The sequence below is a fragment of the Brassica napus genome, chromosome C4 (genome assembly GCF_020379485.1).
Source record: "Brassica napus cultivar Da-Ae chromosome C4, Da-Ae, whole genome shotgun sequence".
In the NCBI taxonomy this organism is placed as follows: domain Eukaryota; kingdom Viridiplantae; phylum Streptophyta; class Magnoliopsida; order Brassicales; family Brassicaceae; genus Brassica; species Brassica napus.
This window is the reverse complement of record NC_063447.1, coordinates 1,130,788-1,274,966: the sequence shown is the minus strand read 5'-3', so window position 1 is coordinate 1,274,966 and position 144,179 is coordinate 1,130,788. Positions and strand designations below refer to the sequence as shown.

General features: G+C 32.1%; 12 protein-coding genes and 1 pseudogene across 14 annotated transcripts; 8 read left to right on the top strand and 5 right to left on the bottom strand.

The window, feature by feature from the left end:
- Positions 1-26,024: 26,024 nt before the first annotated feature.
- LOC106414368 (dof zinc finger protein DOF2.5) lies at positions 26,025-31,561 on the top strand. Of its 2 annotated transcripts, none has more exons than XM_013855038.3 (2): positions 26,025-26,262; positions 26,839-31,561. In XM_013855038.3, the coding sequence occupies exon 2, from the start codon at positions 26,874-26,876 to the stop codon at positions 27,951-27,953; it is 1,080 nt and encodes a 359-aa protein (XP_013710492.2). In that variant the 5' UTR covers positions 26,025-26,262; positions 26,839-26,873; the 3' UTR covers positions 27,954-31,561. The 2 variants fall into 2 exon arrangements, with proteins under 2 accessions (XP_013710492.2, XP_013710491.2); XM_013855037.3 differs by having other exon boundaries at positions 26,033-26,262; positions 26,862-31,561.
- On the top strand, positions 31,045-31,516 carry LOC125585400 (annotated as a pseudogene).
- Positions 31,470-33,731, bottom strand: LOC106415422 (serine/arginine-rich splicing factor RS31-like). The gene is made up of 6 exons (XM_048754393.1): positions 33,500-33,731; positions 33,276-33,403; positions 32,428-32,540; positions 32,111-32,334; positions 31,762-32,028; positions 31,470-31,674 (listed from the first exon to the last, which is right to left on the bottom strand). Exons 2-6 carry the CDS (start codon positions 33,379-33,381, stop codon positions 31,644-31,646), a joined length of 741 nt encoding a protein of 246 aa, XP_048610350.1. The 5' UTR covers positions 33,382-33,403; positions 33,500-33,731; the 3' UTR covers positions 31,470-31,643.
- LOC106415421 (AAA-ATPase At2g46620-like) lies at positions 33,725-35,728 on the bottom strand. Its single transcript, XM_013856124.3, has one exon. It carries the CDS (start codon positions 35,270-35,272, stop codon positions 33,860-33,862), a length of 1,413 nt encoding a protein of 470 aa, XP_013711578.2. The 5' UTR covers positions 35,273-35,728; the 3' UTR covers positions 33,725-33,859.
- An 8,997-nt stretch (positions 35,729-44,725) lies between these two features.
- Positions 44,726-46,266, top strand: LOC106416342 (serine/arginine repetitive matrix protein 1-like). The gene has a single exon (XM_013857205.3). The coding sequence runs from the start codon at positions 44,832-44,834 to the stop codon at positions 45,981-45,983; it is 1,152 nt and encodes a 383-aa protein (XP_013712659.2). The 5' UTR covers positions 44,726-44,831; the 3' UTR covers positions 45,984-46,266.
- A 1,620-nt stretch (positions 46,267-47,886) lies between these two features.
- Positions 47,887-50,024, top strand: LOC106411729 (protein TILLER ANGLE CONTROL 1). 2 transcript variants are annotated; one of them, XM_013852541.3, is made up of 6 exons: positions 47,887-48,053; positions 48,155-48,200; positions 48,425-48,744; positions 48,981-49,328; positions 49,599-49,731; positions 49,808-50,024. In XM_013852541.3, exons 1-6 carry the CDS (start codon positions 48,048-48,050, stop codon positions 49,819-49,821), a joined length of 867 nt encoding a protein of 288 aa, XP_013707995.1. In that variant the 5' UTR covers positions 47,887-48,047; the 3' UTR covers positions 49,822-50,024. The 2 variants fall into 2 exon arrangements, with proteins under 2 accessions (XP_013707995.1, XP_013707994.1); XM_013852540.3 differs by having other exon boundaries at positions 47,918-48,053; positions 48,419-48,744.
- A 649-nt stretch (positions 50,025-50,673) lies between these two features.
- LOC106413730 (cytochrome B5) lies at positions 50,674-51,645 on the top strand. The gene is made up of 4 exons (XM_013854473.3): positions 50,674-50,840; positions 50,930-51,045; positions 51,122-51,188; positions 51,280-51,645. Exons 2-4 carry the CDS (start codon positions 50,968-50,970, stop codon positions 51,537-51,539), a joined length of 405 nt encoding a protein of 134 aa, XP_013709927.1. The 5' UTR covers positions 50,674-50,840; positions 50,930-50,967; the 3' UTR covers positions 51,540-51,645.
- Positions 51,646-52,644: 999 nt separating this feature from the next.
- On the bottom strand, positions 52,645-54,694 carry LOC106411949 (cytochrome P450 78A6). Its single transcript, XM_013852817.3, has 2 exons — positions 53,636-54,694; positions 52,645-53,452 (listed from the first exon to the last, which is right to left on the bottom strand). The coding sequence occupies exons 1-2, from the start codon at positions 54,602-54,604 to the stop codon at positions 52,835-52,837; spliced, it is 1,587 nt and encodes a 528-aa protein (XP_013708271.2). The 5' UTR covers positions 54,605-54,694; the 3' UTR covers positions 52,645-52,834.
- A 12,884-nt stretch (positions 54,695-67,578) lies between these two features.
- Positions 67,579-68,676, top strand: LOC125585277. Its single transcript, XM_048754051.1, has one exon. The coding sequence runs from the start codon at positions 67,579-67,581 to the stop codon at positions 68,674-68,676; it is 1,098 nt and encodes a 365-aa protein (XP_048610008.1).
- A 3,581-nt stretch (positions 68,677-72,257) lies between these two features.
- LOC125585276 (secreted RxLR effector protein 161-like) lies at positions 72,258-72,803 on the bottom strand. Its single transcript, XM_048754050.1, has one exon. The coding sequence runs from the start codon at positions 72,801-72,803 to the stop codon at positions 72,258-72,260; it is 546 nt and encodes a 181-aa protein (XP_048610007.1).
- Positions 72,804-79,734: 6,931 nt separating this feature from the next.
- On the bottom strand, positions 79,735-81,144 carry LOC106416219 (homeobox-leucine zipper protein ATHB-7). The gene is made up of 2 exons (XM_013857073.2): positions 80,614-81,144; positions 79,735-80,384 (listed from the first exon to the last, which is right to left on the bottom strand). The coding sequence occupies exons 1-2, from the start codon at positions 80,962-80,964 to the stop codon at positions 79,971-79,973; spliced, it is 765 nt and encodes a 254-aa protein (XP_013712527.1). The 5' UTR covers positions 80,965-81,144; the 3' UTR covers positions 79,735-79,970.
- Positions 81,145-99,627: 18,483 nt separating this feature from the next.
- LOC106413737 (auxin-responsive protein SAUR32) lies at positions 99,628-100,387 on the top strand. The gene has a single exon (XM_013854482.3). It carries the CDS (start codon positions 99,828-99,830, stop codon positions 100,194-100,196), a length of 369 nt encoding a protein of 122 aa, XP_013709936.1. The 5' UTR covers positions 99,628-99,827; the 3' UTR covers positions 100,197-100,387.
- Positions 100,388-112,288: 11,901 nt separating this feature from the next.
- LOC106415914 (rho GTPase-activating protein 3) lies at positions 112,289-116,632 on the top strand. Its single transcript, XM_013856726.3, has 5 exons — positions 112,289-112,945; positions 115,247-115,367; positions 115,457-115,576; positions 115,658-115,888; positions 115,969-116,632. The coding sequence occupies exons 1-5, from the start codon at positions 112,521-112,523 to the stop codon at positions 116,410-116,412; spliced, it is 1,341 nt and encodes a 446-aa protein (XP_013712180.2). The 5' UTR covers positions 112,289-112,520; the 3' UTR covers positions 116,413-116,632.
- Positions 116,633-144,179: the final 27,547 nt, after the last annotated feature.

The following is a 144,179-nucleotide window of genomic DNA, read 5'->3' as shown; positions in this document are numbered from 1 at the left end:
TACTGTTTTAATGCATAGTTGCATCCTCCACTAACATACGATGAAGGTCAAATAGGTTTGTAACTTTTGTTGTCTCCGTTTTTCTAGAAAATAGCAATTTTATAGTGGTTAAATCCACCAATTTATGGAGTATTATGAAGTGTTATTAAATTAATTGACAAAAAATTAAAACGATGTCCATGTACCATGAAAGCGAGTTTACTATATATTAATACAAATGGAGAATGTGTTTAGAAATTTTTAAACAACACTAAAGATCTTAGGCTTCAGTATGTAGAGCAGTTACCAAAAAAATCAATATTTTCGTAGGGGAGGTTAACACATAGATTTTGAGAAAAATTCAAAAATATGAAAATATTGTTTTAATATATAGTTGCATCTTTCATTATCATATGATGAAGGTCAAAGAGGTTTGGAAATCTTGTTGTCTCCGTTTCTCTAGAAAATATAAATTTTATAGTGGTTAGTCCACCAATTTAGGAAATACTACGAAGTTTTACTAAATTAATTGACAAAATGAAAACGATGCCCATGTACCATGAAAGAGAGTTTAATATACATTAATACAAATGTAGAATGTGTTTATAATTTTTAAAACAACAATAAAGATCATAGGCTGTATATATAACATTTACCGAAAATATTGAGTTTTTCGGTAAATGTTCTATATACTGAAGTCTATGATCTTTAGTGTTGTTTTAAAATTTCTAAACACATTCTCCATTTCTATTAATATATTGTAAACTCTCTTTCATGGTACATGGGCATCGTTTTAATTTTTTGTTAATTAATTTAGTAAAACTTCATGATACTCCCTAAATTGGTGGATTTAACCACTATAAAATCGCTATTTTCTAGAGAAACGGAGACAAAAAAAGTTTCAAACCTATTGTATCTTCATCATATATTAGTGGAGGATGGAACTATGCATTAAAACAGTATTTTAGTATTTTTGAATTTTTCTCAATATCTATGTGTTTACACATAGATTTTTTAAAAAAAAATAAAAAAATGAAAAAAATGCTCTTTTAATGCATAGTTGCATCATTAACTAACATATGATGAATATCAAAGAGGTTTTGAACCTTTTTTATCTCCGTTTTTCTAGAGAATAGCGATTTTATAGTGGTTAAATCCACCGATTTAGGGAGTATTATGAAGTTTTACTAAATTAATTGGCATAAAATTAAAACGATGCCCATGTACCATGAAAGAGAGTTTAATATACACTAATACAAATGTAGAATGTGTTTAAAATTTTTAAAACAACTCTAAAGATCATAGGTTTCAGTATATATAGAATTTACTGAAAAATTCAATATTTTCGTAAGGGTTAATACATAGATTTTGAGAAAAATTCAAAAATATGAAAATACTGTTTGAATGCATAGTTGCATCCTTCACTAACATATGGTGAAGGTAAAAGAGGTTTGGAACTTTTGTTGTCTCCGTTTCCCTAAAAAATAGCGATTTTATAGTGGTTAAATCCACCGAAGTCTTACTAAATTAATTGACAAAAATTAAAACGATACCCACGTATCATGAAAGAGAGTTTAATATGCATTAATAGAAATGGAGAATGTGTTTAGAAATTTTAAAACAACGCTAAAGATCATAAAATTCAGTATATAGAACATTTATAGAAAAACTCAATATTTTTGTAGCGGTTTACACATAGATTTTGAGAAAAATTCAAAATTCTGTTTTAATGCATAGTTGCATCCTTCACTAACATATGAAGAAGGTCAAAGAGGTTTGGAAATTTTTTTGTCTCCGTTTCTCTAGAAAATAACGATTTTATATTTGTTAGTCCACCAATTTAGGGAGTATTATGAAGTTTTACTAAATTAATTGACAAAAAATTAAAACGATGACCACGTACCATGAAAAAGAGTTTAATATATATTAATACAAATGTAGAATGTGTTTAGAAATTTTAAAACAACACTAAAGATCATAGGCTTCAGTATATAGAGCATTTACCGAAAATTCAATATTTTCGTAAACACATAGATTTTGAGAAAATTTTTTAAAAATGAAAATAATGTTTCAATGCATAGTTGCATCGTCCACTAACATATGATGAAGGTCAAAGAGGTTTGGAACTTCAGTATATAGAGCATTTACCGAAAAATTCAATATTTTCGTAGGGTACACATGGATTTCGAGAAAAATTAAAAAATATGAAAATACTGTTTCAATACATAGTTGCATCATCCACTAACATATGATGAAGGTCAAAGAGGTTTGGAACTTTTGTTATCAAGAAAATAGTGATTTTAGAGTGGTTAAATCCACCAATTTAGGGGTATTATGAAGTTTTACTAAATTAATTGAAAATTAAAATGATGCCCATGTACCATGAGAAAGAGTTTAATATACATTAATACAAATTTAGAATGTGTTTGTAAATTATAAAACAACACTAAATATTATAGGCTTCAGTAGAGCGTTTACCGAAAAACTCAATATTTTCGTAGGGGTTAACACATAGATTTTTGAGAAAAAAATCAAAAATATGAAAATACTGTTTTAATGCAAAGTTGCATCCTCCACTAACATATGATGAAGGTCAAAGAGGTTTGGAACCTTTTTTGTCTCCGTTTCTCTAGAAAATAGTGATTTTATAGTGGTTAAATCCCCCAATTTAGGGAGTATTATGAAGTTTTACTAAATTAATTGACATAAAATTAAAACTATGCCCATGTACCATGAAAGAGAGTTTAATATACACTAATACAAATGTAGAATGTGTTTAAAATTTTTAAAATAACACTAAAGATCTTAGGCTTCAGTATATAGAGCATTTACAAAAAAAATTCAATATTTTCATAGGGGGTAAACACATAAATTTTGAGAAAAATTCAAAAATATGAAAATTATGTTTTAATGCATAGTTGCATCATTCACTAACATATGATGAAGGTCAAAGATTTTTGGAACTTTTGTTGTCTCCGTTTCTCTAGAAAATAGCGATTTTATAGTGGTTAAATCCACCAATTTAGGGAGTATTATGAAGTTTTAATAAATTAATTAACAAAAAATTAAAACGATGCCCATGTACCATGAAAGCGAATTTAATATACATTAATACAAATGTAGAATGTGTTTAGAAATTTTAAAACAACTCTAAAGATCATAGGCTTTAGTATATATAGAATTTACCGAATAATTCATTATTTTCGTAAGGGGTTAATACATAGATTTTGAGAAAAATTCAAAAATATGAAAATACTGTTTTAATGCATAGTTGCATCCTTCACTAACATATGGTGAAGGTCAAAGAGGTTTGGAACTTTTGTTGTCTCCGTTTCCCTAAAAATAGCGATTTTATAGTGGTTAGTCCACCAATTTCGGGAGTATTATGAAGTTTTATTAAATTAATTGACAAAAAATTAAAACGATGTCAATGTACAATGAAAGAGAGATTAATATACATTAATACAAATGTACAATGTGTTCATAAATTTTAAAACAACACTAAAGATCATAGGCTTCAGTATATAGAGCATTTACCGAAAAATTCAATATTTTCGTAGGGGTTAACACAGATTTTGAGAAAAATTAAAAAATATGAAAATACTGTTTCAATGCATAGTTGCATCCTCCACTAACATATGATGTAGGTCAAAGAAGTTTGGAAATTCAGTATATAGAGCATTTTCCGAAAAATTCAATATTTTCGTAGGGGTTAACACTTAGATTTTGAGAAAAATTAAAAAATATGAAAATAATGTTTCATTGCATAGTTGCATCCTCCACTAACATATGATGAAGGTCCAAGAGGTTTGGAACTTTTGTTATCTAGAAAATGGCGATTTTATAGTGGTTAAATCCACCAATTTAGGGAGTATTATGAAGTTTTACTAAATTAATTGAAAATTGAAACGATGCCCATGTACCATGAAAGAGATTTTAATATACATTAATACAAATGTAAAATGTGTTAAGAAATTTTAAAATAACACTAAATATTATAGGCTTCAGTAGAGCATTTACCTAAAAACTCAATATTTTCGTATGGGGTTATAACACATAGATTTTGAAAAAAAAAAAAATTAAAATATTGTTTTAATGCATAGTTGCATCCTCCACTAACATATGATGAAGTTCAAAGAGGTTTGGAACTGTTGTTGTCTCCGTTTCTCTAAAAAAATAGTGATTTTATAGTGGTTAAATCCACCAATTTAGGGAGTATTATGAAGTTTTATTAATTTAATTGACTAAAAATTAACACGATGTCCATGTACCATGAAAGGGAGTTTAATATACATTAATACAAATGTATAATCTTTTTAGAAATTTTAAAACAACACTAAAGATCATAGGCTTCAGTATATATAGAATTTACCGAAAAATTCAATTTTTTGTAGGGGCACATAGATTTTGACAAAAATTCAAAAATATGAAAAATACTGTTTTAATGCATAATTGCATCATTCACTAACATACAATGAAGGTCAAAGAGTTTTGAAACTTTTGTTGTCCGCGTTTCTCTAGAAAATAGCGATTTTATAGTGGTTAAATCCACCAATTTAGGGAGTATTATGAAGTTTTACTAAATTAATTAACAAAAAATTTAAACGATGCTCATGTACCATGAAAGAGAGTTTACTATATATTAATACAAATGGAGAATGTGTTTAGAAATTTTAAAAAACACTAAAGATCATAGACTTCAGTATATAAAACATTTACCGAAAACTCAATATTTTCGTAGGGGTTGTTAACACATAGATTTTTTTTTAAAACTCAAAAATATGAAAAATACCGTTTTAATGCATAGTTGCATCCTTCACTAACATATGATGAAGATCAAAGAGGTTTGGAACCTTTTTTGTCTCCGTTTCTCTAGAAAATAGTGATTTTATAGTGGTTAAATCCCCCATTTAGGGAGTATTATGAAGTTTTACTAAATTAATTGACATAAAATTAAAACTATGCCCATGAAAGAGAGTTTAATATACATTAATACAAATGTAGAATGTGTTTATAATTTTTAAAACAACAATAAAGATCATAGGCTTCAGTATATAGAACATTTACCGAAAAACTCAATATTTTCGTAGGGGTTAACACATAGATTTTGAGAAAAAATTAAAAATATGAAAATACTGTTTTAATGCATAGTTGCATCCTCCACTAACATACGATGAAGGTCAAATAGGTTTGTAACTTTTGTTGTCTCCGTTTTTCTAGAAAATAGCAATTTTATAGTGGTTAAATCCACCAATTTATGGAGTATTATGAAGTGTTATTAAATAATTGACAAAAAATTAAAACGATGTCCATGTACCATGAAAGCGAGTTTACTATATATTAATACAAATGGAGAATGTGTTTAGAAATTTTTAAACAACACTAAAGATCTTAGGCTTCAGTATGTAGAGCAGTTACCAAAAAAATCAATATTTTCGTAGGGGGGGTTAACACATAGATTTTGAGAAAAATTCAAAAATATGAAAATATTGTTTTAATATATAGTTGCATCTTTCATTATCATATGATGAAGGTCAAAGAGGTTTGGAAATCTTGTTGTCTCCGTTTCTCTAGAAAATATAATTTTATAGTGGTTAGTCCACCAATTTAGGAAATACTACGAAGTTTTACTAAATTAATTGACAAAATTAAAACGATGCCCATGTACCATGAAAGAGAGTTTAATATACATTAATACAAATGTAGAATGTGTTTATAATTTTTAAAACAACAATAAAGATCATAGGCTGTATATAGAACATTTACCACAAATATTGAGTTTTTCGGTAAATGTTGATCTTTAGTGTTGTTTTAAAATTTCTAAACACATTCTCCATTTCTATTAATATATTGTAAACTCTCTTTCATGATACATGGGCATCGTTTTAATTTTTTGTTAATTAATTTAGTAAAACTTCATGATACTCCCTAAATTGGTGGATTTAACCACTATAAAATCGCTATTTTCTAGAGAAACGGAGACAACAAAAGTTTCAAACCTATTGTATCTTCGTCATATATTAGTGGAGGATGGAACTATGCATTAAAACAGTATTTTAGTATTTTTGAATTTTTCTCAATATCTATGTGTTTACACATAGATTTAAAAAATAAAAAATAAAAAAAATGAAAAAAATACTCTTTTAATGCATAGTTGCATCATTAACTAACATATGATGAATATCAAAGAGGTTTTGAACCTTTGTTATCTCTGTTTTTCTAGAGAATAGCGATTTTATAGTGGTTAAATCCACCGATTTAGGGAGTATTATGAAGTTTTACTAAATTAATTGGCATAAAATTAAAACGATGCCCATGTACCATGAAATAGAGTTTAATATACACTAATACAAATGTAGAATGTGTTTAAAAATTTTAAAACAACACTAAAGATCATAGGCTTCAGTATATAGAGCATTTACCAAAAAAATCAATATTTTCGTAGGGGTAAAACACATAGATTTTGAGAAAAATTTAAAAATATGAAAATTATTTTTTAATGCATAGTTGAATCCTTCACTAACATATGATGAAGGTCAAAGAGGTTTGGAACCTTTGTTGTCTCCGTTTTTCTAGAGAATAGCGATTTTATAGTGGTTAGTCCACTAATTTAGGGAGTATTATAAAGTTTAACTAAATTAATTGACAAAAAAATAAAATGATGTCCATGTACCATGAAAGAGAGTTTAATATACATTAATACAAATTTAAAATGTGTTTAGAAATTTTAAAACAACACTAAAGATCATAGGCTTCAGTATATGTAGAATTTACCGAAAATTCAATATTTTTGTAGGGTTAGTTAACACATAGATTTTGACAAAAAATCAAAAATATGAAATACTTTTTTTATGCATAATTGTATCATTCACTAACATATGATGAAGATCAAAGAGTTTTGAAACTTTTGTTGTCTACATTTCTGTAGAAAATAGCGATTTTATTGTGGTTAAATCCACCAATTTAGGGAGTATAATGAAGTTTTACTAAATTAATTAACAAAAAATTAAAACGATGTCCATGTACCATAAAAAAAAGTTTACTATATATTTTTACAAATGGAGAATGTGTTTAGAAATTTTAAAACAACACTAAAAATCAGAGACTTCAGTATATAGAACATTTACCTAAAAACTCAATATTTTCGTAAGGGTTAAAACATAGATTTTTTAAAAAATTCAAAATATGAAAAATACTGCTTGAATGCATAGTTGCATCCTTCACTAACATATGGTGAAGATCAAAGAGGTTTGGAACCTTTGTTGTCTCCGTTTTTCTAGAGAATAGCGATTTTATAGTGGTTAGTCCACCAATTTAGGGAGTATTATGAAGTTTTACTAAATTAATTGACAAAAAATTAAAATGATGCCAATTTTCCATGAAAGAGAGTTTAATATACATTAATACAAACGTAGAATGTGTTTATAATTTTTAAAACAACAATAAAGATCATATGCTTCAGTATATAAAACATTTACCAAAAAATTCAATAATTTCGTAGAAACACATAGATTTTGAGAAAAATTCAAAAATATGAAAATACTGTTTTAATGCATAGTTGCATCTTCCACTAACATATAATGAAGTTTAAATAGGTTTTGAAACTTTTTTGTCTCCATTTCTCTAGAAAATAGTGATTTTATAGTGGTTAAATCCCCCAATTTAGGGAGTATTATGAAGTTTTACTAAATTAATTGACATAAAATTAAAACTATGCCCATGTACCATGAAAGAGAGTTTAATATACACTAATACAAATGTAGAATGTGTTTAAAATTTTTAAAACAACTCTAAAGATCATAGGCTTCAATATATATATAATTTACTGAAAAATTCAATATTTTCGTAAGGGTTAATACATAGATTTTGAGAAAAATTCAAAAATATGAAAATCTTGTTTGAATGCATAGTTGCATCCTTCACTAACATATGGTGAAGGTCAAAGAGGTTTGGAACTTTTGTTGTCTTCGTTTCCCTAAAAAATAGCGATTTTATAGTGGTTAAATCCACCGAAGTCTTACTAAATTAATTGACAAAAATTAAAACGATACCCACGTATCATGAAAGTGAGTTTAATATGCATTAATAGAAATGGAGAATGTGTTTAGAAATTTTAAAACAACGCTAAATATCTTAAAATTCAGTATATAGAACATTTATAGAAAAACTCAATATTTTTGTAGCGGTTTACACATAGATTTTGAGAAAAATTCAAAAATTCAAAATTCTGTTTTAATGCTTAGTTGCATCCTTCACTAACATATGATGAAGGTCAAAGAGGTTTGGAAATTTTTTTGTCTCTGTTTCTCTAGAAAATAGCGATTTTATATTTGTTAGTCCACCAATTTAGGGAGTATTATGAAGTTTTACTAAATTAATTGACAAAAAATTAAAACGATGTCCACGTACCATGAAAGAGAGTTTAATATATATTAATACAAATGTAGAATGTGTTTAGAAATTTTAAAACAACACTAAAGATCATAGGCTTCAGTATATAGAGCATTTACCGAAAATTCAATATTTTCGTAAACACATAGATTTTGAGAAAATTTAAAAAAAATGAAAATAATGTTTCAATGCATAGTTGCATTGTCCACTAACATATGATGAAGGTCAAAGTTGGAACTTCAGTATATAGAGCATTTACCGAAAAATTCAATATTTTCGTAGGGTACACTTGGATTTCGAGAAAAATTAAAAAATATGAAAATACTGTTTCAATACATAGTTGCATCCTCCACTAACATATGATGAAGGTCAAAGAGGTTTGGAACTTTTTTTATATAGAAAATAACGATTTTATAGTGGTTAAATCCAACAATTTAGGAGTATTATGAAGTTTTACTAAACTAATTGAAAATTAAAATGATGCCCATGTGCCATGAGAAAGAGTTTAATATACATTAATACAAATTTAGAATGTGTTTGTAAATTTTAAAACAACACTAAATATTATAGGCTTCAGTAGAGCGTTTACCGAAAAACTCAATATTTTCGTAGGGTTAACACATGGATTTTGAGAAAAAAATCAAAAATATGAAAATACTCTTTTAATGCATAGTTGCATCCTCCACTAACATATGATGAAGGTCAAAGAGGTTTGGAACCTTTTTTGTCTCCGTTTCTCTAGAAAATAGTGATTTTATAGTGGTTAAATCCCCCAATTTAGGGAGTATTATGAAGTTTTACTAAATTAATTGACATAAAATTAAAACTATGCCCATGTACCATGAAAGAGAGTTTAATATACACTAATACAAATGTAGAATGTGTTTAAAAATTTTAAAACAACTCTAAAGATCATAGGCTTCAGTATATATAGAATTTACTGAAAAATTCAATATTTTCGTAAGGGTTAATACATAGATTTTGAGAAAAATTCAAAAATATGAAAATCTTGTTTGAATGCATAGTTGCATCCTTCACTAACATATGGTGAAGGTCAAAGAGGTTTGGAACTTTTGTTGTCTTCGTTTCCCTAAAAAATAGTGATTTTATAGTGGTTAAATCCACCGAAGTCTTACTAAATTAATTGACAAAAATTAAAACGATACCCACGTATCATGAAAGAGAGTTTAATATGCATTAATAGAAATGGAGAATGTGTTTAGAAATTTTAAAACAACGCTAAAGATCATAAAATTCAGTATATAAAACATTTATAGAAAAACTCAATATTTTTGTAGCGGTTTACACATAGATTTTGAGAAAAATTCAAAAATTCAAAATTCTGTTTTAATGCATAGTTGCATCCTTCACTAACATATGATGAAGGTCAAAGAGGTTTGGAAATTTTTTTGTCTCCGTTTCTCTAGAAAATAACGATTTTATATTTGTTAGTCCACCAATTTAGAGAGTATTATGAAGTTTTACTAAATTAATTGACAAAAAAAATAAAACGATGTCCACGTACCATGAAAGAGAGTTTAATATATATTAATACAAATGTAGAATGTGTTTAGAAATTTTAAAACAACACTAAAGATCATAGGCTTCAGTATATAGAGCATTTACCGAAAAATTCAATATTTTCGTAGGGTACACATGGATTTCGAGAAAAATTAAAAAATATGAAAATAATGTTTCATTGCATAGTTGCATCCTCCACTAACATATGATGAAGGTCAAAGAGGTTTGGAACTTTTGTTATCTAGAAAATAGCGATTTTATAGTGGTTAAATCCACCAATTTAGGGGTATTATGAAGTTTTACTAAATTAATTGAAAATTAAAATGATGCCCATGTACCATGAGAAAGAGTTTAATATACATTACTACAAATTTAGAATGTGTTTGTAAATTTTAAAACAACACTAAATATTATAGGCTTCAGTAGAGAGTTTACCGAAAAACTTAATATTTTCGTAGGGGTTAACACACAGATTTTGAGAAAAAAATCAAAAATATGAAAATACTGTTTTAATGCATAGTTGCATCCTCCACTAACATATGATGAAGGTCAAAGAGGTTTGGAACCTTTTTTGTCTCCGTTTCTCTAGAAAATAGTGATTTTATAGTGGTTAAATCCCCCAATTTAGGGAGTATTATGAAGTTTTACTAAATTAATTGACATAAAATTAAAATTATGCCCATGTACCATGAAAAAGAGTTTAATATACACTAATACAAATGTAGAATGTGTCTAAAAATTTTATAACAACACTAAAGATCATAGGCTTCAGTATATAGAGCATTTACAAAAAAATACAATATTTTCATAGGGGTAAACACATAAATTTTGAGAAAAATTCAAAACAATGAAAATACTGTTTTAGTGCATAGTTGCATCATCCACTAACATATGATGAAGGTCAAATAGGTTTGTAACTTTTGTTGTCTCAGTTTATCTAGAAAATAGCGATTTTATAGTGGTTAAATCCACCAATTTAGGGAGTATTATGAAGTTTTAATAAATTAATTAACAAAAAATTAAAACGATGCCCATGTACCATGAAAGCGAATTTAATATACATTAATACAAATGTAGAATGTGTTTAGAAATTTTAAAACAACTCTAAAGATCATAGGCTTCAGTATATATAGAATTTACCGAATAATTCATTATTTTCGTAAGGGGTTAATACATAGATTTTGAGAAAAATTAAAAAAATATGAAAATACTGTTTTAATGCATAGTTGCATCATTCACTAACATATGGTGAAGGTCAAAGAGGTTTGGAACTTTTGTTGTCTCCGTTCCCTAAAAATAGCGATTTTATAGTGGTTAGTCCACCAATTTCGGGAGTATTATGAAGTTTTACTAAATTAATTGACAAAAAATTAAAATGATGTCCATGTACAATGAAATAGAGATTAATATACATTAATACAAATGTAGAATGTGTTCATAAATTTTAAAACAACACTAAAGATCATAGGCTTCAGTATATAGAGCATTTACCGAAAAATTCAATATTTTCGTAGGGGGTTACACATAGATTTTGAGAAAAATTAAAAAATATGAAAATACTGTTTCAATGCATAGGTGCATCCTCCACTAACATATGATGTAGGTCAAAGAAGTTTGAAAATTCAGTATATAGAGCATTTTCCGAAAAATTCAATATTTTAGTAGGGGTTAACACTTAGATTTTGAGAAAAATTAAAAAATATGAAAATAATGTTTCATTGCATATTTGCATCCTCCACTAACATATGATGAAGGTCCAAGAGGTTTGGAACTTTTGTTATCTAGAAAATAGCGATTTTATAGTGGTTAAATCCACCAATTTAGAGAGTATTATGAAGTTTTACTAAATTAATTGAAAATTGAAACGATGCTCATGTACCATGAAAGAGATTTTAATATACATTAATACAAATGTAGACTGTGTTAAGAAATTTTAAAATAACACTAAATATTATAGGCTTCAGTAGAGCATTTACCTAAAAACTCAATATTTTCGTATGCGGTTATAACACATAGATTTTGAAAAAAAAAATAAAAAATATGAAAATATTGTTTTAATGCATAGTTGCATCCTCCACTAACATATGATGAAGGTCAAAGAGGTTTGGAACTGTTGTCTCCGTTTCTCTAAAAATAGTGATTTTATAGTGGTTAAATCCACCAATTTAGGGAGTATTATGAAGTTTTATTAAATTAATTGACTAAAAATTAAAACGATGTCCATATACCATGAAAGAGAGTTTAATATACATTAATACAAATGTATAATGTTTTTAGAAATTTTAAAACAACACTAAAGATCATAGGCTTCAGTATATATAGAATTTACCGAAAAATTCAATTTTTTTTGTAGGGGCACATAGATTTTGACAAAAATTCAAAAATATGAAAAATACTGTTTTAATGCATAATTGCATCATTCACTAACATACAATGAAGGTCAAAGAGTTTTGGAACTTTTGTTGTCTCCGTTTCTCTAGAAAATAGCGATTTTATAGTGGTTAAATCCACCAATTTAGGGAGTACTATGAAGTTTTACTAAATTAATTAACAAAAAATTTAAACGATGCTCATGTACCATGAAAGAGAGTTTACTATATATTAATACAAATGGAGAATGTGTTTAGAAATTTTAAAAAACACTAAAGATCATAGACTTCAGTATATAAAACATTTACCGAAAACTCAATATTTTCGTAGGGGTTGTTAACACATAGATTTTTTTAAAAAACTCAAAAATATGAAAAATACCGTTTTAATGCATAGTTGCATCCTTCACTAACATATGATGAAGATCAAAGAGGTTTGGAACCTCTGTTGTCTCCGTTTTTCTAGAGAATAGCGATTTTATAGTTGTTAGTCAACCAATTTAGGGAGTATTATGAAGTTTTATTAAATTAATTGACAAAAAATTAAAAGTATGCCAATGTACCTTGAAAGAGAGTTTAATATACGTTAATACAAATGTATAATGTGTTTATAGTTTTTAAAACAACAATAACGATCATAGGATTCAGTATATAGAACATTTACCGAAAAAATTCAATATCTTCGTTGGGACACATAGATTTTGAGAAAATTTCAAAACTATGAAAATACTGTTTTAGTGCATAGTTGCATCATCCACTAACATACGATGAATGTCAAATAGGTTTATAACTTTTGTTGTCTCTGTTTCTCTAGAAAATAGCGATTTTATAGTGGTTAAATCTACCAATTTAGGAAGTATTATGAAGTTTTATTAAATTAATTGACAAAAAATTTAAACGATGCCCGTGTACCATGAAAGAGAGTTTAATATACATTAATAATTATGTAGAATGTGTTTATAAATTTTAAAATAACTCTAAAAATCATAGGCTTCAGTATATAGAGCACTTACCGAAAAAATCAATATTTTCATAGGGGTTAACGCATAGATTTTGAAAAAAATTAAAAAATATGAAAATACTGTTCTAATGCATAGTTGCATCTTTTACTAACATATGATGAAGGTCAAAGAAGTTTGAAAATTTTTGTTGTATTCGTTTTTCTAGAAAATAGCAATTATATAATCGTTAGTCCACCAATTTAGTAAGTATTACGAAGTTTTACTATATTAATTGAAAAAATATTAAAACAATGTCCATGTACCATGAAAGAGAGTTTAATATACATCAATACAAATGTAGAATGTGTTTATAGTTTTTAAAACAACACTAAAGATCATAGGCTTTACCGAAAAATTACCGAAAAATTACCGGTATATAGAGCATTTACCGAAAAATTCAATATTTTCGTACGGGTTAACAAACAGATTTTGCAAAAAATTAAAAAATTTGAAAATACTGTTTTAATGTATAGTTGCATCATTCATTAACAATATTTTCGTAGGCGTTAACAAACAGATTTTGGAACTTTTGTTGTCTCCGTTTCTCTCGAAAATAGCGATTTTATAGTGGTTACTCCACCAATTTAGGGAGTATTATAAAGTTTTACTAAATTAATTGACAAAAAAATTAAAACGATGCACATGTACCACGAAAAAGAGTTTAATATACATTAATACAAATGAAGAATGTATTTAGAAATTTTAAAACAACACTAAAGATCAATTTAGTATATTGAACATTAACGAAAAAATCAATATTTTCGTAGGGGATAGATAACACATAGATTTTGAAAAAAAATTGAAAATATGAAAATACTAATTTAATGCATAGTTGCATCATTCACTAACATATGATGAAGATAAAAGAAGTTTATAGTGAGTGTTCCGCTAATTTAGGGAGTATTATGAAGTTTTACTAAATTAATTGAAATTATTTTTTAAATGATGTTCATGTACCATGAAAGAGAGTTTAATATACATTAATACAAATGTAGAATGTGTTTAGAAATTTTAAAACAACACTAAAGATTATATGCTTCAGCATATAGAGAATTTACCGAAAAATTCAATATTTTCGTAGGGGTTGTTAACACGTAGATTTTGAGAAAAAATCAAAAATATGAAAATAATGTTTTAATGCATAGTTGCATCATTCACTAACATATGATGAAGGTCAAAGAGGTTTGGAAATTTTGTTGTCTCTGTTTCTCTAGAAAATAGCGATTTTATAGTGGTTAGTCCACCAATTTAGGGAGTATTAATATACATTAATACAAATGTAGAACGTGTTTATAATTTTTAAAACAACAATAAAGATCATATGCTTCAGTATATAAAACATTTACCGAAAAATTCAATATTTTCGTATAAACACATAGATTTTGAGAGAAATTCAAAAATATGAAAATAATGTTTTAATGCATAGTTGCATCCTCCACTCACATTTGATGAGGGTCAAATAAGTTTGTAACTTTTGTTGTCTCCGTTTCTCTAAAAAATAGCGATTTTATAGTGGTTAATTCCACAAATTTAGGGAGTATTATGAAGTTATATTAAATTAATTGACAAAAAATTAAACCGATGCCCCATGTACCGTGAAAACGGGTTTAATATACATTAATGCAAATGTAAAATATGTTTAGAAATTTTAAAACAACTCTAAAGATCATAGGCTTCAGTATATATAGAATTTACCGAAAAATTCAATATTTTCGTAAGGGTATTAATACATAGATTTTGAGAAAAATTCAAAAATATGAAAATACTGTTTTAATGCATAGTTGCATCATTCACTTATGGTGAAGGTCAAAGAGGTTTGGAACTTTTGTTGTCTCCGTTTCTCTAGAAAATATCGATTTTTTAGTGGTTAGTCCACCAATTTAGGGAGTATTATAAAGTTTTACTAAATTAATTGACAAAAAAATTAAAACGAAGCACATGTACCATGAAAAAGAGTTTAATATACATTAATACAAATGAAGAATGTATTTAGAAATTTTAAAACAACACTAAAGATTCAGTATATAGAACATTATATAGAACATGACATTAACGAAACGAAAAAAATATTTTTTGTTCCCCTGCCGCCGCACGCTCCCCTGCTCGCGCTCGGCTTTCGGGCCCCTCATCCCCCCCCGCCGCCTTCCCCGCGCCGGCTCTCGCCGCTCGCCGCTCTCCACGGGCTCTCCCTCGGTCGGCTCTCCCCGGGTGGGGCCGCTCTCCTCAGGGTGCCACTCTCCCCAGGCGGGGCCGGGTCGGCTCTTCCCGGGCCCGGTCGGCTCTCCCCGGGCGGGGCCGCTCTCCCCGAGCTCGCTCTCCCCTCCCCGGGGCGGGCGGCCGCTCTCGCCCTCGCCGGCCGCTCTCCCCGGGCGCTGCTCTCGCCCCGGCCGCTCTCGCCCCGCTCTCCCCGGGCCCCCCTCTCTCTCCCCTCTCTCTCTCTCCCCCCTCTCTCTCTCTCCCCTCTCTCTCTCTATCTCTCTCTCCCCCCCCCCCCACTCTCTCTCTCTCTCTCCCTGTCATATATATAAAACATAATACAAATATATAATACAAAATTACTCTAAAAAGAAAAAAAATTGGTAAAAGCTTCATAGTTCCTAATCGGCAAAAAAAAAAAAAAGCGCCTGGGAATGATCGTCGACTTCTTGTTGTCTCTGGCAGCAAGCTTCTTAACACCTGAATCACCACAGATCTTAGAAATCAGACAATGACTTTCGCTAAAACAAAAAATCAGATCTGAATCTCGAGACTTACTTCTTCAGCAGCGGCGGCCATGTAAACCGGGAGCTCCACCACCGAATCTTGAGCCTTTCTAATATGCAGTGTTTTATATATATAATAATTGTTTCTCTTTTTCAGTATGATGTAACGTGATATGCATAGTCTGTCCTAATGATGTTTTTCAAAACAAATATATCTATTTTATTTATATTACGTAAATCTAGAACAAAGATAATTATTACTAGAAACAACGAAAAAAACTGAAAACTTGCAACAGGAAATGATAACTCGAAATGACTATTAGAAACAGCGAAAAAAACTGAAAACTTGCAACCGGAAATGATAACTCGAAATGAGAACTGAACTTGAAAGGAAATCAGAAACGATAGTTTTGCAATGGCGCAATCGCACAACACGCAGTCGAAGCCCATGATCCCACCGAGTAATTGATACGGTGAGTTTAGAGAACTGGACACGTGTCAGTCTCTGGAGGAATGATTTTCTGACGTGGCGGATGAGGTGTCTCAACCAGGAGGGAGTAATTCTTCTTTATAATAATAGATTTACCGAAAAATTCAATATTTTCGTAGGGGTTAACACATAGATTTTGAGAAAAATTAAAAAAAATATGAAAATATTGTTTCAATGTATAGTTACACCCTCCACTAACATATATGATAAAAGTCAAAGAGGTTTGGAACTTCAGTATATAGAGCATTTACTGAAAAATTCAATATTTTCGTAGGGGTTAACACATAGATTTTGAGAAAAATTAAAAAATATGAAAATATTGTTTCAATGCATAGTTGCTTCATCCACTAACACATGATGAAGGTCAAAGAGGTTTGGAACTTTTGTTATCTAGAAAATAGCGATTTTATAGTGGTTAAATCCACCAATTTAGGGAGTATTATGAAGTTTTACTAAATTAATTGAAAATTAAAACGATGTCCATGTACCATGAAAGTGAGTTTAATATACGTTAATATAAATGTAGAATGTGTTTAGAAATTTTAAAACAACACTAAATATTATAGGCTTCAGTAGAGCATTTACCGAAAAACTCAATATTTTCGTAGGGGTTAGTTAGTTAACACATAGATTTTGAGAAAAAAATAAAAATATAAAAATATTGTCTTAATGCATAGTTGGATCATCTACTAACATATGATGAAGGTCAAAGAGGTTTGGAACTTTTGTTGTCTCCGTTTCTCTAGAAAATAGTGATTTTATAGAGGTTAAATCCACCAATTTAGAGAGTATTAAGAAGTTTTTCTAAATTAATTGACAAAAAATTCAAACGATGTCCATGTACCATGAAAAAGAGTTTAATATACATTACTACAAATGTAGGGTGTGTTTAAACATTTTAAAACAACACTATAGATCATAGGCTTCAGTATATAGAGCATTTACCAAAGAATTCAATATTTTCGGAGGGGTAAACATGTAGATTTTGAGAAATATTCAAAAATATGAAAATTATGTTTTAATGCATAGTTGCATCCTTCACTAACATATGATGAAGATCAATGAGGTTTGGAACCTTTGTTGTCTCCGTCTTTCTTGAGAATAGCGATTTTATAGTGGTTAGTCCACCAATTTTTGGAATATTACGAAGTTTTACTAAAGTAATTGACAAAAAATTAAAACGATGTCCATGTACCATGAAATAGAGTTTAATATACATTAATACAAATGTAGAATGTGTTTAGAAATTTTAAAACAACTCTAAATATCATAGGCTTCAGTATATATAGAATTTACCGAATAATTCATTATTTTCGTAAGGGGTTAATACATAGATTTTGAGAAAAATTAAAAAATTCAAAAATACTATTTTAATGCATAGTTGCATCCTTCACTAACATATTGGTGAAGGTCAAAGAGGTTTGGAACTTTTATTTTCTCCGTTTCCCTAAAAATAGCGATTTTATAGTGGTTAGTCCACCAATTTAGGGAGTATTATGAAGTTTTACTAAATTAATTGACAAAAAATTAAAACGATGTCCATGTACCATGAAAGAGAGTTTAATATACATTAATACATACGTAGAATGTGTTCAGAAATTTTAAAACAACACTAAAGATCATAGGCTTCAGTATATAGAGCATTTACTGAAAAATTCAATATTTTCGTAAGGGTTAACACATAGATTTTGAGAAAAATTAAAAAATATGAAAATACTGCTTCAATGCATAGTTGCATCCTCCACTAACATATGATACGATGAAGGTCAAAGAAGTTTGGAACTTCAGTATATAAAGCATTTTCCGAAAAATTCAATATTTTCGTAGGGGTTAACACATAGATTTTGAGAAAAATTAAAAAAATATGAAAATAATGTTTCAATGCATAGTTGCATCATCCACTAACATATGATGAAGGTCAAAGAGGTTTGGAACTTTTGTTATCTAGAAAATAGCGATTTTATAGTGGTTAAATCCACCAATTTAGGGAGTATTATGAAGTTTTACTAAATTAATTGAAAATTAAAACGATGCTCATGTACCATGAAAGAGAGTTTAATATACATTAATACAAATGTAGAATGTGTTAAGAAATTTTAAAATAACATTAAATATTATAGGCTTCAGTAGATCATTTACCGAAAAACTCAATATTTTCGTAGGGGGTTATAACACATAGATTTTGAGAAAAAATCAAAAATATGAAAATATTGTTTTAATGCATAGTTGCATCCTCCACTAAGATATGATGAATATCAAAGAGGTTTGGAACTCTTGTTGTCTTCGTTTCTCTAAAAAATAGTGATTTTATAGTGGTTAAATCCACCAATTTAGGGAGTATTATGAAGTTTTATTAAATTAATTGACAAAAAATTAAAACGATGTCCATGTACCATGAAAGAGAGTTTAATATACATTAATACAAATGTAGAATGTTTTTTAAAATTTTAAAACAACACTAAAGATCATAGGCTTCAGTATATATAGAATTTACCGAAAAATTCAATTTTTTGTAGGGGTTAACACATAGATTTTGACAAAAATTCAAAAATATGAAAAATATTGTTTTAATGCATAGTGGCATCATTCACTAACATACGTGGAAGGTCAAAGAGTTTTGGAACTTTTGTTGTCTTCATTTCTCTAGAAAATAGCGATTTTATAGTGGTTAAATCCACCAATTTATGGAGTATTATGAAGTTTTACTAAATTAATTAACAAACAAATTAAACGATGCCCATGTACCTTGAAAGAGAGTTTACTATATATTAATACAAATGGAGAATGTGTTTAGAAATTTTAAAACAACACTAAAGATCATAGACTTCAGTATATAGAACATTTACCGAAAAACTCAATATTTTCGTAGGAGTTAACACATAGATTTTTTAAAAAAATTCAGAAATATGAAAAATACCGTTTTAATGCATAGTTGCATCCTTCACTAACATATGATGAAGATCAAAGAGGTTTGGAACCTCTGTTATCTCCGTTTTTCTAGAGAATAGCGATTTTATAGTGGTTAGTCAACCAATTTATGGAGTATTATGAAGTTTTATTAAATTAATTGACAAAAAATTAAAATTATGCCAATGTACCTTGAATGAGAGTTTAATATACGTTAATACAAATGTATAATGTGTTTATAGTTTCTAAAACAACAATAACGATCATAGGATTCAGTATATAAAACATTTACCGAAAAAATTTAATATTTTCGTAGGGACACATAGATTTTGAGAAAATTTCAAAACAATGAAAATACTGTTTTAGTGCATAGTTGTATCATCCACTAACATATTATGAAGGTCAAATAGGTTTGTAACTTTTGTTGTCTCCGTTTATCTAAAAAATAGCGATTTTATAGTGGTTAAATCCACCAATTTAGGGAGTACTATGAAGTTTTATTAAATTAATTGACAAAAAATTTAAACGATGCCCGTGTACCATGAAAGATAGTTTAATATATATTAATAAAAATGTAGAATGTGTTTAGAAATTTTAAAACAACTCTAAAAATCATAGGCTCCAGTATATAGAGCATTTACCGAAAAATTCAATATTTTCATAGGGGTACACATAGATTTTGAAAAAAAATAAAAAAGTATGAAAATACTGTTTGAATGCATAGTTGCATCTTTCACTAACATATGATGAAGGTCAAAGAAGTTTGAATTTTTTTGTTGTATTCGTTTTTCTAGAAAATAGCAATTATATAATCGTTAGTCCACCAATTTAGTAAGTATTACGAAGTTTTACTATATTAATTGAAAAAAAAATAAAACAATGTCCATGTACCATGAAAGAGAGTTTATATACACAAATGTAGAATGTGTTTATAGTTTTTAAAACAACACTAAAGATCATATGTTTTACCGAAAAATTACTGGTATATAGAGCATTTACCGAAAAATTCAATATTTTCGTAGGGGTTAAAAATTTTGAGAAAAATTAAAAATTTGAAAATATTGTTTTAATGCATAGTCACTAACAATATTTTCGTAGGGAAACACAAACAGATTTTGGAACTTTTGTTGTCTCCGTTTCTCTCGAAAATAGCTATTTTATAGTGGTTACTCCACCAATTTAGGGAGTATTATAAAGTTTTACTAAATTAATTGACAAAAAAATTAAAACGATGCACATGTACCATGAAAAAGAGTTTAATATACATTAATACAAATGAAGAATGTATTTAGAAATTTTAAAACAACACTAAAGATCAATTTAGTATATAGAACATTAACGAAAAAATCAATATTTTCGTAGGGGGATAGATAACACATCGATTTTCAAAAAAAATCAAAAATATGAAAATACTAATTTAATGCATAGTTGCATCATTCACTAACATATAATGAAGATAAAAGAAGTTTGGAACCTTCGTTGTTTCTGTTTTTCTAGAAAATAACGATTTTATATTGGTAGAATTTTATGAAGTTTTACAAAATTAATTGACAAAAAATTAAAACGATGAAAAAGAGTTTAATATACCTTAAAAGAATTTTTAATATACATTAATACTCTCCGGCCCGGCCGCCGCTCCGCTCTCCCCGCGCTCTCCCCGCTCCGCTCTCCCCGGGCCGCCGCGGCGGGCCACTCCCCGGGCCGCTCTCCCCCCCCGGGCCGCAGCGGCTCTCCCCCGGGCCACTCTCCCGCCGGGCCGCCCTCCCCCCGGGCCGCTCTCCCCCCCCGGGCCGCTCTCCCCCTGGGCCGCTCTCCCCCCCGGGCCGCCCTCTCCCCGGCCGCCCTCTCCCCGGGCGCCCTCTCCCCGGGCGCCCTCTCCCCGGGGGCCCTCTCCCCGGGCGCCGCTCTCCCTCCCCGGGCGTCGCTCTCCCTCCCCGGGTGATGAGGACCTCAAGTCAGTAGCTGGACCACCAACTCATGAGATCAACCATACAAGCTACATTGGAACCAGCAGCAACATAGGTTCACTCAAAGAAGGATATTTTTGCAACCATGAGGAATTTAACCGTGAAACCGGTTGCTATAGATTCGCAACTCAAGAAGGAGTCCAGGACAATTGGAATCGGCCCAAAAAATTCAGGGATCAAGAAGTTATGAATTTTACAATTCAGAGGTTTCTCAGCCCGTCCATCTGCGAGTATGCGACTTTAGAAGAGGATTCAAGCCCAAAGAAGAAGAGGCCTGAACCAAAACCGATCATAGGAGTCAAGAGGAGTTTATTATCTTTCCAGAAAGCCCAAGATCTCGAGAAATGGCCAAGGAAATTGGAAGATATGATCAATTTCCCAAAACCGGCCAAACCAGCTCTACACTTGCCTTATTTGGAAGATCCGGGTTTCACATCAAACCAACCTCAAGAATGGCAGCCAGGAGACCTTCTAAGTCATTCAGAGGCACTACACAACATCCTAGGAAGCACCATGCCACACTGGATCAGTCGGATCCCAATCAAACCAAAAGATCAAGCCGGTTTACTCAGATTGGCCAAACCGACATCATTTATGGAAAGTCTTCAACCAATTCAACTTGGTTCGACCCAGAGCTATTTATGGGAACCAGGAGATACTCTAGACCATTCAGAAGACATCCAAGATCCTTAGCTGCACCAGCACCCAGGAGATCAGGCGGATCTCTCTCTCCATCAACATTCCATATATGGCCACCTTTACACTAAATGCTTTGGAGGAGTTTCTACATACTTTTGCCCAAGACCAACGGCCATATTTTCTTTTATTGAGGCCAAGGAGTATTTCAGGAAGGCTTGAAGATCATGGCCACGTCCAGAAGCTATCAAGATACAAGTCTTCACAAGTTTCTCTTTTGGAAGGAAGCAAACCACGGCTATATTCCATGGAGCCATCAAAGCCTTTGCTCCCAAGACTTTAAGTTCAAGTTATTTTGTTTCCTTTTATCATTTTATGACTGTTAGAGTCTTTCTTAGTCGAGCCTAATAAAGCTCTAGTCTTTGTTTCATTGTAAAACACCCTTGCACGAAATTAATAAAGTATTATTCAGTTTACATTGTTTTGTTTGTTCAATTAGTCTTTAGGTGGATTCCTTTAGATTTCTTGTTCGTTTGCTTGTCTCCTTAGTTTGTGGATTCATTCTAGGATACAAGTGTAGGTTTCTCTGTCTTTGTGTGGATTAGGCGCAGGCTTCTGGTCTTATCAAAGGGATACTTCCGCTACCATTTGTGGCGACAATCCCATTCAAGCTCTTGTTGCCTTGTGATCTAGCCTTTGATAGCTTAGGCTCCCCGGGCGGCGCTCTCCCCGGACGGGGCGGCGCTCTCCCCGGGCGGCGGCTCTCCCCCGGGGGAGAGCGCTTGCTCGCTCTCTCTCCCCCCCTCTCTCCCGCCCTCTCTCTCTCTCCCCTCTCTCTCTCTCTCTATCTCTCTATCTCTCTCTCTCTCCTCTCTCTCCCCCTCTCTCTCCCCCCCCCCCACTCTCTCTCTCTCTCCTCTCTCCTCTCTCATATATATAACATAATACAAATATATAATACAAAATTACTCTAAAAAGAAAAAAACAAATTGGTAAAAGCTTCATAGTTCCTAATCGGCAAAAAAAAAAAAAAGGCGCCTGGGAATGATCGTCGACTTCTTGTTGTCTCTGGCAGCAAGCTTCTTAACACCTGAATCACCACAGATCGTAGAAATCAGACAATGACTTTCGCTAAAACAAAAAATCAGATCTGAATCTCGAGACTTACTTCTTCAGCAGCGGCGGCCATGTAAACCGGGAGCTCCACCACCGAATCTTGAGCCTTTCTTCAGGAAACGAGCTTTGATCGATTTCGAAACCGGTTTGGTCTCTGGGCCACCGGCTCTTTCTTCCGGTGGTTTCTCCATTGCACAGAAACGGGATTGAACAGAGAGAGAGTTTTAGTTGAAGGAGGTTGGAGGTTGGAGGTTTTGACATTAGCGGTCTTCTTCGGACAACATCGATATAATCGGAGAAGAAAGGAGGGATAATGGTTTGGTTTTGTTGTCTGATTATAGTGTTTTTGAGTTTGGTTTGGTTTCTTGTCTGATTAAAGTGTTTTTGAGTTGGTGTGTTGTAATATTTATAGAGAAGCTACGGCCCTTCGTAACGGCTATATTTCTCAAAGGTTTGAGTCTGGTCTCGATCGCCACAAAACGCGTGCGTTTCTCCTAACGGTAATAATGTTTGAATCGAACCGGTCTTGCAACCCCTAAACCGGTCGTGCAAGTTCTTCTCGAAGATGGTGCCTTGTAAGTTGTAATCCAAAGAACTACCCCTCTCTCTCTCTCTCTGTAACTTGATCCTTAGGCGATGTTATTGTTTATGCAGACCTATACTAACTGATGAAGAAGAAAGACGATATCACTGATTAGTCTTAAAGACAGATCTTTGCTTTTTGCGTGAGGCTCCAGTTCTAGACTGAAGTTGATATTGGAGTATGGGCTACTAACTGTAGAGCTAGACGCCATGTGCGTGCGTGAGCTGGTTATGTGAAATTGATAGATCTTACTTGTACTGCCCCGGAATGCTTGTGACGTTGATACTTAACAACATGGTTCTTGTTGATGTTTCTTCACTAGTGTTTCTCAAGAGAATTGAGTCTTGTTGATGGTTCTTGTTGATGTTTCTTGCAATGATGATGAAGATGGGGTTGTACTGGTGGGTTTGAGAATGAAATGCCTTACCATTGTGAAGGCACATATTGGTATAGTCATTCTGGGTTCTATTAAATCAGTCAAGGGTCTCTGTTTATGTTTATCATCCTCAAAAGGTATTTTAGTCGTCTGTAATTCCACATGGAAAATAACTTTGCAGGATTCATATCCTAGTGGTTGTGTCTTCCACATTCTGGTAAAATTTAGTCTTATGTAGATGTGACACGCAGTGGTTGAACCTACTTATGTGTGTGTTCAGAGATTCACTTATAATTTAGTCTCTTTAGAGGTTTAGTTAGTTACATTAATTAATTATGCCATATATTGTGGTCTACAGACTCAACAACATTGTGCACAGGTTTCAATCTCTCCAGGTGTTGAAAGGGTTCCGCAGGATCTTGACCGGTTTAAAAAGACAGGCATGGCATGTATGTGAGGTATGCTAACGTGGAAGCTGATGGTATGTATATCTTCATGCTTGTTTCTTATATTCACCAGAAACATTTTGATATAAACAAAGATGAAAAACATTTCAAGGACGCTGAAAAGAAAGGATTTTCATTACCTAGTTCATGTACTTTTCTTGGAATGTCAGTTTTTGGGTTTTGTAGTTCCCAAAGAAAGTATACCCTTGAGAGCAGTTCCTCTCATTTCATCGGATGAGTCTTGGATGCTCTCATCGTCTTTGCTTGGTACACCAACCAGAACCGCAACACCACCCCCAGCCCTGAGACAACATCACATAGTCATAGGTTCAAATAAATATGTATGAACAATTAGTTAGTTATAAATTGTTGTAAAATTGTCTTCATGTATTTACTCTGTTTTGTTGATTTTCGGCCTTTCCATGTCATTACAAGTATTATTTGAGTTATTATAGGTAATTTCTCAAATAAATATTGCTTTTTGTTTGGTAACATACATTATGAAATGTCATAATCATACAGACAAGGGAAGGAGTTGGAATGACAAATTTCAGTTAAAAAAAAATCATTAACATCACAGCGTTAATACAATAAGTAAATAACTAAATATAAATATTGATTCTAATTGTGTAATCACACAAAAATAAACTTATATACAAACCCGTATAATCATTCTTCTGCTTTTGAATTTGTAGATATATTGAATATTGAATATTGAATATTGATATAGTAAATGTTTAAAGGCGAGCTGAACTTAGGTGTTAAAGCCACTAATCACATGTAGTATACAGTGATACACATATAGGTATGTGTTGGGATTTTTAAATATAGCTATGCGATTTGATGGACCATATGGCAAACAAATAGTATCCAATCACAAAATGGAAGGTCGAGAAAATAGCATACAACTCATAGTTCCACTGACACTACATGCATTATATGATACAGAAAAGAGTTTTATATCTATTATTAAGAAATACATTAATTTAACTAAAGGACATAATTCCTTACACACGATATTTTCTCGAAGATATATATATTTTATTAAGAGGGACCAGAAAGAGCTAGCAAGAGAGAGCGGTCGCTAGACATCATCACTAGTCAAAATCAACAAACCCAACTTTTTCTTTTTACTTCTTTATCTTTTTATAACAGAATTTCTTAAAAGTTTTGTCGAAAGTTTTCTCCCAAATTTAGCGGATGATAATATGAAATTACAAATCATAATATAATCTATAAATCAAACAATTTAGTTTCATAATGCTCATCTAAATGGCATAAATAAATGCCATTTTAACATTTTAACAAACAAAATGTTATTCTAAAGTTTTTCATTTAAATTATTAGACACATATTTATTTTAACATTCAATAATCAATATTGAAACTACAGTCCAATAGAACCAAATTCATCATACTCGACAAACCTTTTTAATGATATTTGTATATTATGATATTTTCACCATAGGAAATGCATAGGAGAAAAAATAATGTGTTTACATAGATATATTCTCTAGTCCAAAAAAATAAAATATTCTCCTAGATAATAAGTTAAAAGTTGAGTGCTTCTCTTCTCCGTGTTCTTCGCTGGCTCTTTATTCAACATCCATAAAGTGAAAGGCAACGCATAGAAGAGCCATCACTCACAAACAAAGGAAAAGGCAGAAAAAAAAAGTCTCCAAAACATTCTTCTCTTTGGCCTTTACTCAAAACCCACACATATATCTTCCTCTGGCTTTCTCTTTGTCGGAACTCATGGACGCTACGAAGTGGACACAGGTGCTTATAAGATCTTCCTTTAACTCTCTCTTTTTTCCTCTTTTGTTTCTTTTTAACTACATCTTCTCTCTTTTTCTTTCTCTTTTCTCTTCCATGATCCATTAGAGATTTCATATTAATATGCATATTTATGTGCGTAGATACTATCATGTTGATGATGTGATTATGGATAAAGACTATATCTTGAGTTAACACATATTTCAATGAAAATCCTGCATGGGATATTATAATTTTGTTGGTTTCGAGGCTGGAAATAAAAGATTAGGATACATTATAGCTCACAATACATTTTTTCTCAGCCTTTTAATGTGATTAATCATTAGTTGTATTATTGGAAAAATAAATGATAGAAAATAATTAAACGTCAGTATTATTTGTTCTTTACCCCTTGTTCTTGGTGTTCATCTCTTTTAATTTTTATGTTTGATCTTGAAAAGCATGATGATAATCAGTCACACGTTTATGTCTTAATCAGCTTATTATTTAGTTTATGATTGCTTGTGGTATATTTGATATAGATTTTCAAAATTAAACTCTAATTAGCTCTTTCTTTCTTTTTCTTTTTTTTTTAATTAGCTCTTTCGGTTTCAATGTTCTAGGGCTTTCAAGAAATGATGAACATTAAACCAATGGACCAAATCATGATTCCTAATAACAACAACACACATCAATCAACCACCACCTCCAGTGCAAGGCCAAGCACCATTCTCACACCTAACGGCGTCTCAGCCGCTGGAGCCACCGTCTCTAGCGTAAGCAACAACAACAACAATACCGCGGTCGTGGTAGAGAGGAAAGCAAGACCACAAGAGAAACTAAATTGTCCAAGATGTAACTCAACCAACACAAAGTTTTGTTACTACAACAACTATAGTCTAACACAACCAAGATACTTCTGCAAAGGTTGTCGAAGGTATTGGACCGAAGGTGGAACTCTTAGGAATGTCCCTGTCGGGGGAAGCTCAAGAAAGAACAAGAGATTATCTTCTTCTTCTTCTTCATCAAACATCCTTCAGACAACACCATCTTCACTTGGTTTGACTACAACACTTCCAGATCTAAACCCACCAATTCTCTTCTCAAACCAAATCCCCAATAAATCAATAGGGTCATCACAGGATCTCAACTTGTTGTCTTTCCCGGTCATGCAAGATCAGCATCATCGTGTTCACATGTCTCAGTTTCTTCACATGCCTAAGATGGAAGGAAATGGCAACATAACTCATCAGCAGCCTTCATCATCATCCTCTCTCTATGGTTCTTCTCCTGTTTCAGCTCTTGAGCTTTTAAGAAGAGGAGTTAGTGTTTCTCCAAACTCAGTTATGCCTTCTGGTCCAATGATGGATTCATCAAACAATGTGATGTACACTTCCTCAGGATTTCCAACAATGGTGGATTACAAGCCAAGTAATCTCTCTTTCTCTACTGATCATCATCAAGGGACTGGACACAACAACCACAATAGGTCAGATGATGCTAATCATCAAGGTAGGGTTTTGTTTCCATTTGGGGATCAAATGAAGGAGCGTTCATCAAGCATAACACAAGAAGTTGATCATGATGATAATCAACAACAGAACAGTCATGGTAACAATAATAATAATAATAATAATAATAATATTGCTTCAATCCCTAATAATGGATACTGGAGTGGGATGTTCAGTACTACAGGAGGAGGTTCTTCATGGTGAAGCAAAATGATCAAAAGAGATTATGACATTAGATTTCTAATTCTCTTTCATGATCTTTTGCCTTACATAGTCACATGGGCAACTTTAGTTAAAGTTGTCAGAACTCAGAACTGAGCTAACACAACAGTCTTTTATTCTCCTTATTTTTCTAGGTTTTTATTTTGTTTAAATATATATTTCTTTTTTTAAAAAAAATCTCTATAATTTTGATGTTAATTTGGGTTTGTTTGGTCACTTTGATTTATTGATACGTAGCATATATGACTATATGTATAACGGTTGTGTATGGTTAGAAGAATATGTGAATACGAATCTCTTGAGTGTTACGTGATATGTATTCATCGCTTCTTATATTGTTTCTTTGGTGAATATATGTTTATATAAAAATCCAGAAATAATCACGTGATTATTGAATATAAAAAGCTGAAATGAGTAACGAGAAATTTGGGAGAGTAATAAGGTAAATGATGGATCTTAGTAGCCTTCATTTTTAAATGAATCCAACTTTTCTTCATCCCCGTACGTGACATCGCATGTACTTTATAATGATAATTCGATTCCAAAAATATATTGATTATCATACAAAACGTTACGTAACCTGCTGTTTATTTAATCTACGTTATATTTTGCTATGTGCCGTGACGGATGATAATGATGTATATGTCTTAATTTGTCTGCTACTAGCTAGTTGATCACTTGAACTGCGGAACGAGATGCCACTTCAATAGTGCCCACTAAACACGAATTTTCTTGGGCTTTCGTTCTACTAATATTTTAAATTCCTGTGTGTGACAGTAGTTCTCCGTTGAATCTCTTTACGGCTTTGAATAATCAATAAACTAGCATAGAGACACGACGACATATTTGGGAAATTCAATCATATTTTAAAAGGAAATAAACCAAGCGAGATATTCTCCTGGTGTGTAAGAAATCTTAGACTTATCTGCGCAGTGCGCATGCTACTTTATACGAATAAATATTACAACTCAAATGGATCGAGTCAACTATACGAAATATATAAAAAACATTGGATATTTGTTTTCCTTCTTTCAAACTAAGAGCATCTATGGAGTTCACACAGTTTTCGAAAAAAAAAATATTAAAATAAACAAAAAAAATGAACATGTCTCCTGTAGGATCACTGCACTGAACCCGGGTCATCACTGTAGTGCGAGTCCCACGGCACGTGGCGACCCGTGATTGGTCCGATTAATTAATTTTTTTTTTTAAACAAAAACCAAACAGAAAAAAAAAATAATAAAAAAATATTTTGTGAACTCCTTCCATGGGGTTCACTGATGCAGATGCCCTAAGTATATAAAGGAACATGCACTCAGTTTAAAAATGGTGAACTTCTGAGAAAGGCTGTGACAAATAAAAAAAAAAACTGTGACAAAAAAAAACAACTTCTCAAAAAGGTTTAGTTAAAATACATAGTTGAAACTTGAAATAGAGTATTATCCATTAGCAGTACCAAAAGGAATGAAACGGCGTGTTCTTTGGTACTCCCTCTGTCTTAGTATAAGCACACAAATTTTTAAAAAAATTATTACAACAAAAAGTAACCAAAAATAGTTAATCATTATTTTTTTTAAACACTGAATTTTCATTAGATTAACAAGGTACAAAGGTACATTGAAAAGATTAACGACACTAAAAACAGAGCCGGCGAACCATTACAAGACCCTCGGAAAATTAAGCTAGGGCGACTATCTATCTATTAACTGGTAGTTCCCGGTTTTTTCACACGTAAACTTTTAAACCATGCCAAAAACCACATGAACAACGGAAACATAATTTATTCCTCTATGAACTAGTTGTTTCCGGCTATTTCACACACAAACTTTTAAGTCATGCAAAAAACCACATGAACAATTCTATTTTTTGAATTACAAACACAAACTATCGATTTTAAACTAATTCTCCTAAAACCGTAAATGGTGTTGTTTAAACGTTAACTTGGTTTATAACAGGTAGATAGTCGGTTTCATTTAGGTTGATAAAAATAAAATACTATGTCGTTTTGTTCTTTTCTTCTTTTTGTCAAATGCTCTTCTTCTTCAGAAATCGTTTTACTCTTCATCATCAATTGAGGATAAAAAAATTTATTCTGCATTTTCGAGTTATATGACATAGTAACTGGTTGAGTAGATATTTTCGAGTTATATAACATAAAGCATATAAAGAAATCATATGACATTAATTTCTGGATTGAGGAGAATATATAAATCCATGCAGGACCATAACCTGAGAGTAACATCCGTTTACGGAACCAATCAAGCGTCCTAGACTACGCCAATTTTATAGTTCCTTGTGACAATACATGGAGATTGGTAAGTTAGTATTTGCTGCTCTTCTTTCTTTAAACCGTCTTTCATAAACCAAGTTAATGTTTAAATAACACCGTTACGGTTTTAAGGGAATTATTTTAAAATCGATAGTTTGTGCATGTAATTCAAGAAATAGAGTTGTTCATGTGGTTTTTGGCATGACTTAAAAGTTTGTGTGTGAAATAGCCGGGAACATCTTGTTCATAGGGGAATAAATCATTTTTCCATTGTTCATGTATAAAAAGTCGGGAACAACTAGTTCATAAGGGAATAAGTCATTTTTCCCGGAAATAGACCAAGTCTATCATCTGTCGTTATTTATGTAAGAGAATCCAATTCCCAAAGATCCAATTCCCAAAGATAAAACAAAACTCGTTAGAAACCAAGAAAAACGAAACTTCTGCCAATTTGCCTACCTATCTATGTCTCTTCTCTTTTGATAATCTAATACATAATAAGTGTCCTGATACGTCCCCAAGTCACGGCACAATCGAAGTTTCTATGAAACTACTTAATAATCAGATGCCTTCGTACACTCTAAAACGCAACATCTTGAGAACGGATCACGTCCCTTTATTACTTCAACTCTCAGATTCCAACAACGATGGTTTCAAGAAGAGAGTTTATACACCACACGATTAGGTTCGAACGCACAGCCACATCGGTACGAATACGCCACTTACTTATATATCTCTCCCTCGTTGGACTTAACTAATCAAGATACAGTTCACATTATCTCCTCTCTTTCCTTCCTTCCTCGAATGGAACCACCAAGCAAGAAATCTTTTGTACTAGAACCTAGTATGGAGACCAAATACGAAGATATGCTACCGATTATGGCGGAGAAGTTAGACGTTGATGAGTTTGTATCAGAGCTATGCAAATGTTTCAGTTTGCTAGCGGATCCAGGGAGGGATCTGATCACCGCTGAGAGTCTCAGGAGGAGCTCAGGGATACTTGGGATTGAAGGGATGAGCAAGGAAGATGCAGAATCAATGGTTAGAGAAGGAGACCTCGACGGAGATGGAGCTCTTAACCAAACCGAGTTCTGTGTTCTCATGGTTCGGTTAAGTCCCGAGATGATGAAAGATGCAGACTTGGCTGGAGAAAGCAACCAGCCAAGAACTCTGAACATGAAGAATCTATTTCTCGTGTTTTCTCTTTTCTTTATCCTATTACTTATAAATGTTTCTGAATATTAAAAATCTATTTAGGCAAATGATTTAGAGAGAATCCAACCTTCAAATTGTTAACAAAGATTAATGTCATTACTAAAAACTACAACCACATATAGTAGAGCATAGCAACTAAAGTAGAAAACACAACCACTAGTAGAGACACATTCAGTAAACCAACATCTTCAACCTCTTCCTCTGTATACAGGAGACCGGCTACACAGACAAAACAAAGAAACTTAGAATATAACAATGATCCATAACACAAACAGTTGTTAACAAGCCAAGTGTTGTTGTTATTACCTTCTGTATCTGTCATAACCGGGGCTCCTAGCTCTACCGTATTCCGGACTGCGACGGCCATAATCTGGGCTCCTACGCCTTTCATAAGCATCTGGACCCTTGTACCTGTCATACTCAGGACTGCGAGGACGGCCGTAATCAGGACTGGGACGCCTCCTGTACACTGGACTAGGGGATCTCCTTCTCGGACTAGCAGCGTATCTATCATCTCGCTCATCATCATCCCTCAAAGCATACTCAATAGAAACAACCCTGTCCATTAACTTGCTGCCACCGGAGGATAAACATGTAAGGGCATTCATTATCTGTTAGAATCAGACAGGTGGTGAGAGTGTGTTGTTGTTGTTACCTGTTTTGTGTAGATTCAAGGGCCTTGGTTGCATCTTCCTGAGTTGCAAATTGAACGAATGCGAAGTTGCGTCTTATGCGGACGTTGAGAACTTTGGCATAGGGCTCAAAATGCCTCTCGATATCGCGCTCTTTGGTGCGGATAGGGTCGAAGTTGATGACAAAGAGTGTCTTTGTAGGCCTCTGGTTCGAGGCTGCCTTTCCATGGGGCTTCCCACGTTCACCCTGAAAGCCGAAAGAAAACTTAGAGCTCTCTTGAAAAAAATAAACAGAGCATAAGAGTCATTAGGAAGAAGAAAGAGAGAGAGAGATAGATACCTTAGCCCATTCGACAGAGAGCCTGCGTTTCTCATAGCCAAAAGGGATATTGTCAATCCCACGGATTGCATCCTCAGCATCACGCTCATCCTCAAAATACACAAAAGCATAACCTGCAAGGAATAAAACACACACATGGTAAAGAAGACGCAGAGAGCATATATGTTTCAGCAGCCCACAGAATTTGCAAAGCAGGAGATAAGTCAGCTCAAAGACACCATTTTCTAGTTTTGAACCTAGAGAAAGTGAAAACTAAAAATATATATATACAAGACCTGCATCAATGTAAAGGCTGGTGTACACACGATGCAGAGGCGATCCATGAAGTAGTAGAAAACAAACATGTGTAGTTGTAGTCAATCAAAAGCTAATCAAAATCCAAATTTTTCTTTTTTCAATTCTGAAATCTGAATGATTGCAAAGGCACTGCTTTCACTTCTGACAATAGGAGTTCAGATATAGATAGGCATGAGAAGAGAAACAAAAGCAATGGATGATGGAGACATGGAAGAGCATGAAGAGAAACAAGGCAATGGATCATGGAGATCGTAGGCACAAGATGATAAAGGTAGGCATGATTGCATGAAAATGTAATTTGCAAGCCTCCTGCGACCAAACAAACACTTAAAATACCAAAATAATCTTCATCTCTAGCTCCTTGAGGAACTCTCATAACACTAATCAATGGCCTCAAAATTACTCAAAATCAAGCCTCCTGCCACCAAACAAACACTTAACACTACTCGTTCCTTGAATTCTCCTAATACTAAATCTAGAATCATAGATCAAACAGAACAACGAATCAACTTCTCCTCTAAACGAAATAAAGTCGCGAAGGAGTTATCTACCAGACTTCATGTCAACGCGCTCCACTCTCCCGTACTTGCTGAACAACCGTTCCAGCTCCGATTGGCGAGTCTCGTACTCGAAGTTCCCCACGAACACCGGCCTCATACTTGCAGACGAAATCGAATCGCTGCAACAGCAAACAAAAACGTCAACGATATGATCGCAGAGGTATCTTAACTACTCGAATATACTTTCGCCTTCTACGGGAAGCTTCGAAATTTACCTTGAAGAATCTTAGAAAAACCCTAGATGACGACGACGACGACGACGACGACGCTCGATGTAGAAGACGAAAACAACACACGGTTTTATAATGAGGTGTGTTTATTGACGATGCTCCATGACCGTTCGATCTAATTCACATATATTTTCGACCCTTCGATCTTCAAGGGTATTTGGGTAATTGTGTTGAATACTGAATTAGGCTTTTTGTAACCGGCCCAACATGTTGAGTTTGGGCTTTCTCTTCGTATTGCGAATTTTTGTACATTAGCTAGAAAAAAGGAGGGAAAAAAAAAACAGAGGAACATTCTCTATCTCAGCCAATACAATTAATCCACGTGGCTGTTGACTTTTCGAAACTTTAATCCCTAGCCGCATCGTACGACTCAGACTTTCTACTACTCTTGATTCTCAACAACCCATACAGCTTCCTGAACTCCTTCACCCCCGGCGAGCTTCCTCCTCCGCCTCCACCGCAAAGAGGACCGCTCATCTCGCTGGAAGCATCCTCCGATCTTCTCGAGCCGCTTTCGAGAAACGAACGCCGCGCATTTCCTCTCCGATCACCGTCCGTCTGCAGAGCGTTGATGACGTACTTGAGCGCGCGAGTCGGAGAGCTGCGATTCGCGATCATCAGCTCTCCGATCTCGGCGGGGCTCAGAGTCGCGCCGTTTTGAAAAATCCCTTCCACCTGAGGGAAAAGCTTGTGCTCCTTCACCCCCAAGTAACTGTTGGCCAACGTTTTAAACGCCGCGAAGTCGCATAACGGAAAGTGGATGTGAACGTCGACCCGACCGGGCCGAAGCACAGCCGGGTCGATATTTTCTTTCCCAGTCATCGTGAACACCATGATCCGTTCATCCGCTGCGCAAGAGGTGAGAATACTATCGGTGAAATTCAAAATCCCCGAAACGCTCACAGCCGTCGATTTAACGAACCGATCGAGATCCTCGATCACGATCACTGACTTGCCCCTCGTCTGTAACAGAAGCATCTTGAGATCCGAGTCGTCCGCTACCTTGGAGAGATCTACATCGTAAACATCGTAGTCCAGAAAATTCGCTATCGCCGCAACAAAGCTTGATTTTCCGGTGCCGGAAGGTCCGTACAAGAGGTAACTCCGTTTCCAAACGCGGCCGAGGCGGTTGTAATACTGTTTCCCTTTGAGGAACGATTCGAGATCGGATTTGACTTTGTTCTTCAGATCCGTTTCCATTGCGATGTTGTCGAACGTGCAAGGGTGATTAAACGGAATCGATCTCCACCGTCCGTTGACGACGTTGATGAACAGCCTCTTCAGCTCCGTGCTTCTCTGTTCAAGCTCGTCAGAGACCGTGTGTATATGCTGAAGATAGGGGCCGAGGATTCTCCGTTTATCGGCTTTGCGTATCTTCAAAACGAAACTCTTGGCTCCGTCTTCTTCGTCCTCTCCGTTGGTCCAACAAACTCTAGCGCCGAGGAACTCGTCTCCAACGACCTGGTTTCGATCCAAGCGGAGGACGATCTCGTTTGACTTTTTCCCCGTGAAGAGGTTCGTGAAATCGGAATCCTCGATGGAGCTTAACGAGTTCAGATACGTGTACACTTTCCTGTAGAGATGATTCTCTTGAATTCCGTTGAATTCCGGAACCTTGTAGTGCTGGTAAACGTGAAAGAGGTCGACGATCTTCCTCCTCCATTTCTTAACCATGTGAATCAAACCGGTTTTGAATAACACGATCCTAACCAAGAACAGAACGATCCCCACACCAAGCAGCCATAGAATCCTCCCCATCGAAACAAACTTAAAAAAAACTCTGTTTCAAAGAACTCTCTCGCTTTTAGAAGAATATATATATTCCTAACGATGAGGAATACTTACTCGGATTAGAGAATATAGAGATTAAAGTCATGGTCTGAGAACTGCAAATAGAAAACAGAGACGGAGTATTTTGACGGGATATTTAGAGGCTTGGAAGAATCATGAGAAAACTCTGAGAAAGAGAGACGCAAAGAAGGACTAGTAGGGGTGGTGGACAAAAAGAACGAACCGATTTAATTGATATTAAACCGAACCAAACCAAGCAAAATATATCCGAATCATTTGTTTAAAAATTTAATCAACCGAAAAAATGAAATATTTATTTAATTAGATTAGTTAAATAATTAAAATAATTAAGTTTAAGATATTTAACTATCTAACTTAAACAATTAAACATAATTTTATACATTTTACTTCTAAACAAATAGAAAAAATACAATTAACAATAAAATAAAAGAATATGAATATGAATATGAATTTGAACTTCATACATTATCATCAAAACAAAAACAAAAAATTGTGATATTATATATATAATACATCTTTTACACTTTCATTGTAGGTTTGATTTTACGTTTAAATATGAAAAACTAATATTTAGTGTTATAAATGATTAGAGGTGTCAAAATGGATAATCCAACTCAAACCAATCCATAACCATATGAACCATTTAGTTAATGGTTAATGGATAAACCTAATCCATTTAGTTAATAGTTTGGATCAACCCATAACTCATTTAAAATAATGGATTAATGGTTTTAATGAGTTGACTCACTATTATATAGTATCAATATTACAAATCAATTAAAATAAAGAGAAATTTATATAAATTTTTCAAATAAAAATATCATTAACACTGTCTAAAATAGTATCATGCAAATTTATAAGCAAATTGTTAAAATTAATAAAATTATAAAACATAAAATTAAAACATAGTATTTTCATTAAAAAGCAACATCATGTGAACATCTGTATGGAATTATTCTTGTCATTGTCTTTTGTCTTTAATAACAAACTTCCTGTAAAAACACAACAAACATGGAAAAATTCTGTTAGACAAAAAAAGAAACAAAGTCAACTTAATCATACATAAAACTCTTGTCCATTTCATTTCAGAAAGACTTTATCTTTTGCTTCTCTTTCTCCCAAGTTTTAACCACGTCGATTGCAGCAGTGTTCCTAATGTAACACTTATAATCTGGGTTTAAATAACTTAGATAATCCCTAAGTTCCTCATATTCAACCGCAAGGAAAGGAAGATTACATCGGATAATGACTCGACTGAATTTTTCCCTGGCAACTTTATCATCAATCTTCCTCTCTTCTCTTTCACCATCTAATCCCTGTGAGCATTTTTCAGCGTGGCGTTTTAAGTTAGAAGTTCCACTAGTTCTAAACCACAAATAGTTTTTTGGGCACTTCTTACAATAAGCTCTCTCTTGACAATTCTCATCTTTTCCTATTGTAAAGAAGTCTCATGTAGTTGATCTTTTAGTTCTTTTTGAATGAGTGGAACTTACAAGAAGATATTGTGATGCACTTGTTGATGATTGTCCACCATTGGGTCCACCAACATCACTTGGAAGACACTCTTCATCATTGTTCATCATTTTTAGACACTGAAATAATGTAACAAAACAAAACAATAAGACAAAATCAAATATCTACATTATAAAAGACCACATGTACAAGTTATGCTTCTTTTATTATATATATACAAGTGTTGAATCACAGAGTATGGGAGCTACAACTACAAGAGGAGAGACAGTGACGTTCTTTATATATATACAAGTATTGAAACTTGAGGCTTTGTTGAACCATTAAAACCATCAACAGAAGCTCTACAATACAAAAAAAACCCACAACGAAAACAAAATACTCACAACGAATATAACAATCGAGAAGATGGAGATGAGATCGAGCCTCTTAGGTGACGAGATACGGCAGGTGACGAGATGAGATACGGTAGATGGAGATGAGATCGAGCCTCTTAGATGACGAGATACAGCAGGTGACGAGATGAGAAACGGTAGAGATCAATTGAAGAGATCGAGATCAATCGAAGAGATCGAGAGGGTCGCGGCCGAAGAGGGTGAAATGGAGAGGGTCGCGGCCGAAGAGGGTGATCGAGAGGATCGCCGCCGAAGCTTAAAGGGTCGCCGAAGGCGATCGTCGGAGCTTTCGAGAGGATCGTCGCTGCTTCTAAATTTTTTTAAGGGAATTAAAGAAGAAATTGGTTTGGTTTGGGTTATTCATTAACTCATATTAGTCCAACTCATTCTAAACCAAACTTATTAAACCCACTATCCATTAAACCCAATTATCCAATAAGATCCAAATTCTTGACTCATTAAAGTCCATGGATTGGTTTGGTTTGGGTTGATCCACTAAATTATACCCATTTTGACATGTCTATAAATGATAATTTGTTTCATGTAATATAAATTATATTTTAGTAACCAAACTAGAATAAAACTAAAAACCTCCTCGATTGAATTGATCAAACGCAAACAAAACTAAACTAAACCAAACCGAATACAAACTAAACTGAAACAAATACCGAGCCAAACCAAATCAAACTAGTTTTGGTTGATTTCGGTCAAAAGTTTCTTAAACCTAAACAAACTAAACCGAACCAAATCCAAATTTAAACTAAAATGCCCTCCCTTGCTAGAAATATATATTGTGTATAAATATACAAAGAAAACGTGACGAAGACTGAGCAATCAATTGATAATACTGGTGTTTTTTTTTTTTTTGAAAGAGTCAACAACTTATATTTACAGATACACAAAAAACGAGATTTTGTATTTAGTTAATCTATTGAGAGCTTTGGTATTTTGTGTATGTTCATGAATCCTTTAATCAAAAATTTGAAACTAATTAAACGATACAAATTTAGTGTATTAAGAATTTGGTTGAGTTACATTGTTAGTTTTTTAAAGTATATATTTGACAAAGCAAGGAATTTTTTTTTAAAAGTTCATGAGTAAAGAAAAAAAGAAGTAGAATTGTTTTTTAGCAACTCTAAAAATGTTAAAAAATTAAATTTCAGATTTTTGAATCGAATTTAAAATATCCTTGTGATTTTTCATTAATATTACTATTCTTTTGATTGGTATCATTGTGATTATAGCAGTTTTGCAATAAAAACAATTTGTAAAGTTGATGACACTACAAATATTATGGTCTTCATGTAATACATATGTAGTAGTACTAGTGGTATTTGATAGGGCAACTGAAGAATTCTTCGTTGTAAACTAGTTTTCACAAATCACAATTATCATGACAAAATATACTTGTAAAGTCAACTAGTTTTGTTCCTTTTGGCTATGATTATTTTTTTCATTACTCGAATATTCTTACATAAAATAATTACAATCGGTTTGAAGGACAGAAGTTCATAGCTAAAGAAACAAGCCAAATTTTGGCTGTCATTTTTATTTTTATTTGTCAGAAAATCTGAGGTCGGCGCAAAGAGAAATTAAGTAACTTTAGTTTATAAATTTAACAAGCCGCATAACCCCTTGGAGTTTTGAAGGGTTTTAGTTGATAACATTTTATCTAAGACCCTGTTGGTTTGCTCACCCAGGTGATCCATCTGGGTGAAGATGCAAATCGATGTTTGTTTTGTGCATTATAATGCTACATCCAGATGGATCACCCAGCTGAATTTTTAAAACCTCATCTCAAATTGTCACCCAAATGAAGGTGAGTCTTGATGGTACATCTGGATGCAGATGCATCTAGTTCAGTCCAAAATGATTAATGACAAAAATGACTTTTTAAAATCAAAATATTATTTTCAAATCGTAAATTCTATTTTCTTGCATATACATTTTTCCCCTATAACCAAAAAATACATTTTCTCGCAAAAACTGAAAAACACACATTCCCGCTAAAACCGCAAGATGCGTTTTTTCGCAAAAAAAAAACGTAAAACGCACATTTCCATAAAAACACATTTTTCGGTCAAACCAGTAAAATCACACTTTTCGATCAAAACCGAAAAAACAACTTTTCCCGTCAAAACCGAAAAAACGCATTTTCCTGCCAAAACCCAAAAAATGCATATTCCCGCCAAAACTCGAAAAGCATTTTCCGGCCAAAACCGCAAAAAGCATTTTCTCGCCAAAACCGGAAAAATGCAATTTTCCTGCAAAACCAGAAAAAAAAAAACAATTTCCCGCCAAAACCGGAAACACAATTTTCCCGCCAAAACTTAAAAACACAATTTTTCCGCCAAAACCGGAAAACAAATTTTTTTCCGCCAAAACCGGAAAAATGCATTTTCCCGCCAAAACCGAAAAACAGAATTTTCCCGTCAAAACCGAAAAAACACATTTTCCACCAAAACCAGAAAAACACAATTTCCCGCCAAAACTGGAAAACACAATTTTCCCACCAAAATCACGAAAAAGCTTTTCCCGCCAAAACCCTGAAAAAAAAACTTTCCCGTCAAAATCGTGATAAAAAAACTTTTCTCGTCGAAACACTTTTCCCGCCAAAACCGCAAAAATACACTTTTCCCGTCCAAACCGCGAAAACGTATTTTTCTGCCAAACCCATAAAAACGTATTTTCCGCCGAAACCACGAAAATACACTTTTTCGCCAAAAACACATTTTTCCTCAAAAACCGCAAAAATATTTTCTGCCAAAACGGTAAAATGTTATTTTTCCGCCGAAACATAAAAAATTATATTTTAGTCATTTTATTAACAAGTCCACCTGAGTGCAGATGAGAGTTAAAAAATGAAAAGTAAACGAACATAGTTGCATTCAGATGATTCATCTGGATGCATGGACGAAATGAAGAAACGAACAACACCCAGATGGAGCATCTAGATAAGACATCTAGATGGACCATCTGGATGCATCTTCCAAATGTACAAACGAACGGGGCCTAACTCGTAAATGTTTAATATAAAAGTATTAGTCAGAATATTAAAATATGGATTATTGGACGTGATATTTTTTTTTTTCAGAAGGCAGCATTTGTATGGTTCATGATTCATGATTATGCACAAAAGCTTAGTTTCCACTACCAACTAATATATCCCATGAATACATAAAAACATTTTATCATTTTATATACACAACATATTCAGAATTTTTTTTTTTTTGGTAACTCTGGTATCTAGGCAGCCACATTACCAACTATCCCCGTAGGGGGTCCAGCGCCCCAACGGAAGGGATGTTAAATCCGCTGTGACCGGGGCTCGAAGTCGTGATGGCGGGCACCTCAGCCGAGGTTCCTTTACCACCAGACCACGAGGCCCGGTTAACATATTCAGTATTCCTCCGAAATAGCCGCATATATCTCATTCTAGCACTAGAATATTTATCTAGTGGACCCTTTACGCCGTTATACATTTTCTTAACCTAATTTGTCTGCAACGTTCAAGTTCAGGTGGTTAAATTTTGATTAGCTGGAAAAGAGGGAAGAGATTGTGTTTCTAGATTATGCATTGCTTATTGTGCTCAAAGTTGGATATAGCGCGAAAATCGTGTAATTGTTAGGGTTGACCAAGCTAAATCACATGTTGTTAATTAAAAAGAGTTATCTTGTAAAAAAACAAGTAACATGAAATCCACTGCCTAATTTTCTACAGTTTTAATATGGAGTGATATAACTTGGTTATTGCATACTTGCACCCATAACAAGCCAAATACAAAGGAGTTAATTAGCTGACCAAAAGTCCAAAACACCTTCTTTTAAAGGGGGGGGGGGGGGGGGGGGGGTCGTACTTGGACAACATCGCAGTTTTCATAATTATTTATAATCTATCAATCTCTGTTGGTGGTCGTACTTGGACAATATCGCAGTTTTCATAATTATTTAGTTTACAATTTCAAGACACCATGTGGTTTTTTTAATATTGCATGTGTATGGTGTTAGGTGTTAGGTTGCTACACGAAATCAGCATTTCAATTTATTACGGCAAGGTAACATATCATGTAGGCTCTTATTCTCCTTAATCTATCAATCTCTGTTGTTACTTGTTACCATAATCTAACGCTCTTAAACCTTGACTTAGTTTGATTATACTGTTTATATTTGGTTGTCTTGACTCATGTTATCTTAGTCGTGCTCTGAACGTTACTTTCAAAAGATAGGGGCAAATTCTCGATTAAGACGTATGGTTCACGGAACAAGAAGACTCCAGTCCAAAACAGATTTTTTTGTACGTTTCTTGTAATTTAACCAAATTTTCATTAATTGCCCATTAAGATTTCAGTTTAAACCATAAATTACAATAATCCATGCATGATTTTTCTCTATTTTCATTTTCCCCTTTTTTGTATACAGCTGGAGAAGTACATAGTCGGACTCAAAACTCAAAAAATACTTTGAATGTTTCAGCATGGGAAATTTCAAATTCCAAAGTCATACACAACCCATACACGGTGTGGTCCAATATTAATAGTGATTATTACATTCAATGGAAATAAGACGTCTCTTTCCTTTCTTCTTGTAAATGCTGTTTTCGATATTTTTATCAGTTTTCAGCTTTTGCTTTACATGTTCTGCACTAATGGATTGTCTGTAAAGTTGTACCAATTGAATGTCATCGGTGTGTGCATTCATCATGATTCTTCTATGCTATTTCTTCGAATTCCTCTTTACACACATTTTAAAATAGAGCTCACCAATCTGGTTTATCCGATCTAAACCAAACTAAAATCAAACCATAATCACATTTTAAATGATACAATTTGACCCCAAAAAATGATACAATTAAAATATAGAGGATCTTATTTATAAAATTTTCACACACAAAAACGCATTTGGGTTCATTTCTTTTAATTTTAGCATATTTTGCATGTGCTTTGGCGTAAAAGAAAGAACCTAATATATGCTCAAGATATTATACCAAGACTTGTATAGGTATAACATCAACGTGTTTATTCACATTTAATCCGACTAAACCGTTCCATGTGTTTGGGAATTTTGACCATTCGAAGCAAAATTAACATAACTAAATTCTTACAAAGAAAACGTGTTTCTACGTGGAATTGTAACCGCATTTCTATGACATTGACTTAAATACCCTGATATTAGTCGGTAATAGTCGGTAAGTATTTCAAATTTGGATCAGGTAGTGTGGTAGCCAGTCTATTTTATAATGCATTCTTTCTTAAGTCGACCGAATCCGTCCAGAGTATATAAAAAGGAAAAAAACATTTTTTTGTTGTTTATAGGAGAATGAATATAATGGGCCTTTACGCAAGTTACCAAACTAAATGCCTATACAGTATAAGGGATCAAAAGCCCAACGATGAAGCCCTTGACATCATTTTAAGGGCTAATAATGTTTCTCCTAACGTCTAATTGTAAAAGACATTTGTATCATGTTTATTCAGTAAATGTGATGTTTGCTACACTTTGCTCCGTGCATAAACAAAGATTGGTATCGTGGCCAATATTAGAGGTTCCTCTGATTATCACTTGTTAACTACTCATCGTTCCTGTCACGATATATTAAACTTCAGATTAATTTGCTAACTAAATTTATATCCCTGGTTTTGTTGACAATTCCTTTCAATAACACATTGAACATACATCTAATTTAATTAGACTATAAACATGGGGTAAACATTGTGTATCATACTTATCTATTTTAATCGTTAGGAGTAATAATAAAATTCTCTCTTAGTAAACATAAAACTTCAGCTGAAATTTGTAAAACTTGTTTTTGATGTACACATATAGTAATAATTTTATAAAATGCAAGTTGGACTTAAATTTGTGATGCTATTCTTGAGATAGGTCTTCTGATATCCAATAAGCATAACGTATAATACACTTCGAGACACTGTATCATATTAAAAAAAAAAATTCTTAAAGGAAAGAATTAGTGGCTTAGGGGGTTATTGGGCAAAGAATTTTAGAGGAATTATTAAATTTTGAGATTCCATTGTTATTGGTTTGTGAATTTTTAAAATCTAAATAGAATCAATTGTTATTGGGGTGATGATTTTTAAATTCCACTCAAAATCCTTTATTATTGGAAAATTTTAGTTTTCATTGATTTTAAGATTCTATTAAAATCTATTGTTATTGGGATGTAAATTTTCTTTGTTTTTATTCATAGTACTCAACTTTGAAAATATCATCTATACCCATAAGATTTTTGAAATCAATGTAATAAAATACACTCACATACAAAAACTCAAATTGAAAAATGAAATAATATACAAATTACAACTTTAACATAATACAATTCACAACTTAAAAAAATAGAAAAAATATTAAAAATTTAAAATAAAAACTGTAAAAATAGTTTTAAAAAGCACTTTCGAATTTTTTAAAAAAACATTTCAAAAATAATAATTCAATTTTTTTTAGAAAAAATCAAATTTAAAACATATATTTCGAAATTATATAAAAAATATTTTTTATTTTTTAATATTTATATATCTATAAAGTAAGAAGTAGAAATTAAATTTTTTGGTCATTTTATTTTTTGAGATATTTTTTGTGACAAAAACTTTTTTAAAAGTTGTTTAAAAATTGTCTTAATTGAAATGATTTTATTTACTTTTTTTTTCTACTACCATTAATTTCTTACTTTAAAAGTTAATAACAATCAATAGAATTCTATACAAAAGTAATGAAAATCTATGTAAAAGTATTTGATAAAATTTGTTAAATCTAGTTAACTTGTAAAATCCTTTCAACTATTAAAATCATCAAATTCCACTGAAATTCATGTTCCAATAACCCCCATTAGAGTAGTGACCAATACATTTTGAATTTAGGTTTTATGAATATGAAAAGAAAAGCTGACGAAGATGCTTAGCACAAACATACTTTCTTACTGGTTATCAGTATTCGATGTTTGGTTCTTGAAGTTTCCCTTTCCATGCATCTTATTAATCCCTGAAGAAAAGCTAATTGCCCAAAAATGAACATAAATAAAATAATATTCCACCGTTCGTATAAAAGGTATACAAGGGTTGGTACATTTAACATGCTTAATTAGCCGTCAAATCGAAAAAGATGAGATAATGGGAATAAACTTGTCTCACACGTGGAGAAGCACGACTCTCCTCAAGTGTTAATTAAAGTCCATGGTTCTAAAAAAAACTTTATGGTTTAAAGTTTAAACATATGCATTGTTTTTTCATGTGCAAGGTACTATTATAAAGATTTTGTTCTGCATGCAGATTTAGTCGTCTTTTGTGTCGGCGACTACATGCAGACCATTTTTTTTCGGACATAGCAAAGAAGATAGAATCTAAATTAAAAACCTATTAACGGTGAAAAAAACAATTTATAGGAAAAGCTTGATAATGAAACTTAACGATTGATACTAGTCGTAAAAATGTGGTTTTTGCAAGCTGGAAATCTTATTGCATGGATCTGATACCTTTCTTCTCCATTTGCTTTTTTTCTTTTCATGTTTCTCGTGTTTCCTTTTTCTTCAACACACTTGTATATATATATAAGTTTCTGGTTACATAATATGAATCGTTCCATCGTGTTTTCACTCTAATAACATCTTCCATTGCAAAATTTATAAGATAATGTCTAACGTTCGTCCATGGTTCCGTCTCTCTAGCATCGCTAGGCCTACATCACAAGCCTCAAGCGACCCACCTCCTCCTCCTCAACCCCGACAAACCACTCGCCGTCCGGTCGTGGTCAGAACGCCGGCAAGACAACCGTCACCTCCACGTCAGCAACAACCTCCTTCTCCTCCACGTCAGCGTCCTCCCCCTCCACGTCAGGAAACACCTCCTTCACCTCCACGTCAGCGAACACCTCCACGTCAGCGTACTTCCCTTCCACGTCAGCGAACACCTCCACCTCCACCTCCTCAAGAGCGGTCTCCATATCATTCACCGCCGAGCCGCCACATGTCACCACCGACCCCACCAAAGGCTGCGTCTCCATCGCCGCCACCACCACCACCCAGGTGGTCATACACGCCGCCGCCACCATCTCTCAAAGAGGTTCAAGAAGCCTTACCACCGCGAAAGCCAACTTCACCACCGAGTCCAGCTCATTCGACTCGGTCAGTAAAACCTGAATCAGGGACTTCTCGGAAAGCGCCATCACCGAGAGTACTCTCTCCTTACTCTCTCCCACCTCCTCAGTTACATTCCGAACGTGAAACAACTCAGAAAAAAATTCTCACAGCCGAGAAAACAAACCAACTCCAAGAACCAAACCATCATAACCACAATCCTAATCATAATCATCAAGGCAACAACACCAAGAAGACTCCACGTCAGCCATTTTATTCCGAATCCGAAAACATAATGCGCTCTCGAGTCATCACCATTGCAGGTGAAAACAAAGGTGCTGTAATGGAGATCCTACGTTCTCCTTCAGACAACAAAACCGGAGGAGCAGGAACACATCCCTCTAGGGGTTTTCACGGCACTGGAGAGAAGGGACGGCGACTTCAGAGCAGCAGCAGCAGCGGCAGTGATGAAGGAGAAGGGAAGAAGAAAGCGACGAAGAACCATAATGCTAATAATAGTAATCTTCCGATGAAAGCATTTATAAACAGTAACGTCCAGATGATTAACAACTCTATCGTTTACAACTCGACGGCGACTCATCACGATCCTGGCGTTCATCTTAAAATCTCTAGGAAACCTGACTCCGGCAATGGTTTCCACGTCAAGGACTACACGTACGGTAAAAATGGCGGTGGATACACCAACTAATAAACTAAAAGATATCTCTGGAAAAAAAAATGCTCAAGGTTTTGTGTTTACATTGTAATAAAATTCAATTTGATTAAATAAATATAAAGAATAAGAAAATATAAGTGGGGTTAGTGGTTTCTGATTCTTCTCTAAGCTTTTGGAAACCCCTCTTACTTATATGGAGGCTTTGATTCGTTTTATTGAAACGTTTTTCTTTTTTACTTGTAAACGGTTCTCTCTGACATGATCAATGAGATATCGATTTTATTAAGATAAAAATGATGAAATTGTTTCATATTCACTGCATGGGCTCTTATAATTCTAAAGGCCCAATTTATACTGGACAGACCTATCTTACACTTGCGGTTTTGAATTTTGGGCCTATGTATACAATTTGTATCTTGATAAATAGGGGTAACGATTTGGATAATATATTCCAAAAGGATATGGTCACCAGACACCATCGACAAACTTTTTTTTTTTTTTTGAACTATACCATCGACAAACTTACGTGAAAGAAACATGGAACTAATCATGTTACTAATCAAATGACCTTCAAATCAGTTCAATTAACTTCTGCTAAATTTTCTAATGTCTAGTTTCGTGTGTCCGTTACGAGACATAAACCGTAAAGCGCAGCTCATGCTTCGATAAATCCGCAGGCACCCTTTTATTTACATAAATATCCTACAAAATATTCTATAAATATCCCAACGTATTCATATACTTTTTTTTTTTTTGGTGTAACGTATTCATATACTTCATCCACTTAATGATATCTGTTTGATTATACATACTGCTGAGTAAACAAGGGCAAAGAAAAATGCATGATATAACGTCTCATCTCAATGTCCTATTATATGAATATTATTAGTTGTTTTTAGAGACAATAAGTCGTCTAACAGGTTGAAAATAGTTTTCCAACTAAATGAAGACTGTATACTATATGTAGACGTTTATATAAGTATTTTATTGGATATTTTAGTATTTTAAACTTCTATATATTTATTATTTTTCAAAAATATCACTACCTTTTGGTGTACATAAACACTACCATAATGCTTTCGAAAAGTTGTGTAAGAGAACTAAAGTGATCATATTATTAGGCAAAAGATAACAAAAGCTTAGGAACAAGATGCAAGTGACAAGGAGAAAGGAGGGTGAAGTGTGTGTGGGGTTATTGTGTTATACTTTAAAAGCTTGGGGGTACTTTGCATGTGCATGATTTGATGATTTAATAGGTATCCAACGACCTTGCGATTACCTAATATTAATAGTGATGATACTATAGTTTCTTTATCAAACCATTAAACACCGACGAAATGGGGAGAAGCTGGATTAGCCGTAAAATCGTAATTTCTTTTGTGGGTTTGTACCAAAATCCATCACAAAATGGTAATGGAGACTAGAGAAGAAGTTAATTACATTGATTCGACTAGGTTGGATCCACCGTTGCTAAAATGAATTTTTTTGGGGGGGGGGGGGGGGGGGGGGTTATGCATAGGAGTACTTTGGATCTTGGATCGTAATATTTCTCTTGGCCTCGAACAAACTTTTGATGGTATCAGTGACACAACGTAAAACATTCATTCCACTGCACGACAACACCAACTTAACTGTGACGAACTACTGGTGGTACAAAATTGCTGAAATGAGAATTATTGAAATAGGATATCTAAAGTGTGACGAAAATTGATTGAAACCAAAACTATCGCTTTTGTGCAACGAATTGTTCCTTCAGTGTCAAATAAAAACGATAAAGCATTGAAAGCAGCAGAAGCCTACCAACAATATTACAAGAAATGAACCAAAGGAAGGCCAAGAAGGCAAAACTGGAGATGATTATAGTATAAGTAATCAGGTCAAAAAGCAATTATTAATAATCGAGACCAGATAAGCACTAGACCACTGACATGTGGCACCTACTGATTGGTATTGTCTCCCAAAACTCAGACCTATCTCACCCACTGTCCATTTCTTGACACGTGTCAGGAGCTTAAACACTCCCCTTGAGTGTCCAATAAATTTCTCATTTCACACTATTCGTTTGCTTCAAACTCTTCAGGAAGAAAATATAATAATATGACGGTACGTAATGTTTTTATTCCTTCACTTGTATGCATTTTTAGTTCCTTTTTTTATAGCTCAGCGTATATAATATCTCTTTGTTTTCTGGATTTTGTCCGAAGATCTTTAACTGGGTGCAGAAGAAGCTGCACCAAAATGTCATCAGAGGTTAGTTATTTTGTTTTGTTTTTTGCTTCTCCTAAATCAGTATTTCGCTTATCAGAAGTATCGTGTGCTTAATTAAATATTAGATTTCATATACAATCATGTGGTTCCCTGTTTATTATTTAGTTTTATATGGAACATATATATACTCTCGTGTTACAAAAAGCATAGTTTTGGTCCAAGCTGTATTTAGAAACATGTGTATTTTCATGTGGTGAAAGAAATAGATGGTGTGGCGAAAAGCGAGAAAAAGAAGAGAGGTGAAGGAACAAGTGAGATAGAGAAGAACACGAAAGCTATACTGGATCAGGTTGGGTTAGTGGATGCTCTTGATAACTGGTTCGATGGAGTTCTCACCATCGGCACATTCGGTTTTGACACTTTGAAATTTCAAGAAGAAGCCGAAATAGATGATGGTGATGAATGCGAGAGTGTGGGTTTGGACTATGTCGTAGTCGATGGTAGCATCATCAAGAACGTCAACCAAGAGTCGGACCCTCTTATCTCCAATGAGAATAAGGTTTATGATCATCATGAGGATTTAGAGGTATGTGCGTATATTGATAAGCTATATTTTGACAACATCTTTCGTTTTGAATGAATTTATAACTTCAAACATTTTATCACCGCATTTTGTATAGGTATTTTTTTTATCTTGACTCAAATACTCTGATGAAATAATTGATATCGTATACTTCTTTCATGAAAATCCATATTCTAAAATTAATTAGCTCATCTTCTGATAGATTGATTTCCGTGATATCTATCGTATTATGGATATAGGCGTTATGCATTAATCACTTTGAGTCGGTCAAAACGGTTGAAAGGCCGGTGATCGTGGCCGCGGCGGAGGCCGAGGTGGAGCCGGAGAAGAAGAGGACAACACTAGCCGAGCTTTTCCTGGAAGACCGAGTAAAAGACGATGATACGAAGCATGACAAGAAGAAACCAAAGAACCGTAATCTTGATGTTGATGGCCAGGAGGTTAAATATCATAAACAAAACGGGTCAAAGCTGTCTAGTAAGTTCTCCTTTGCTAAGAAGATGATCATTTCAAAGCCCAAAGATAAAGAAGACTCGCGTCCAATCAAGAAAGAGCATGACTCGCGTCCAATCAAGAAAGTGCATCAGGTAAATATTTTATTTGATTCCACAACATTGATGATGGTATAAGAATGTATTACATGTGCCTGAGTGCCTCTATTATGCCAGCGAAACGACGTCACGTCAAGTTCAAGTTGATGTTTCATGTCTGTTATTATTATTTAGTATCTTTTTATCCGCATGTCTGTTGTTGTTACTTGTTAGTATCACTTGGGTTGCTTAGTAAGTGTACTTATAGGTGTGTATATATCCATTTGATGTGTACAATTACAACATTATTTATATATATGATTGTAGATGATAAAGAGGATGCTAAAGAAGAAGATTCATCCAGATATGGATGCGACTAAGGCTTCTAAAAAGGACGGTCCATACAAGCCAGCCCTGAAATGTGAAGCTCTCGAGACACTTTATCTTCTTAATGTTCCAGGTTCGTCTTTTTGAATTATTTACATAATTAGCTATCAATAGTTATCTTTCTTTTAATCATCTGCGCTATTGAACAGATTGCGTGGCTTAGAAGTCCCACGACGTCGTACGAGAGCAATTACTGGACGTATGATTTTCATATTATTTGTGATTTCTGTTTTCTTTTGTTTTTTTGAGGGTGTTCGTATCGTTAAGAATTATTGCTTGTCTTTCACAAACCATTACGGAGTTGTTACTGTTTAATTCTGTTTTACGCATATTTTATTTTATTATTATGTGACAACGTGTTTTATTCTTCGTGCATCGTTCTACAAGTTTCTCTGTAACAAAACAAATTCGTCCAGTATCAGTCTGAGACGTATTATTCCATCATGTTATAGCTTAGTCAGTCTATAGGTAATTTCTTAAAATGTCATAAATAAATAAATAAAAATTGAACCTATCCCAAAGATTTTGCATTTATTTTCACTGAGTGATGAAATCTCATTGCTAATCATCGACTTCTGCCAATTACATATTATTAATTATCGAATATTTTCTTTCTAAAAATAAACAACTTGCCCAACAAATACTATTTCTAAGAGCATGATTATTGGGGGATTCTTAGGGTGGAGTTCTTAATGGAATATAAGAACCCGTCTCTTAACTTTTTTAGTTAAAAGTTAAGAGTAACTTTCCAATAATCATGCCGGAAAACCTCTTTTGCTTTTTTTTATTTTTTTTATTTTTTTTTGTGCACAGAAAAACCTCTTTTGCTTAATTGGGCCTGATGAGGAAAAGTGACTTTGAGGCTTAAGTTTAAACAAAACGAAATAATGATGCTGGACTTCCTTTATATTTATTTACGTGATAAAAAAACGTGAAGGACTTCACCAACCTGAGGTCGCTGAGCACTTTGCGCGTCTCAGCTACCATTTAATTACAATCATCATATTCTTCACGTTTCATTATGGTAGGTACCATGTTTACATTTTTTCAACGCCTTAACCTATTTACTAACGGTAATGTAATCAAAAATCAAGAAATAACAATATACAAGAGTTTCTTTCACAGCTTACAATATAAACAGACCGCGTGTGGTCTCGATAAGTTGCGCTTTGTTCCATCTAGGTTCGTTATCGTGGAAATTCTTCCTTCAATTGCTTTCTTAATTTTGTTTCAGTGTTATATATTTGAAGTCTAATGAAACTCTATTTCAGGTTAATTAACTTCTAAGTAAGAGCAACAGAGTGATCAAATGGCGAATCTTATTTCGTTTCATGATGTGGCTAAACATAAGTGCAAGAATGATTGTTGGATTCTCATCCACGGAAAGGTCTCTTTTTCATGAATCCATTGTTTTTTTTCTTAGTCTTCTACTGTGTATGAATCTAAAACAAGTGTATCCACAGGTTTATGACATCAGCAGTTTCATTGACGAACATCCTGGCGGTGACAATGTTCTACTCGCCGTCACCGGTACGTACAAATAATTATTGGTTTAATCCCTTTTTTCGATTTCTTTTGGTTTACGTAACTGTGTGAATTTATTGACAACTTACTAAAAAAGGAAAGGACGCGTCGACTGATTTCGACGATGTGAATCATAGCAATGAAGCAAAAGAAACGATGAAGAAATATTGTATCGGTGACGTTGACAAGTCAACGGTTCCGGTGACGGCGAAGTATATTCCGCCGTGGGAGAAAGAATCTACGGCTGAAACCACAAAAGAAGAAACTGGAAACAAGATGCTTGTATACTTGATTCCTCTCTTGATTCTCGGCGTTGCTTTCTTTCTCAGATTCTACAACAACAAGCAGACAAGTTAAAAGATTGATGTTGGAAAGAAACATCCATCACATAGTTTCATATTGTTGTACTAGTATTATTTTGGTCTTGTGCGTTCGTAATAACAATGGGTTTCTTATTCAAAAAGTTGGCCCGTGAATGGGAGTTCAAGCTTTTATTTCTTTTTGTGACTGAGCCGTAGCAAACAGGCCCGTTTTGATATGTTATAGAAAAAACAATCAACTAAAACAAAATTTCATTAACCAAAAGATGAATGGGTGAGGCAAGCTCAAATAACACTAAGTAGTAGTTCGTTATATTGTATACAACTGTACATATGCAAAGAAAAAACAAGTAGAAAGTAAGACAGATATACAACTTCTCAAAGGAGGAAGGAATGGGCGTGATATATATAAAATGAGGTTATTGTATATATGTTTACTATAAAGATATGAAACCCAAAAAAAAAAAAAAAAGATATGAAACCCACATGTATAATTTCAACTTACATATTGTCTGTTAATATTTTTTGGCACTTTATGGATACAAAGATCTGAAGAATGTTGTAGGTTTTAAAACTTATCAATTGATTTGACCTATTCGATTTCACAATGTAATTATAATTAATTATTTTACTTGTTCTCGAAGTGTTGTTCTTTTCGTGCATAGTATTGGATATTCGAAAAAAAAATCTGAAAATATTATTCTTAAGTCAATATTTGCTGTCAATAAATATATTTTATTTTCTTTAAATATTCAAAGCGTGGATTACATGTGCTGGTTAAATATTAGTATATAAAAGGTAAAAAATTCCCAGAGTGTGTATACTCTGAAAGATCATTTCCATAATCACGAAAGAGATTTTATGGGTTTTTTTAACGACACAGATTTTATAGTTTTATATACGATTGCAATCTTGATTTTTAGAATTTTTTAATAAAAGAATGTGTTGAGTTGTATAGCTTAAGGAGAACTAATTTGCCAGGGTCGAAAACCTGCGGGTTGTATTTTTAGAATTGACTAGGGCGGCATCTATATTTGAAGTATACAAAGTTACAAACGCATGTGGTTTTTGGACTAACCACGGTGATTTTTTTAATTACCTTATACGATAGTAAATAAATTACGTTTTAGACACAAATCAAGAACATAACAATATAAATTACTTTTCATTGTATTTACAACATAGAGACACATCACTCACCTTTCATACTCACAAATCACACACACACACAAACACCACACGTATATATAAGAATGTTAGTTCTAATTAAAAAGCTGCTTAGTTAATACATTGTTTCCATTAATTAGAACCTTCCATTTTCTTATAAGCTTTTTAACTGCGCCTACGACGCACTTGAGCAGCAAGAGGGTTAGCCATCTCACATGAAAGCCTCAGCTTCTCAGATAAGTCAACACCGTTTCCAACAGACGATCCCCATTCAAACTCATGCAACAGCGTCGCGGTCCAGAACGTAACGGTAGTCAAACCAAGATTCTTCCCAGGGCAGATCCGCCGACCCGACCCAAAAGGCGCTAGTCTCAAGTCCGACCCTAGAACCGAGAACTCCACCTCACCTTCTTTCGCTACGAACCTCTCGGGTTTAAACTCCAAAGGATCAACCCACACATGTGGATCATGCGCTATGGCCCACATGTTCACCATTGCTGTGGTCCCCGCCGGAACAAGACAACCATCAACGATCGTGTCTGTTATGGCCAAACGGGCCCACGACAGAAGTGGGCCTGGAGGGTGCATCCTCAGAACTTCTTTCACCATAGCCGTCAGATACGGAAGTGAAACCAAGTCAGACTCATCGACGGCTCTTGATTTTCCGACTACCGAATCAAGCTCATTTTGTACCGTCGATTGAATATCTGGATGAAGCACCATCCTAGCGAGGATCCACTCGACTAAAACCGCAACTGTGTCTGTTCCTCTGAATATCATTTCCTGTAATAAAAATATAACAACCGCAAATTCTTTAGTATTTAATTATTTATTACTTTATATAGAATCTGTTGATAAATATTCTAATGCTTTATTTATCCCATCACATGTCACATTCCATCTAAAAATTCATGTTTTTTTATCGGAATTTCTAAAGAAATATTTAGATTTATAAAGTTTAATTACCCAAAGAACGGCGATCATGTCCGGGTCGGATAATTGGTCTGAACCATGAAGGGAGAGCAGGACGGCCACGAAATCACGAGGGGAATCACCGGTTTGAGTACGATGCTGTGATATAATCCGGGATACAAACCGGTTTACCTTCGGTACGAGTACGGAACATCTAGACCGGATTCTCTGTGGATCAAATTCCGATAACCAAGGAAGGTGATCGGTCCAATTCAATTCTCCGAGCAAATCATAACCTTCTTCGACCAATTCACGTAACTCAACATGGTCTTGATCAAGCTCGTACTCTTGTCCGAAAACAGAGCACATCATGTTGCTAAGCGACGCCGTTTTGAGCAACTCACGGACAAAACAGAGCCTGTTAGTACTGCTCTGTTTCTCGAGCAACCCCACCATCTGGCTAGCGATCACTCGCCTCTGCGTTTCCGCGCGTTTGATTTGTTTAGGACTGAAGAGATGGTTCGAAGCGATCCTTCGCAGCGTTCGCCAGTAAACACCGTGTGGCGCGAAACCAATCGCCCGGTTAAACATCAGAGAGTAAGCTGATTCCTTAACCGGCCGGTCAGCAAAAACTGGACTATTCAGAATCTCTTTAGCCACGTCGGGGTTGCACGTGACGATCACGCGTGTCTCGCCTAAGCTGAAAGCCATGAGCCGTTTGGCTCCGTATCTCTCGGCTGCTTCTGCGATTCGGTGGTGAGCTAGAGTGCTGGACATGAGAGACATGCTTCCCACGAAAGGGAACCCTCTTGGACCGGGAATAACCGTTCCGGTTTTGTTAGTTAACCGGCGAGAGAGGTGTTTGCCCCATGCAGGTCCACCTGGATAGGTCCAGAAGAAGAGAGAGAAGGCGAGCCAGACGATTACGATGGCAAGTATAGAAAAAGCGAGACTGGTTTGGCTTAGACCGCTGCATTTGGACAGAAGGGCAAAGATCAAGGAGCTTTCGAGTTCTGTAGCCATGGGGGATCAATGGAATGCAAGTGAAGCTATAAGAGAGAAGGGAGAGAAACTAAAGGAGAGTGTCTTTTGGTCTGTGGGGCTTAAAGATCAACAGATAGCTTTGGTCTTTATATAGAAAATCGGAACTCCTTAAAATAAATGCCAACATTTATTTATGTATTTGTATAGTACTATCCCTAGTATATATTGTCTTTTAGTATATAATTTAGAGGAACATTTTTTCTTAATAATATTTTGTGTAGTTGTATTTATTTTATTGTCTCTCTCTGCGGTAAGAATGTGTTCATCGTTCGACAAATTTAGTTTCTGTTTTGTTATTTTCCTATGTAAATTTATTATTTCGACTATGCTGGTCTTTTTTAGTCAAAAAAACTAGCATAGTTTAAAAAAAAACAACTACTTCGTCTGTTTAATATTAAGTGTCATTTTAGATTCGTGCACACAAATTAAGAAAATATTTAATTTTGTATATTTTCTGTATAAAAACATCATTATCCATACACCTAACCATATTTTAACCAATAGAAAAATAAACTTGAAAAAAAGTTAATGAAATGTGCATTTGAAATGCTAAAACGACACCTATTTTGCAACAATTTTTTTTTCTACAACAACACTTAATATAAAATGAAGAGAGTATAATAGTGTCTCTCGCGGCTAACTTTGCAAGAAAAAAACAAATTTTACATATGTATGGCCAAAATATAGTTTAAAAGATATTTTTCTAATTTTGGAAAAATTATTCATAGTATTAATATAACATGTTCATATTTGAGATATTTAATATAAGTACAACATGTTATTAAAATACTCTTTCAAGAGGTTACTAATACCGTGCTGATAGTTAGCTAGTTAATTAGGCTTCCCAAGCTTGATTCCGTTAGAATCGATCGACGTCGATTGTGAATCTCTTTTGTGTGAATATCTTATATTTAACAAATTGAAAGTGCCTGTAGATTTGATTCCAATATTGTTTTAAAGGAAAATAAGAAAGCAAGACCGTTCAGCCACAAGAAAAAGATGATTGCAGAGTCTTGTTCACTGATTTATTTGATAAATAAACATCAAACTAAAGGTGTTTAGAACAAAAGCAAGACCACTTTGAATGTAATCGTTTAGATGATTTACATGGATTCAAAAATGTAACGAATATTGATTTACATAAAAACTTTTAATTGTGTATATATGGTCATTAGTAAAATAAATTTGTTTAATAACAAATGGGTTTGCAACAGGTGGCTTTAATCGCAATGGATAGAAAAATATATGAATCTTATTAATTAACTGTATAGTACAGAGTAAAGAATGTAATAAATAGGTGTAATGTGATGGTTACATCAATTAACTTAACTTATTGCAAACGCTAACTTAATTATCATCGTGACCGTTGAATCAAACGTAAATCATGGAGTCTGCTTGTATTAATTAAATAAATTTTATCTGTTAATGTGTAATCCAGTTGACTTGACTTATCTAAATCACATCTAAATCACTTATCTGTCTGTTTATTTACATGTAACTGTTATACAGTTGTTGAATTTCACATCCAATATTTCTTTCAATATACTTGAAATTACATAGTCTAACTAGGGGTTATTGGTTGTTGAATTTTAATGGATTTGAAAATCCTAACTAAATCTAGTGTTATTGGTTTTATGATTTTCAAATCTGTATTAAAATAATGTGTTATTGGTTTAATGATTCATAAATTCTATATCAAATCAAGTGTTATTCAATCGTACGAATTTACTAATATATTTGATTTTATAATGGATTTGTTTGGATTTTTTAGTTAAAAATATAAAGACTCAAATCCGAGGAAAAACCTCCGGATTTGCATATTTTACTTGGATTTATAAATACTATATGGATTTCTAAATCAATCAAAATATATAAACCAATAACACCTCCTAAGAGCATCTCCAATGGTATAATTCATTTTTTTTCTTCAAAATTTGAAGTTCTTCAAAAAATGAATCAACATGATTTCCAATGGTTTGCTTCATATTTTTCTTCAAAATGGAATATTCGAGATATATATTCTACCACCACTTTATAACTAATTATTAATAACACCTTATACTTTTTTAAATTTACTAATTTTACCCATCTGTTTTGTTTTAACATTAATTCGACCCAATTATTATTTATTATAAATTAATAATTATTATATAATACAATTATTACACATAACATAAACAAATAAACAAAAGATTTTATAAAAAGCACTAAATACATATATCTATTAAGTGACTAAAAATGTATTTTAAAACAAAAAAATGAGCTTATTTTATTCTAAATTCTTCTAAATCGAACATAAAATTCTTAAAAATCAAAAATTTCATATTCTTCGTTATTAACATTCAATTAGATAAAAGAAATAATGTAAAATTTGAAATTAATTGGATGACATTAAAACTTTTAATTTGTTAAAGTAAAAAATAACAATAAATAAAAGTTAAGGATTAGTTTGTAAATAAAAGAGTTCATCTTCAAAAAATGAAGAATTGAAATGTATTTCTTCAAATTTGAAGAAATACTGTTCAGTTCTTCAAAATTTGAAGAAATGAAGAAAAATATAAAGTACCAATGAAATAAAAAATGAAGCAAAAGGTAGAAAATGAAGCACCATTGAAGATGCTCTAATATAACTACCATGTCTATTATATTTCGTCGAAAAACTTACCCTATAGATTTTTTTGTACTCTCTTTAAGTTCAAAACCAACAAATTTGATTGCAAATTTAAGAAATTTTTTTTGATTAGAGTTCATAACGGTGCCTTTACTAGCAAGCAAATAATATCTACGGCTCAGCGCCGCCATACGTTGGCGCGTGAGACTTACCTCTCCAATCCAATGGGATCTATGCTCCTTCGAATGATGTCATATTTCATGGAGCCCATGTTTCATATCTATCAGTAAAAAGTAAAAATAAAGTCAATTCTGAACTCTAATAACTGAACGTCATAAAGGAAAATGCATTTACAGTATAGGGTTTGTTTTAAACATGGGTTTATCTCAAACTATATAACAATTCAATTCAAAATTTAGTTATAACCAACAAAAGTATTGTGGGCTGTAAATTGTAGCCGATGGATTTGGGTTACTTGTTATCGGGAAAATTGTTTTTTTTTTTATCGCAATGATAAGTATGTCTTTTTATACTAATATCTATTTTGTGTCATTTTTGTCTATAATATTCTTTAATATTTTTGAAAATAAATTTAATAAATAGTCTTACAAGCAAAAAAAATCGGAAAAATAGTAACTATTGATAAAATAACTATATAAACTTAGTGGTATTTTGTTCAGTTCTAAAAATGTTTAAATCATAATTTTCAGATTCTATTCTAGATAAAATAGAAATGACATTATACGAAGTAGAAAACGAAATCCACTTTTTTCATTGAATCTACAATGTTTAGAATACGTGATCTACGTAAATAAGAGTATTCTAAAAATATTTAGAATACACATTCCGCGCTTAACCTACCGATCTAAAATCTTTAGAAATCAAAAAATATATATTAATATAAATCTAAAACACGTAGAAACCGACTTCTATAGATTTACTGTAAATCTAAAACATGTAGAAATCAAAATATACACATTACTATAATTCTAAAAACCTGTAGAAACCGATTTCTATAGATTAGCTGTATTCTACGGATAAGAAATCAGTTCCTAAAAATATGAAAACAAAATATTTGGGAATATTCACTTTCATATTTTCAAAAAATTGATTTAAAAAAACAAAACGAAACAAAAACGAAAAAAAACGTAGTAACCTTCTTCTCACGCCGTCTTCTATATTTCATTGATTGTTCACAAAATTTTCACAAAAAATTCACATTTTCTACCAAATCAGTGTGAAATTGAGTGAGTTAGGGTTTATGAACTTGAGACTTTTGATTTTCTCCCCCTTTGTTAGTGAAGGAGATGAGAAATTATGGGTTTCATCTCAAAGAAATCGAGTTTAAAGAGTTGAAATCGTGTTTGGTCGGTTCAAATCGTGGGAATTAAACCAGATATAACCGAAGAAAACCAAGAAATCGATTTGGAATACTTACCTGGGTACGAGATCAATCGGTCTATAATTCGAGATCGGTCGATCTGTATGAAATCGACCTTTACCGATCGAGTGAAATGGACCAGGTCGATCAGTATATGCTCCGCGTTTTTTGTTCTGTATAATGATTAGGATCGATCGATCCGTTCGACCTTGTAATTTCGGATCGATCGATCCCACTTGATCGAACCTATTATTTATTATTTTAAAAACTACAATTTTAAGGGCATTATTGCCATTTTGAAAATAATTAACCTAATAGGACATAAAGTATATAAAATTAGTCTAAATGAACATAATTATCATTTTTTTTTGCTCTAAAAACAATTTTCCCTTTGTTATTTAACTTTTGACGAGTTCTTGATTAATCAGTCTTGATTCAGGAGTACTTGTATAACTTATAACGGCCTGACAGATTCTACTCTAAATACGTTTTTTAAACATGGACGTGGGATCGATTAAAGATTTCTCCAATAGGTGTCGCCCACATATGCGTTTCATTATTTGTTTAAAATGTAATAAGACAAACTTGTCATTTAACTAAAAAACTAACGTTAATTCGCTATAATTAACCGTGGTTTGAAAAGTTAAAAGGATTTGAACTCAATTGTAAATATAAAATAGCGCGTCCTTTTGTTGTTAGTACAACTTATCCACGAGACAAATGTAATTTATACATTATTGTACTAACCTCCCTATGTATGTGCTAGATGACGCTTTGACAGCTACAAGATTTAATTAGTTCGCTAAGACTTGTAACTCTTATTATACTTACCACCATCCATTGAACATTTTATTACAAAATTTAGTCCGTACGTGATGTCATATATATAAACTACTAAACATTATTGGTTCAAGGTCGTAAGATCACATATTCATAGTTATTTTCTATCCACTTATATATATGTACTCCCTCTATTTTATACTAAAAAAGATCAATTTATATTTTTCACATAAATTAAAAAAATATTATCTTTTTCTTTCTTTTATTTATATATTTTGTTAAAAATTTGTTAAAAATTTGTATTGAATATGTAAACAATATTCTTTGTGAAACAATATTAAAAACATTTAACAATATTTTTTTAAAGCGGAGAAAATATAATTTTATACGATATTTGGTAAAATGGCTCAAAAATTAGTTGAACTTTGGAAACTAGCCTTGTCTTGCCCACATGATTGTTGCTATCAGTTTATAACTCGACTGCCGCTAAACTTGATGTTTAAAACGAAAATTCTTATATCAATATAAAGATTCCACACAACATATATCTGATAGAAGTTTCGTGGTATTTCTATCATATCTTCCAAGTTATACTTGTAAACAAATAATCTAACGCAACTGGAATTAGTAATTTAAGAAGAGTATGAATATTGAGTATTTGACCTTCAGCTGAGGACTTCAGCTATGGATTGGCCGATTGTACCGAGAAAAAAAAATTCTCTTCACTTCCTCAGACAAAAGTGTATCTTGTGTTGATCTTTGCCGTTAGATGATGGCAGCTTTCTGTTTACAGCCGTTAATTCCGTTTCCAGATTAGACTGATCAGAATCCGTCGCTTTCTCATTTAGCCACGTGTGAAGTTTAAGCGACAAAGTGCGTGATCGTGTCAAGTTTCTGACTGTGGTATAATTGACATATGTACACTTGGCATCGGTTGAATACTGGTACGACATGACCATGTAACCCACCCCCTAAACCTCAACAAACTCAAAGGAAATGGACTAGATAGGTCATTTATGGGTAATCGGACAAACCCCACACGATTCGATAAACACACAAAATCTAATATGGTCCCAACATCGGTTGCTAAGTTCTTGTCGATGGCTTATATCAACGGTCGGAGGTCTCTCGTGTTTCATTGAGAAGTGCCTGGCCGTTGATTACAGTATAGCCAACTTAGCAATTACAGTATAGCTTTATCTTCTTTTGTCTTGGTTATTTATGTATATGTTTTGTTTTGTTATAGTCTTGGTCTAAAATCAGTGAGGATCAGTCCAAAGACGAGACTGGTCATTAAATAGTCTGATAAGGATTGCAACTTCCCCCAACTTAGAGCTACTTATTCACAACTTGGTCATCATATTTACAATTAGATGATACAGGTAGTTAACGAGGCAGAACAACATATTTCAACATTTAACTATTTTCCATGCATATGCAACTTCTATTTATAAACTGTAATATAGGCATATAACATATGTGCAGTCGAATTGAATGTCGTTATTGTTGTACTAGTAGTTAATATATATATACACACACACTAATAAGATATCAAAACTTTATATACCTTCTATATGAACAAAAATTAACTACGCGTTGCTTACAGATAGTAACATGGAGAAGAAGAAGCTTTTTTGTACCAGATATTCATTCCAAGCAGCTATTCATGTGGTGTGGAGAGAAAGAAACAAGATAAACCATGGAGATCAGTCTCTACCTTTGCTAACATTAAAGAAGATGGTTGAGAAAGGGGTCAGAAACAAGCTCAGCTTGATGAGAGGGAAGGGTGGTAAGAGAATGGAAGGAACACTTCAGTTTTGGTTTGCCACTATGCTGTGAATATTTTTCCAGTTTTGAGTTCTTTGAGTAAATATAGCCGGTTGAATTGATCTATTTTATTCAATAGATCACACACACTCTGATGTAAACATGTTTTTTTTTGAAAATAAAATTTAACATTCGTTCAAGAAAAAAAATAATTAACTACGCAACCTCAGTCTTTTCAGTAATACATAGGACTGAGGTTGAGCTTATTTGCATAAACTACAACTACAGTTTTTTGTGTGTTAACATTTATGTTTGTTTTTCAAAAAAAAAATTACGTTTATGGTTATGCATTCGGATTATTATAATATAAAACTAAAAATTTGGTTGACGTTAAATACCGTAAAAGCGTAAGAAAATTCCTAAAACTTTTTTCAGTTGCATGTACTATTAGCATCAATTATTGTATAGTTTGAAAATTATTTAAGTCTCCTTTGGCTAAATCAGTCTAAACCACACTTGTATATATACTGCATATACTGTACACATTCTGGGTTAGTGAGGAATATTTAGTTGTGATTCATGTTTCTAATAATTACCTTTTGAATTATAGTAGAAACATATGAATTGCTAATTATAATTATTTATAACAATGAGTTATCCAAACTATACCACACTTTTCGTTCAATAACAATGTCTTTATCTTTCTACTGCTTTGTGTTAAGAAACTTTCATTATGATCGCACATCGGCATTTAGATGTTGCCTTTATCCTGTAACCAGTTAAAAAAAAACTAATATACAAGCAAATTATTCGAATTTCGTAGAACATTATTAGACTTCCAAGTTTTAAAGCAAGTAAAATATGATAAAAATTAAGGTTTGGAATGTGGGGTTTGCCATCAATAGTTTTGTTCCGTAATCGATACGTCAATTTCTTGGAAGGGGGTGTCTCTATATGAACGTAGCCTTGCAGGTTAATGTGTGATCGTTTCCTTTTTTAGATGGAGCAAACTAAAATGTCGTTAATGTGTTTAATTTCAAAAATTGACCATATATACATGACAATTGTTTAATAGCACCGAACACATATCTTATAGCTAATAGGCATTTATAAGCTATAGTACGCTGTATATGTAACAGTACCAACTATAGCCAAGCAATGATGAAAATTTAAACTTACATAGTTGATTTTTAAAAAGTCATTATTATAGTAGATTAAGATCTACACCTTGCGCGCGCGATGAACATTATATATAAATTATTTTAGATATTATATATTTTTATATATAATGAAATAATATATATATTAAATAATTAAAAATTCAGTAACTATTAGATATATAATTAAATTGGTGTGAACATATAAATTTTATTAATCCAAACAATTTTTTTCCTATTTGATATGATATATGATTAAATTTAAATGATATTAATGTATATAGTATATTTTTAATATTAATGTCTACTAAATGATGTTTTTTAATCATATTTTTATTTGTATTTTTTATAGAAAAAACTTTAAATTACTCATAACAAAATTTTCATTGTAGATAAATAGTTTTAGTAATTTATAATTTTTAAAAATTAAGTTGTCAATGTTTGTTCAAACCTTTTATCAAAAGAAATTGTTCAAAGTAAATTTCAAAATTAAAATATTTATGTATTTTATATGGTATATAGTTTAATTTAAAACAATATATATATGTATATTTTAATTTTAATAATTAATTAAATTATATTTTTACTTATATTATTTTATAATCATTTGTATCTTGTCATAAAAAAAATTTAAAACCATGGATCACAAAATTTGAATGTTAGACTTGTAAAAGTTTTAGTAATTTATAGTCGCTTTTAAAAATTTAAAATATAACATATACAGAAAAATCTAAATTTTTATTATATGGTTAATGTGGTTATTTAATTTATTTTAATAGATTGAAATTAAATCAATATCATAGAAAATACACTAATTTTTATCAAATCTTTATTATTCAAAATCATTAATTTTCATATATCCTTTAGACAAATTAGGCAATTCCGTAACTTTTATTTAAGGAAATAATAAAGAACATTAATAATGAATTTATGGTTAATTTAATAAAAAACTTATTATATAATTAGATGGACCAACTTATGTCTCTAAATATTCTAAGAATCATCATAGTGATGACACGTGGCTACAAAAAAAGTTGTAATGTTTCTCAATTAATATGTAGGGGATTTTAATAAAATTAAACAAATACAGATGTCAAATTGACATATTTTAAACAAGTGAGAATAACAAATTAATTGTTCTACAATAGTGATGCAAAAACAGTTGGCTTGTAACTTATGTTTTATTTATATTTATTTAAAATTTGAAATATTTGACTGAAAGAAAAATGACATTAAAGCTAATTTGGAACAACAAAATTTAGTTTAAGATAACCTTTATTTTGAAACAAAAAGAGTATACTGCATATATGTCTACCTAGCATCTAAATTGTTATCATTCGGATTTGGTTGGTATATTTGGTTGGTATAGTGTTAGAATCATTAATTTTTATATTCACGAGAAGTATAGTGGCTAGGGCAAATTTGGATCGATTTCTTGATCATAATTAATGACATGTGTGTTATACTATTATATACCATATGGTATCAGTGGGCCGGTGTCGGTGTACATCATCTTTATACTTTATACAGATTAACGCATATGGAACTCGCAAATTTGACAAAGATGGAACTCGCAACATTGTCCAATAATCATTTAGAGAGATATGGCTATATGTTTTCATAGAAAATGGATGGTATGTATTTTCAAAACAAAAAGAGGAAGGTATATAATATATATGGCCTGTTACTATTTGAATTCTAAATCTAAAAATTATTAAAAGCGAACCAGTTAAATAATACATTCAATTTGTATTAGTTCTTATCAATGTTAAAACTACATGTATATCTTTTTGTCGATACTGTCCCATTTTACCATGATTAGATAGTGGTCGACCAAAAATGATTCGAGAGTCAAGAAGTTACTGTGTATTTTCTCTCTTTTTACTATAGAAACTAAACAAATTTTAATAAATAATTGAAGTTAACAGTTCAATATATCCAATCTATTTTCGATTTTTTTTTTCATTGCAAACCATAAAACAAGAACTGATCCTTCTTTTGTCGACTTGAATAATTGATCTGGACTATATTGAACAAGAACTATTAGAGATAAGTCACCCCAAACCTTGGAATAATTATATATAAAGATAACGAAACTGCTTGAGATTTTTTATATATGCCTTAAAGACTAATTTTTCCATATACTTTCTGATTTTTTTTCTGTAACATGTCTTGCCTCTGAATCAAACCACTCAACTAAATAGTTTTTGGCTGTCATTTGATATCTAAATTTTTAACCATATACAGTTTCAGTATCCAGTTTGAGATATGGCGTGGTTCGTATGTTCTTAAAAATCGGTCTTATCTTCTTCATCTTCTTCTTTTTATATCCTAATATGGTAAAGGAAAATGTTCACACAATTCCGTTAAATCGTTTGTCCACGTCTTTCTTTATTTCACAGAAAGACGAACTGAGAGAGGACACAAAAACAAATAACAAAGGCAGATTATTGAATATTTGTTCTGTTTTTATGATATCTCGAAATATATGATTAGATTCAAGTTCAATGCTAAGAAGGAAATATAAAAATTAATTGTTCTTTGACCCGAGAGTTTTTTTTTTTTCTTTTTAGTCAAATTGTTATTTGTCAGAGAATATGCTCGATGCTTAACTTTAGATCTCTGAATAATTTCTAAAATGATTTCTGTCCACAGCTGACGTGACGATGAAATGAAAGCTTTAAGAATATGGCCTTTACTTTACTGTTTGGTCCACATCACGAAACCTGCTCTTGTTTGAGAATAAGTCAGTTACGGCGGGAACCATGGTAGTGAATGCAGTGGTAGCAGCTCGCGTATGGCTACTTGCGCAGGTGGTAAACACAACAAAGAACTCTCCTACACAAACAGGTAATGAGACACCTCCTACCAACCCTGATGTGATCTACTGCAATACGGATGAGGCATGGTCTGTTTCAAGAAGAGCAGGGCTCGGGTGGTGCTTCCAAAATGCAGCTCATATGGCATCTACTCGGAAGGCTCGCGGCCCGATCACATATCCTCTTCCTTCATGGCGGAAGCGCTGGCTATGAGGGAAGCAATGCAGGAAGCTAAGCGCACATCTCTCCTTAACGTCTGGTTTCGAACCGACTCACATGAGCTCGTGAGAGCTATAAACTCGAAGTAATATTCGGTGGAGCTTTTTGGAGTTTTCATGGATATCGAGCTACTATCTTCATCCTTCTCATTTGTCTTTATCTCTTTTATTGGTCGCGGACACAATGGTGTAGCGGACTCCCTTGCGAAGTTTGCTCTCCAAAACCATGTCTCGACTTTATATTGAACTACCCGTTTAGATTTATAAATCAGTTTGTTGCAAAAAAAAAATGGTTTTTACTTTACTGTTTTGTCTATATCTTTCTCGTCTCTGTTTAACTTTAATACAGATGAAATTAATATACAAGAAAAAAAAGAAAAAAAAATTTAGATTCGTTTGCTCCAGTAGGGTGTTATCACCTCTGCTCCTTTTATTTTTTAGAATACGCATATATGCTTAACTTTGTTTTGTTAACTTTAAACACTTACATTTATCTTTAACTAAATAATATTATCACTTATTAAATCGTTAGACTAACAAGTTTAACTACACAAAAAATTGACACTGACTTATCCACAATAAACGCATCCAATATCTTCAAGATTAACCTTGAAAAGTTTTCAATTTAAAATTTATGATGTTGCAAAATATAATATAATAGATATATTACTGAGTTGTATTATAATGACTTAAAAAGTTGTGTATATACACAATATTTAAACATATCTCAATTACGAATAGAATTTATCTATCATTATGATATATATATATATACATATTTAATCCTTATTTCAATATTAGTTATATAATATTTTTTGTTTGAACTTCACAGATTTAACATGATTCGCTTTTTTTTGTCAGCTAATATGATTCCCTTTATAATCAGAATTTAGTTACCGGTCTTTAACATCTAGTCCATAAGATATTAAGATATATCTTGTGGACTAGTATATCTCTAATAATTAATTGTTTCTTTAACACAGAGTTAGTGCCTCACTTGCAATATTTTCTATTAATGTTCTTAGTAACAAAACACTATACCAGAGTAACCTTATTAAGATTTTAAAATTGAAACACTAACTTAATTTATATTAGTATTTTAGTAAAGTTGAATTACTTGATTAAATTTTCTATAAATCAAACTAGTTACAAATTAACATTTGTAAAGAGAGTATTTCATGAATATCCAAAAATATGTTATTTGAAATATTTTAGCATGAAATTCTTATTTTTTAAATACCTATAATTAAATATTATTACTTTTACATATTTACACATATAAATGTATAAAGAACTCCATAGTTGAGTGAGAACTCCTCAGAAAATGCTCTTAGATGGCCCAACGTACCTAGATTCCATGCCAAGGTCTTAATCAGAAATCAGAACAGCCATGTCGAACCCCGTAATTATTGAAAACCTATTCTTAGACTATTATTTCATTTCGATTTCATTTCGTTTTCCTCGGTCCTACTGTCCATTCAGCAGCCTACATCTACTCCTCCGTAGAGTAGTTTGATTCGTTGCAGCCTTTCAGGGTCTCAGCTCAGACTGCTCTAACCATTCCATCTCCTGAAGAGATAAAGTTTCTGGTCTTCAAACTTAATCCCAACAAAGCACCGGGTCCCGACGGACTAATATCTGGTTTCTTCAAAGCCGCTTGGTAGGTTGTTGGGGAAGAAGTGGTGATTGCTGTCAGGCATTTCTTCTTGTCTGGGTTCCTGCCTACATCTGCGAATGCAACTATTTTATCCTTAGTTCCAAAGTTCCCGGGGGCATCAAAGATCACTGACTATAGACCTATCGCTTGCCTAAATACCATTTACAAAGTCATTTCCAGACTCTTAGTTCGCCGGTTAAAGACTATCCTACCAGACCTAATACTCCCTTGCCAAACAGCTTTCATCAAGGACATGCTAGCTAATCATAGAGAATACTACGCTGGCTGGTGAATTGATCAATGGCTACCATCGGAATAAGGGAAGCAAAAAGATTACCATCAAAGTGGATATCGCCAAGGCTTTTGATACCCTGTCTTGGGATTTTCTCTTCTCTTGTCTGAAAGGAATTAATGTACCAGACCAGTTCCTATCTTGGCTCCGGGCTTGTATCTGCACACCACACTACATGATCAGCTACAACGGAATGGTCGATGGATATTTTAAAGGGAAGAGAGGCTTGAGACAGGGAGATCCTCTCTCTCCCTATCTTTTTGTCATTTCAATGAATAGCCTTTCCCACTTGTTAAACAAAGCAGCTACGGAGAATAAACTTGGGTTCCATTCACATTGCAAGAAAACAAAACTTACCCATTTATCCTTTGCAGATGATCTCCTTATCTTCATAGATGGTTCCATTGAGTCTGTGCAATGCGTCTTGCAAGTGCTCAAGGACTTTGAAATCCGCTCGGGCCCGGCTATCAGCATGCAGAAGACAAGTTTCTTTGCCTCAGGACTCACAGATGATGAAATCAACCGGATTCAAGTATCTACTGGAATGTCATGTGGAAGTTTACCTTTTCGATACTTGGGGGTTCCTCTCAACTCCAGAAAGCTGTCCCTCTCCAACTGTAATGTTCTGCTGCAGCAAATGAAGTCCAAATTCTCCTCCTGGTCTATAAAAACGCTGTCATTCTCTGGTAGGACAGGGAGGTTTTGGACAGACAACTGGAGTCCCTATGGATGCCTTGAAACTTTCCTTGATGCTGGTACTACAAGACTAGGCATCCCGACAAGTGCGACTATCGCCTCTCTGTATCGTAATGGGTCATGGCGCATCCCTTCAGCAAGGTCGGTTTTTTTTACGACAATCAATCTCACTGAAGATCCAGACTTTTATGAGTGGCACATAAATGGGAAAACTAGTTTAAAATTCAAGACGTCGGTAAATGTTCAATGGGCGTCGGTTGCTTGGCCTTCAAGGGGGATTCCGAGACATAGTTTTCATTGCTGGCTTGTGATCAAAGATCGCCTCCCGACAAGAGATCGGCTCCTATGTCTTCTTTGCAACACAAGAACTGAATCACGCTCTCAGTTATTCTGGGACTGCAATTTCTCCTTCGATTTATGGTCTATTGTCTCACGAAGATGTGGGCTCCATTCGCAGCGATCTTGGGAGGATTCCCTGCAACAGATGGTCTCTCTCTCCTCTACTCGATCTTCTCGTCTTCTCACTATCTGGGCTTGGCAAGCGGCCATTTACTGGCTTTGGAATGAAAGGAACGCTCGACTGCATGCAAACACCTTCAGAGCGGTTGATACTCTCTTCATGATCATTGATCGTCAGTTAAGGAATAAGATCTTCAGCTTCAGAGACTCTTAATGCATCTCTATCCTCTTCGATGATGCATATGTGGTTAGTCTAGAAGTCTCATCGTCTTTTCCGCTCCCCAACTCCTTCTCCTTCGATAATCCCTTACTGGTTACTGAGCCTATTGGGCTCTATTCCCTGGGTTCTCGGTTCTTTCACAAAGTTTCTTATTGGGCTTTTGCTCTGTACTTAAGGTTAGGCTTGTAAAACTTTTTTTTTTTTGCATTTAAATTAAGAAAGTCAGTTGCAAAAAAAATATATATATATATGTATATGCATAGAGATCAAGCAAAAACCTTTTTCGACGCTATAAAAACACCGGAGTCAAAACTATTTCAACCCATTTATTTCTTTTGTAAAAATAGAAATTGTTATTTTTTCTTTTATATATAGGAAAAATAGCAATCTCTATTTTTACTCTATATTTTGATAATGTTATTTAAAAACATTAAAGTAAATTATATCTCTTATAAAGTTTCACTATTTTATATAAATTATATAAAATAGTAAAAAACATTGGTTTGGTAATTTCATATTCCTTTTGTCTAATTTTATAACAGGTTTTGGTTAAAATTGTGTGAACTAAAAAATATTTTTTTTTTACCTTTTACATAAAGAATTTCGTTAACATGTAATAAAAATATTCAAACTAATAGCAAAAAATATTGCAGAGTACTAATAATTATAACTTACTAAATAAATAAAAACTTGTATAAGAATTTGAAAAAAAAATGAAATAGAACAAAGAGAAGTTATAAGCATTTTATATAATGAAACATAGAGCATAATTCTAGTGCATGGAGGTGTGTGAACATCATCATCGTAGTTAAATACATGCAATTAGTACGATCGATCTCGAATCTATACTATTAATAGAAAAACATTCTGAAAAAATATACTTAAACAAAGTTGTTGGACCTATTCAATATAATCTTAATATGTCTTATTTTATATTTACTTTAGTTAATCAAAATTATTAATATTGTTAAAATGTAAACTCCAACTGGTATCACCCGATATTTTTGCATCTAACACATCCTTTTACACATCTCAATATTTTAAGTGCATTAATGTTCACTTCATTACGTAAGGAAAAAGTCAAAACAAATTAATAATATGAAATATACATATTTTTGACCTTATATAACCAAACATATATAAAAAATCAAAATACTACCCGCCGTGATGAAATTAGTTGGTAGGCTATTTTTTTTAAAAAAAAGTGTGTATGAACTTACAAAATATGTTCAAAGGTAGTATGCATATTTCCAATACAAACCAAATCCCTATACCATAAACCATATAGTATTTACTCATTTGACTCTCACCATTTTCATGTATTTTCTTGAATCTATATGTATTTGTTTAAATACATATTTTCTAGAGACTTTTATCATATTTCCAGTATAAATCAAACCCTATACCCTAAACCATATTTCCATAAACTTTTAAGCCATATATCCTAAACCCTATTTCATATATTTCTAAACTATAATTTGATTTCATATACATGTACTTCATATGACAAATCAAATAGTTTATTTAGTTTTATGTATTATTATAAAATATATAAAAAGTCTAATAAAATTTTTAAAAGGTCTTATCAGATTTTTCTGGTTTTTTACCTGAAGAAATCGAATATTTTATTTAGTTTTATGTATTATTATAAAATACATGAGAATTTTAGTCAATTTAAAAAGTTTTTTAATGTTTTTCTGGGTTTTAATCTGGACAACATGTGTCGGTTCATATGTTTAATGGCGAGTTTTTGAATTTTATCTGATTTTTAATTAATAGGTTTTCATTAAATCTAAAATTGATGGAAACATATCAGTTGGTTTTTAATGTTTGGTTTTAGAAATTTGGGAACCGTTCATATATTTACAAAGTTCGGTTTGGTTTTAGTTGGGTTATTTAGGTTTTGCTTTGGTTCGGTAGCGTAGTTTGAATCCGGCTAATATCTCAAAAATGGGTCCAGTTCTGTTCCGGTTTAATTCTGGCTTTCAAGTAATTTCAGGTTTGTAGATGAAAATTGCTGGATAATTAAGATTTTTAGTTTAAATATCAGGTAATTCGGTTTGTTCGAATAAAAATATCAGATAATTTGGATAATTTTAAATATTTTGAATAAAAATTTGGGTTATTCAGCTTTACAGGTAATTTTTTTATAAATAGTAATTTTAGGATATTTGGTTATTTAGAAATTAAATATAATTTATTATTTGTAGGTATATAATTTGTATTTTAAAATTCAGGCATCCATTTGATTTTCTATTCGGTTTCAGTTATTCGGCTCTCCAGATATAGAATCAACTCGGTTATTTATAAAATTTATTTTAATTTGGGTTTTGTGTGTTTTCAGTTTGATATGGTTCGGTTCACGATTCCACATAAATGTGTCTAGAATTTTACACTATTTTATATAGAAATTCATATTAAAAAAATATTTAATTTCGAAAACAAACTCGCGCTTAAAAGCGCGGGTCAAAATCTAGTTATAAGTTTATAACTAATAATGTTAGGCACAATAGATATTCGGTGCTTCATGTGTACGCACGTATGAACGACATAGATCGATAAATATAATTAACATATATATTTCATATCTGCGTCTCGCGTTTTCCAAATCAAATCATTGTGCATGCATCGTATTGTGTCTTACGTACTATCAAAAAGGAAATAAAATCAACTAAAAAAGAAAAGAATGAGATAAAATAATGCACTGAAGTATATTAATATTCAATCGCACAGTCTAAGTTGGGTGAAGATTTGATTCTGATGATTGTAGTGTATCGTTGGAGTCAGAGCCGTGCGAATGATATATGTTTTGAGCCTCAGGCCCCATTTGTATTAGAAAATTTTAGGGCCCCATATTTGTTGATAGTCATTAGCAAAAAACTTAAGTTTTCTTCTAAATAATTCAAACCGTCTTTTCTGGTTTCATTTATTGTCATGGACACAGGCTTTTTTTTCATACTCTGAAATTTGTTGGTTTGTTTAAAAGTTAGATATATATATATATATTTTTTTCTTTTCCCATAAAAAAATATTACATTTCCACTGGAACTTTCTATAAATATTTTTTATATAGTAACTTGAAAATATGAAATAACAAAATACCAAGTTTTATTTACATTTTATATTAAAAATTATTATTACACTAGGATTAGAATTTGTATTATTATCTATGATAAAAATGGAGTATTTTTGCCTTAGGCCCTAATACTCTAGGCAAGGCACTGGTTGGAGTCGCATAGACTCAACTTATTGAAACCAAAGGTATGATCGTAGCTCAACAATCAAAGTTAATAATCTCAAACTCAAGAACTCTTTATTGCCTTTAGAAAACCTCAAAAACTAAAAGCTCTCAACACACGTTAAGCTCTAGCACATCATGATAGCTTCTTATATAACAACTCATAGTTTCCTAAACTCATTAGGATAAGCTTAACTAGATAACTACAAAACAAGATATTCAAATCCTAAACTCATTAGGATAACAACAAGATAACTTCAAGCTTAAGTTAAGTCAACATTCTCCCCCTTAAGCTTGATGTCTTCTTTCTTCACTTCTTGAACACCAATGAAGTCTCTCATCTCCTTGAACTTACATCTCCCAAGTGCCTCTTAGTCAAGATATCAGCCTTCTGCTCCTTACCAGCTACATGTTTCATGGCTACCAGCCCATCTTCTACACACTCTCTAATAAAATGAAACCGTTTGTGAATATGCTTGCTCCTACCATGAAATACCGGATTCTTAGTCAAGGGAATAGCAGACTTGTTGTCGATCAGTATCATTGCTTTGTTAGGCTCATCCACAATCTCGCCTATAAGCTCTTGAAGCCAGATAGCTTGCTTAGCTGCCTCCGTCGCTGCCATGAACTCAGCCTCACACGAAGATGAAGCCACAATTTCTTGTTTCATCGAACACCAAGATACAGGGCACTCGTTGAAGTAGAAGATAAAACCGGTTGTGCTTCTTCCATCATTAGGATCAACATTGTAGCTGCTATCACTATATCCTACAAGCCCTTTCTTGTTCTCTCTTTTATAAAACAAGCCGAGAGAGTAGCTCCCTCGAACATACCTAAGTACTTGCTTTAACGCCACTGCGTGTGAGACCTTGGGATTATGCATATATCTACTCAGAACTCCTACGATGTAGGCAAGATCAGGACGCGTATGAATCAAGTACCTGAGACACCCAATGTTCTTCCTAAATTCTGTTTCGTTGACGTCTTATTCCTCCTCTGCCTTGGATAGCTTCACGCCTGAATTCATTGGTATTTGGACTGCATTACACTCATTCATCCCTGCTTCTTCTAGTATCTTGAGCGCATACCGTTCTTGCTTCAAGACAATGCCAAACTCAGACTGGATCATTTTGATCCCTAGATAGTAAGTAAGCCTTCCAAGATCAGTCATCTCAAACTTCTCCGCCATCTCTGCTTTAAACTCTCGTATGATCTCCACACATGACCCAGTCACCAAAAGATCATCGACATAAACGGCAACTAACAGATCTCTCCCATGCGTTCTTTTCTTGAAGAGAGAGGGTTCCTTTGAACACTTACTGAAGTTTAACTCCTTAAGAATGGATTTCAACTTTATGTTCCAAGCTCTTGGAGCTTGTTTCAGACCATAAAGAGCTTTATGAAGCTTGTAAACCTTATCTTCTCTCCCCTTCATCTTGAAACCATCAGGTTGAGACACATACACCTCTTCAGCTAAATCACCGTGTAAGAATGCCGTTTTGATGTCAAGATGGTGAACTTCCCATCTATTGGATGCTTCCAACGCAATGAAAACACGAACAGTCTCTATCCTTGCGACAGGGGCAAACACTTCTTCGTAGTCAACGCCATGACGTTGTACGTAGCCTTTAGCTACAAGTCTTGCTTTGTACTTGCTTATACTCCCATCCGCATTGCGTTTAATTTTAAACACCCACTTCAATCCAATAGCTTTACATCCAGCAGGAAGCTCAACAAGTGTCCATCTCTTGTTCTTCTTTATAGACACAATCTCATCTTCACAGGCTTCTCTCCAAACCTTCTCGACTTTTGCCTCATTCCAGTCCCATGGCTCTTCATTGATAAGCAACAGAAGCCTCTCTGTCTCAAGCACTTCTATCTTAAGAACATAATCATCCAAGTAACCCGACCGTGTGATAGTTCTCGTTGATCTTCTTAGCATTGGTCTTTCAAGCTCCTCTGACTCGACATCATCTCCATAGTCACTATCTTCTTCATCTTCTTCAGGTTCACTATCTCCAGTTTCGGGTTCAGCGACAATTACCTCATTATGAGTTGGAAAAGTGATCTCACACGTTACTCCAGAAGCCTTTCTTTCAACTTTGTGCCAACTCCAAGCCTTGCTTTCATCAAAAACAACATCTCAACTGACCGCTACCCTGTGACTCCTCGGATCATATAACCTATAAGCCTTCGAGCCTGGTTCAACACCAAGATGTACTAGCTCTCTAGACCTATCATCCAGCTTCTTAAGGTGTGGAGTGTCACGTTTAGCATAACACACACAGCCAAATACTCGTAGATGCCCCACATTAGGCTTCTTCTTCTTGAGACACTCATATGGAGACTGATCCTTTAGTGTTCGAGTAGCTACCCTATTAATCAGGTAGGTTGAATGTCTCACGGCTTCTCCCCATAAGTAGTGTGGTATATTCATAGCTTTCATGATACTCCTAGTCATCTCCATTAGGGTCCTGTTACGTCTCTCAACCACTCCATTCTGTTGTGGAGAGTATGGCGCAGTCATATGTCGTTTGATCCCATGTGTGTCGCAGAACGCTTGAAACTCTCGAGACATGAACTCTCCACCCCTGTCTGTACGCAACGTTTGAATGTTAGCTCCAGTTTCTGTCTTAACAAGATGTTTGAACTTCTTGAAGCGTTCAAGAGCCTCGCTCTTTTCACTCAACAGGATCGACCACATGTATCTCGATAAGCTGTAGCCTTAGGAAAAGAGGCTCTTGTTTGCTTTCCCATAAGAAAAGAGGCACACGTTTCTCTCCCTATACTCATACTTGGCATACCAGTGATCATCTCCTTGTTCATCATTGCTCTCATGGCATCCACACCAATGTGTCTAAGTCTTGCGTGCCATAGAGCTGAGTCACTAACCTTCTCAAGTTGGAGACACTTTGTTCCTTCGACCTCTATTGTGACCTTGTATAGTCGATTCTTTCATCTTACTGACTTGACTAACAGGTTTCCTTCACGATTATGAAGTGTTAGATACTCATCTTTCATTTTGACTTCACAGCCAGACTCTGTTGCCTGGCCAAGACTGATTATCTTACTCTTCAGCTCAGGTATGTAGTACACATCAGCCAAGAACTTCCGCATTCTGTCTTTAGTAAGAAACATAATCGACCCCTTTCCTCTAATGTCAATCTGTGAGTCGTCTCCAAAGTGCACCTTTCCAGTAATAGACTCATCTATACTTGTGAAGTAGCCTCGATTCTCCGTCATATGATTGCTAACCCCATTGTCTAAGTACCAAATATTATCACCTTCAGATTGTGCCTCAAACTTGCTTGGTACTACTTTCTATTCATTAAGATAGATCAACTCATGCACCATCAACTCTTTAGCCTCATGTGTGCTATTATTCTCAGTCTCCTGTGCCTCCTGGAGCTTAAGCAGACGGTCAAGACAATCATAGACGTAATGTTCTGTTTTGTCACAGCGAAAACACACAACTCTGGATGCATCTCTCCCTTGTGTCCAGTCGCATCCTTGTCTCCAGTTAGTTCGGTTATTACACCGTCCTCTTCCACGTCCTCTGTTGTTATAGCGACTACCTTGGCCTCATCCTCTGCCATAACTCTCTTGCTGTTCTTTAGAGTCAGTATTAGTATATAGGAGCTTTCCTTGATCGTCTTGTTGATCCTCATCATGAACTCGTTCCTCATAAGCCTTTAACCTTCCCACAATATCCTCAAAGCCTGTTGTGTTTAGGTCAAGGACTTGTTCAAGCGCAGCTATGATGTGTATGTATTTTTTCTTCGGAAGACTGCTGAGGAATTTCTTAACGAGCTTTGGTTCATCAAGAATTTCGCCTAACGCTGCAGACTTGGAAGATATCTCAGCAATTTTACCAGAGAACTCATCTATGGTTTCTGTATCTTTCATCTTCATCCTATTTAACTCATCCATAAGCGTCTGTAACCTCGCCTCTCGGACCCTATCAGCTCCTACATTCCTAGTCTTAATCGCATCACAAACTTCCTTTGTAGTTGCTAGAGTACCAACTTGAAGAACCAAACTCTCAAGGATTGATTGAAATAAGAATGCTCGAGCCATATCACTTTTGTCTCCATCATCACTACCTTGATCGATTGCTTCCCAAACCTTATGCACTTTGAGCAAAACGTTCATGCGCATACTCCAAACCGTGTAGTTGGTGGTGGTGAGCATCGGACACTTGATTGCCGAGGAACCATTCTCTTTAGGTTTGAAGGTGGTTATTGACAAATCTGCCATGGTTATCTTCTCTCCTCGAACGTCTTTGATTTCAATATTAAAGCTGTGATACCAATTATTGAAACCAAAGGTATGATCGTAGCTCAACAATCAAAGTTAATAATCTCAAACTCAAGAACTCTTTATTTCCTTTAGAAAACCTCAAAAACTAAAAGCTCTCAACACACGTTAAGCTCTACCACATCATGATAGCTTCTTATATAACAACTCATAGTTTCCTAAACTCATTAGGATAAGCTTAACTAGATAAACTACAAAACAAGGTATTCAAATCCTAAACTCATTAAGATAACAACAAGATAACTTCAAGCTTAAGTTAAGTCAACACAACTTGCATGCAAAGATTAGACCAAAAAAAAACTTGCATGCAAAGTCTCTCTACACCTTGGAGATTCCCCTACCAAAAGCTCCTGCATCATTATATTTGCTCTCCCTTTTGCACACTTTGAATAATTCTTATTAATTAAATAAAGTTCGAATATGTATGAAATAAAAACAATTGACTGTATCAATCTCTGTCATTTTTTTGACTAAAACGATCTCTGTCATTATTTCATTATATTTTACGAACTAATTTTTAACGAAATTTTACGAACTTAAGACAACTATTTTTTTGTGGAAAGTTTTTTTGGTACAGTGATTTGATCAAAAGTTCATTGATGTTTCTACACCAGGAGGTTTCAGTTTCAATTCCCGGAGAAGGCGGAATTATGTGAATTAATGGAGAAACGGCAAACAAGAGATCTGCAACATGGCGCAAAGAATACCGTCAAGCATGGATCCGATAGAGCGGCTCAGGTGATGCAGCCAAATGTGAAACCTCATAAGACATGTAGAATTGACGGCTATGTAATATTTCTCAGAGTTTGTAATGTCATAATATATCTAACGTTAATAAAAAAAGACAACTATTTTTTAATTACAAAGGGCTTGCTATTGAATACCAGAAATGTTAAGAATAATAAGTTAGACAAAGAGCAAGGCAGTACCACATTGGTTTAAATTAAAACAACCAATTTTGTTATTACTGTCTTTTTTTTGGACAAAATTGTTATTACTTTGTCACTTTTGTAATCAAACCCTGATTAATATTTGAATTTCATCGAAGGATGTAATAAATTTGAAATTTCATAAAAAATATTTCTATTTCATTACAATTTAACTGTAGAAACGTATGTCAATAAGTATACAACTGAGTACAGGTTCAGATGAACGAGCTTCTCTCTCTTCTCTCTACCTATATCTTTCAGAGAGAGATAGCTCTGCCGTGTACTCTTCGGCGTCGTCATCCCGTGGTTGGGCCCTTTTTCCGACATCGGTGGCTTTCTCAGCATCGCTTGGCTGGCTTTTGGCTCCGGTGACCTACCTTTCCTTCCGATAGAGTTACTGGCACTTGGCTCTGTCATCTTCACCTTCCTCTCCGGTGAAGATGGTGGCTTTATCTCCGATTCATCCAGATCTCTTCTCCTCCGCTTCAGATCTCTTTCGGTTTCAGTTGAGCTCCGCCTAAGATTCTGATGTTTTTCTCCTTCCCTTGGATTGGGTTTTTACATCTTCTCTCTTCTCTTTATCTTTAAAGATGTCTGAGTTCATTATTAGGAGAATTGATTTCTGTGTCGGTGTCTTTGGACTGAAACCTTGTTATAAGCGGAGGATATGGCTTCAGCTTGGCGTCTTTGTGTGGCTCCGATTGATGGATTTACTCTCGGCTTCTGTCGATTGATATTTTTCAATTGTTGGTGCTTCGATGTCTTGGCTGTGACGTTTGGCTCATCTCCTTTCTAAAGTCGTCCCGACGGTTCTTCTCTTCGGTGTCATGTTTCCGGTGTGTCCGGTGGATGTCGGAGAGATGCTCCGGCGACGATTTTCCGACCGTGAAGACGTGTGGTGTCTCGGCGACGCGTGTCCTTTCCTAGCTTCGGCGTATAACACGTGTTCTTCTGATGAGGCAAGCACCGCCTTCCTCTGGGTCTTTTTTTTTGGTTTGGGCTATTTTGGGCTTCTTTGGTTTTTCCTAACGTGCTATTTGGCTGAGCTCCTGGGCTTCTCCTTATATCTTTTGGTTTGTTGGGCTTTTAGCCTTAATAAAGATCGATTTTTAGTGAAAAGAAAAAAAAAAGTATACAACTGAGTAACCGACCCTCTTACATGGCAACTTTCAATTGTCAAACCCTAGCTTACGAATACGATGCAATATATAAATAATTCGTTATCGGATCTATATTAAAAAAATCTATATAAAATGAAAAAAGAAGAATTATCGCGACAGAAAAAAAAATACCGTGCAGTTCCAGCCCAAGGTTATAATCGAATAATGGAATATATGAAGATATTAAAGTTTGGCAAAAGGCCAGACATGTTGTAGAGCTTAAAGCCCATTTATAAATAAATTTGCTTAAAAGCCCAGATAAATCACAAGTCATAAAATTGTACAGAAATAGCACTTGAAGGTATTATAGTTTGTCAAAAACCTGAAATATGGCTGAATACCCTATTCGGAAACGCATTACGCGCTACCCGTGCAACGACCCCGGGCCTAGCGAGTTATTAAAAAAATCGGGGTATACGCGGAGCCTAATTTTTAATAATTTTTAGTTTTAAATATACAAAAGATTCAACAAATACCAAATTAGATCATATTTAATCTAAAGAATTTTTATTTCAATTGTTGTCTCTTCAATCATATTTAAATTTAACACAATAACAAAAACCAATCCACTCACAAGAATCACCAAAAAAGTATATAGTTTTGATCAATGAAAAATAAACAAAAATATTAAGGATTTTTATTTACTAGCAAAACATATAATTTCATTAAGAGACAAAGATGAATAGATAAATCAAACAAACACCATAAGTTCTTTTACAAAAAAAACACCATAAAGTTCATAAGATGAACAAATAGAAGATACAGTTGACTAGTAACAAAAAAAAAACAAATAGAAGAGACGTGATGTTTGGTTGTCGGGGCAAAACTTAGTCAATTAATAATGTTTTTGATGAATGGGCCAAAATACATTTGGGCTAGAAAACATATCCCGCGTAACGTAATCGTTATGGTCCCAACGATTTTTTAATAACGCGGACGCGTAATCGGTTTTTCACGCTCGATTCGGAACAAAATCGGACAGCCGTATAACTTAGCCGAGTTGATCTTATTCGCCACGGACAGCACACGAATCACGTAATTTTCGAACAGGGGCTGAATACATCGTAAGAAGGCCTATAGGATCTGTAGCTCAACGATGTCGTGTTTAAGTGTTTGATATGAAGAGGCATAATTTTTGTAAAAAAAGTACTAACAAAGTTCTTCGCAGGGAGAAGTTTCTGGACACATCAATAAGTAATAAGTTACATACAATCCTTGAATCGAGTAAACTTCTTCTGCAATGTAATTTTTTTTTGGTAATCTCTGAAATGTAAATTTGTCTGCATGGTTAGATCGATCAGTTGAGAAGACGTTGTTGTTAACTAGCATTCATCATTCTTCTCGTGTTCCTAATACAAATGTTTTGTAATGAAAACATAAACTTAGCTCTTGTCTTGATCATTACATCTTGATGCACAAACTATATATTATTATATATAATGATTCTCAGCCTTTGATCCATTATTCATCCAAATCAAGTCTTAAACTTGCTACTTAGCTACAAAGCATGATAATTACTTCATACTACTACTTAGTACAGAATTACAAAGACTAACTGGGAGAATATACTACTCTTTCTACCACAATTTATACAGACAAAAACCATATGATATTTGAGCTCAAAAGACTAAGTTATCGCTTTTTTCATGACCAAAAATCCCACCATGGGCAATTGCTGCTGGATTGGTCCAAGAGATTAGCATTTGATTTGAAACCTCCCCAGTCATCAGATGATGTTAAGCAACTATCAGCTGGCTCCACAATGTTCATCAGGTGATCTGCTTCTTCCTCAAACCCACCAAAGTACTCTCTCTTGATGTTGTTATTGTACCCACCATCATCATAATCATCATTATGATGACCACACAGAACCCCATCATCACCCTTCTCACACACTTCCATCTCTGGCCTAACCTCCTCCTCCTGTTCACGCCTTGTGTTCTCTTCGTTTTCTGATTCATGATCTGTGCTGCTTAGAGCCACCACCGCTGCTTGATCACCACAACACAGTCTTTCCTCCTCGTGCGTTTTCTGCACCTCTTCGTTTAGTCTATGCAACTGCATAAAAAGTTATAACATGTCAACAACTCATTAAAGATCTATTACTTGCTTCAGTTAAACATTCAAACAAAGATTTTTTTTAATCACATTATCAGTCCTTAATTGAAGTTTATAACCATTAAACACATTTTTTTATCATTAATTGCAGTTTATAACCATTAAAGCATGGGTTTCTATCAAATCATGTGATCAACCTCTTTAATTAATTATGTTAAGATAACAATACCTCAGAGACTAAAGCTTGCTTTTCTTTCTTGAGTGACTCAAACTGAGAAGCCAAGTCGTTATAGTTTTGTCTGAGAATGTTGAACTCTGTCTCGAGCTGCTTCGATTTCCAACGAGCCCTCTTGTTCTGAAACCATATAGCCACTTGCCTAGGCTGCAAGCCAAGCTCTCTGGCTAACTGAACCTTCTTCCTTGGCTCAAGCTTTGTCTCAGACTCGAACATCATCTCAAGTGATTTGATCTGCTCGTCACTAAACCTTCTCTGATTGTTCTTATTGTGATTGCTCTTCTTCATGGCCATGAAAGGATCTACTGACATCCTCGCCAGATAATATTCCCCTCCTTCTGTCATCTAACCTGAGAGGATTTATGATGTATTTTTTATATATTTTTTGAATCTCTGTTTTTGAGATGCTGGCTCTCTATATATGTGGTGTTGAGGCTAAGATTATTACGTTCAATTTTTTTGATGATATAATGAATTTTTCGAATTTTTGTTGTATATAATAAGATATAAACTTTAGGTTGCTTTATTGCAAGTTTTTTTATTCTTTTTGAGCTAAACGATTTATGTGTCGACAGGTAGCAATAGGGGCGGATTTTGGCTGCTTATAGAGTCGTCGCTTTCACTTGTTAAGTCGAGTTTCATTTCAACGTGAACTAATCATCTAACTACTGATTAATAATTTCCACCTTTTTATTTTCTTCTTTTAGATAACTATGCTATTTTATAAACCTTTCTTATAAATATCACTTTTAATTTTCTTTTCCAAAAGTATCGCCAAATAGAAACGCCCAAACACTCTTTCTAAATTATTACATATTTTAAAAAACGTTTACATGAGCATTTTAGCGATTTAGATTGTGGTATTTACATGTATTTTATCAGAAAAATATTTTTTTGCATACTATAAATGTTTACACATGAATCCTGATTTTAAACCAAATTAGGATATCTAGATAGGATCGCCCTATCTCCAAATATTCGTTTCTTGATTCTTTCTGAAGATCTTTTATTGATTTATCAAATTAGAATTTTATGTTACAAGATCATTGAGAAAATTTGGACTCTATGCATTCTAAAACAAATATATTTTGAGACAAAAAATGTAATCAAGTACTCTAAATTTTCGTGGACCTATTGCCAACTAAATTGTTGATCACTTGTGGACTTTGTCACCAGATAGAATGATCTATGTTTCAACCAAAAAAGCCTTTAAAACAAATATTTCTTATATTATTTTCGAAAAAGAGATTATGATCATAGTATTTTTTTTTCTTCACGGTGACGACAACGATAACAATTTAACAAATACTGGCAGTAATGTGAATAGCGACTTTAATTCTTGCTTTCGTGATTAGTTTAAGGTTTTCGTTCACCTTGCTTGTCGGATATTTCTTTTGACTAATTAATACAAACACCAATTATTTTGGGCCATCTATGCTTGACATTTTCCAACCTATAGCTTTCACCTAATACAGAATTCATCTTATCTTCGGAAAAAAAAAAATTTACCACAATACAAATCTTAAGGTAATTTCAGTTGACATTTATCTTTATATATAGGAGATAAACATGTAAATTAGACTTGAAATTTAGAAAAGTGGCAATCAAAACCATCAAGTTCGGCCACTGAAAACTAGCCAACTGGTTGTAATCAGAGAATGAGATATCTTTGCTTTCGGACATGAAAGTTGAAAAAGAGCTGGCGTGTCAGTTGATTTATGGTGGTTCCTGCCTATTTTGGCCCAGCAAAAGGTCACACGCGTCGCGGCTTACTTAAATGTTGCGGTGTCTGATAAGAGCCGTAGTAGAAGACAAATTCTCAAAAAATTAAATTTTAATTTCGGAAAATAATTCCTTGTCTTGTTTGTATTTGCAAGCTCCACGACTTGCCTCGTGTAGTTCTGCTTCTATATTTTCAATTAATTAGTAGGGTGTCACGTTTCGCAAAGTTTTTTGCAATTTTTTTTAATTTTTTTTCTTTTACACGTTTCGTTTCGCAAAGTTCTTTGTTTTTATTTGATAGCTATGTACACCTATGGTATGAAACAGTGAAAATAGTCTGGTTCTTCTAAAATTAATAAACATCTCTGATATAATTGAATGCATTGTCTCAAGGGAAATGGTAGACTCTCTCCCTTCTCTCTTAAGAATCCTTGAGAGAGAAAGACTGAATCGTGGTGGTTCCTTTCTTCCCCCTTCCCTCTGGTCTGTGATATTGACTCCGGTAAACGGTGATCTCCTCCGTAGTATAGCTGGCTTAGACTCTGGTGCTCCGCGATCTTCTAGACGGAAGCATCCAGCTTTATTTTTTTGGCGGTGTTGATGATTTTCTCCCGGGATTATCCCGGCTCCCTAAGCTCCGCTAGTCTCGTTCTCTCATTCTCACCATCGATTGATTTCCTCTTCGGACAGACAGTCCGAGTTCGATTGGAGGATTGATCTTGATTAAAGTTGGTTTTTATTATGAAGTCAAGTATGGGTTTGGACGAGATCTCGGTTCTAATCGATTGATGCTCTCCGAAGCTCAGGGTATGTACTTAGCTGATGAAGCCTTTATCTTCCAATACAGTCGTTGGAGGTGGCTTTCTCGGTGGTTGTGGTTGAATTCCCGGTGGATTCCGGTGGTTTTAATTGCTTTGTTTGGTTCGGTGGAGGAGATTGAAGTCGAGAAAGACAGTGGAGTTTCGTGTTTCCGAGATGACTCTGGTGGGAGATGGAGGATTCCGGTGTATCGTCGGATGCGCACCGGCCTTGATCCTCGAGGCGGTGAAAGCGATGGAGGCATGGGCGACACGTGGTTACTCCGTTGTTGGAGTTAAACACGTTGTGGACATTAGGTGTCGTTTCTTTTTTGGGTTGCCTGTTATTGGGCTTTGGGTGTGGATTTCCTTTGGTTTGGGCTTTTGTTTAGGGTTTCCTATGTTGGTGACTTGACCTTGCCTTTTCGGACTTGGTTCTTTTAATAAAAATCAGATAGTGAAAAAAAAAAACATCTCTGATGAAACTGTGATACTTCGCATCCGATATTTACACGTATTTATATAACATTCCACGACCACGAGAATCAAACCTAGTCATAAGTCCTAAAATAAACGTTGTTTTACGACTAACATTTTGCTCGATATGGGATGCGCTTCAAAGCGTCGTGTAGCGTTACATACAAACCAGCTTTGGTGGCGTAGGCAAAGCTTTGGTAAGTATTTGAAACCTCCCCTTCAATCCTCTTACGCTTCGTAGACAGAAAAAGTTATAAGCTTAGTGGAGATCATCGGGAACTAGCTACTCCGGAAACGTCAAGAGAACTCCCGGCATCCGAGGCAGCGAAGAGAACCTCACTTTCTCGAGAATCACGTTGGGTAGAGAACGGCTACCGATATCAAAGGATTTCGAAAAAAAAACTAGCAGAATGTGTCAAGTTTAGTGAGCGGACGAAGCTTAATAGTTTGATTTCAATATTTTGTTCAAAACAAGCTTGTAACCGTATTTGATTTCTGATTTTTCGGACAGATTTTATTTATAAAAAAAAATTTGTCAACAACAATAGTATTTTTAAACTACACTAAATTAGTATTCTAATCTTTAGCCAAAAAAAAAGTATTCTAAGACCACATTCTATTTTTTTTCCGCAAAAGATTACAAAAATATATTACGAGAAAGTACTACTAGATCGATTAATCTGTAATTTTAGATCATGATTAACCTCAGTCTCTTAACTGAGGCTCTTAACTTCGGTTAAGAGACGGTTCTTAGTTTTTTTTAGATTTTAACTAAAAAAAGCTAAGAATTGTCACTTAAATAAAAGATATAAGAACCGTCTTTTAGTCAAAAAATGTAAAAAAAATAAAAATAAAAAAGTGTCAAATCAGTTAAGAACCCTGCTAAGAGATCGGATTTAATTTTGCCCTTAATATCTAATGGTGTAGACACATGATGCCAACTCGAGCCAATGAGGAAGAGACATTTTGCACCGTCTAAAAAAAGCTTATCTTTCCCTGATAATTGCTTCATAGAATTAATAAATGAAAAAGAAATATCTAATTACTTTTGGTCAAATTCATCATTGGTTTTATGACGTTATTATCGAAAAGGATATAATACGTGTAAATTCTGTGTCACAAACGACTCAAGTGGCCAACAATCTTACCCTACTTCTTTAACTACTACTACTCGTTAAAGCGATATTGGAAAATAAAGCGGCTCGACTTTTCTTACCGAGTAAATTAACAAATAAATCCATCTTAAAATAAGCATGTTACAGACATCAACAATTTTAATGTATGTTGGATTAGCTATTGAACCAGAGTTTCGCAGTTAACTTTTGTACAAGAAATATAATTATACTATATGTTACAGGTCATAAACTACAACTTTTTGAAAAAGAAGAAACGAAATCTTTCTCGTAAAAAAAAACCAAGGCAGGAAGAAAATAAAATGAACAAAGTGTCCCAAGTCCCAAAAAAAAAGAAACCAAAATGAACAAGCAAAAATTAATGAAGATAACGAGTGATGATAGGACATGAACTTCATCCGTATTAGAATTTCTTTTTTTTGTTTGGTTGGTTTCCCTTTCTACGTGGAAAGAATATCTACAGACTACAGTATAAGGAAGTACAAGTACGTTCATCATAGAAGAAAGATCTAATTAATTGCTTCTTTTTTTTTTTTTGACATCGATCTAATTAATTGCTTATTTGTCATCGTAATCAAAGCTATTAACTCTTAATTATATTAGCTATAGAAATGTTAAATGATATCAGTCATAGAAGTTGATAATACCATGTCAAGAGAAAAACCGAAGATTAGGTTTTGGTGCTGACTTTGTCTGACCAAAGACCTTCACCTATTTTAGTCATGTTATCTGTTCTTTTGCTTTAGGTTTCGATCTATTTCTACCACCCAAACAATTTCGATATTAGTCATAAAACTGTAGATTTTATGCCCTCCACCCCACTCCCCCCCCCACCCACCCCCAATGCTTATCTCTTACATTGAATGTGTTACCTGTTATCTTTTTCTCGGAAAAGTTGACCACAAAAAGTAATCTAGAGAAAAGGCCCAATACGAACCAAGGCCCGTAGTAGATTTGCTAGGCCCATTATCCCTTGATAAGTTTTAAAAATGAAAGGAGATTACATTGGACTAAGTGAATAAAAGCCCATCTACCCCGCTGTTATATAATGAGTTTTTCATAATCACAACATTCACAATGACACCAAAAGGAATCCTTAAACAAATGTAGTTGTTATGTAGATTGTGTTAGATTAAATACATACAAGTACTAATCGTAAATAAATTCGACTAATAGTATAATAATGGTACTATGACTAAGCAAGATTGTGTAATCTTTTTTTCAGTGCGATATTGTGTAATTTTTTTATCATGAATTTTGTACTTTCGTGACTTGAGACTCGTAAACTGCTATGGACTTTTCAAGGGTCCAAGGTTCAAATCAAAATAGTATTTTAGATGTCAATCTATTTTTAAATGTTTCAATTCAAAGAGAATTAAGGTTCATACTTAAGCTACATGTATTCAATGTAATGAAGTGATTTGATTAAGCTAACAAGACTCTAACACAATTTACTAGCAACTTTCAAGCAAATGAATAAAGGAGGAGTCACGGATGTAGGAATTTGATTTCAGATGACTAAGATTTAATCTAAAAGGACAAAGTTTCAATCAACACATTTCCCTAAGTCTATATAACAATTCTAAGCAAGTTCTTTGTCAAGACAAAATCTCATTTACTCTCATTGATCAAACATCAAATTCCTTTGGTTTGTGTCAATCAAGCAATCATTAAGAACAGATCATTCAACTTTCTAAACTCCCCTAACATCAAATGCCTTTGGTACTAAGAGCATATTGAGTTGGCTTAGACATTTCATCGAACACCTTCCGGACAATGAATGTCTAGATTTCTAATCTAAAATGACCAACTCTAGATTAGCATTAAGATCACTCAATCAAGCAAGGAAACATATCAATATACTCTAAACATTCTAGATCATCACTTAATCATCATAACCCATGAATCCAAAGATGACTACTCACTCATTATCATGGTAGACACTAAATCATTAGTTGATCTAAGTCTAAACATGATTAATGATCAAAGCAATCAAGCAAACACAAAAGATAATGATCAAGATTAGATCTTTCACTCCAAAAGTGGCTTTTGATTAGATAGAAAACAAGATATGTCTAAAATGAGGTCTAAAAAGTATTTATAATGGCCTAAAAACGAGCTGAGCCGACCCAACAATCATGGGTTGACCCAAGATACTTTTGGGTAAAAATTGGTAAAAACAGAAGTGCAGATTTTTCTAAGTGCCGCAGCTGGTTTTCGACGCGTACTTTAGGCCGCTGCAACAAGTACATATCGGGCAGGGGCTAGTGGATTTCTCCAGCGGCTTGGCTTGGCCGTTGCATGCCCCTAGCGGCTTGTGGACGAGATCATTAGGCCGCTGCGAAGACGTCAGGCCACTGGGACAGTTAGGAACTCGTCTTATGAACCAAAATCACCATTCTTGTCTCTAAACCATCTCTAAAGGTTCCAAACTCACCAAATAGCATATTAATCACCTAATAGAGACAAATGTATATGCAATGCACCTAAATCTACTCTAAATACATCTAAATGAACAAATTGAAAACTAAAATAATTGCTAAAACTATACAAATACACAAGATATCATAAACGGTGACATAGTGTAATTTTTATATTATGAGTTTGGATACGCCACTGACTACGGGGACAAATCCTACTGCGGGTTTTAGTGTTGTATGTTACGTATATGTTTATACGTAAGAACAAAACGTACACACACACATAGGATATATGTCTGTGGAAATGAAGAGGTGTAAACAAAGATTGATGGAGATACATCGAAGAAATGGTTAAAAATACAGTGAATAAAAGTTTTTGACAAGTAAGGGTCTCCATCAATAGACATTTGGAAAGGGTCTTCATGTTCATTACCTTGAGATCCACACTTTTTATAGCTTTTACATATAATTTTTTCTTTAGCTTTTGGTTTTCTTTGTTTCATTGTGGTTTACATATAATATTACTGAGCTGTGGTTTATTGAATAATGACTTTATTTACAGTCTTTTCACCGTAACCCAGCTAACATATATAGATAGAGAGTTAGTACTGTAGCAGTTAAAAAGTACAGTATATAGCTAGGAAATATCATGTTCTTTTCAAAAAAAAAAATGAAGAGGAAAGATAGTTTTAATAGAAATTTGGAATCTGAGATATGAGAAATTGAATGGGCAGAGAATACGAACAAAGAGGCATTAAATGTTCTTGTCCTCTCATTTTCCCTAATTTCAATGATACCCCACGCTCCTCCTCCCCTAGTTCTTTCTCTGATATTCTAATTGCATTAATTCAGTTTTTAGAACAATCAAATTTTTTGTTTAGTCCTTAAATACATAAGAAACGGTCGCTCGTTTACTTTTTTTACATCAAACAAAGAAGTAGGTCGTTTACTACAGTCAATGATTTATGGGACTGAAAAGCTTATAGGGCTACAGAAATATTTTTAAATTTTAATCTACACCTTTGTGATTTATTGTATGGAAATTTAATGGTGTAGCTATCATTATTTATATGATGTGGATACAAGTAATTTCCCTTAAGATAATTTAATGTTATAAGAGAATCAAAATAGCAATTCTCATATGTATGGTTATATGTTATTGCATCACTTACACAATTCTCATCTGTACATTGTTTTGAATATCAACTTTAAGAGGCTTTCAATAATCTGGAGAAAAAATTGTTACAAGAAGAAATTAAGTAGTGTGGACTAGAAAAAGTATTTTTATCGTGGTTGACTGGTTTACATGATTAAATAAGCCTTTCCTGAGTTTCCTCCACAGGAAGAAAACATAAACATAACTATAGAATAGATAAATGAATTAAACGATCAAATATGTCCAATTAAATTAGCTTTGTTTCTTAAAGGAATGGAAGGATGGAGAGCGTGGGTTCGGATGCAGGGATTTGACATCTACGTCGTCTCTCTCTCGGACACAACACAAAACACAACTCTCGAAGACTGTCATAAACGTTGAAATCTGTAGCCAGAATCGTCTTCTCCATTTGTCATTCTCGTCCACAGTTTCTACCTATTACTTATATCATTACATTATTATATATATAGTATGAGTTGCTAAAAGAAAAATATAATAGAGTATGCGTGGATAGTTCATTACCTTTCTTGGACATTAGCAAGCAAAACAAAATGTTGCAGCACTTGTCGCGGGCACCTCTGCCTTTTAATTCTTCATCTTATATTTCTGTCTTTTTAGTAATGTGATGAATGATGTACCATAAATATATTACAAATATAAATGAGACAATGACATATCAGATTGTAGGCACCACCATGTTCTACATACTAATTATTATTTTTACCAAGGTTCCTATCCTATATACCAATTGTTTTGTTGATCTGATTAGGGTTTCTTACTTGTACATTTTCACCAATGAACTATTCGTATTCCAGCTGGCTGATTGATTAGCTAATTATTTTATAGAATGACAATTACATTTTTGTCAACAAAATGACAATCACTAAAGCAATAAAAATACACAAACAAAAGTAGGTACTAATTAGTTGACTAAAGGACCTAACTTTATTTCAAAAGCGAGTCATAGAAAAGTGACTGCTTTCTCTGCCCCATTTTATCGTAGCATAATTTCATTTACAATGCACATATTTTGACATATAATATCAAACGAAATGATAAAACAATGTCCAATGTTTTGACACGATAAATTTATATTTGTTAAATGACCTCAACCCTCGTTGTATTGGAGTTGGTTTACCAAGCAATAACAAATATGATTATAGAGAAAATCAATCGCTATTTGTAAATTCATCTTTTTGTCCCTCAAAATCATCCTATAAGATTGAAAATTAATATATAAGAAGTCAATCTTATGAATAAATTTTAAGGATTAAAATAGTGATTGATTTTCTTCAGGTTATACTTAAGAATGAAGAAATTTGTTATCACAAGAAGAAAAAGATTGAAGATATTATTGACAAAAAGTTTCAAACACAAAAAAATGCATTGTTTTAAAAATAAAAACATGTTGACAACAACATAAAAAGTGGTTGAAAAAGGATAATTACTATTTCCTCCGTTTCATTTGTTTAAGTTTTTTTTGCACATATCAAATAATTATTAAATAATTATTATACCTTTAATTAAAATATTGTTTTGTTTGATTTTCTTAATCAATAAGCTTAAAATATAAATACTATTGAAAAAATTACCAAAAAATATGTATTGAAATATAAAAAAAATTTATAGTGAAACAAAATTTAAATTCTACAACTACATTTAATATTAAAGAAAATAAGTATATACTATTATACATTAGAATATATAATAGTGTAACTATAACTATTACTCCCTTGGTTTCATAAATATGCATGGTTTAGATTTTTTTTTAAATGTATATTTCAATATTTTAATGCGTTTTATCAAGTAATAATGATTAATCGTAACTTTAAAAAATTAATTGTATTTATTTAACTTTCTTGGTTTGTAATTATGAAAATAGATAATCACAAAAATATGTATCTATTACCAAAAATTAATATGTTTTATTAATATATAAATTCAATGTAAAATTAATAAATTTTGCATTGAAATTATAAAATAGCACTTATTTTAAAACAACTTTTTTTACTGTACAATGATAACTATAGTGAAATGTATGGAGTATGATACACTTGAATAGTCATGCGAAAATAAAATAGCTTACTGAAAATAAATAAATAAAGATTGCTGAGCTTAATTATTGCGTAAGAGAGAATGATTATAACTGCTAGTTTCATTAAAGTGCTTCGTTTGCGTGAAAACGATGCACAGACCGATTAAATCTCTCACTAAATCTCGAAAATAAAAACAAGAGCATTAACTAATTACCAGATTGATATCATGATTACTTCTCTTTCTTCCTCGTTGACCAAAACGTTTACCGTTATGAAACATGGTGACTTTCATCTCCGTTACATGCTTGTCACAATTTTTATTTTTCGGGACTGAAGAAGAAAAAACTCATTCCTGAACATTGAAAAACTTTTTACGTAACAAACTTAAAAAACCCGAGTCAAAGATTAAAGATTTTACCACAAGTTCCATAATTTTTTTGCCGACATAATTTTTAAAATAGTATTAATAACTAAATATATGTACTGTACAAGAAGTTAACAACCAAGTAGTCTGTACTCTTTTGAAGCAGATAAAAACTGGGAAAATGTTGAAGGTTACACGAAAAATTAATTTTATTAGTCAATTTCTTCATATACAAAAGCTTAGGAAAACGCAGAGACTTTGACTTAACACCAGAAAAAGAGTCCCCAAGGGAAATAGCCAAAAAATACGAGTTCCCCATGTGCATGGACCATTTCACGAACCTCAACGACTCGAAACTTAACAATAAATTAACACGATGATGAATGATTTAAAAAGATATTGCTGATTAAACCCCCAGTTAGTAAAAACGTATTTGGTCTAACAGTTCGTAAGATAATTATTGTTCTTTTATATTATGTTTGTGATTTAAATATGAGAAAATACAGGTTCTTATTTATAATTAGTCAATGCTTTTCATAGATCCCATCATACTGCAAATTCAGTGCTTCGCTATGATCCTTCGTATTATAAACGAGACAGTTCATTTGCTAACTAATTCGTTCTAATGGAAGAAACACTATGTTAAGAAAATGGAAGAATCACATTTTTAATATGTAACCGTGTTGTAACTTTTTTAAGTTAGCAAATGATCCTTTATAAACTCTCATCTCGTTTATATTTGATGATGGGTACCTCGTAGTAAAAAGTTTTCTTCATTTTTTTTATTATAAATCAAAAATGAAACGGGTGAATTTAAATAAAGGTGAAACACAAATATTAAAACAACGAAGAAAACAAGAAAAAGGTTGGAGACAATAAATGAAGAATGCTAATATTGGGCAGCTCAATAACTCAACCACTCCTCTGACTAACTTTTATAGTCACTCCTTTCCCTCTTTTTGATTCCCTTTCCATTTCTCAGATTTACATTTTTCTTTATTCTCTTAATTTATATAGTGATTCATATAGTTTTTGTACTTTTCTTACTTTCTAATTCTCTTACGCGTTTCCAGCTCTAGTTTCTTTTCATTATTTTATTTTCGGGGGACCATAGAGCTGAAACAACTTGTTTGGGTACCTCGTCAGATATTTTTTTTTGGAAATCAAAGAGTGTTGGCGATTGGGTTTATTAGATTTGAGGCTGTGAACTGGTAATAGTCGCGGAAGAAGTGGTGGTAGAAAATGATGCTCCTCTATCTCTTAGAATGCAATAATTTGGAAATGGTTAAGTTAAACATTTGTTACCATGGTAAGACTAGTATAACATGCTAGTTTATTATAATCCATTAACATTTTAATCCGCACGTATCAGAGATATTCCGTATATTCTGTTGCACGGGCACCATTTAAAATTTTAAACCACAATGATACTATAGTGGAATAAATCATCAAACTATAAAGAACTTTAATTCAACCATTAAATTTTCGTTTTTGTTTGGACTTAAAACCATTTTTATTATCAAAATATAAGAATAAATCAGTTCAAATAAAATAAAAAATATAAGAATTAGTAAAGAACGTTGGAAATAGGCTCAATTTAGCACTAGTAGAAGGGATGGGAACTTGAATTATATTTTTGCTTGAACAAGTAATAACACAGTAAATGAGAATCCAGTGACATGTCTCAAAAAGTAAATCCAAAGTTTTTACTGCGATATCTTGAAACTTGAAAAGCCAATGTTATACTAGTAGTATGTATTGCTAGAGAGAGAGATGGAGAGGAGAGGAAGAGCGTGTGGGACCAGAGACACCCATGTTTTTTGTCTTGTATAGCTTTGGCTCTCCACTACTCAATTTCTACATAAAAGCCCTTTTTATTTCATCATTCTCTCTTCCTTCATCACCACTCACTTATCTTCTTCTCCATCTCTCTTTCTCTCTGCTTCTTCTCCATTGATCCTAGCCGGATCTAGTGGGGGAACATATAGAGATATATTTTTAGATAACTACAAACCCTAGAGTTTGATCTTGATAAGGGTTTTTTTGAAGGAAGGGGTTTTCTCTTTTGAGGGGAATGTTGTCTGGCTCGAGGACTCTAGCTCTATCTACTCATGTTGGATCCTCTTCGATCTAATCGAATCAAACCTCTATGTTTGAGATCTGATTAGGGTTTTAGTGTCGTCGGACCAGGCTTCATTCCCCCCAATTATTGCTCCCTGAATACTCCATTGTTCCTTATTCTTCCATTTTTCTCAATTTAGGGTTTCAGATCTTTGGATTGAACCGATGTTAAAAGGTTTTGATATTTTAAATTTGCTTTCTCTGATTCAGTTACACGTTTTATTGAGTAATATTTGCATTAAACACGGTTTTTATCTACGTGTGCTTGGGACCAGTAGGGAAAATAAAAGTTTTCAGGTACTTGCAGATTGGTGTAATGATGAAAGAATCTGACTTTCTTACTCTTGGAATCTGAAAAGTTTCATCATTACAACCTTTTCTACATATGTTTATAGTATTTTGAGTTTTTCTGCGCTGCTATGATTCTGATATGATTGTTTTTTTTATTGTCAGGAAGAGTTAAGTTATAAGATTGGATCTTCTTGGTCATGCATGATGATGATAGTCTAGTTTCAGATCTGTCTGTTTATTACCATACCAGATCTACGAGATTTGAATCTTAATTCTTTATTAACTATTTATGACATAACTAGGGTTTTCTGGATCCTCTTCTGGAGTTAAGAAGAGTTATATATGCGATGACAATATTGTACTAACCCTTTTATTCTAAGGATAACTTATGCAGATACTTTTTGCATGGGATGAAGAGCTGTGGTCAAGAGCTAGAATTTCTATATCTCTTTCTCCTTCTAGATTACTCACACTGTATGAAACTGTAATCATTTTATATACCACTCAAATGTAAAAATATTTCATTTAGTCTCGGAATAAACTTAATTTTGTATGATCTATTGTTATAACTTGATTGCTAGCATTTTATAATTCTCTTTGGAGAATTGTGTCATCTGCTCGTGGAAGATTTGTGTCTTTACTATATACTTACATCTTTCTCTCGAGAATGAAGAAATACTTAAGTCCAGACTTGTTCTTGAAACCTTATCCTCTTAATGTACGATGAACATATTCCAGATATTTCGTAAACTATACGAAGTCTATCCAGCGGAACGATATATTAAGACTACTAAGTTATACATATGTGTGTGTGTGTTATTTATTTGTGTGTGAATTCATAAATTAAACAAAACGAGGGTATTTGAACAAAAATCAAAACAAAATGAGGGTAATGCAAAATTCAGGGTACTACAATTGCTCATTGAGTTTATACTTCGATTTATTTTGTGAAATAACTTAATTTTATATTTCGAAACGAGAAACCCTTTACTAATCTAGAAATATACTCCCTCTGTTCCTGAAAATAAGATTTTCTAGAGCATGCACGCTTATTAAGAATTTAATAAATATTTACTACCTCCGTTCCCGAAAGTAAGATGTTTTAGGTTTTTTTCTTGTTCCACAAAGATAGATTTTCTATATTGTTAAGGTACCTTTTTCTACTTTTGAGGAACATTAATTGAGAATATTTGAATTGATTAAATTTCATTGGTGAAAAGTTATTGGAAAGTGTATAATAAAGTAAAAAATAAATTAAATTATAAACATTTATTAAATTCTTAATAAGCGTGCATACTCTAGAAAATCTTACTTTCAGGAACAGAGGGAGTATAATTTAATTTACTTTTTACTTTATTATACACTTTCCAATAACTTTCCACCAATGAAATTTAATCAATTCAAATATTCTCAATTAATGTTCATCAAAAGTATAAAAAAGTACCTTAACAATATAGAAAATCTACCTTTGTGGAATAAGAAAAAAATCTAAAACATCATATTTTCGGTAAGCGGAGGTAGTATCTCACAAGAAAAAGATTAGTTAGAGAAAATAAATTCTTATTTTAAAATAAATATGTAGAGGAAAATCTTACTACTAGTATTAAATAAAGTGATGCTTTTAATATTCTGGCCTTTCTAAACTTTTTCACGGATGACACAAGTTTCTATGAACCATGGCTCATCGGATTCATCTTTTTACTATGTACTTTTAACCGAAGACTTTGACCATGTTTTTACGGTTTTCAGTGTCAATCCTGCTAAACCTACGACTGTGGTTCTGGGTCAATTATTTTAATTTTGTTAGACTTCTCAAGTGTGTAATGACATTTATTATCGATAAAATACCTTAAATTTTCAACTGTCAAGCAATTAAAGGCCGGTTGCCTAAAATTTACCATAAGTGTGCTTTATTAATACTCCTTCTAAATGTAGGATGTTTCTAAAAAATTTGATGATGTTTTAAATTTTCTTGGTAACTTTTACTTCATTAAATACTGTGTAACCAATCATATTTAATCATTTATTTTGCAATTGGTTGAACACAATTATTTTATAGTTTAGGTATACTTTCTAGATAAAAAATATTTTTCTTAATACGTGTGTTTTTTCCTAAAAGTGTAACATAATGCATTTTTGTTAAAAGTGTAAGAGGTTGATTAAACAGAATTATAGTATATGTTAACGTCCGGTATTAAACTAGGTTGTGCGGAAGCTTCATCGGTAATCGTTTTGGAATCTCAACCTTGTGGAAAGTTATGGAATCTCGCTTCCAAAGCGCTTCTAAAATAACCTATTTAAAAACACGTTGGAAGCTTACGATTCTGTTTCGGAATCACGCTTCCGCTTAAAAAAGACAATGTCATAAATAAATAAAAATTACAAATCATGTTTATTATTTTTATAAAAGTCTAAAATTTAATAGTAATGAAATAGATAGAATATAAATATACAAATATTAAAACTAACATTATCTTTATGCATTGAGATTCTTATTAGAGATATAACTTAATTTATGTGTATTTTTACATTCTTAATATGAAATCATTAAAATTATTATAAATGAATAAATGTTTTATTTTAATTTGAATTATATATTTTTAGTCATGAATTATAAATTTATTTTATTTAAATATATATAAGATTCTAACACGCACCCGCTTCCTAATTTTTTTAAAATCTTACTTCTACGTTTCCATATGATTCCGCTTCCGTGTACTCACTTCTAATTCCATGTAACATAGGTATTAAACCTCTTTGATACTCTCTCCGTTGCATTTTAGTTGTCGTTTTAGACTTGAGTACACATATTAAGAAAAAAATGTTATTTTGTATAGTTACTAAATAAAAACACCATTACCAATACACCTAAGTCCTAACCAATTTTCAATCATTAGAAAATTGATTAAAATATAAAATCAATAAATTTTGAATTGAAATTATAAAACTATACTTATTTTGAAACAAAAATTTTACTTTACATCGACAACTAAACTGAAATGGATGAAATATCATATATCTTTTCTGTTGATACACCATATATATATGGTATGAGATTGTGAATAGTGCATAATTCAACTATTTTTAGTTTCCTTTTTTATCTATTTTGCACAAAAAACTTATAATCTTAAATAGGGAAAAATAAGAGAATGGAATTGGATGGCCATGGATTTTAATTGGGCCAATACAGGCAATCATATCTAATAAGCAAAAAAAGAGCATTAAATAACAGAAGGCCCATTGTCGTTTACATAGTTCATTAGAAGCGGTGTGCTGCTAAACTATATTAAAAAAAAAAAACTTACAGCGAAATCACTCATGCGAATTGCTCTTTTTAACTGGTGAAATTCAGAATAATAGGAAATATGTGAAAAATTCTTATGTGGCTGCCATCCAAGGTATCCTCCACGATATTGGTATGATGAGTCGATCCGTGGACTGCCTCTTTCTCTTTTATCCCTCGTATCAAGAATAAGGCTGCTGATAGACTAGTTAAAGCAATGGCTGTTGTAGCTTTTAACTCACCTATGGTGTAAACTCTGTTTTTGTTTGCGACAAATAATGAATGGTTTGACAAAAATAAAATAAAGGAAATATGTGAAAATTCTATTTGTAAAGCATAGCTTAACTTCTTATTATAAAAGCACCATAGCCTACTGGTTAAGGTTTAAAGGCTTCTATACCCATGTCTGGGGTTCGAACCCCAGACTATGTAATTTCTTGAAGATTACAGGAAATCCAGGTTTCAAGTCCCGGAGAGAGCGATTTATTAATGCAAGCTAGAGAAAAAAAGTTTACAAGGAATCTTCAACATGATGCAAGTAAATCTGGACGATTCAGATGATGCAGTTAGGCGTAGATCTTTATAAAGCAGGTAATATTGTCGGTTGTCGAATCGTCTATGTAATCTTTCTCATAAATTGTCATAATAAATCAGCGTTATAAAAAAAAAAACTTAACTTCTTATTAATTTGAAAAATTAAAATGATGATACAACAATATAAACTTCGATTAGTATAATAAATGATTTAGAAACAAAAAAAATTCTTTAGTTTACTACGCTTTGCAAAAATATCAATATTAGAGTTTGTTAGTTGCATGCGCAAAATTGAATACTTGATGACCCAGCGGCGTAAAATAAAATGGAATGATTGTAACTTCTGTTTAGAATGAAAAGTTAAAATGAAAAGTATGACAAGGGCCGATAAAATAAAGATATAATCTAAGGTCGAGACCCACACCGTCCCATAAAGTTGACTTATTTAGGAATATCGTTGTCTCATTTTCCACACAAAGTGAATATATGTGTCATTATTGTTAGTGTGCTCCGCTTTATCTTATCTATTTCAATTTCGAACGGGTCTAAGATATTCAACTTTTCTTATTTAATTTTTGGTTCTAGATACTGATAGAGTGACATGTCCTAGAATTTTGTATATATTTTTTTTTCTTTTCTTTTCAGTGTACCATTAGTATTCGCTACCATGTCACACTACCACCAACTTGGACGGCCTCGTTTTTTATTCAACTCGCCAAGAAATCGGAAAACATTTTATAAAAAAATATATTCGTTGTATTTGTAATTCATAGCTGTGGTACCATTCAGAATATAAATATTAGGGAAGAATATCAATTTCCCAATTTCTCTTCTATTGAATTTTGTCTTTTGAATGTGCCAATATCTATGTTTTGAGTTATTCAAAATCCATCGAGATCAACCATATTTCTATCAGTTCAAAAAAAAAAAATCCATCGAGATGTTAATATTACACCGATAAAGAAATTAGAAAACAACGTCCCGAGCGAAATCGACCCAACCGATTTATACCAAACCCGTTGACCCAATCGACTGAATAGGTTTTAAATATTTTAAAGGGTGGTTTATACGTCGGCATGTCGTCCGAGACCGGCTGTATTAGAAGTTCATCGAATAGTCCCTCACTTTTGATTATGACATTTATCTATTAAAGCTATAACAGTGGTATGTTTATATCTATTATACTTGTACGTTTTAGATATTGATTTGCATGATGTGTACATGAAGTCATACATAATAATAATTATATAGAAGTGACATTTTGATTACAAGAATCCAAAAAATATACATCGCCTCCACACCACCACCACATCTTGATCATGTGACGACATCGATTCGGTTTCTTTATAACTAACAATACCTAAGCCGCTCCAATAATGTATAAATAATCGTTGCACGTAATTTAATGAAAGGAAAGCAAACAGAAAATGAAAGCAGTCGACTGATCAACATTGTGCCAATAATTAAAGTTTAAGCAAAAAAAAAAACACTTTGTGCCAATGGATGTTACTTAATTTGCTATATCGTTGGATTTATTATAAGTTTCTTAAAACTTATTCTATCCGTTTAATAAAAAAGAAGTCTTGAGTATATGAGATTAGTCAACTGTAAATTTTCATTTCTAGATATACTTTGATCACGCTATTGCTGATATGTTTCCGTCACTACACGATGGTTCATATTTTAGGTAAAACAGTAGTTAGTCGAATAATTTGACTAATTTACTCGGTTATTACTTAATTAAAAGTGTCAACCTTTTTCTTGAGTCACCAACCCAATATTAATCGTGGCCCTCGGTTCGTGGGTCGTCACTACTCATTTATGTTCAGCTCAGACCTCAGTTGCTGACCACATTAGTACTCTTAGAACTATCTGTTGACGATAATTCACTATGTATATATGAGCGATTAGCACAAAAAATTAATATCATCAACTACACACGGTGTATCATATATATATACAAAGTACAAACCAATACAAATATTATTTTGTATTTAATCTAAATTTATTGATCAAGGAATTATAGGTTATTGATGAATAAATAAATTTGGCAGGAATGGTAAGATAATTGGTAAAAAAACAAAGGAAAACCACGCTTTTACACACAAAGACAAAACATAAGATTTTTTTAACAGAAGATTATTTCATTCCGTTATGCAGATGTTCAGGGAAAATTTGATGTCGCAAACAAATTTTTTGCATAATGATAGATTTGATTTTGTAAATGATAGAATAGTCTTATAAAACATTTTTTTTAATATATAGAAATGGAAAACATATATATTCGTATAATTTTAGGAATCAAAATAATATTATTGTTAAGAATATATGTTGTCTATGTTTTTTCTTTCAAGTCTCACACTTCCCATCATTATTATAATGTCTTATTGTATTTAATTACAATATAAGAAGTACAAATCGATAGAACTTCTCGAATATATTATAGTTAACTACCGTTTATTTTTTTCACAATTATTGCTGATTAATTTATAACTTCTTAAAAATACCCATTGGTTGTTATGCGGTTTTTATAAAGCAAATGACAACCAAATAGGAAATTAAAATACCACCACTGTATTTATTATGAGAAATTGAATAAGAAAATAGGAGAGTCCCAATTCATTTCGATGGACTTATTCTTTACAGTTATGTATTTTCTCTTTATAAACAAAGCCCCCTCGTTTGCTTCTTTCATTCATCTAGTTGTTATCTCCACAAAAAAATGAGCAACCTTATTAGTTCTCTCGAATTCTCATCTCTTACACTTGAAGACCCATGGCCTGCTTTCTAGCCTAATTTCCTTTGAGAATCTTTTTTTTTTTAATTCTGAGTCCTTGTTTTTCCATCATTTTTCTAAAACGCTTTCTAAAAATCATGGGGACTGGAGAAAAAAACCTGAAAAGCTTCCATTTACATCGCAAACAAACGGTCAAAAACAAAGATATTCCAAAAGGATGCTTAGCGATCAAAGTTGGATCACAAGGAGAAGAGCAGCAAAGATTTATAGTTCCTATTTTGTATTTTAATCATCCGTTGTTCATGCAGCTCTTGAAAGAAGCAGAAGATGAGTATGGATTCGATCAAAAGGGCACCATCACGATCCCTTGCCACGTGGCTGAGTTTCGTTACGTTCAAGCTTTGATTGATGGAGAGAGAATGGTTTATCATGGTAATAAGAACCATCTTCATAAACATAGCGGTCGTGAGCTGTATCATCCTCTTGTTGGATGTTTTAGAGCGTGATGAACGATGTGGATGAGGAGGATGAATGAATGCTTGTATGCGCTTAAATTTTCAATCCTTGTGGAGTTGAGGAGCCAAAACTGGCCTAACCCAAGAATAAAGTGATTTTTCTGTTTTCTTTTTTACGATTTTAGTATATTTTCTGTAATTTGTATGGAATATCAAGTTAAAAGAAAGTTAATTTTTTCTGATTTTATTGGTTTAGTCATTTTTGAATGACTGGAGATAATCACCACGACGATGATCACAAGAAAATGAAGAAGATGAAACTTTTTTTGTTGTAAATTTGCATCTGCAATTTAGTCAAGACATGTATAAATTTGATAGCAAGGAAAAAATAAATATAATGAGATATTTGAAACAAATATTCAAAAAAAGGAAAAGTAACCTTGAGTTGCATAAAGACAACAAATTTTAGTTTTTTTTGGAAAAACACAAACTGTAGGTTTATGATTAGTTCAGATATTAGGTATCATCTATTTTTCATGAAATTTCATAAACACTGAATTTGTAATAGTATTGGATCTTCGTGATACTTTTGAAAAAAAATGATGACAAAACAAAACACTTCAAGCATTTAACTACAAAAGCTATTTTACCAACCAAAAAAAATACAAAACAGAAAATTATAGTAGTTCTGTAAAGAAGATAAATTAGTTTCCGAAAATAAAAAAGCTTTTACATTTATTATTTACTGATAATAGTCTTTTTTTTTTTGCAAAGCCAATAGATAAAAATGTGAGGCCATTCTACAAATTTTGAAAGATTATGAAAAAGCGTCGGGACAACAGATTAATTTTTTGAAATCGTCACTACAGTTTAGACATAAGGTTTCAGATTCAGTACGATTAGAAGTACAACATGTATTGGGTATTACTATACTAGGTGGCATGGGAACATACTTAGGAATACCAGAGAGTTTTGGTGGTTCTAAAATACAAGTTTTGGTTTTCTTAATGAAAGGGTTAATAATAAAGTCAATAATTGGAGTCTCCGATTTATTACGAAGGGGAAGTCTTAATTAAATCAGTAGCATCTCCCATGCCAAATCATGTTATGTCTTGCTTCCGTTTACCAAAAACGGTTACTAAGAAACTTACGAGCACAATTGCTCATTTTTGGTGGGGTGGCAGCGGCAATACAAATGGTATGCATTGGTTTTCATGGGACAAAATATGTAAGGATAAAGCTGAATGGGGCATTGGTTTTAGAGATATTCAGAATTTTAATACGATTTTATTAGAGAAAAAGTTGTGGAGATTAATCGACAAACCTTATTCGCTTTTTGCAAGAGTATTTAAAGGTAGATATTATCAAAAGTCAGGTCCTTTGGATCCTATCAGATCATATTCTCCTTCATATGGGTGGAGGAGTATAACATGATCTCTGGTTAATAAATGGCTAATCAAAAGAGTGGAAACATGTTCAAGCATTTCAGTCTGGAATGATCCTTGGATCCCCCACTCCTCGCCCGAGGTCAGCAATCCCAAAATTTTCACATCAATTCTTGAATCCATTACTTAAGGTGGAGGATTTAATTAATCCAGTGGATCTCTCTTGGAATCTGAATTTACTCAAAGCATATGTTCATCAGGACGATGTGAGTACTATACAGAGTTTAGCCATTAGTCGTAACCCTAAGCCATATTCATATGGCTGGCATTTTACGGATAATGGTAAATATATGGTTAAATCAGGCTATCGGACCGAGAAATTATATCTTGCTATGGGTGCTCAGTATAGGGATATGGGGCCAGATACTAAACCATTATTGGCGCACTCTTGGAAGCTGCAATGCTCACCAAAATTGAAACATTTTGTTTGGCAAATAATCTCTGGTTGTTTACCGGTGTATAGGAATCTTCACTCACGAGGGCTTAAATGTGATACGCAATGTCAAATGTATGGGGCTGAGGAAGAATCTATTAATCATGTGTTTTTTTAATGTCCATTAGGACTTCAAATTTGGGCGTTATCTAATATTCCATCATGCCCAAGGATTTTTCCGACCCCAACTCTTTTTACAAACATGGACTATTTTTTTGGCGGATACCAAAAGAATCAGATTTGAGCTATTTTCCATGGATTCCTAGTATATTTGGAAAAATCGGAATGCTAAGATTTATAAAAATCAGATAAGGGATCCTTTAGATCTTCTCCGGACTGCGGAAATAGAAAGTGTCTTGTGGGCTGAATCTCAGACCAAAAATTCTATAAATCGGACATTCCCACATATTGTGGAGAACCATATTGCATATGACATAAATAAGTGTTACATTGATGGGGCATGGAGGGAACAAGATTCTTGCACAGGGCAATGATGGGTTTATAAAAAAGGTGGATCAACTGATACTATGATGGGTGCAATGCTATTCGCAAGAGTCTATCACCTTTACATACTGAATGTGAAGCTTTGATATGGGTGATGGAGTGCATGAAGACCCTACAAATCTCAGAAGTGGTGTTTGTAACTGACTATTCTCAACTGGTGAAGATGGTGTCTACACCAACAGAATGGCCGGCGTTCATTACACACACGGAGGAGTACTTTCTGCGATGTAAGAATTTTTTTCATCCTTTTACTATTCAACATATTCCAAGGACAAAAAAAACACTGGCGGATAAGCTGATACGAGGTGCTAGGAATCAGCTTTCTGCTATAGTTTATGTTGACTTAATTTCCTCGAGGTGGCTCTTGGGTTATGAATCAACTAAGTTTTGTTTTAACTTTTTGTTGTAAAAAAAATAAAATAAAAAAAAAATAAAAAAAAAATAAAAAAGCTTTGTAGTTTCCTTGTAGTCCGTAGACTAATGAGTACGAATAAACCCACTCATCTCATTATCATAATTTATAATAAATGGTCATGATTTTATTGTCGGCACCATTATAGAAAAGGAAAGGTTTAGCTTTTTTTGGATTATTATCACTAATTGTTGTTTTTTAACTTTTCATTTCAATTTTAATACGGTGATTATGGTTTACTTTATTTTTTTATAGTAGAGGTGAATTATACTTTAATGATATTCTATTTTATTCTATTTTAAGAAAAAAAATAGAGTAACATTAACGTATAACGCAAAGAGTTAAAGAAAAAATAAAGTAAACTATTGGAGATGGTTTATAACATTGTACTTTCTTGTCCCTAAGTTTTAAGTTTTAGCCCTTCCGATTTGTATTTTGTTTGGTTTAATAGTTGGTTTTTCTTGTGCATGAATATTATGTTAGACTATATTGCTAATAATGTTTTCAATATAATTCAGAAAGTACTAATTATGATATCAGACATTCGTTTCCTATAGTCTATGTTGAGAAGTCGTTTCACAAACTCTTTACCTTATGATGAAACAGAAGGCCAAGGTAAGTCATCGTAGTTCGGTTCAGTTCTTAATTACCACAGTGCGAAAGATTCCAGATTCTATGCGTGCCCAGAAAGGGCTGCTTCCACATAAGAATATATATGTACTAACTCCAGTATTTCATATATCAGTTTGAAGGCTGTATGATCTGTGTAGAATTTCAGGGGCGACATAGTATGCACTTCCAACGATATCATTCAGTCTTTCATCTGTATAGAGGAGTTAAAAAAAAAGATTCACTATTAGGTAGCAACATTAAAGCTAATCAAGGAAAGGCTGAAGTATGAAAAATCTTACCGGGTCTGGTAGACCTAAATGTGACAACGATCATCATTAGTATAACGCTTGAAGAATACATCGTTCATGAAACATTAGAATATGAAACTCAGACATGAAATTATTTGATTGCCATCATGTCCTAGTGCAGACAAATCAACAACAGTACACATTACTGTCTGCTCAACTCATTTCCAGACAAAATATTTTTCTATCTAAAGAGACGTCGACATTGTTCCTCTCAAAAGAATCTGCTGTAAGAAGACATTATCCAAACCCATGAATCTACTTTCACTACTTCAATCTGCCCGTCCCTACTATAAAGCAGGTGAAGCATTGGGTTTAGGCAACTTAGAATATAAACAAAATGTAGGCCACATTTTCAAAAATTTGATGTTGCTTAAATGGTCAAACAAAAAGAGGTTGAGGTTTCTTTATTCCCTGTATAATGCTTCGAACCAGCTCACAACCATCTTGTATATAATTTTTTTCATTTACAGTTTTAGAGTATAACTATATAGGCTACATTATATTAGTGTATATTGTATAAGTTTAGATAATGATTGTTGATACTTATTTATAACTCTAGAGTGTATCTCTAGATCTGGTCTTATCAAAGATCTTGTACGTGTTGTATAAATAAACTCTCATGACATCAATAATATACACATTGAAACCTATCTTGGAAAGTGTCAGATCTGCGGTGTTCAGGGACACAGTGCACGTCGATGCCCACATTACTCCTCTGCCTCTCCACAGTACAGTTCTCAATACCGTCCAGGGGCACCGTTACTACAGACACCACAGTGGCATGCTCCTCAACAAGTGGCTCATCCCCAATGGAATCCTCAGGCTCACTATACAACTGCGAGCACAACTGACATGTCCATCTCACCTTGGCTACTTGACAGTGGTGCCTCGCATCATATAGCCTCAGACTTCAATAACCTGTCGCTGCATGCACCGTATCAAGGAGATGATGACGTTATGATAGGCAATGGAACTGGATTACCAATCACCCACACTGGTTTAACCAAACTTCCTTTCTCTTCTCGACCTTTAACACTTACTAATGTTCTTTGTGTTCCATCAATGAAGAGAAGCCTTATCTCAGTTAACAAACTCTGCAAGACTAACAATGTTATGGTACAAATGTGCCCTCCTGATTTTCAGGTGAAGGATCTCAAAACGGGGGCAACACTGCTCAACGGCAAGGCCAGTAAAGGTGTTTATGAATGGCCGACTGAATTCCCATCTAGTTTTAACAGTGCTTTGGTTTTTTCTTATTTTAAAACTTCAAAATCGGGTTGGCACTCGCGTTTAGGCCACCCAAACTCTCAAACTCTTAATCATATGCTTTTAAGTTTTCATTTACCAGTATCGTCTCAATCATATTTACCTTGCAATTCTTGTTCCAGCAATAAAACACACAAACTTCCATTCTCAAACACCACCCTATCATCTACTCGTCCACTTGATATCATATTCTCTGATGTTTGGACATCTCCTATTTATTCAATTGATGGTTACAAGTATTATGTGCTATTTGTAGATCATTTTACAAGGTACACTTGGTTGTTTCCGATGAAAGCAAAATCTCAAGTTGCTCAGATCTTTCCAGCTTTCAAAATGCTGGTGGAAAATCGATTTAAGTCAAAGATAACAACCCTGTACTCAGACAATGGGGGCGAGTTTGTTGGCCTATGGTCGTATCTAGCTCAGCACGGCATTGCTCATCACACGACACCACCACACACGCCGGAGCACAATGGTGTGTCTGAACGCAAACACAGACACATCGTGGTGACAGGACTAACGGTTCTTCAACACGCCGGCATACCAAATACATATTGGAGCTACTCCTTTGCCGCTGCAGTCTACCTCATTAATCGCATGACAACACCGGTGCTAGCACATTCATCTCCGTTCCAAGTCTTGTTTCAAACATCACCAAACTACAGCAAGCTCCGCTCCTTTGGATGTCTCTGCTATCCATGGATACGGCCCTACGTACCAACAAATTCACTCCTCGCTCTACCCCATGTGTCTTCTTGGGTTATTCACTTACTCAAAGTGCCTTTATATGTCTTGATGTTCCTAAATCTCGCGTCTTTATATCTCGACATGTCGTTTTTCATGAGTCTATCTTCCCATTTTCATCCTTTTCAAATATGTCCAATGTGTCTGATGATCATTGCGTGCCTAACTCTTCAAATTTAGCTTCCTCTGTTCCAATATTCAGTCAGTCAGTCACAGCACCTTCGGCGCCTACAACGACAGCGTTGCCTCCGGTCTCAGACACTTCACCAACAACTACAACAGCACCACCACCACCGTCTACGAAAACACCAACAACATCAGACAACAACACATCACTCACAACTCAGTCAAGCAACATGCACTCCATGACAACCCGATCCAAAAACAACATCACCAAAACAAATAAGAAGTATGGCCTCGCGGCTATACTTGCAGAACTGGAACCAGTCAACCTTGCACAAGCACTGAAAGACAAACGATGGCGAATATCCATGAGTGATGAATACAACGCCATAGTCCGCAACAGAACATTTGAACTTGTTCCTCGGTCACAAGCTACAAACATTGTAGGCTGTCGATGGATCCATCGCATCAAATACAATCCAGACGGCACTGTCAAAGGGAACAAGTCGCGCCTGGTAGCCAAAGGATTCCATCAACGGCCAGAAATAGATTTTCATGAAACATTCAGTCCAGTCATCAAACATGTCTCCATACGTTTAGTCATTGGCTTGGCAGTTGCTAGAAACTGGGCTCTTAAGCAACTTGATGTCAACAACGCATTCCTGCAAGGAGATCTCCAGGAGGAAGTCTACATGACTCAGCCACCTGGCTTCGTTGACAAAGACAAGCCGGATCATGTATGCAGACTTCGCAAGGCTATATACGGTCTCAAACAAGCTCCTCGAGCTTGGTACAATGCTCTACGTGATGCTCTCCTCAGTGTTGGGTTCACAAACTCACTGGCTGATGCATCCCTGTTCGTGCTCAGCTCAGGAAGTCTACTCATCTACATCCTAATATACGTCGATGACATCATAGTAACAGGCAACAACCTGGTGGAGATCACCAAGTTTATTAAGTATCTTTCATCTCGCTTCTCTCTCAAGGACCTTGGCGATCTCTCGTACTTCCTTGGCATGGAGGCTCATCGGTCTTCAGCAGGGCTCCACCTTACACAAACCAAATACATCACCGACATACTCACCAAAACCAAGATGTTAGGAGCCAAAGCTGTCGCAACTCCTATGTGCTCCACGCAAGTCTTAACTCAGAAAGGAGGTGTGTCTCTTGAGGATCCTCTCACCTTTCGAGCGATAGTAGGAAGTCTGCAGTATCTCTGCCTTACACGCCCAGACATAGCCTTTGCAGTCAACCGATTGTCACAGTTTATGCACTGTCCGACAACACTTCATCTGGAGGCTGCAAAACGTGTACTTAGATACCTCGTTGGCACTGCGAACAAAGGGTTATTCTTCTCCCGCAACACACCGCTAACACTTCATGCCTACTCGGATGCAGACTGGGATGGAGATCAAGATGATTAAACGTCTACAGGAGCGTACATTGTCTACCTAGGCAAGCAACCTATTTCGTGGAGCTCAAAGAAGATGAAAGGTGTTGCTCGGTCAAGCACAGAGGCCGAATACAGAAGCCTCACAACAACAACAGCAGAAGTTATGTGGATTGCGCATCTACTTCGAGAACTTCGTTTTCCACTAACCGCTACACCAACACTGTACTGTGACAACATCGGAGCTACGTACCTCGCAGCAAATCCGGTCTTTCACTCACGAATGAAACATCTGGCCTTGGACTATCATTTTGTCCGTGAGCTGGTGCAATGCAAGTTACTTCGAGTGTCACATGTCAGCTCCACTGATCAGTTAGCTGATGCCCTGACCAAACCACTTCCGCGGGCAAGGTTTCATGATCTTTTTGTCAAGATTGGACTGTCTCCGACTCGTCCATTTTGAGGGGGCGTATTAGTGTATATCGTATAAGTTTAGATAATGATTGTTGATATTTATCTATAACTCTAGAGCGTATCTCTAGATCTGGTCTTATCAAAGATCTTGTACGTGTTGTATAAATAAGCTCTCATGACATCAATAATATACACATTGAAACCTATCTTACACATTACTTTGACATGCTTTAAGCTTCAGAAAGGTTTGGGACGACATTGACGTCAATTACCACAATGTGGAGATCATTATAGATATTCCAAAAATCACCTCCACAAGGATGATCATAAGAATGGAGATTTGGACCTTAACCTTGGAGATGATATTGACAGCAATAGGATGGTCCTTGATCTCTCCGTTCTTACCAAGGCCAGAACATGTATGACCGAAATGCCTTCGACCCACTTCTTTTCCCAGTTCATACTTTGCTCCAGAACATGTATGATCGAAATGCCTTAATCTGTTTTGCATGTGCGATTATTTATAGAAATCACTTGGAGATTTGATATTTGTAAACTTTCTCATTGTTTGTTTTCTGTATAAAAGTTGTACCTCGAAACGGACAATGCATTATTAGTTGAGCCCAGCGTATCGCTAAAAATCTTAAGCTTATTACAAGTGTTCAAAAGAAACATCCTAGCCCAATATAGGCCTAACATCTCCCCAGTAATCAACCCTTTTCTATGTCGAAAGGTCAAACATAAACTAACTCTTAAACTCAATAGCATAACCATGACGAAAATTATAATGAAAACTAAATTAACCCACCGACCTGATATAACACTTAGTTTTCTTTCAATCACTATAAATATTGGATTGCATTAACAATATAACTAATCGTGGCACCTTATAATATTTAGACAAAATAACTAATCAATGGTTGCTTAAGGATTAAATCGAACGAAACATTGAAAAGGGCACTTGTCTGTCTATACACTAGTTGGTGAGGGTTTGGTTAAGGTCGTTGCCACAACACCTAAATCTAGTGACGAAACAATTTAAGAATCCAAGAGTAACTTTGAAGGTAACACTACTAAACAAACATACGAGTATGCATATGTCAATGTCACTTTCCTATAAACTTAATGATTATTCGAATCCCATCCCTATACACACATGCGTATATGTTGTACTATATGTTGTATATATTTGTAATATACCTATATTTACTTAAAAATAATTAAATTATTTATATTCTTGCTTCAGCAAGAAGCATGCAGTGGTACATTTGGACCGGCGGTTTTTTGGAGTTGTTGGATTGTTGATCATGTGATAAATTCAGCACACGCATATACATTACATTTTCAATATGGATGTATTTAAACATATATGGACTAACGATCTGACACTGCAAAACTAGTGTATATTTATAAACCACATTTTGTTTTATTATCTAGATGTTACGCATAATGATAAATATTGCAATATGCATTTGTCCGTGTCGACGGGGACAAAATAATTAATTAAACATAAAAACAAAAATGTTACTTTAGGTAAAGAAAACTTGATGATAAACTTTATATTTTTTAACTAGGGTCTATATCAATATATGACAATCAAGATGGAGACGCGCAGAAAAACCTGGAGATTTATTTAAACCTTTAGTTTTAAAATTTACTGGTAGTTATTAAAGAAAAAAAACATTAGGTGAATAAAATCATAAGTAAAAGACTACAAGTTTTTTTTACCAAAAAGAAAAAAACTACAAGTGCATGAGATATCACGTGAACCGTCGAAATGTTCGTTATAATGTCTTCATCGTACGGCAACGCAATGAATTAAAACAGTGGATATCACGTGAACCAGTGTGCTCAGTAAGTGCGAGCGATCATTAACTCAGTTATTTCCTCGCGTAGGGATTTTCCGGGATCCTTAACTATATTTCGGGGTTAACACCGTCTTATAGGTATAGATTTATAATCAAATAATAATACGGCCAACAAATTACAATCTTAGTTATATAATATTGCAGAATCAATTTGTCATAAGGCTATAATATAGTTTTATAAAATAAATTACAGGTGAAAAAATAATCATATCCTATCTAAATATAATTGAAAACGATGACTAATTTTTATCAACTAAAGTTATAAGAACTAAAATGATTGAAAAGCGAGAGTATATAGGGAGTAATGGTCTAATTATGGAAAGAAAAAGCTTAAACCAATAATCATGATATCGAATAATTACAGCACGACCGTTTTCTAATTATATACACACCTAAAAATAAATAATGCGTTTAGCTATCATAAGCTTGAGCTATAGAACCATGATTTGAGCTGGCTATATACTCCATGCATTTCATAAAAATAGTCATTTTAGTATTTTGATTTTGTTTCACAAAAATGTCACTTTACATTTTTAATGCAAATTTGTAAATAATATTCCAATTTTAATATTATTAAACTAATGTATTAATTGGAAAGGGCTTTTTTTGTTAATGTATTAATGATAGATAAAAATAAATTTTTATTAGTTTTCTTTTGACACTCTTTACGAAACAGAGGAGTACGAGTTATTGGAAATAAGTTGTCGCCCACCGAATTAGATTGTATGAAAATATTTAAATATTACATATAAAACGTAAACCAATCCTAGAAAGATAGAACATTGTGTATTCCAGTATTCGACGTGAAGAATCATCGTGCATTTCAGTATTTGACGTGTTACAACTTACAAGAATGTCGACGAACCAGTGCACATGTAACCATGTGACAACGTATCCCGAAACCAAAAACTAATAAAAAAAATAGCCAAGACAATACAGCGAGGTCGTCTTTTCTGATGCCGAGTTATTGTAGCCCCCACTTAACAACGACGTTGTATAGTATACAATGTATACGTTTAATCATTAATGGTGCTTACATTTTTATGATTAACAATATGAGCATAACGAAAATTAGCTGCATGTTCTTAAATCTTTGCAGGTTTTTAAATATACGTACTTATTGAGATTTGAATACGTAAATTTAATTTTTAAGTTGTATTGACTTTTTAAAAATAGATTTGAAAAGGGTAGACACAAGTCACTTATCATTGTAAGTTGTAACTGTATAAGTCTGCAACTGGAATGATTTTTTTGGAATTAAAACTTCCAGAATGCTTAATTCATTCCGTAACATTCCATACCATTCCAGAAAAAAAAAATTAACTTTCATTTGAAAAATTATTTCAAATCAAAAACGTTTTGCAATAAGTGGAATGCTGATTCCGTTCCATTAAATTCCAGAAATAATAATTTTTATCATTACACATATTAGTTTTACTTGTCATCAGTTACAAAAAAATATTCCTTTTTGTGGATAAAGATTTATGTTTTCCATTATGTCATTGTTGGAAATGGCATTCAAGCTTACCGTCGAAAGTTACCTCTGCTCAGTAATGGATTTGATGCTTGATCTATAGAAATTAATTTGGAGAAAAATTTATTTAGAGATTTAAGGATTTCATTTTAGAGTAGAATATAATTTAAAAAAATAATTTTAATGGAATTTAACTTAGTGATTCCACTATTGTTTAGTCCTTGATTGTTTGGGTCAAATCAACATCAACTTATGACTTAATATGTGAATTTAATCGTTTGGAATTCGTGTTACAAAAGAGAAAAAATCGTTTGGAATTCAACATGTGTCTTTAGAAAATTTATTAAATTATCAATTTTCTCTAATATCATGAGGTACAGACACTAAAGAGCCATCCATATAAACGAAATTGTCAATTAATGAACATGTAAATAAAACAAAATCAAAGAAAGTTCCAAAACGAACACTGACTCGTATGTCCCCCATTCTTACTTGTCAACCATCTCGCCTAAGCATCTTCTAGGCAGCGTCACGAGCCGTCTCACTATTCTAACGGTATATAAATCTTATCACGAGACATGATTGGTTGGACTGTAACTGTAAAAAATTTATTTTAGTCTGTAAAATTTTTTTATTTAGCTTTAAGAGATGTAACTTTAAAATTTTCTACAGGTATAAAGATGGAGCTTTAGAAAATAAGATTTTTACAACTATTTTTGTGTGTTTTTACTTTTTACTGTATCTTTAGTTTTTTTGTTCTAGCTTTAAAAATCAAGATAAATCATAATTGGTAGTATTTAAGGCTGTAGATGAAAATTAAAGTTAAAGTCACTTCCTACCGTCCAACCAATCACCCCCTCTGCATTATATCTTTTTCAAAAACCAAAATTGTCGTCTTAGATTTATGCACACATAATAAGAAAACATTTTATTTTACATATTACCAAAATAAAAACATCATTACCAATACACCTAACCATATTTCAACCAATAAAAAATAGTCTAGAGAATATTGTAAATTAATTTTGCATTGGAACGATAATTGTACTCTACAATGACAACTAATTTGAAACGGAAACAGTATTTTTTACTTTCATGAGGTGGTTTCAGTTTTTATTTTACGTCTCCCTCACTCTTTCGCCCTATCCACTAAATACAGATCCCAAAAACAAAAACACATAGGTAAAATAAGAAAAAGATTCGTCCCTTTGTTCCTACGCGATTATCTGTAAATTTTCGTTCGTTTTCTCGCATTATCTTTCTCACCAAATGGTCCCTTATATCCCACTCTCTCTTTCTCTCACACTCAAAGCTTCATCTTCTGTTTAACTCCACCGTTAATATTACATTCTCTCATTTTCTCCGAGCAAACCGAAAGAACTATGACAAACTTCTCCCGATCAAAGTCCACCGGAACTACTAGGTTTCCGGATGTCAAAACAACCCGACCCGGTCCAGACATATATGAGAATATCCACCACGATGACTACGACTACGAAGAAGAACATAGCACTGCGAGCACAGACTACTACGACGTATCCACGCCGTTGAGCTCACATGGGTCGAGATCTGGACCCGGGTCGGGTCAATACACGATCCTCGACATTTTTGCGGTGGTGCTGAAGAAGTCGCTTGTAATGTCTTGTACTATGGAGAGAGGTGATGATGATGTGGCGGCGTCTATGGATATAGGTTGGCCTACGGAGGTTAAGCACGTTAGTCACGTTACTTTCGACCGGTTTAGTGGTTTTCTCGGTCTTCCCTCTGAGCTCCAACCGGAGGTCCCTCCTCAAGCTCCTAGCGCCAGGTCCGTTAATTATTATTTATTACCGCAAAAGATTATACTCTCTCCGTTCCTTAAAGATACATATTTTAGAAAAAAAAATTGTTTCTAAAAGATTCATTTTTTACATTTTCAATGCATGTTTTATTAACTAATTGCAAACTTCAAAAATCTTAATTGCACTAATTGATTTTTTATTGGTTTAAAATTGTGGAAAGAAGATAAAAAAAAAAATATGCAAATTTAATGTGTTTTATTAAAATGTGTGAAAAAACTAGAATATGGATCTTTTAGGAACAGAGGGAGTATAAATTAAAGTTTCAAAAAAAAAGATTGTATAAAGTACTTTGAATTCAATTATGAGATATTAATTTCATATATATCTCTTGAAAATATATTTATTATTTCGTAGCTGGAAATCTGCACTTGACATGTTACTGTGTTGGATTGAATCATTAAGATGGTTGTTGCTTAGATTAAATGCATGAATACGACATGCGTGTTAGTTAGTTAACAGAAGAAGATCCTCTTACTTTTTTTAAAAAATACAAGATTAATCAAGAGTGAAAATTTGTAAGAACCGAATACCCTATAGAATAGGTTTTTGATGATTTAGGTTTTGGGCTTTCACTAGATTGATTTGTATCCTGAAAAATACATATATAAACAAAAACCATATTACATAACAAATTTGACCAAATAATAATAATAAATTCTTACATGGCTTATTTTCCAATAAATGCGTCTAAGAATATTTTATTGATAAATACCCAATAGATATCTTATTAGTTAAAAAGATAAAATTGGAAAAATATAAAAAAGGAAAAAGGAGAGTGTTTTTAATTTGTTTAGATAGTAAATTTTAATCAAATAATATTTTTTATTAAAATATTAATATTATTGTTTAAATATCAAGTTGAACGAAAATGTTAGAGAAAAAAAATCATGATTTGGCCTAATCAATAAAAGCACTGTAGAAAATCCATACGCCACAGATGTATTTTCTTCGTAATTATATTAGTCATTATATTTGTGGATCTCTACAAATTGGGGGCCACGTGATTTGTTTTTAAGGAGTATGATCGTATTTTTCAAAAATATGTTTCTATTTGCCTTTCATGTCAACATACAATAATATAAGGGCTAGGCAAAATATCCGAATCTGAAGAACCAAACCGATCTCGATCCAAAAAAATAGTACCAAACTGAAATTGGTTAAATATCTGAATTATTCAAAATTTTGGTTTTTGGAGAACCGAAACCGAATCTGATCCGAACCGAAGTATTCTGGGTACATGAATGTATCCGAAATAGATTTATATAATTATATATATTAATTAATTTTAGATTTAATATATATATATATATAAACATCTAGAATATATAAGATACTTTTAAACTGGTTTAAATACTTGAAAATATATACAAATAATCAATAGTAAATATATAAAATATTAAAAGTATACTTAAAACACCAAAATACTTAAAATAATTATTGATTCTCTATCCAAATATTTGAACTAAAATAATTTAATGTTAAGTTTAGGTATTCTGACATATGTTATTCAAATTTATATTTAATATATTATTTGTTTATAGTTTTTGAAAAATTTAAAGTATATAAATATATAATGAATTTTAAAATTTTAAAAGTAACTTAAATGGGTTATCCGAACTCGAACGAAACTCGCAAAAATCCGAAGCGAACCCGAAGTGAAATTTAGAAATATTAGAATAAGGCTGAAATCTTTGACCCCAGAAACCCGAAACCCAAACATACCTGAACCGAATCCGATTAGGTACCAGATAGATAGTTTTTCATAATATAATGGACTTCCAAATTTTCTTAAAAATATAAACTCATTACTTTTTTTTATCTTAATATACTACTATTCATGTTTCCAAACAAATCTATTTTTTAAAACTACAATCTATGTTTGCAAACAAACTTCTTTTTTAAAACTGCAATCCATGTTTCCAAACAAATTTTTTTTTTTAAACTACAATCTATGTTTCTAAACAAATTTTTTTTTTTTAAATTGCTAGAGATGTTTCCAAACAAACCTAATTTGTATTTGAGTTTTAATAAGATATAGATTGGTAGGAACTCGTAGATTGTCAGTAGATAGAGTTGAGAAGGACTAAAGAGATTAGTTGTTTTCTACTGATAGAACTTGGATGTTTTTGTAAATGCTTTTACTTTATCATCAAAATTTTGAGTTCATTAATGTTCGTATAAAAAACGATTTTGGCGATCAAACTATGGATTCTCACTAAATTTGGTTTGTCTAGACATCATAGTATTTTATTCCTTCTATTTTTCAGTGTGAGCGTGTTTGGAGTATCAGCAAAGTCGATGCAATGCTCGTACGACAACAGGGGAAATAGCGTCCCAACGATCCTTCTCAGGATGCAGAAACGCCTATATACTGAAGGAGGTCTCAAAGTAAGCCTCTACTCTCTTTTGTAAAAATTAAGATTACTTTCGGATCAAAAGAATTCTGATATTATGTGTGATTGTTTTATTGCCCTAAGGCAGAAGGAATATTCCGAATAAATCCAGACAATGGCAAAGAAGAGCATGTCCGAAAGCAGCTAAACCGCGGTGTAATACCACGTGGAATCGATGTTCATTGCTTGGCGGGTTTAATAAAGGTGTAAAAAAGAACAATATATCTCGTTTCTCCAACATTACTTTAGGTTCAAAAGGTTTAATCTTCCTTTTTCATGAATCAGGCCTGGTTTAGGGAGCTACCAACAGGAGTTCTTGATGTTTTGACACCAGAGCAAGTGATGAAATGTAACACAGAAGAAGATTGTAACAAGCTCGTGACTCTTCTTCCTCCGGTTGAATCTGCACTTCTTGATTGGGCCATCGGTTTAATGGCTGACGTGGTGGAGCATGAACAGTTTAACAAAATGAATGCTCGCAACGTAGCTATGGTTTTCGCACCAAACATGACCCAAGTCAGTAAACAAATATGCTTTTCCCGCTAATGAAGGCTTTGATGTTTCAAAACTCTCATGAAAATGTTTTGTTATTGTAGATGGCAGATCCATTAACCGCATTGATCCACGCGGTACAAGTGATGAACTTTCTCAAGACTTTGATCTTAATGAACCTCAAAGAGAGGGAAAATGCAGATGCCAAAGCACGGTGGATCGAGAAACAAACATCAGATCCATCAGAAGAATGGGAACAACAACACTCTGAGATATTAGCCCCTGAGAAACCCAACCATAACCCTAAGTTCTTGAGAGTGGCTACTCTTTGTAGGCTAGAAGCTGACAATGAAGAAAAGTTTTGGAACATTGAGAAGAGAAACGATCATAAAGATACAACTGAAAATACTGGAACTGTTCAGAGGTTGTGTAAGCATCCATTGTTTAAGTCAAGCAGATCGACAAAGAAACCTCTTGTAAGTAATCAAGATGAAGGAAGAAGAGGACGGGATGCTTGGGGTTCACGTCTCTCTTCTTTGCCTTGGTAAATTCTAATTACTAAACCTCCCTTTCGTTCCCTTTTCTGCTTTTGAGAGTGTAAAAAATGTATTGTGAAGTACGAGTATAGGTGTTAGTTGTTTGAACTCTTAGTTCATTCATACGGGTGTATTTGAGCTTAATTCATTTTTAAATTGAACAGAACAAAACCGCAGCCTTGACTAATATGCATGTGATACATTATATCTGGTCGGATCTTTTTAACAGTTATTCTTTTCTTAGAGAAAATAGTCAAAATACTACTCTGTTCCATTAAAATCATTGGCGAGAGGGGAACTGGGAGTGGGTTTCTTATTACCTTGGCCTTTCAACCCAGATATGATGTCTATTCTATTAGATTATTACAAATTTCAGTAAAAAAAAATCCAAGAATGTTAGTCTCTTTCAACTTCAACCCTATCATGCAACCATAAAACAGTAGCAAGATTTTTTTTTTTAAAACATTAACAGTAGCAAGAAATTTCTGCTATAGTAGTGAAAGATAATTCAGCTAAGACGAGACATTTCAAAATTGAAATAGTGAATGCAATAAATACAAGCGAAATTCATCCTCGTCCTTCCATGTGACATAATTTAACAAGCGAAATTCATCCTCGTCCTTCCTTGTGACATAATTTAACACATTATTTGCTTAATGCATAGATTTTGAAAAAAATTAAAAAAATGAAAATATTATTTTAATGCATAGTTGTATAATGAACTAACATATGATGATAATCAGAGAGGTTTGGAACATCCTTTGTCTTTTTTTCTCTAAAATAGCGATTTTATTGTGGTTTATCCACTAATTTAGAGAGCATATGAAGTTTTACTAAATTAATTGATAAAAAATAGAACAATGCACATGTACAATGAAAAAGAGTTTAAAATACATTAATACAAATGTAGAATGTGGTTGAAAATTTTAAAAGAACACTAAAAGTTATAGGCTTCAATACATTAACCATTTACCAAAAAACTGAATATTTTGTAGGGGTTAACACATAGATTTTGAGAAAAATTCAAAAAATTTGACAATATTATTTTAATGCATAGTTGTATCATGAAATAACATATGATGATGGTCAGAAAGGTATGGAACTGTTGTTGTATCCGTTTCTCTACAATAACAATTTAATTGTGGTTTGTCAACTAATTTAGGAAGCATATAAAGTTTTACTAAATTAATTGATTAAAAAATAGAACGATGCACATGTATCATGAAAGAGAGTTTAGAATACATTAATACAAATGTAGATTATGGTTAGGAATTTTAAAATAACACTAAAGATTATAGGTTTCGGTATATTAACCATTTACCGAAAAACTGAATATTTTGTAGGGGTTAACACATAGATTTTGAGAAAAATTAAAAAAATATGACAATATTGTTTTAATGCATATGATGATGATCAGAGAGGCATAAAACCTTTGTTGTCTCCATTTAACTAGAATAGCGATTTTATTGTGGTTTGTCTACTGATTTAAGGAGCATATGAAGTTTTACTAAATTAATTGATAAAAAAATAGAACGATGCCCATGTACCATGAAAAATATTTTAGAATACATTAATAAAAATGTAGAATGTGGTTAGAAATTTTAAAACAACACTAAAGATTATAGGCTTCAGTATATTAGCCATTTACCGAAAAACTGAATATTTTGTAGTGACACATAGATTTTAAGATTTTTTTAATAAAAAATGACAATATTGTTTTAATTCATATCTGTATCATGAAAAAACATATGATGATGGTCAGAAAGGTTTAGAACCTTGGTTTTCTCTGTTTTTCTGGAATAGCGATTTTATTGATGTTTGTCCACTAATTTAAGGAGCATATGAAGTTTTACTAAATTAATTGATAAAAAAGAGAACAATGCTCATGTACAATGAAAGAGAGTTTAAAATACATTAATACAAATGTATAATGTGGTTAGAAATTTTAAAACAACACTAAATATTATAGACTTCTGTATATAGAGCATTTACTGTAAAACTGAATATTTTGCAGGGGTTAACACATAGATTTTGAGAAACATTTAAAAAATATGACAACATTTTTTAATGCATAGTTGTATCATAAACTAACATATGATAATGGTCAGAGAGGTTTGGAACATTTTTTTGTCTCATTTTCTCTAAAATATGGATTTTATTATGGTTTGTACACTGATTTAGGGAGCATATGAAGTTTTACTAAATTAATTGATAAAAAATAGAACGATGCCCATGTACCATGTAAGAGAGTTTAGAATAAATTAATACAAATATAGAATATGGTTAGAAATTTTAAAACAACACTAAAGATTATAGGTTTCAGTATATAGAGCATTTACCGAAAGACAAAATATTTTGTAGAGGTTATCACATAGTTTTTGAGAAAAATTCAAAAATTCAAAAATATTGTTTTAATTCATAGTTGTATCAAGAACTAACATATGATTATGGTCAGAGAGGTATGAATGCTTTGTTGTCTTTGTTTCTCTAGAACAACGATTTTAATGTGGTTTGTCCACTGATTTAGAGAGCATATGAAATTTACTAAATTAATTGATAAAAAATAGAACGATGCCCATGTACCATGAAAGGTAGTTTAGAATACATTAATACAAATGTAGAATGTTGTTAGAAATTTTAAAACAACACTAATGATTATAGGTTTCAGTATATTAACCATTTACCGAAAAACTTAATATTTTGGGGTTAGTTAACACATAGATTTTGAGAAAAACTCAAAAATATAACAATATTGTTTTAATGCATAGTTGTATCAAGAACTAAATATGATGATGGCCAGAGAGGGTTGGAACTTTTGTTGTCTCCATTTCTCTAGAATATCAATTTTATTATGGTTTGTGAACTGATTTATGGAGCATATGAAGTTTGACTAAATTAATTAGTAAAAAAATAGAACGATTTCCATGTACCATGAAATATAGGTTAGAATACATTAATACAAATGTAGATTGTGGTTAGAAATTTTAAAATAACACTAAAGATTATAGGTTTCAGTATATTAACCATCTACCGAAAAACTGAATATTTTGTAGGGGTTAAACTTTGATTTTGAAAAAAATTCAAAAATATGACAATATTGTTTTAATGCATAGTTGTATTATGAACTAACATATGATGATGGTCAGAGAGGTTTGATACCTTCGTTGTCTTCGTTTCTCTAGAATAGGAATATTATTGGGATTTGTCCATCGATTTAGGAAGCATATGAAGTCTTACTAAATTAATTGATTAAACAAATAGAACGATGCCCATGTAACAAGTAAGAGAGTTTAGAATACATTAATAAAAATGTAGAATGTAGTTAGAAATTTTAAAACAACACTAACGATTATAGGCTTCAGTATATAGAGCATTTACGCAAAGACTGAATATTTTGTAGGAGTTATCACATAGATTTTGAGAAAAATTCAAAAAAATGACAATATTGTTATAATACATAGTTGTATCAAGAAATATCATATGATTATGGTCAGAGAGGTTTGGAACCTTTATTGTCAATGTTTCTCTAGAATATCGATTTTATTGTGGTTTGTCTACTGATTTAGGGAGCATATGAATTTTACTAAATTAATTGATAACAAAATGGAACGATAACCATGTACCACAAAAGATAGTTTAAAATACATTAATACAAATTTAGAATGTGGTTAGAAATTTTAAAACAATACTAATGATTATAGGTTTTAGTTTATTAACCATTTACCAAAAACTAAATATTTTGTAAGGGGTTAACACATAGATTTTGAGAAAAAAAATAAAAAAATATGACAATATTGTTTTAATGCATAGTTGTATCATGAACTAACATATGATGATAGTCAGAGAGGTTTGGAACCTTTGTTGTCTCCGTTTCTCTAAAATAGTTATTTTATTGTGGTTTGTTCACTGATTTAGGGAGCACATGAAGTTTTACTAAATTAATTGATAAAATAGTAGGATTCCATGTACAATGAAAGATAGTTTAGAATACATTAATACAAATGTACAATGTGGTTAGAAATTTTAAAACAACACTAAAGATTATAGGCTTCAGTATATTAACCATTTATTAAAAAACTTAATATTTTGTAGGGATTAACACATAGATTTTGAGAAAAATTTAAGAAATATGACAATATTGTTTTAATGCATACTTGTATCATGAGCTAACATGTTATTATGGTCAGAGAGTTTTGGAACCTTTTTTTCTCCGTTTCTCTTGAATAGCGATTTTATTGGGGTTTGGCCACTGATTTAGGGGTATATGAAGTTTTACTAAATTAACTGATAAAAAAATAGAACGATGCCCATGTACCGTGAAAGATAGTTTAGAATACATTAATACAATTGTAGAATGTGGTTATAAATTTTATAGATCAAAGGCTTCCATATATTAACCACACATAGATTTTGAGAAAAAAATAAAAAAAAATAACAATATTTTTTTAACGCATATTTGTATCATGAACTAACATATGATGATAGTCAGAGAGGTTTGGAACCTTTGTTGTCTCCATTTCTCTAGAATTGCGATTTTATCGTGGGTTGTCTGCTAATTTACGAAGGATATGAAGTTTTAATAAATTAATTGATAAAAAATAGAACGATTCTCATGTACCATGAAAGAGAGTTTAGAATACATTAATACAAATCAGAATGTGGTTAGAAATTTTAAAACAACGCTAAATATTATAGGTTTCAATATATTAACTATTTATTGAAAAACTGAATATTTTGTAGGGGTTAAACATTGATTTTGAGAAAAATTCAAAAATATGACAATATTGTTTTAATACATAGTTGTATTATGAAATATCATATTATTATGGTCAGATAAGTTTGGAACCATTGTTGTCTCCGTTTCTCTAAAATAGGGATTTTATTGTGGTTTGTCTAGTAATTTAGGGAACATATGAAGTTTTACTAAATTAATTGATAAAAAATAGGACGATGCCCATGTACCATGAAATAGAGTTTATAATATATTAATACAAATGTATAATTTGGTTAGAAATATGAAAACAACACTAAAGATTATAGGCTTCAGTATCTTAATCATTTACCGAAAAACTTAATATTTTGTAGGGATTACACATAGATTTTGAGAAAAAATAAAAAAATATGACAATATTGTTTGAATGCATAGTTGTATCATGAACTGACATATGATGATGGTCAGAGAGGTTTGGAACCTTTGTTGTCTCTGTTTCACCAGAATAGCGTATTTATTGTGGTTTGTCCACTGATTTAGGGAGCATATGAATTTTACTAAATTAATTGATAAAAAAATAGAACGATGCCCATGTACCATGAAAGATATTTTAGAATACATTAATAATAATGTAGAATGTGGTTAGAAATTTTAAAAGAACACTAAAGATTATAAGTTTCAGTATATTAACCAATTAACGAAAAACTGAATATTTTATAGCGTTTTAATGCATATTTGTATAAAGAACTAGCATATGATTATGGTAAGAGAGGTTTGGAACCTTTGTTATCTCCATTTATCTAGAATAATGATTTTATTGTGGTCTGTTAACTGATTTAAGGAGCATATGATGTTGTACTAAATTTATTGATAAAAAAATAGAAAGATGCCCATGTACCATGAAAGATAATTTAGAATACATTAATACAAATGTAGAATGTGGTTAGAAATTTTAAAACAACACTATATATTATAGGCTTAAGTATATTAACCATTTACCCAAAAACTGAATATTGTGTAGAGGTTAGACATATATTTTCAGAAAAATTTAAAAAAATATGACAATATTGTTTTAATGCATTGTTGTATAATGAACTAACATATGATAATGTCAGAGAGGTTTGGAACCTTTGTTGTCTTCGTTTCTCTAGAATAACGATTTTATTGTGGTTTGTCCACTGATTTATGAAGCATATGAAGTTTTACTAAATTGACTGATAAAAGATAGAACGATGCCTATGTACCATCAAAGATAATTTAGAATAAATTAATACAAATGTAGAATGTGGTTAGAAATTTTAAAACAACACAAAAGATTATAGGCTTCAGTATATTAACCATTTACCGAAAAACTAAATATTTATAAGGGTTAAAACACAGATTTTGAGAAAAATTAAAAAAATATGACAATATTGTTTTAATGCATAGTTGTATCATGAACTAACATATGATGATGGTGAGAGAGGTTTGGAACCTTTGTTGTCTCCGTTTCACTAGAATAGCGATTTTTTTGTGGTTTGTCCACTGATTTACGGAGCATATGAATTTTACTAAATTAATTGATACAAAATGGAACGATAATTATGTACCTTAAAAGATAGTTTAGAATATATTAATACAATTGTAGAATATGGTTAGAAATTTGAAAACAACACTAACGATTATTAGTTTCAGTCTATTAACCATTTACTGAAAATCTGAATATTTTGTAGGGGGTTAACACATAGAATTTGAGAAAAATTCAAAAAATATGAAAATATTGTTTTAATGCATAGTTCTATCAAGAACTAGCATATGATTATGGTCAGAGAAGTTTTGAACCTTTGTTGTCTCCGTTTCTCTAGTGGTTTGTCCACTGATTTAGGGAGCATATGAAGTTTTACTAAATTAACTGATAAAAAAATGTAACGATAACCATGTACCATGAAATTTTAACACAACACTAAAGATTATAGGCTTCAGTATATTAACCATTTACCAAAAAATTGAATATTTTGTAGGGGTTAAGACATAGATTTTAAGAATAATTAAAAAACTATAACAATATTGTTTTAATACATAGATGTATCATGAACTAGCATATGATGATGGTCAGAGAGGTTTGGAACCTTTGTTGTCTTCGTTTCACTAGAATAGCGATTTTATTGTTGTTTATCCACTAATTTAGAGAGCATATGAATTTTACTAAATTAATTGATAAAAAGATGGAACGATAACCATGTACCATGAAATATAGTTTAGAATACATTAATAGAAATATAGAATGTGGTTAGAAATTTTAAAACAACACTAAATATTATAGGGTTCAGTATATTAACCATTTACCGAAAAACTAAATAGTTTGTAGAGGTTAACACATATATTTTGAAAATAAATTCAAAAAATATAGCAATATTCTTTTAATGCATATTTGTATCAAGAACTAGCATATAATTTTGGCCAGAGAGGTTTGGAACCTTTGTTGTTTCTGTTTCTCTAGAATAGCGATTTTATTGTGGTTTGTCCACTGATTTAGAAAGCATATGAAGTTTTACTAAATTAATTGATTAATAAATAGAACGATAACCATGTACCATACAATTTAGTTTAGAATATATTAACACACATGTAGAATGTGGTTAGAAATTTTAAAACAACACTAAAAATTATAGGTTTCAGTATATTAACCATTTACCGAAAAACTGAATATTTTGTAGGGGTTAACACATAGATTTTGAGAAAAATTCAAAAAATATGACAAATTTTTTTTAATGCATAGTTGTATAATGAACTAACATATGAGTATGGTCAGATAGGTTTGAAACCTTTCTTGTCTACTTTTCTCTAGAGTATGGATGTTATTGTGGTTCGTTCTCTGATTTAGGGAGCATATGAAGTTTTACTAAATTAATTGATAAATAAATAGAACGATAACAACGTACCATAAAAGATAATTTATAATATATTAATACAATTGTAGAATGTGATTAGAAATTTTAAAACAACACTAAAAATTATAGGCTTCAATATATTAACCATTTACCGAAAAACTGAATATTTTATAGGGGTTAACACATAGATTTTGAGAAAAATTCAAAAAATATTCCAATATTGTTTTAATGCATAGGTGTATCATGAAATAACATATGATTATGGTTAGAGAGGTTTGGAACCTTTGCTGTCTACGTTTCTCTAGAATAGTGAATTTATTGTCGTTTGTTCGCTAATTTAGGGAGCATATGAAGTTTTACTAAATTAATTGATAAAAAATAGAACGATGCCCATGTAACATGAAAGATAATTTAGATTACATTAATACAAATGTAAAATATGGTTAGAATTTTTAAAAGACCCTAAAGATTTTAGGATTCAGTATACTAACCATTTACCGAAAAACTGAATATTTTCTAGGAGTTAAGACATAGATATTGAGAATAATTAAAAAAAATATAACAATATTGTTTTAATACATAGATGTATCATGAACTAGCATATGATGATGGTCAGAGAGGTTTGGAACCTTTGTTGTCTTTGTTTCACTAGAATAGCGATTTTATTGTTGTTTGTCTACTGATTTATGGAGCATATGAATTTTACTAAATTAATTGATAAAAAAATGGAACCATAGCCATGTACCATAAAATATAGTTTAGAATACATTAATAGAAATGTAGAATGTGGTTAGAAATTAAAAAAAAACACTAAAGATTATAGGTTTCAGTATATTAACCATTTACTGAAAAACTGAATATTTTGTAGGGGTTATAACATAGATTTTGGAGAAAATTCAAAAAATATAACAATATTTTTTTAACGCATAATTGTATCATGAACTACATATGATGATGGCCACAGATGTTTGGATCCTTTTTTGTCTTCGTTTCACTATAATAGCGATTTTATTGTGGTTTGTCCACTTATTTAGGGTGCATATGAATTTTATTAAATTAATTGATAAAAAAATGGAACGATAACCATGTACCATAACAGATAGTTTAGAATATATTAATACAATTTTTGAATCTTGTTTGAAATATTAAAACAACACTAAATATTATAGGTTTCTGTATATTAACCATTTACCGAAAAACTGAATATTTTGTAGGGGTTAACACATAGATTTTGAGAAAAAATCAAAAAATATAACAATATTTTTTTAATGCATAGTTGTATCAAGAACTAGCACATAATTCTGGCCAGAGATTTTGAAACCTTTGTTGTCTCCGTTTCTCTAGAATAGCGATTTTATTGTGGTTTGTCCACTGATTTAGGAAGTATTCGAAGTGTACTAAATTAATTTATTAATAAATAGAATGATAACCATGTATCATAAAAGTTAGTTTAAAATATATTAACAAAGATGTAGAATGTGGTTAGAAATTTTAAAACAACACTAAAGATTATAGGTTTCAGTATATTAACCATTTACCGAAAAACTGAATATTTTAAAGGGGTTAACACATAGACTTTGAGAAAAATTCAAAAATATGACAAAATTGTTTTAATGCATAGTTTTATCATAAACTAACATATGATTTTGGTCAGATAGGTTTGGAACCTTTGTTGTCTACGTTTCTCTAGAATAGGGATTTTATTGTGGTTTGTTTACTCATTTAGGAAGCATATAAAGTTTTACTAAATTAATCGATAAATAAATACAACGATAACCATGTACCATAAAATATAGTTTATAATAAATTAATACAATTGTAAAATGTGGTTATAAATTATAAAACAACACTTAAGATTATACGTTTAAGTATATTAACCATTTACCGAAAAACTGAATATTTAGTAAAGGGGTTGGTTAACACATAGATTTTGAGAAAAATTAAAAAAATATAACAATATTGTTTTAATGCATAGATGTATCATAAACTAGCATATGATGATGGTCAGAGAGGTTTGAAACCTTTGTTGTCTACGTTTCTCTAGAATAGCGATTTTATTGTGGTTTGTCTAATGATTTAGGGAGCATATGAATTTTACTAAATTAATTGATAAAAAATAGAACGATGCCCATGTAACATGAAAAATAATTTAGATTACATTAATACAAATGTAAAATGTGGTTAGAATTTTTAATACCCTATAGATTATTGAATTCAGTATACTAACCATTTACCAAAAAACTGAATATTTTGTAGGGGGTTAACACTTAGATTTTGAGAAAAATTCAAAAAATATTACAATATTTTTTTAATGCATAGTTGTATCATGAACTAACATATGATGATAATCAGAGAGGTTTGAAACATCTTTTGTCCTCTTTTTCTCTAGAATAGCGATTTTAATGCATAGTCGTATCATGAACTAACATATGATGATGGTTAAGGAGGTTTGGAACCTTTGTTGTCTCAATTTCTCTAGAATAGCGATTTTATTGTGGTTTGTCTATAGATTTAGGGAGCATATGAAGTATTACTAAATTAACTGATAAAAAAATAGAACGATGCCATGTACCATGAAAGATAGGTTAGAATACATTAATTCAAATGAAGAATATGGTAAGAAATTTTAAAAGACACTAAAGATTATAGGCTTCAGTATATTAACCATTTACCGAAAAACTGAATATTTTCTAGGAGTTAAGACATAGATATTGAGAATAATTAAAAAAATATAACAATATTGTTTTAATACATAGATGTATCATGAACTAGCATATGATGATGGTCAGAGAGGTTTGGAACCTTGTTGTCTCCGTTTCTCTAGAATAGCGATTCTATTGTGGTTTGTCTACAGATTTTGGGAGCATATGAAATATTACTAAATTAACTGATAAAAAAATAGAACGATGCCATGTACCATGAAAGATAGTTTAGAATACATTAATTCAAATGAAGAATTTGGTCAGAAATTTTAAAAGACACTAAAGATTATAGGCTTCAGTATATTAACCATTTACCGAAAAACTGAATATTTTCTAGGAGTTAAGACATAGATATTGAGAATAATTAAAAAAAAATATAACAATATTGTTTTAATATATAGATGTATCATGAACTAGCATATGATGATAGTCAGAGAGGTTTAGAACCTTTGTAGTCTTCGTTTCACTAGAATAACGATTTTATTGTTGTTTGTCCACTGATTTATGGAGCATATGAATTTTACTAAATTAATTGATAAAAAAATGGAACTATAACCATGTACCATAAAATATAGTTTAGAATACATTAATAGAAATGTAGAATGTGGTTAGAAATTTTAAAACAACACTAAAGATTATAGGTTTCAGTATATTAACCATTTACCGAAAAACTGAATATTTTGTAGGGGTTATAACATAGATTTTGAGAAAAATTCAAAAAATATAACAATATTGTTTTCACGCATAGTTGTATCATGAACTAACATATGATGATGACCAAAGATGTTTGGATCCTTTGTTGTCTCCGTTTCACTATAATAGCGATTTTATTGTGGTTTGTCCACTTATTTAGGGAGCATATGAATTTTATTAAATTAATTGATAAAAAAATGGAACGATAACCATGTACCATAAAAGATAGTTTAGAATATATTAAAACAATTTTTGAATCTTGTTTGAAATATTAAAACAACACTAAAGATTATAGGTTTCTGTATATTAACCATTTACCGAAAACTGAATATTTTGTAGGGGTTAACACATAGATTTTGAGAAAAATTCAAAAAATATAACAATAACAATATTTTTTTAATGCATAGTTGTATCAAGAACTAGCATATAATTATGGTCAGAGAGTTTGGAACCTTTGTTGTCTCTGTTTCTCTAGAATAGCGATTTTATTGTGGTTTGTCCACTGATTTAAGAAGTATGCGAAGTGTTACTAAATTAATTGATTAATAAATAGAATGATAACCATGTATCATAAAAGTTAGTTTAAAATATATTAAAACAGATGTAGAATATGGTTAGAATTTTTAAAACAACACTAAAGATTATAGGTTTCAGTATATTAACCATTTACCGAAAAACTGAATATTTTAAAGGGGTTAACACATAGACTTTGAGAAAAATTCAAAAATATGACAAAATTGTTTTAATGCATAGTTGTATCATAAACTAACATATGATTTTGGTCAGATAGGTTTGGAACCTTTGTTATCTAGGTTTCTCTAGAATAGGGATTTTATTGTGGTTTGTTCACTGATTTAGGAAGCATATGAATTTTACTAAATTAATTGATAATAAAATGGAATGATAACCATGTACCATAAAAGATAGTTTAGAATATACTAATACAATTGTAGAATGTTGTTTGAAATTTTAAAACAACACTAACAATTATAGGTTTCAGTATATTAACCATTTACCGAAAAACTGAATATTTTGTAGGGGTGTTAACACATAGATTTTGAGAAAAATTCAAAAAAATATAACAATATTGTTTTAATGCATAAATGTATCAATAACTAGCATATAGTTATGGTGAGAGAGTTTCGAACCTTTGTTGTCTCCGTTTCTCTAGAATAACAATTTTATTGTGGTTTGTCCACAGATATAGAAAGTATACGAAGTTTTACTAAATTAATGGATTAATAAATACAACGATAACCATGTACCATAAAAGTTAGTTTAGAATATTTAACTTAAATGTATAATGTGGTTAGAAATTTTAAAACAACACTAAAGATTATAGGTTTCAGTATATTAACTATTTACCGATACACTGAATATTTTAAAGGGGTTAGCACATAGAATTTGAGAAAAAATAAAAAAAATGACAAATTTTTTTAATGCATAGTTGTATCATAAACTAACATATGATTATGTTCAGATAGGTTTGGAACCTTTGTTATCTACGATTCTCTAGAATAGGGATTTTATTGTGGTTTGTTCACTGATTTAGGGAGAATATGAAGTTTTACTAAATTAATTGATAAATAAATAGAACGATAACCATGTACCATAAAAGATAGTTTTTAATATATTAATACAATTGTAGAAAGTGGTTAGAAATTATAAAACAACACTAAAGATTATAGGTTTCAGTATATTAACCATTTACCGAAAAACTGAATATTTTGTAAGGGTTAACACATAGATTTTGAGAAAAATTAAAAAAATATAACAATATTGTTTTAATGCATAGATATATCATAAACTAGCATATGATGATGGTCAGAGAGGTTTGGAACCTTTGTTGTCTACGTTTCTCTAGAATAGTGATTTTATTGTGGTTTGTCCACTGATTTAGGGAGCATATGAATTTTACTAAATTAATTGATAAAAAAAATGGAACGATAACCATGTAACATGAAAGATAATTTAGAATACATTAATACAAATGTCGTATGTGGTTAGAAATTTTAAAACACCCTAAAGATTATAGGATTCAGTACATTAACCATTTACCAAAAAAACTGAATATTTTGTAGGGGTTAACACATAGATTTTGAAAAAAAAAAATGACAATATCATAGTTGTTTCATGAACTAAGATATGATGATGGTCAGAGATGTTTGAAACCTTTGAAACCTTTGTTGTCTCCGTTTCGCTAGAATAGCGATTTTATTGCGGTATGTCCACTGAATTAGGGAGCATAAGAATTTTACTAAATTAATTGATAAAAAATGGAACGATAACCATGTACCATAAAAAATAGTTTTGAATATATCAATACAAATGTAGAATGTGGTTAGAAATTTTAAAACAACACAAAAGATTATAGAATTCAATATATAAACCATTTATAGAAAAACTGAATATTTTGTAAGGATAAACACATAGATTTTGAGAAAAATTCAAAAAATATGACAAAAATATTTGAATGCATAATTGTATCATGAACTAACATATGATTATGGTCAGAGAAGTTTGAAACCTTTGTTGTCTCTATTTCTCTAGAATAGTGATTTTATTGTTGTTTGTTCACTGATTTAGGGAGCATATGAAGTGTTACTAAATTAATTGATAAAAAATAGAACGATGAACATGTACCATGAAAGATAATTTAGAATACATTAATACAAATGTAGAATTTGGTTAGCAATTTTAAAACAAAACTAAAGATTATAGGATTCACTATATTAACCATTTACCGAAAAACTGAATATTTTGTAGGGAGTAACACAAAGATTTTGAGAAAAATTAAAAAAATATGAAAAAATTGTTTGAATGCATAGTTGTATCATGAACTAACATATGATTATGGTCAGAGAGGTTTTGAACCTTTGTTGTCTCTGATTCTCTAGAATAGTGATTTTATTATGGTTTGTTCCCTAATTTAGGGAGCATATGAAGTTTTACTAAATTAATTGATAAAAAATAGAATGATGCCCACGTAGCATGAAAGATAATTTAGAATACATTAATACAAATGTAGAATATGGTTAGAAATTTTAAAACAACACTAAAGATTATAGGATTCAATATATTCACCATTTACCGAAAACCTAAATATTATGTAGGGGTTAACACATAGATTTTGAGGAAAATTCAAAAATTTTGACAAAATTGTTTTAGTGCATAGTTGTATCATGAACTAACATATGATTATGGTCAGATAGGTTTGGAACCTTTGTTGTCTACGTTTCTCTAGAATTGAGATTTTATTGTGGTTTGTTCTCTGATTTAGAGAGCATATGAAGTTTTACTAAATTAATTGATAAATAAATAGAACGATTACCATGTACCATAAAATATAATTTATAATATATTAATACAATTGTAGAATGTGATTAGAAATTTTAAAACAACACTAAAGATTATAGGCTTCAGTATATTAACTATTTACCGAAAAACTGCATATTTTGTAGGGGTTAACACATAGATTTTGAAAAAAATTCAAAAAAGATTACAATATTGTTTTAATTCATAGTTGTATCATGAACTAAAATATGATGATGGTGAGAGAGGTTTGGAACCTTTGTTGTCTCCGTTTCTCTAGAATAGCGATTTTATTGTGGTTTGTCCACTGATTTAGGGAGCATATGAAATTTTATTATGTTAACTGATAAAAAAATTGAATGATTCCCATGTACCATGAAAGATAGTTTAGAATAAATTAATTCAAATGTAAAATGTGGTTAAAATTTTTAAAACAACACTAAATATTATACGCTTCAGTATATTAACCATTTACCGAAAAACTGAATATTTTGTAGGAGTTAACACATAGATTTTGAGAAAAATTTAAAAAAGATTACAATATTGTTTTAATTCATTGTTGTATCATGAACTAACATATGATGATGGTCAGATAGGTTTGGAACCTTTGTTGTCTCCGTCTCTCTTGAATAGTGATTTTATTGTGGTTTGTCCACTGATTTTGGGAGCTTATGAAATTTTACTAAATTAACTGATTAAAAAATAGAACGATGCCCATGTACCATGAAAGATAGTTTATAATACATTAATACAAGTGTAGAATATTGTTAGAAATTTTAAAACAACACTAAAGATTTTGGTCTTCAGTATATTAACCATTTACCAAAAAGATGAATATTTTGTAGGGGTTAACACGTAGATTTTAAGAAAAATTCAAAAAAGATTACAATATTGTTTTAATTCATAGTTGTATCATGAACTAACATATGATGATGGTCAGATAGGTTTGGAACATTTGTTGCCTCCGTTTCTCTTGAATAGTGATTTTATTGTGGTTTGTCCACTGATTTAGGGAGCTTATGAAATTTTGACTAAATTAACTGATTAAAAATTGAACGATGCCCGTGTACCATGAAAGATATTTTAGAATAAATTAATTCAAATGTATATTATGGTTATAAATTTTAAAACAACACTAAGTATTATAGGATTTAGTATATTAACCATTTACCGAAAAACTGAATATTTTGTAGGGGTTAACCCATAGAATTTGAGAAAAATTCAAAAAATATGATAATATTGTTTTAATATATAGTTGCATCATCAACTAACATATGATTATGGTTAGAGAGGTTTGGAACCTTTGTTGTCTCCATTTCACTATAACATCGATTTTATTGTGGTTTGTCCTGTTATTTAGGGAGCATATGAATTTTACTAAATTTATTGATAAAAAATGGAACAATAACCATGTACCATAAAAAATAGTTTATAATATATTAATACAATTGTAGAATGTGATTAGAAATTTTAAAACACCACTAAAGATTATAGGCTTCAGTATATTAACCATTTACCGAAAAACCGAATATTTTGTAGGGGTTAGTTAACACATTGATTTTGAGAAAAAATCAAAAAAGATTACAATATTTTTTTAATTCATAGTTGTATCATGAACTAAAATATGATGATGGTGAGAGAGGTTTGGAACCTTTGTTGTCTCCGTTTCTCTAGAATAGCGATTTTATTGTGGTTTGTCCACTGGTTTAGGGAGCATATGAATTTTTACTATGTTAACTCATAAAAAAATTGAACAATGCCCATGTACCATGAAAGATAGTTTAGAATAAATTAATTCAAATGTAGAATATGGTTTGAAATTTTAAAACAACAACAAATATTTGAGCTTCAGTATATTAACAATTTACCGAAAACTGAATATTTTGTAGGGGTTAACACATAGATTTTGAGAAAAATTCAAAAAACATGACAAAATTGTTTTAGTGCATGGTCTTATCATGAACTAACATATGATTTTGGTCAGAGAGGTTTGGAACCTTTGTTGTCTCCGTTTCTCTAGAATAGCGATTTTACTGTGATTTGTCCACTGATTTAGGGAGCATATGAAGTTTTACTAAATTTACTGATAAAAAATAGAACGATGCCCATGTACCATGACAGATAGTTTAGAATACATTAATCAAAGTGTAGAATATGATTAGAAATTTGAAAACAACACTAACGATTATAAGTTTCAGTCTATTAACCATTTTTTGAAATCTGAATATTTTGTAGGGGTTAACACATAGAATTTGAGAAAAAATAAAAAAATATGAAAATATTTTTTTAATGCATAGTTCTATCAAGAACTAGCATACGATTATGGCCAGAGAAGTTTTGAACATTTGTTGTCTCCGTTTCTCTAGAATAGCGATTTTATTGTGGTTTGTCCACTGATTTAGGGAGCATATGAAGTTTTACTAAATTAACTGATAAAAAAATGGAACGATAACCATGTACCTTGAAAGAAAGTTTAAAATACATTAATACAATTGTAGAATATGGTTAGAAATTTTAACACAACACTAAAGATTATAGGCTTCAGTATATTACCGTTTACCGAAAAACTGAATATTTTGTAGGGGTTAAGACATAGATTTTGAGAATAATTAAAAAAACTATAACAATATTGTTTTAATACATAGATGTATCATGAACTAGCATATGATGATGGTCAGAGAGATTTGGAACCTTTGTTGTCTTCGTTTCACTAGAATAGCGATTTTATTGTTGTTTATTCACTGATTTAGGGAGCATATGAATTTTACTAAATTAATTGATAAAAAGATGGAACGATAACCATGTACCATGAAATATAGTTTAGAATACATTAATAGAAATATAGAATGTGGTTAAAAATTTTAAAACAACACTAAAGATTATAGGGTTCAGTATATTAACCATTTACCGAAAAACTAAATAGTTTGTAGAGGTTAACACATAGATTTTGAAACAAAATTCAAAAAATATAGCAATATTGTTTTAATGCATATGTGTATCAAGAACTTGCTTATAATTTTATCCTGAGAGGTTTGGAACCTTTGTTGTTTCCGTTTCTATAGAATAGCGATTTTATTGTGGTTTGTCCACTGATTTAGGAAGCATATGAAGTTTTACTAAATTAACTGATAAAAAAATGGAACGATAACCATGTACCATGAAAGATAGTTTAGAATAAATTAACACACATGTAGAATGTGGTTAGAAAATTTAAAACAACACTAAAGATTATAGGTTTCAGTATATTAACTATTTGCCGAAAAACTGAATATTTTGTAGGGGTTAACACATAGATTTTGAGAAAAATTCAAAAAATATGAAAAAATTGTTTTAGTGCATGGTTGTATCATGAACTAACATATGAGTATGGTCAGATAGGTTTGAAACATTTCTTGTCTACTTTTCTCTAGAATATGGATTTTATTGTGGTTTGTTCTCTTATTTAGCGAGCATATGAAGTTTTACTAAATTAATTGATAAATAAATAGAACGATAACAACGTACCATAAAAGATAATTTAGAATATATTAATACAATTTTAGAATGTGATTATAAATTTTAAAACAACACTAAAAATTATAGGCTTCAATATATTAACCATTTACCGAAAAACTGAATATTTTATAGGGGTTAACACATAGATTTTGAGAAAAATTCAAAAAATATTGCAATATTGTTTTAATACATAGGTGTATCATGAAATAACATATGATTATGGTTAGAGAGGTTTGGAACCTTTGTTGTCTACGTTTCTCTAGAATAGTGAATTTATTGTGGTTTGTTCACTGATTTAGGAAGCATGTGAAGTTTTACTAAATTAATTGATAAAAAATAGAACGATGCCCATGTAACATGAAAGATAATTTAGATTACATTAATACAAATGTAAAATGTGGTTAGAATTTTTAAAAGGCCTTAAAGATTATAGAATTAAGTAAACTAACCATTTACCGAAAAACTGAATATTTTGTAGGGGGTTAACACTTCGATTTTGAGAAAAATTCAAAAAATATTACAATATTGTTTTAATGTATAGTTGTATCATGAACTAACATATGATGATAATCAGAGAGGTTTGGAACATCTTTTGTCTCTTTTTCTCTAGAATAGCGATTTTAATGCATAGTCGTATCATGAACTAACATGTGATGATGGTCAAGGAGGTTTGAAACCTTTGTTGTCACCGTTTCTCTAGAATAGCGATTTTATTGTGGTTTGTCTACAGATTTAAGGAGCATATGAAGTATTACTAAATTAACTGATAAAAAAATAGAACGATGCTATGTACCATGAAAGATAGGTTAGAATACATTAATTCAAATGAAGAATATGGTCAGAAATTTTAAAAGACACTAAAGATTATAGGCTTCAGTATATTAACCATTTATCAAAAAACTGAATATTTTCTAGGAGTTAAGACATAGATATTGAGAATAATTAAAAAAATATAACAATATTGTTTTAATACATAGATGTATCATGAACTAGCATATGATGATGGTCAGAGAGGTTTGGAACCTTTGTTGTCTACGTTTCTCTAGAATAGCGATTTTATTGTGGTTTGTCTACAGATTTAGGGAGCATATGAAATATTACTAAATTAACTGATAAAAAAATAGAACGATGCCATGTACCATGAAAGATAGTTTAGAATACATTAATTCATATGAAGAATATGGTCAGAAATTTTAAAAGACACTAAAGATTATAGGCTTCAGTATATTAACCATTTACCGAAAAAGTGAATATTTTCTAGGAGTTAAGACATAGATATTGAGAATAATTAAAAAAAAATATAACAATATTGTTTTAATACATATATGTATCATGAACTAGCATATGATGATAGTCAGAGAGGTTTAGAACCTTTGTAGTCTTCGTTTCACTAGAATAACGATTTTATTGTTGTTTGTCCACTGATTTATGGAGCATATGAATTTTACTAAATTAATTGATAAAAAAAATGGAACTATAACCATGTACCATAAAATATAGTTTAGAATACATTAATAGAAATGTAGAATGTGGTTAGAAATTTTAAAACAACACTAAAGATTATAGGTTTCAGTATATTAACCATTTACCGAAAAACTGAATATTTTGTAGGGGTTATAACATAGATTTTGAGAAAAATTCAAAAAATATAACAATATTGTTTTAACGCATAGTTGTATCATGAACTAACATATGATGATGGCCAAAGATGTTTGGATCCTTTGTTGTCTCCATTTCACTATGACATCGATTTTATTGTGGTTTGTCCACTTATTTAGGGAGCATATGAATTTTATTAAATTAATTGATAAAAAAATGGAACGATAACCAAGTACCATAAAAGATAGTTTAGAATATATTAAAACAATTTTCGAATCTTGTTTGAAATATTAAAACAACACTAAAGATTATAGGTTTCTGTATATTAACCATTTACCGAAAACTAAATATTTTGTAGGGGTTAACACTAGGCCTGGAACTTTTATCCGATATCCGGATTCGATCCGTGATCCGATCCGGATCCGATCCGAAAATCCGGATATCCAGAGAGGCCGAATCCGGATCCGGATAGTAAAATGTTGGATCCGTCAAAGCCGAATCCGGATCCGGATATCTTGATTTTTTAGTCCGGATATCCGGATCCGTAAATTTTATTAATAACTATTTCAAAAATAGTAATATCTATATATAAAAACTAATTTTATTTAATATATTTTCATTTTTATAATAGTATATATAAATTTTATGTAAATTTTGTAATATTATACATAGAAATAATTAAAAACATTATATATATTTTTATTTTTAAATTATTGTTAATATTTTATATATATTAATATTATTTTTTATTTATTTTAAGGATCCAAATCCGGGTCCGGATATCCGTCGGATATTATAATTTTTAGAAGGATATCCGACACCCGGATATCCGCGAACCCCGGATCTGGATAAGGATAGTAAAATTATGGATCCGCCGGATAAGGATCCGGATCCGGATATCTTAAAATTGCCCGGATACCCGATCCGTCCCAGGCCTAGTTAACACATAGATTTTGAGAAAAATTCAAAAAATATAATAATATTTTTTTAATGTATAGTTGTATCAAGAACTAGCATATAATAATGGTCAGAGAGTTTGGAACCTTTGTTGCCTCCGTTTTTCTAGAATAGCGATTTTATTGTGGTTTGTCCACTGATTTAGGAAGTATACCAAGTGTTACTAAATTAATTGATTAATAAATACAACGATAACCATGTACCATAAAAGTTAGTTTAGAATATTTAACTTAAATGTAGAATGTGGTTAGAAATTTTAAAACAACACTAAAGAATATAGGTTTCAGTATATTAACCATTTACCGATAAACTGAATATTTTGTAAGGGTTAACACATAGATTTTGAGAAAAATTAAAAAAAATATAACAATATTGTTTTAATGCATAGATATATCATAAACTAGCATATGATGACGGTCAGAGAGGTTTGGAACCTTTGTTGTCTACGTTTCTCTAGAATAGTGATTTTATTGTGGTTTGTCCACTGATTTAGGGAGCATATGAATTTTACTAAATTAATTGATAAAAAAATGGAACGATAACCATGTAACATGAAACATAATTTAGAATACATTAATACAAATGTCGTATGTGGTTAGAAATTATAAAACACCCTAAAGATTATAGGATTCAGTACATTAACTATTTACCAAAAAACTGAATATTTTGTAGGGTTAACACATAGATTTTCAAAACAAATTTAAAAAATGACAAAATTGTTTGAATGCATAGTTGTATCATGAACTAACATATGATTATGGTCAGAGAGGTTTTGAACCTTTGTTGTCTCTGTTTCTCTAGAATAGTGATTTTATTGTGGTTTGTTCACTGATTTAGGAATCATGTGAAGTTTTACTAAATTAATTGATAAAAATAGAATGATGCCCATGTAGCATGAAAGATAATTTAGAATACATTAATACAAATGTAGAATGTGGTTAGAAATTTTAAAACAACACTAAAGATTATAGGATTCAATATATTAACCATTTACCGAAAAACTAAATATTATGTAGGGCTTAACACATAGATTTTGAGAAAAATTAAAAAATTATGACAAAATTGTTTTAGTGCATAGTTGTATCATGAACTAACATATGATTATGGTCAAAGATGTTTGAAACATTTGTTGTCTACGTTTCTCTAGAATAGAGATTTTATGGTGGTTTGTTTTCGGATTTAGGGAGCATATGAAGTTTTACTAAATTAATTGATAAATAAATAGAACGATAACCATGTACCATAAAATATAATTTATAATATATTAATACAATTTTAGAATGTGATTAGAAATTTTAAAAAACACTAAAGATTATAGGCTTCAGTATATTAACCATTTACCGAAAAACTGCATATTTTCTAGGGGTTAACACATAGATTTTGAAAAAAATTCAAAAAAGATTACAATATTGTTTAATTCATAGTTGTATCATCAACTAACATATGATTATGGTTAGAGAGGTTTGAAACCTTTGTTGTCTCCATTTCACTATAACATCGATTTTATTGTGGTTTGTCCACTTATTTAGGGAGCATATGAAATTTTACTATGTTAACTGATAAAAAAATTGAATGATGCCCATGTACCATGAAATATGGTTTAGAGTAAATTTATTCAAATGTAAAATGTGGTTAGAAATTTTAAAACAACACTAAATATTATACGCTTCAATATATTAACCATTTACCGAAAAACTGAATATTTTGTAGGAGTTAACACATAGATTTTGAGAAAAATTCAAAAAGAAATATAAAAAAATTGTTTTAGTGCATGGTTGTATCATGAACTAACATATGATTATGGTCAGAGAGGTATGGAACCTTTGTTGTCTCCGTTTCTCTAAAATAACGATTTTACTGTGACTTGTCCACTGATTTAGGGAGCATATGATGTTTTACTAAATTTACTGATAAAAAATAGAACGATGCCCATGTACCATGAAAGATAGTTTAGAATACATTAATACAAGTGTAGAGTATTGTTAGAAATTTTAAAACAACACTAAAGATTATAGTCTTCAGTATATTAACCATTTACCAAAAAGCTGAATATTTTGTAGGGGTTAACACGTTGATTTTAAGAAAAATTCAAAAAAGATTACAATATTGTTTTAATTCATTGTTGTACCATGAACTAACATATGATGATGGTCAGATAGGTTTGGAACCTTTGTTGTCTCCGTTTCTCTTGAATAGTGATTTTATTGTGGTTTCTCCACTTATTTTGGGAGCTTATGAAATTTTACTAAATTAACTGATTAAAAAATTGAACGATTCCCGTGTACCATGAAAGATATTTTAGAATAAATTAATTCAAATGTACAATATGGTTAGAAATTTTAAAACAACACTAAGTATTATTGGATTTAGTATATTAACCGTTTACCGAAAAACTGAATATTTTGTAGGGGTTAACACATAGATTTTGAGAAAAATTCAAAAAATATGACAATATTGTTTTAATGCATAGTTGTATCATCAACTAACATATGATTATGGTTATAGAGTTTTGGAACCTTTGTTGTCTCCATTTCACTATAACATCTATTTTATTGTGGTTTGTCCACTTATTTAGGGAGCATATGAATTTTACTAAATTCATTGATAAAAAATGGAACAATAACCATGTACCATAAAAAATAGTTTATAATATATTAATACAATTGTAGAATGTGATTAGAAATTTTAAAACACCACTAAAGATTATAGGCTTCAGTATATTAACCGTTTACCGAAAAACTGAATATTTTGTAGGGGTTAAGTTAACACATAGATTTTGAGAAAAAATCAAAAAAAGATTAAAATATTTTTTTAATTCATAGTTGTATCATGAACTAAAATATTATGATGGTGAGAGAGGTTTGGAACCTTTGTTGTCTCCGTTTCTCTAGAATAGCGATTTTATTGTGGTTTGTCCACTGGTTTAGGGAGCATATGAAATTTTACTATGTTAACTCATAAAAAAATTGAACAATGTCCATGTACCATGAAAGATAGTTTAGAATACATTAAAACAACACTAAATATTATACGCTTCAGTATATTAACAATTTACCAAAAAATTGAATATTTTGTAGGGGTTAACACATAGATTTTGAAAAAAATTCAAAAACATGACAAAATTATTTTAATGCATGGTCTTATCATGAACTAACATATGAATATGGTCAGAGAGGTTTGGAACCTTTGTTATCTCCGTTTCTCTAGAATAGCGATTTTACTGTGATTTGTCCACTGATTTAGGGAGCATATGAAGTTTTACTAAATTTACTGATAAAAAATAGAACGATGCCCATGTATCATGAAAGATAGTTTAGAATACATTAATACAAGTGTAGAATATTGTTAGAAATTTTAAAACAATACTAAAGATTATAGGCTTCAGTATATTAACCATTTACCGAAAAACTGAATATTTTGTATGGGTTAGTTAACACATAGATTTTGAGAAAAATTCAAAAATGACTACAATATTATTTTAATTCATAGTTGTATCATGAACTAAAATATGATGATGGTGAGAGAGGTTTGGAACCTTTGTTGTCTCCGTTTCTTTAGAATAGCGATTTTACTGTGGTTTGTCCACTCGTTTAGAGAGCATATGAAATTTTACTATGTTAACTCATAAAAAAATTGAACGATGCCCATGTACCATGTAAGATAGTTTAGAAGAAATTAAGTCAAATGTAGAATATGGTTTGAAATTTTAAAACAACACTAAATATTATACGCTTCAGTATATTAACAATTTACCAAAAAAACTGAATATTTTGTAGGGGGTTAACACATAGATTTTGAGAAAAATTCAAAAATATGACCAAATTTTTTTAGTGCATGGTCTTATCATGAACTAACATATGATTATGGTCAGAGAGGTTTGGAACCTTTGTTGTCTCCGTTTCTCTAGAATAGCGATTTACTGTGATTTGTCCACTGATTTAGGGAGCATATGAAGTTTTACTAAATTTACTGATAAAAAATAGAACGATGCCCATGTACCATGAAATATAGTTTAGAATACATTAATAAAAGTGTAGAATATGGTTAGAAATTTTAAAATAACACTTAAGATTATAGGCTTCAGTATATTAACCATTTACCAAAACACTTAATATTTTGTAGGGGTTAACATATAGATTTTGAGAAAAATTCAAAAAAGATTACAATATTGTTTTAATTCATAGTTGTATCATGAACGAATATATGATGATAGTGAGAGAGGTTTGGAACCTTTGTTGTCTCTGTTTCTCTAGAATAGCGATTTTATTGTGGTTTGTCCACTGATTTAGGGAGCATATGAAATTTTACAAAATTAACTGATAAAAAAATTGAACGATGCCCATGTACCATGAAAGATATTTTAGAATAAATTAATTCAAATGTATAATATGGTTAGAAATTTTAAAGCAACGCTAAGGATTATAGGATTTAGTATATTAACCATTTACCGAAAAACTGAATATTTTGTAGGGGTTAACACATAGATTTTGAAAAAAATTCAAAAAATATTACAACATTTTTTTATACATAGTTGTATCAAGAACTAGCATATGATTATGGTCAGACAGGTTTGGAACCTTTTGTTGTCTCCGTTTCACTAGAATAGCGATTTTATTGTTGTTTGTCCATTGATTTAGGAAGCATATGAAGTTTTTCTAAATTAACTCATAAAGAAATAGAATAACAACCGTGTACCATAAAAGATAGTTTATAATATATTAATAAAATTGTAAAATGTGGTTAGAAATTTTAAAACAACACTAAATATTATAGGCTTCAGTATATTAAACATTTACCAAAAACTGAATATTTTGTTAGGGTTAACACATAGAGTCTGAGAAAAATTCAAAAAATATAACAATATAGTTTTAAAGCATATTTGTATCGTGAACTAACATATGATGATGGTCAGAGAGGTTTGGAACCTTTGTTGTCTCTGTTTCACTAGAATTACGATTTTTTTGTGGTTTATCCACTAATTTAGGGAGCATATAATGGTTAACCAAATTAATTGATTAATAAATAGAACGATAACCATGTACCATAAAAGATAGTTTAGAATATATTAATACAAATGTAGAATGTGGTTAGAAATTTTAAAGCAACAATAAAGATTATAGGCTTCAGTATATTAACTATTTACCGAAAAACTGAATATTTTGTAGGGGGGTTAACACATAGATTTTGAGAAAAATTCAAAAAATATGACAATATTTTTTGGAAGCATATATTTATCAAGAACTAGCATATGATTATGGTCAAAGAGGTCTGGAACCTTTGTTGTCTCCGTTTCTCTAGAATAGCGATTTTATTGTGGTTTGTCCACTCATTTAGGAAGCATATGAAGTTTTACTAAATTAATTGATTAATAAATAGAATGATAACTATGTACCATGAAATATAGTTTATAATATCTTAATACAAATGTAGAATGTGGTTAGAAATTTTAAAACAATACTAAAGATTATAGGATTCAGTATATTAACTATTTACCGAAAAAATGAATATTTTGTAGGGGTTGTTAACACATAGAATTTGAGAAAAATTAAAAAAATATGACAAAATTGTTTTAATGCATAGTTGTCTCATGAACTAACAAATGATTATGGTCAGAGAGGTTTAGAACCGTTGTTGTCTACGTTTCTCTAGAACAGAGATTTTATTGTGGTTTGTTCACTGATTTAGGGAGCATATAATGTTTTACTAAATTAACTGATAAATAATTAGAACGATAACCATGTACCATAAAAGATGGTTTAGAATATATTAATACAATTATAGAATGCGATTTAAATTTTGAAAACAACACTAAAGATTATAGGCTTCAGTATATTAACCATTTACCGAAAAACTGAATATTTTGTAGGGGTTAACGCATATTTTGAGAAAAATTCAAAAAATATTACAATATTGTTATAATGCATAGTTTAATTATGAACTAACATATGATGATGGTCAGAGAGGTTTGGAACCTTTGTTGTCTCCGTTTCTCTAGAATAGCGATTTTATTGTGGTTTGTCCACTCATTTAGGAAGCATATGAAGTTTTACTAACTTAACTGATAAAAAATAGAACGATGTCCATGTGCCAGGAAAGATAATTTAGAATACATTAATAAAAATTTAGAATGGGGTTAGAAATTTTTTAACAACACTAAAGATTATAAGTTTCAGTATATTAACCATTTACCGAAAAACTGAATATTTAGTAGGGGTTAACACATAGATTTTGAGAAAATTCAAAAAATATAAAAATATGATTTTAATGCATATTTGTATCAAGAACGAGCGTATGATTATGGTTAGAGAGGTTTGGAACCTTTGTTGTCTCCGTTTCTCTAGAATAGCGATTTTATTGTGGTTTGTCCACTCATTTAGGAAGCATATGAAGTTTTACTAAATTAACTGATAAAATATAGAACGATGACCATGTACCATGAAAGATAGTTTAGAAGACATAAATACAATTGTAGAATGTGGTTAGAAATTTTAAAACAACACTAAAGATTATAGTCTTCAGTATATTAACCATTTACCGAAAAACTAAATATTTTGTAGGGGTTACACATAGATTTTGAGAAAAATTCAAAAAATATTACAACATTGTTTTAATGCACAGTTGTATCATGGACTAACATATGATGATTGTCAGACAGGTTTGGAACCTTTGTTATCTCCGTTTCACTAGAATAGTGATTTTATTGTCGTTTATCCACTGATCTAGGGAGCATATGAAGTTTTACTAAATTAATTGATTAATAAATAGAACGATAACCATGTATCATAAAAGATAGTTTAGAATATATTAATACAAATGATGAATGTGGTTAGAAATTTTAAAACAACAATAAAGATTATAGGATTCAATATATTAACCATTTACCGAAAAATGAATATTTTGTATGGGTTAACACATAGATTTTGAGAAAAAATTAAAAAATATGACAAAATTGTTTTAATGCATAGTTGTATCATGAACTAACATATGATTATTTTCAGAGAGGTTTGAAGTCTTTGTTGTCTACGTTTCTCTAGAATAGGAATTTTATTGTGGTTTGTTCATTGATTTAGGGAGTATATGAAGTTTTACTAAATTAATTGATAAATAAATAGAACGATAACCATCTACCATAAAATATAGTTTAGAATATTTTAATACAATTGTAGAAATGTGATTAAAAATTTTAAAACAACACTAAAGATTATAGGTTTCAGTATATTAACCATTTACCGAAAAACATAATATTTTGTAGGGACACATAGGCTGTGAGAAAAAAAATAAAAAAATATGATAATATTGTTTGGATGCATATATGTATCAAGAACTAGCATATGATTATGGTCAGAGAGGTTTGGAAGCTTTGTTGTCTCTGTTTCACTAGAATAGCGATTTTATTGTGGTTTATCCACTGATTTAGGGAGCATGTGAAGTTTTACTAAA

Excerpts from the sequence above, each read along its gene's own strand:
- LOC106414368 (XM_013855037.3), top strand. The coding sequence starts at position 26,239 with ATGGACGCTACGAAGTGGACACAG. Across the intron at positions 26,263-26,861 it reads ACGCTACGAAGTGGACACAG|GGCTTTCAAGAAATGATGAA; the intron begins GTGCTTATAAGA and ends TCAATGTTCTAG.
- LOC106415422 (XM_048754393.1), bottom strand. The coding sequence starts at position 33,381 with ATGAGGCCGGTGTTCGTGGGGAACTTCGAGTACGAGACTCGCCAATCG. Across the intron at positions 32,541-33,275 it reads GCGCGTTGACATGAAGTCTG|GTTATGCTTTTGTGTATTTT; the intron begins GTAGATAACTCC and ends TATTCCTTGCAG. Across the intron at positions 32,335-32,427 it reads TCTCTGTCGAATGGGCTAAG|GGTGAACGTGGGAAGCCCCA; the intron begins GTATCTATCTCT and ends TTCGGCTTTCAG.
- LOC106415421 (XM_013856124.3), bottom strand. The coding sequence starts at position 35,272 with ATGGGGAGGATTCTATGGCTGCTTGGTGTGGGGATCGTTCTGTTCTTG.
- LOC106416342 (XM_013857205.3), top strand. The coding sequence starts at position 44,832 with ATGTCTAACGTTCGTCCATGGTTCCGTCTCTCTAGCATCGCTAGGCCT.
- LOC106411729 (XM_013852540.3), top strand. Across the intron at positions 48,201-48,418 it reads GCACCAAAATGTCATCAGAG|AAATAGATGGTGTGGCGAAA; the intron begins GTTAGTTATTTT and ends ATGTGGTGAAAG. Across the intron at positions 49,329-49,598 it reads CAATCAAGAAAGTGCATCAG|ATGATAAAGAGGATGCTAAA; the intron begins GTAAATATTTTA and ends ATATGATTGTAG.
- LOC106413730 (XM_013854473.3), top strand. The coding sequence starts at position 50,968 with ATGGCGAATCTTATTTCGTTTCATGATGTGGCTAAACATAAGTGCAAG. Across the intron at positions 51,046-51,121 it reads GGATTCTCATCCACGGAAAG|GTTTATGACATCAGCAGTTT; the intron begins GTCTCTTTTTCA and ends GTGTATCCACAG. Across the intron at positions 51,189-51,279 it reads TGTTCTACTCGCCGTCACCG|GAAAGGACGCGTCGACTGAT; the intron begins GTACGTACAAAT and ends TTACTAAAAAAG.
- LOC106411949 (XM_013852817.3), bottom strand. The coding sequence starts at position 54,604 with ATGGCTACAGAACTCGAAAGCTCCTTGATCTTTGCCCTTCTGTCCAAA. Across the intron at positions 53,453-53,635 it reads ACATGATCGCCGTTCTTTGG|GAAATGATATTCAGAGGAAC; the intron begins GTAATTAAACTT and ends TTTTTATTACAG.
- LOC125585277 (XM_048754051.1), top strand. The coding sequence starts at position 67,579 with ATGAATAGCCTTTCCCACTTGTTAAACAAAGCAGCTACGGAGAATAAA.
- LOC125585276 (XM_048754050.1), bottom strand. The coding sequence starts at position 72,803 with ATGCATAATCCCAAGGTCTCACACGCAGTGGCGTTAAAGCAAGTACTT.
- LOC106416219 (XM_013857073.2), bottom strand. The coding sequence starts at position 80,964 with ATGACAGAAGGAGGGGAATATTATCTGGCGAGGATGTCAGTAGATCCT. Across the intron at positions 80,385-80,613 it reads AGCAAGCTTTAGTCTCTGAG|TTGCATAGACTAAACGAAGA; the intron begins GTATTGTTATCT and ends CTTTTTATGCAG.
- LOC106413737 (XM_013854482.3), top strand. The coding sequence starts at position 99,828 with ATGGGGACTGGAGAAAAAAACCTGAAAAGCTTCCATTTACATCGCAAA.
- LOC106415914 (XM_013856726.3), top strand. The coding sequence starts at position 112,521 with ATGACAAACTTCTCCCGATCAAAGTCCACCGGAACTACTAGGTTTCCG. Across the intron at positions 112,946-115,246 it reads CCTCAAGCTCCTAGCGCCAG|TGTGAGCGTGTTTGGAGTAT; the intron begins GTCCGTTAATTA and ends TCTATTTTTCAG. Across the intron at positions 115,368-115,456 it reads ATACTGAAGGAGGTCTCAAA|GCAGAAGGAATATTCCGAAT; the intron begins GTAAGCCTCTAC and ends TATTGCCCTAAG.